The 121,896-nt window shown below is 59.7% G+C and overlaps 2 protein-coding genes across 4 annotated transcripts; both read right to left on the bottom strand.

The window, feature by feature from the left end:
- Positions 1-9,904: 9,904 nt before the first annotated feature.
- Positions 9,905-49,503, bottom strand: CUNH4orf50 (chromosome unknown C4orf50 homolog). Its single transcript, XM_070398590.1, is given in 15 exon segments — positions 9,905-10,153; positions 14,697-14,818; positions 16,771-16,831; positions 19,572-19,754; positions 20,934-20,990; positions 23,409-23,567; positions 25,257-27,710; positions 29,155-29,273; positions 29,548-29,657; positions 29,741-29,958; positions 39,066-39,656; positions 42,247-42,385; positions 47,161-47,381; positions 47,383-47,563; positions 49,245-49,503. Coding segments are annotated over 14 exon segments (4,752 nt in total). The 5' UTR covers positions 47,452-47,563; positions 49,245-49,503.
- Positions 49,504-50,629: 1,126 nt separating this feature from the next.
- Positions 50,630-116,482, bottom strand: JAKMIP1 (janus kinase and microtubule interacting protein 1). 3 transcript variants are annotated; one of them, XM_070399584.1, is made up of 23 exons: positions 116,218-116,482; positions 100,617-100,767; positions 90,231-90,493; positions 86,228-86,722; positions 83,568-83,777; positions 82,249-82,368; positions 79,789-79,935; positions 78,847-78,987; positions 78,545-78,604; positions 72,580-72,708; positions 71,418-71,546; positions 70,189-70,272; positions 69,095-69,157; positions 67,592-67,690; positions 64,846-64,947; positions 64,181-64,234; positions 63,536-63,601; positions 58,738-58,806; positions 57,415-57,492; positions 53,971-54,174; positions 53,004-53,069; positions 52,237-52,281; positions 50,630-51,522 (listed from the first exon to the last, which is right to left on the bottom strand). In XM_070399584.1, exons 3-23 carry the CDS (start codon positions 90,357-90,359, stop codon positions 51,493-51,495), a joined length of 2,520 nt encoding a protein of 839 aa, XP_070255685.1. In that variant the 5' UTR covers positions 90,360-90,493; positions 100,617-100,767; positions 116,218-116,482; the 3' UTR covers positions 50,630-51,492. The 3 variants fall into 3 exon arrangements, with proteins under 3 accessions (XP_070255685.1, XP_070255702.1, XP_070255692.1); XM_070399601.1 differs by having other exon boundaries at positions 52,237-52,312; XM_070399591.1 differs by lacking the exon at positions 100,617-100,767.
- Between the last annotated feature and the right edge of the window lie 5,414 nt (positions 116,483-121,896).

Raw genomic sequence — 121,896 nt, forward strand, 5'->3', positions numbered from 1 at the left:
TGGACGCTCATAATTGTTGCATGAGATGTGGCGAAGCCAGATGTCGCCATCCAGGCACCTCTCCAGCCACCCACCTCTGTGCACCCCTAGGGCCCTGTTAACACTCTATGACCTTGTGGTCTTGCCTCTATCTGTCCTGCAGGTCTGTGATCGCCCGGGCAATGCTTCACCTTTCTAACCCAGAGCCGGTGGCCAGTGAGCGTCAGACAGTGAGCGAATGAGCGAGTGAGTGAGTGAGTGAAGGAGTGAGTGAAGGAGTGAATGAGTGAGTGAATGAGTGAGTGAGTGAGTGAGGGAGGGAGTGAGTGAATGAGTGAGTGAAGGAGTGAATGAGTGAGTGAGTGAGTGAGTGAATGAGTGAGTGAGTGAAGGAGTGAGTGAGTGAGTGAGGAGTGAGTGAATGAGTGAGTGAATGAGTGAATGAGTGAGTGAGTGAGTGAGTGAGGGAGGGAGTGAGTGAATGAGTGAGTGAGTGAGTGAGGGAGGGAGTGAGTGAATGAGTGAGTGAGTGAGTGAGGGAGGGAGTGAGTGAATGAGTGAGTGAAGGAGTGAATGAGTGAGTGAGTGAGTGAGTGAGTGAAGGAGTGAGTGAATGAGTGAGTGAAGGAGTGAATGAGTGAGTGAATGAGTGAGTGAGTGAGTGAGGGAGTGAGTGAATGAGTGAGTGAAGGAGTGAATGAGTGAGTGAGGGAGGGAGTGAGTGAATGAGTGAGTGAAGGAGTGAATGAGTGAGTGAGTGAGGGAGTGAGGGAGTGAGTGAATGAGTGAGTGAAGGAGTGAATGAGTGAGTGAGTGAGGGAGTGAATGAGTGAGTGAGTGAGTGAAGGAGTGAGTGAGTGAGTGAAGGAGTGAGTGAATGAGTGAATGAACGAGTGAAGGAGTGAATGAGTGAGTGAGTAAAGGAGTGAATGAGTGAGGGAATGAGTGAATGAGTGAGTGAAGGAGTGAAGGAGTGAGTGAAGGAGTGAGTGAGTGAGTGAAGGAGTGAATGAGTGAGTGAGCAAAGGAGTGAATGAGTGAGGGAGGGAGTGAGTGAAGGAGTGGACAGAGCCTGGAACAAGACAGCCTGGCACTCCAGTCCCAGATCTGCCACTAGCTAGATCCAAGGGGACAGAGCTACCCTGCAAGCCAGCACTTGGACAATAACCTTCATGACACAAGAAATACAAATACGAATCCGAGGAAAGATGTCACTTTATCTGTAAGATGAAACGTGTGGTCCTAGCAATGATGGTGCAGAGAAGACGCCTGTATGAAGTGGACTGAGACAGATGGTGTGTAATAAGCACCAGTCCTTCCAACAAAGAATTCCAAAAAAGCAGAGTCTGGAGCTGCCTGCCCTCCCTCCCTCCCCTCTCCCCTTCCTCCATCCCTCCCTGCCGATGTCCTCACTCCCTGTCCCACCTTCCTGCTGCCCCAGACCCCCTGCGGTAAGGAGTGGGGGCGGGGAGGGAGCCCTGGGTTAACCCCCAGCTCCCCTTCTGCTCTTCTCTGAATCATTTCCTCCCCCCGCAAAAGCAAACATGAAAAGGAGAGTAATATATTCTCATCCAACAGAATCTGTACTTGAGACAACCAGTTCCAGTAAAACCTGTGCTTGGAAACACCATTAAGAGAAAATTGAGCAACTAACTCGTGCATTTGTTCAACAAACACTTATTGAGTCCCTAGTAGGTACCAGGCACTGTTGTAGGCACTGGGGTGCGCCCCCCCCCCCCCCAAAAAATCCACAGTGCTGGAGGTGGTAGGAAGTGGTTGGGTCATGCTGATGGGAGATTCACTCGTAGACACACACACATACACACACACACATGCAAACACCTGGGGGGTGAGGAAAAGGAGAGGGATTGAGAGAGAGAGAGAGAGAGAGAAAAAGAGAGAGAGAGAGAGAGAGAACACAGAAGCTGAGCTCATCCTCAGTTCTTCCTCTTGCCTGTGACCTTGTAGCCTGTGAAGGGCACTCATTTTGGCCCATGGAACGTTGCCTGTCTGGGCCGAAGTAATAAGTGAGTGAGTGAGTGAGTGAGTGAAGGAGTGAAGGAGTGCTCAGTTCACCCCGCTGTGTGCCACAGACCTGGCCCAGTGGCCAAATCCCCAGGAGACCGTGGTGATGGGGGAGCCGCCTGAACCCAGCCCTCAGCCTAAAGCAGAGGCTCCCTGCTGAGCCCAGCCCATCACCACCCCACCACACACACACCCCTGCAAGTCAGCCTGCAGACCTGAGAGTGAGAGAATGGATGTTGGAGATCGCTGAGTTTGGGCTGGTTTGTCATGAGGTATTATTGAAGCTACAGCTGATGAGCACAGAGAAGTTAAGTGACTCACCTAGGGACACACAGCTTGCAAGCAGCAGCCCCAGACTTCCTTGTCCTGGGCTCCTTCTCTCCCCTCTGGCTGGGGTTGGGGTAGCGGTCCGTTTCCCAGGAGAGGGCCAGGACACAGGGCTCAGACGATTTGGGGGTAAAAAGGAGAAATGAGTGGCCTTGCTGGGCAGCGGCCTGATGGCCTGTGAGCGGAGCCCAGACTCCAGCCTCCTGTTGGGGCTGTTCCCAGGTCAGGCCCTCAGAAGGTTGGCCCGAGTCAGGCTCAGCAGTGCAGGGGGCGGGGCCGGGAGGGCCACACAGAGGAGACCTGCGGCTCCTGCCCCTCCCAGCCCTGCCAGCCTCAGATCCTGACCTACCCCTCTGGGTCTGAGGCTCCAGAAGCCTGGGCACAGTCACCAAAAAGCACCCCCTCTTGGGGGTCACAGCCCGTAGGCTCTGTGTGGACTCGTAAAAGGCTCTGCTTCCTCCGAACGGGCACAGCCTGTTGGCGAGGAGGGGGCCGGGGGGCCGCCCTTTGCCCTGGACCGGAGGCTCTGTTCACACACAACCCAAGCAGCTGCCCTGGAGGAGCGAGGAGCATGGCTGCTTGGCTCCTGCCTGACAGCGAGCCCCACCCTGCAGCTGCTGGGAGCCTTCTCTGCCTGCCAGGCTCCCAGGACGGCACCAGCACACAGTAGGTGCGCAGCAGTCGGCTGTCTCCAGTGAATAAGCCAGCAGTGACAGCAGGGAACTGGCCGCTCAAGGCCACTGGAACTTAACGCACCAGCTTCTGTCTGCAGGCAGGTGTGTGTATGTGCTCGTGTGTGCATGAGTGAGTGTGTGCATGCGTGTGTGTGCCTGTGTGTATGTGTGTGCATGTGTGTGTGAGTGTGTGCGTGTGTGTGCATGAGTGCGTGTGTGTGCGTGTGCCTATATATGTGTGTATGTGTGTGTGCGTGAGTGCGCTGGGGATTCTGATTCTGGGTTTGGGTCCAGTGTGAGGCAAACACCAGGGTGGCCGAGCCCTGGAGATGGGGATGGGAGACAGAGCAGCAGCTGGAGACAGTGAGAGCCCAGCCCCCACCCCCACTTCCCCACCTCCAGCCTCGCACCTGCTTCCTGTCGCTAAATCACTCCCAGCCTCCAGGAGACAAGCTGCTCATCTTAGCAGCTCGGGCCCCGGGGAGCACTTGGCTGAGATCTACAGCAGGGGGACTGGTGTGTGTGTGTGTGTGTGTGTGTGTGTGTGTGTGTGTGTGTGTGTGTGTGTGTTGGGGAGAGAGGTGGGAGGGGTGAGGGAGGAAGAAGGGCAGAGCTCAGGGAGTAAACCAAACGATGGGGCATCTGAGCTGGGCCGTGGGCAGGGGGACGGGGCTTTGGAGCGAGGCAGGCATGCGCTGGGCCGGAGAGCTTTCTAGTACCGGATGGAAACAGACGCCACGGATTCGTAAGATAAGCAACTGGTGGAGCGAGCATCAGCCTGCTGAGCTGCCAGCCTCTCCCGGAGCCCGCGGGGCCCTGGGATCCCGCCCACGGGCATCACGTCCACCCGCACCCCTGGGCTGATGGGCCCGTGGGGCCTCCCACCCACTGGTTCAAGACATTAGGTGGTGCCCGCGGTGTGCGTGCCGGTGTGGCGGTGCGGCTGGGAGGCGGGAATACAGAAGAGGCGTCTCTGTTCTCACGGGCCTGCGGCCCCATCACCACCGCTCAAGGGGTCCCCACATCGGACACCACTGTTGTCATCCTTTGGCCATTTCGGCCACCACAGTCACCAGCTGTGCAGCATCCTGGCCGGTCATGCTGGTTTGTGGTCTCTTTTACCCCCGGGCCCCTGTGTTTTGGGACAACGACGCCGTTAGCTTTGAGCACCGGGAATATGATGAAGAGGAGGTGAACCGGTGAAGCGGGGGCGGGCAGGGGGGGTCAGGGGAGCGCCAGCTGCCAGCACTGCTGAGCCAGCAGCACGCTTGTGGGCGCAGATGCGGGTGTCTGGTCCCGGGAGCACTCCCTCCGGCCCCTGCTCACACTCTGGGCCGCCCTCGGTGGAGAGGCGACAGGGGAAATCCATTAAAGGAAGCCGGTGCCGGGAACCCGAGGACCGTCATCAATCATGTTCCGAAGCCAGAAACCACTTATTAACGCGCGTTGTGAATTGCCGCCTGAGGCTGGCACTTTGGGCCGCCTCACGTGGCCGTGGCTTTGTGCTGTGATTGCCATGGTGGGGGGCAGGCTCCAGCGTTCTCCTTCCTCGGCTCCGGGCCCCCGCCCTCCGAGAGGCCATCACGGGCCTGACCAGCCACATGTACATACAGCCTGGTCAGATGCGCCAGGCGGGGGTGCAGGACCTGCTCGGGTGACCAGGCAGGGCCAGGCCGGATCTGGGCACACGGAAGCTGGCCCGTCCAGCCCCCACACCGGGAGCGCCACTGTGGTGACCCGAGGCCTCTGGCGACCCACCAGATGGGCCAGCCCGGCCTCTGCGGCAGAAAACGATTTGTCAAGCCGGCTGTCAGCAATCAACAACGGGGGCCTTCCCTGGGGGCCTGGCCAGGCTCTGGGAGCGGGCATCCTGACCCAGCGAGGTAAACACACCCTCCCGCCCAACTACCACTACCGCAGTGGCCCCACCTGGGCTTTTAGGCAAGTCAGATGGGAGGTTGGCCTGGCTGGCGGCCAAGCAGCGAAGTGCTAAGTGTGCTTCTCTCCCTGCTGCCTGGTTCCCCTGCCCCGGGGAGGCGTGCTGCGTGCTGCGTGCTGCGTGCTGCGTGCTGTGTGCTGTGTGCTGTGTGCTGTGTGCTGCATGTGGCGAGCCAAACATCTGCTCAGCAGATCTTTTCCTGAGCATCTGCCAGAGCAGGTGAGAGGCGGGGGCCGGGCCACCCTGGTCTCCCTCCGGGTCCCCGCCTTGAGGCTCCTGGAGAGGCAAATGCACCAAGACAGAGTGGCATGAGCACGGTGTGACCAGTGAGGGAAGTCAGCGAGGGCCTTCTGGAGGAAGTGCCCACTGAGGTGGGCCCTGGAGGTGAGCGGGGGCTGACCAGGGAGCGAGGCCTTGCAGGCAGGGGTGGGTCGGATAGGAAACGGGGGTGGGCATCTGTGTCTTTCTGTGATCACCACATGGAAGGTGCCGGAAGGAATCCCACCGTGACTCTCCTGTCCCCTTTAGCGTGTATGTTTAGTTCAGGGGAAACATTTAGAAAAGTCAGAAGGCATAGGAGCCTACAGGGCAAGTCTCCTGCCCTCCCTCCTCCCAGTTCCCGCCCCAGGGGCAAACATGTGCCGGTTTCCTATGAACCCTCCCGAGACGGCGAGACGGCCTATATATTCTAAGCAGGCGCACACAGGCGCACACACACACACACACACACGCACACACGCACGCACACACACACGCACACACACGCACCCGCTCGCCCCGATGGCAGCGCACTCCACACTGCGCCCCGCACCTGCTTTAACACGTCAGCTGGATTGCACCTGAGACCATGAGATCCTCCTTCACGGCGTGAACAGTCGCATTGTCCCCATTTGCGTTGTCTCCGGTCTCGGCTGGTGCTGACATGTGCTTGCGTGGACACCTGCGCACACACGTGTGATGACGCCTGAGGGTCAGCTCCCGGGAGAGGAATCACCGGGTCCCAGCAGAGCGGCACTTGTCTTTGAGAGTCCTGGCCACCCCCACTCCCCTCCCCACTGTGCACGTGTACAGCTTCGCTCCCACTGGCAATGCTGGGGGTCCCTGCTGCCCCCAGCCCCTCCCGATACCCACCCAATGTGTTGATTCAACGCAGCATTTCCCTTTTGAGCCCCTGCCGTGGGCGGGGTGTGGTTTGAAGCCCACAGGCCAGACATCGGGTTGGGGGGCGGGGTCAGCGAGTAGGTGTTTGCTCCCTGACCCCAGTGAGGGGCCGTCTGTGTTTCATCCCGCAGGTGCGGGGGCCCGCGTGGCCTCAGTGCAGGGGCGCTGGGATCTGCCCGCCGGGGGAGAAGGCTGAGGAAGCCCTGGGCAGTTCGGAGGCCAAGGAAGCAGAGAGGAGGGGTTTGGGCCGAGCCACGGAGGGCGAAGCGGGGAAGCGGGCGGGCATGGCCAGGGGGGCCCCTCAGGAGGGGACAGGCTCTGGGCTGTGCTGTGGGCGGGCACTGTTCCCGGGGCAGACCCCGGCCTTCATCTCCTCCAGGTGTTGGTGGGCAGGGGCCAGGGCAGAGGAAACTGGGCAGACGGCCCCACACCGCGGCCGGCTGGGACCCGGGCCTGCCCTTCCCAGCAGCGCAGCAAGGATGGAGTGGGCCCTGGGCTCAGAGACCTGCCTTCGCCTCCAGCCCCGCCGTTCTCCAGCCCTGGGTCTGAGCCCAGACCCCGAAGGCGTGGTTTCCTCCAGTGACAGCGGAATGACATCATCATGGCGTCCCACCTCGCCAGGCCTACGAGTCCCCGGGCCAGTGCCCGCCCAGGCGAGTGCCCCTCCGTCTTTGCCTCTGATGCTGGGAGGCCGGTGGGCTTGGATCCCAGCTCTTCTCCTCACCGCAGCTCTGTCTCCGCTTTCTAATCTGTAAAGTGGGGGTGCCACCTGCTGGGCTGGCTGTGAGGGCGAGTGGATATCGGAGTCGCACTGAGAAGAGGCCCTGGACAGTGTGAGAGCTGCCGTTGTTCCGTCGCTGTGTGCGACGTTTGAAAACTTGGATGGAAAAGCATCACTCGGGGCGAGGGGTTAGGAAGGAGCGGAGTGCTGGTGGCCGGGGCTCCGAGGGGGGCAGTGCTGAGGGCTGAAGAGGCGCTGGTAGGGGCTCCGCGTGCAGTCACACAGCCACACTGAGAGCGGTTCTCCGTGAAAGTAATACTTAAAGTAACAGGCGCTCGGCCCGGGGCTGAGGCTGGGCCCTGACCCTCCCGCACACAGCTCACAGCTCACACCTGAGTGAGCCCCTCTGGGGTCTCTGGTCCTTTGCCTCAGCCCGCCTCTCCCGAAAGGTCTTCCCGTGGAACTGAGGGTCTCCGCCCCGGCCCTTTGGGAGGGGCTGGCGGGGCGGCTCCCACGTCCTGCAAGTCTGTTGGTTTATCTGAAAGAATGCTCATTTCTGCTGCTTCCTGCTTCATCGGACCCTTTTAGAAGGCAGCAGGATATAAACGGCGAGGAGAGAGGCTGAGCTAGTCTGGGCTGGGTCCTCCAGCTGCGTGACCTCCAGCTGCATGACCTCCAGCTGCATGACCTTCCGCAAGTGGCTCTGCCCGTCCGTGCCTCAGCTTTCTTGGTGGAAAATGATGGGAATAACAGGATTCAGCCGACAGGGTGAGTCTGAGGGTTTGGGTGGAGGCGCGGTGCCGATCCTTAGCTGTGGGTGGCGTCAATGTTATCTTCAAGTACAACTTGCCACCCCTGCATGGGGAAGGCCAGCGTCCACTGCATCCAGACAAAGCGTTTCCAAACACAAAGACATTCCTGCTGAACACGGGAAAGACATTCCGCCTGCTTCTTCCGCCCGGGAGTGCAGATCTGCAGGACGCAGCCGCAGGGATCTGACCGACACCCCCTCCAGCCTACCCGCCCTCTGCTCCAGCACACCACACCAGGGCCCTGCCTCTCAGCTCTTGCCCTCCTGTCCCCTCTGCCTGGCCCGTCATCCTTGAGAGCAGTGACGGAATGGCTCAAAGCAGGCTCTGGCTTCAAATTGTGCGCTGTATGCCCTCTCTGTGTGACCTCGGGCAAGTTCAGCGCTGGGCCTCAGTGTTCTCATCTGTAAAATGGGAACATGTACAGGACCTCACATCTTAGGAAGGATGAGACAAGCCAGTGCAGCTTAAAGCACAGAGCCAGGCCCACTGTCTCCTGAACAAATGGATGGGAGGGTCCACGGGCCCATCAATCCAGAGATATGGATGGACATGATGCCCATGGGCAGGATCCCAGGGCCCCGCGGGCTCCGGGAGAGGCTGGCAGCTCAGCGGGCTGACGCTCACTCCATCACCTTGCTTATCGTATGGTACTATGGTTAGGTACCAAATATGTTAACATCAGGGAAGCTGGGAGGGTGTGTGGGAACTCTGCACTTTTTTTAAAAAATATTTTTTTATTGCCTTTCAGAGAGGAAGGGAGAGGGAGAGAGAGATAGAAACATCAATGATGAGAGAGAACCATTGATCGGCTGCCTCCTGTACACCCCCCACTGGGGATCGAGCCCACAACCTGGGCATGTGCCCTTGACCGGAATCGAACCCGGGACCCCCTCAGTCCACAGGCCGACGCTCTATCCACTGAGCCAAACCAGCCAGGGCATCTCTGCACTTTTCATTGCAACATAAAAAGTTAAAATACATTCATTTAAATTCTGTGTGTTTTGCCTACTACGGGGGAGGGGGGGGGGGGTACCTCCTTGACCTGACATGGCCCCAGCATCCAGGAGGGAACAGAATTGGGCAGGTAACTGACCCTTCCCTCCAGCCCTCCCCAGGGAGAGAGACCAGGTCTCTGGTTGGTGAGCCTGGGGAGGGTCGGGGCAGGTGTGGCCCAAGCTCCCTGGACCCTCTTTCTGGGCGGCCTGCCCTCAGGATGGGGGGTTCTTCTTCCACCCCCGGGTCTAGGGAAAGGGAGGGGTGCTGGGTGGGGGTGAGGCAGCGACCCCTTGCAGCTGGCTCGGCAGGGAGCGGCTGTGCACGCTCCTCCGCCAGCGGCACGCCCCGAGCCTTGCACATGCTGTTCCCTCTGCTGTGACACCCTTCCCCCCTCGCCCAGGTGTTGAACACCTCACTGGGCCTCAGGGCCTTGCCCAGCCAGCCATGCCTTCCTGGAGCCGGGTAGTACGGGCCCTGCCCTTCGGCACACATCTCGAGGCACACGTGCGACTGACTGCCCGTGATGTGTCTGCGTGTGCCTCTTCCTGGGACAGGGACCGATGTGGACTTGCCTCGCTCCTCCTCGCACCACGCTGCCCGGCAAGTGCTGGGTGTCCACCAATGCTGAAGGAATGACTGATTAGAAAGTTCTGACGGGCTTTTATTGTTTTAAAATGTAAAATATAGAATTACTTCAGTCAAGCCTTTCATCTGGTAGACAAAAATCTTTTGCAATCTGGGGGAGGGGTCCCAGGGGCAGGAAAGTAACAAAACAGTCCTCAGGGCGGACAGTGTTAGGCGCCGTGAGACCAGCCCGGGGCCTCCCGGCCCAGCTCTGCCGACACGCGGGCGAGGCTGCTCTGTCCTGGGGCCGCCGTGCATTGTGGGATACTCAGCAGCATCTTCGGCTTCTTCCCATTAGATGCCAGGAGCAGCTTCCTGGCTGTGACAACACAGACGTCTCCAGACATTACCGAGTCTGCCTCCGGGGGACGGAGTCAGGCCCAGACTGAGACCCCGGGACCAGTCACTGGGCAGGTTTGGGTCCAGTCAACACCCACTTTGCTGCCCCGCATTTGCCAAAGCCAAGCTGCTCCGAATTTGCAAGGCCCATCCGGGGCTCCCCTCGAGCTCTGACAACCACCACAGGCCGCCCAGGCAGGACCACTGGCCGCCGAGCCGGGCTCTGAGGCTGCCGATCTCTCACGGCGCCTCGGAGGCTCCGCGTCCAACACTCACAGCCCGCGGGGCGGCCGGAGCGGCAGCGAGGCTACAGCTCCAGCTCCAGCGGAGACTCGGCGACCCGGGGGCAGCCGCGGACGCTCCGGCTGAGCTCCCGGTGGAAGGCCAGGATCCGGGCGGGGCTCCGCAGCTCGGAGGGCGGGGGGCCGGCGGCCTGGGGGGCAGCGCGGGACACCCCGCCTCTCTCCTGCAGACGCTGCGCTGGGAGTCCCGACGCCTCAGTGGCCACGGCCGGGCGAGGTCCAGGATCAGGCGTCGGCCCTGGAGGCCAGGGAGGCTGGAGGCGAGAGCATCATGAAAGGTCTCTGCTCCCCGCGCCCCTCGGTCCCCCCTTTCCCAAGGGAAGGTGGCGAGGACAGCTACCATGTACCCGGCACTTCCGTGCCTGACCCCAAACACTCCTCACGCCTGAGCTCACGTCCTTCTGGTAAGTTCACTGAGGCCCACACCACCCCCGCAGGGCACAGGGGAGCCAAAGGAGGTGGGGGGGGGTAGGTCTAGCACCCCATATCATTCAGGGGGTGCAGCCCAGACACCTGGTGGGTGGCCCCATGGAGCGGATCCTCCACAAGCTTCCCTGTTCCCAGGGACAAGAGGTGGTGACCTTCCCATCAGGAGGGAGCCACTGCCTCCCGGACACCAACCTCCTGCCCTGCCCTGCCCTGCCCTGCCCTGCCCAGCCCTTCCCTGCCCTTCCCTTCCCTGCCCTGACCAGCCCTGACCAGCCCAGCCCAGCCCTGCCCTGCTCTGCCCAGCCCTGCCCTGCCTTGCCCAGCCCTGCCCTGCCCTGCCCAGCCCTGCCCTGCCTTGCCCAGCCCTGCCCTGCCCTGCCCTGCCCTGCCCAGCCCTGCCCAGCCCTGCCCTGCCCAGCCCTGCCCTGCCCTGCCCTGCCCGGGGTTCTCTCCAATGTGCCATTTCACACGCTCTCATTCAGTCCTCCCAGCAGGCCAGCATCGGGCCCTGGTTACAGATGAGGAAACGGTTACCTGTCTCAGAGACTCCCCATTGCTCACCTAAACTCAGGGAGCTCAGAGGTGGCTGGCTCAATATGCAAGTCCCAGCCCCCCTGATTTCAAAGCCCCGGGCTCTCTAATCTCCACCCGCAGCTATCACACGCATGTGAGCCCTTCACGCTCAGCATCTCCCACTCACCCAGCACCTTCCCTGCTAATGACAGGCGGGCCCACTATGTTCAATAATGAGTCCTACGTATGCCCCTGGCTCAGGCCTCTGAGAGGTGTGGCCACCAGTGATATAGGGAGAATGGAGCAACACTCCCACCCTCCCACCCCGCCACCCTGTGGTCCCAGGAGGCAGTGAGCAGTGAGCAGTGAGCAGGGTTTCCTGCTCAGCGCCCTCCCGTGTCAGGGGAAGCTGCCTGAGAAAGGCAGAGCAGGGAGGAGGGACTGGTGACCAAGGAGCATCCCCTGTGCGCCTCCCCTGGCCCAGTCCCTCCCCTGGGGCTGGGAGGGAGGCCACAGGTGCGGTGGCCCTCCCAGGAGGGAGCCTGATTACACACTGAGGAGGGGAGGCCTGCTGGAGGAGTGGTGTCCGAGCGGGTTTGGGGGCGGGATTCTGTTACCTGCTAAAAACGGAAGTCATTCTGCACAGAACAATGTGTGCATAGAATGTCAACCACCACGTAAGGAGCCTGAACTTCACCTATATTTATAAAAGCCCAGCAACCAAACAGCAGAACGACCAGTCGACCAGTCACTATGACGTGCACTGACCACCAGGGGGCAGATGCTCAACACACGAGCTGGTGGTCAGTGCGCTCCCACAGTGGGAGCAGCCGCTCAGAGGGCGGGCCCACAGCGGCTTGGCTGACCGGGATGAGTGGCGTTCCCACAGTGGGCTGATTCCCATAGGTCACGCCCCCCACCAGTGCATGAATCTGTGCACTGGGCCTCTAGTCTTGCAATAATAATACTAATTTAAATCATCTGAAACCCTGAGTTTATAGGGAGAGGGTGGTATAACATCAGCAATTTCATATGGTTCAACCCATGACGGTGAACATTTGCTGAGCTCTTACGACGTGCCAGACATCGTCCTAAGCAATGTATCCATATGTATCCATTTGCTCTTTAACCAGAAGAGGTAAGTAATATTATACAGATACCCAGATGAAGAAACAGAGGCCCAGAGAGGGTAAGTGACTTGCCCAAGGCCACACAGCTACCAAGGAGGCAGAGCGAGGTTTTGAACCCAGGCTGCATGGCCCCCCAGCCCGCGCTATTCGCCGCTACGGCCTGCTGTTGCCCACGGGGATGGATGAAGGGTCTTCGGTGGGAGACCAACATTTACTCAATCATCAAAAGCTTGCCAGCCCTTTCGGGATATTTTTGTATGTTTTCAGGCTCCCCCGCCTTCCTTTCTTTCTCTCTAAGCTCAACCATAAAACGATGGTGACATGTGACAAATGTAGTTACTGCCCCTCAACTATGACCTCGTTTTGCTCAGAGGCCACCACTCCCCTGGTGTCCTTACTTAACACACTGGGCTTCACCGCAGGAAGCCCCTGCCCAGAGCCCGCCCAGAGCCCTGTCCTCCACGCCCATCACAGCGGACAGAGCCAGGGCTGCGGGGCCTGCGGTGTGGCCGTGAGAATGAGCCTCCTGCATGGCCTTCCAGAGAAACAGCCCAACAGGCCCCTCCCCGTCTAACTGTTCACCGATAAGGCCTTTCTGACGCTGCCTGTGGGCCAGGTGCTCTGTGAACATGGGGTGGGAGCAAAAGGTGCACGTGGACACCTGCCATCGAACTACGAAGAAGCCGGAGTGTCCTGTGGACTTGAAACCAAGTCCAATCAAGGAGGAGTTTTCATCCGTGACGTCCAGTGAGAAGCTTGGAGCCAGGAGTGTTAACACGCTCCTGGGTTCACCATTTATTTCACTTCCGCTCTGACTGCTCCCTCACAGGCTTGCCAGGGGGCTGCCGGCAGAACCCCCTGGAGGAGGCGTTTAGAGTCCCCCTCAGGGAACTCCGGATTGGAGCCTCCAGGGGGCAGGCGCGACCTCTCCTGTCTCCCATCCCCCACCAGTGACGGCCCAGCACCGTCGGGCCACGGGATGACCAGAGCGCCCCTCCAGAGCCAGGTGCCCCGGGGGGAACCCCAGCTCTGCCTCGTACTCTCCGTGTGACCTGGGTCTGTGACCCACCTGCCTGTGCTCCCCCTTCTCCCAGGTCACGTCGAGCTTGTGATGAGAGCCACGCAGTGGGCCAGGTGAGTCCTGGGTGAGCTAACGTGTTGCACACACAGGCCCGGCACCGGGGAGCGCTCAGGAAATGAGGGGGGGAGGCCCTTTCTCCTTCCGTTCTTAGCAGCAGCATCCCTGTGGCCTCTGAGCCTCCCGTCTGCACCTCGCGCTGCGCAGCAGCCACTTTTGATGCTGGCAGCGCCCTCCTCCTCCCCCCCGTAATTCACCCCTCCTCGCCCCTCCTTCTTTGCAGGTGCTGTTCCTTTCTTTGGCTTCTACCTGCCCGAGATAGTACAGGGCAAAGGTCAAATGTCAGAGGTAATTTTCCTGGAAAACGAGCCAAGCTGGGAAGAAGGTCGTATTCCTGGGTGATCAGCCTGTAGACACGTGATTTACAAGGAAAGCCACTGATCAGGGAAAAGGGTTCCGGGTCATCTCAGGACACGTCCCCTGTGCTGGGCAGTACCTCTGTCATGTTCCAGACCCATCCTCAGCCCTGCTTACCTGACTCCACCCTCCTGTCAGCAGCAGCATTAGCCCCGGGCCCCGGTGAGAGGAGTTAGGTGCATGAGGGAACCCGCCCAGCTCCCCCTGAATCACAGCTGGGATTTGAACTCAGGCCTGTCAGACTCCACAGCTCAGAATCGTCAAGTCAGTTTTCTCTGAACACAGAGCTGCTCCGGCTCCGACCGAGCAGGGCATTCTGGACCAAACCTCCAGTAAGTACAACGGGGAGAGCCGAACGAAATATAACAAAAGAGCCGTTTGCACCATCTGAGAGCTCCGGGCGGGGAGTGTGCGGATTTGTGAGACGATCGCCGAAAGCAGGAGAGAAGCCAGGAACAGCTGGCACAGCCCTGGAGGCCACCTGTCCCCGCCACAGCTGAGCAGTGGGAAGCCAAGCAGAGCTCCAGAGGCCACGGGGGAAGGACGCTGATAAACACAACAGGCTTTGCCTAGGATCCTAAAAGGCTATGCCCTAGGAATAAGCGGGGGCAAGAAAGGAAGCAGACCCCCCAAGTACTGAAGCAGCTGACGTGAGGCACGGTCTGCACGGGCCCAGCTGCCTGTCAGAAGCTACAGGAATCCTCTCTGGATAAAGACAATCTCAAGCTCAACCTCAGATTATGATTTTTGCACAAGTTTTCATACACAATGTCCAGCACTCACTGAAAAATAACCAGACACAAAACCCATGATTTAGTAAGAAACACAAATGAGCCTGCCAAGTGTAGCTCAGTGGTTGAGCATTGTCCTGTGCACCAAGAGGTCGTGGTTCTATTCCCAGTCAGGGCCCGTGCCCCAGTGTTGTGGGCTGGATCCCCAGTAGGGGGAGTGCAGGAGGCAGCTGATCGATGATTCTCATTGATGTTTCTATCTCTCTCTCCCTCTTCTTTCCTCTCTCTCTCAAACCAATAAAAACAGACAATAGAAAGAGGTAATGAAAGGAAACCAGTCTTCGTGGTGTTGGCCATTTTCTCCTTCTTGACCTGGGGGTGCATTCACGGGGGTGTGGCGCGCTGAGATGCTCACGGAGCTGCACACAGACGCGTTGTGCCCTCCTCTGTGTGTGTGCTATACCTCCCATGGAAAGTGTATTTAAGAAAGTCCTCTCACCTCCCAAGCATCCAGTCGCGCTGTCGGTGCTGGCCACTCTGCCTCAGTCACGGGCCAGGGCTCTGGACGCCACGGTCTTGAGAGGGCGCTGTCCACTTCAGTGTTCAGGAGGGAGTTCGGAGCTGGAAGAGAACGGTCTCGGTCAAGCCTCAGCCAGAAGTCCACAAAGTCAGCAAGTCCCTGAGCCTCACGCCCGTGACCCAGACCTCTCAGAGGCCTGGGATGCTCCAAGCGCCTCCTCCACACGCCTCTGACGGTTCTGTCATGGTCGTGGGCAGCCTAAACACTGCCTTCCCCTGCCTGGCCCTCCCTGCCTGGCCGCAGGCCCTTCTGCACTGGGACCGGCTCATCTTTATAAACGACACCTGCCTGGGAGCGCACAGCAGCCTCCCAGCAACTCGGAAAGAGTAAGTGACTCAGTCAATCTAGTACCCTTCTTCCTTCCTTCTTTCTTTCTCCTTCCTTTCTTCCTCCCTTCCTTCTTTCCATCTTTCCTTCCTTCCTTCCTTTATTTGTTTATTTAAAATGTGTATTTTATTGATTTTAGAGAGTGGAAGGGAGGATAGAGAAATAACCATCGATTGGTTGCCTCCTGCACACCTGCTATACCCCCTACTGGGGATCAAGCCCACAACCCAGGTATGTGCCCTGACCAGGAATCGAACCGTTGACCTCTTGGATCCTAAGTCAACACTCAACCACTGAGCCAAACCGGCCGGCCCACTTCCTTCTTTTAAGGTTAAGGAAGCTAAGCCCGGACAAGGAAGGAGACTTACACAAATGAATGGCAAAAGCAGGACCACCAAAATCCATGCCCCTCCAACTGTGAAAACAGACCTGCTAAAACCTGAGGACAAAGCTCTCCTCTTGGGTCGGGCACTACACTCCTGAGAAATGTCACATTACCCGCCTTTTGAAGATCAGCGTCTGGGGCTCAGAGAGGTCAATTAACTCATCCAAGATCACCCAGCTGGTAAGAACAGAACCTAGTAATAAGAACGCTCCCTGAGCAGGTCTCAAGCGGAGCTCAGTTACCTGAAGGCAGGGGTCCTCAAACTTTTTAAACAGGGGGCCAGTTCACTGTCCCTCAGACCGTTGGAGGGCCAGACTATAGTTTTAAAAAAAACTATGAACAAATTCCTATGCACACTGCACATATCTTATTTTGAAGTAAAAAACAAAACGGGAACAAATACAATATTTGTATTTGCATGTGGCCCGCGGGCCGTAGTTTGAGGACCCCTGCCTGAAGGTAACACCACCCACACTTCCTCCACGTGTTTAATGAGCACCTTGTAAGAACATAACCCCAATGAAACCCTCAGCGCCCCACGCCTCAGCTGGGAGCACATCGCACTTACACAAGGAACTGCTGTCTGGCCAGGTAGCAGCTTACTTTCCTTGTTAACAGTAAAAACAGCAGAACAAAAAAGCACCCACGTGACCACCTTTGTAAGCAACCATTGTTAGTGTTTCAGTTGCTCTCCTAACCTGTCCATCACACACACACACACACGCACACACACGCCTGTTGCCTCTCGCTTTGAAAGGCTTTTCTTTTTTTTTTTTTTTTTTTTTTTTTTTTTTTTTTTTTTAATATATTTTATTGATTTTTTACAGAGAGGAAGGGAGAGGGATAGAGAGTTAGAAACATCGATGAGAGAGAAACATCGATCAGCTGCCTCCTGCACATCTCCCACTGGGGATGTGCCCGCAACCCAGGTACATGCCCTTGACCGGAATCGAACCTGGGACCCTTGAGTCCGCAGGCCGACGCTCTATCCACTGAGCCAAACCGGTTTCGGCAGGAAAGGCTTTTCATTTTCAGGTGAACAAGGGAAACTGCGGGCTGAGGAACGGGACCATGTTGCCGCGGCAGCATTTTTCTAATCTGTTCTCCTAAGTTGTGAAGCGGGAAGGCAGAGTGCGTAGGGAAGGGAGGGGGAGCAGCTCGGTTCCTCCTGGTCTGCACTGGACATGGGTGTTTTCCTGCCCCCTCTCCTCCCCCACTCCCCTCCCCCGCCTCCCCCGGCAGGTCAGAGCCCAGGGCGGGTCCTACCTGAGCCGCACTGACCTGTCACAGCCTCCGGCTTCTCCGGCTCCAGGGCGGGGTGGCGGCTGGTCTGGAAGAAGAGACATCCCCGCAGTTACCCTGCATGACCCGGAGGGAGCTACACGGTGACTACGGCCAGACAGAGCAGGGCCGGCCTGCAGAGCCCTCCCCGCTTCCTGCCCACGGACCAGCGCTGGGGAGGCCGGGCCAGGCCTGCGCAGGTGCACCTGCCCTCCGCTCACTGGCCAGGTCAGGTGCCCCCCCAGCCCCGCCCTCTCCACCTGCAGGTGGAGGCGCTAACACTTCCTCGCAGGGTTTTGTCAGAACCAAATGAGAACGGAGATCTGCTAACTGCCCCACAAGAGAGGCAGTTCAGGCAGATCAGGGCTCGCCTTAAGGCCCCACCCCCCGCCCGTCCCCCCACATACATTTTGGGGGAATATTCTAAACTTCCTGAAAGGCAGGCGCTAAAGAGAAAAGATTTGCCTGGATCCCTGGAGGCCCAGCCTGGGCTGCTGGTTTGAGGGGCGTGTAGGGCTCTGGGTCTCCCTGCGGAATTTTAAGATGAGCCTCCACTTCTGCAGGCCCGTGTCTAGGTCTTGCTGATTGAGTCCCAGAGGAGAGCGGGACGTTCCCAGGAGGAGAAGGGAAGAGGCAGAGCGGGCGGGAGGAGGCCGAACGGCAGCTTCCTGGCTGCTCACCGCCTCCCGGGGGCTGTGGCCAGAGGACACGCTGCTGGCCCAGCCCTGACTCCCCCAAGGAAGACAAGCTCCGGTTGTGCTCAGTAAACGTTTGTGGGATGAAGTGGCAGAGCCCGGTTTTGTGGTTTGTGGGGGGAACATTGAGGCGCCCCAGGCCATGAAAGTGGGGGTATTCTTGGAGAGCTGAATTGTAAAATAAAGCAAGACGGGTCTGCAGATTCGGTCACCTTAGGAGGGAGTGGAAGCTTATAACTGGCCACGGCCTTTCAAAAGGCCCGGGGGAGACCCCCGGCCCCCGGGGAGACGTGTCCAGGAACAGGGGCACCTCCTCCCAGGAAATAATACATCAGGCTGAGGGCACCTGACGCTCCCTGTCCCCATCCTAGGCTCCCAAGCAACCTCCGATCGTCAACGCTCATCTCTAACAAATGAATGAATGAATGAATGAATGAATGAGCCTGGCCGATGATTCCACTAGAGGGCAGGCCATGCTGACATTTTCCCATCCACCCACTGGACACTTCGGCCTGTGCATCGTCCTGTTTCTCAGAGGAAATGGAGAAATTCGTTTGCGGGTTTATACATCAGTCTCTGTGAATTTGGTCCCTGCAGGTCAGCCTGTGCAATCCCAGCAGCTGTTTCAGTTCTAGGTTCAGAGCCTGCAGGACTGGAGCAGCCCTGGAGGGCGGGGCTCTCCCTGCCCTGACTCCTCCCTCCCAGGTGACTGACTCCTCCTGGGTCTCAGGCCCTGAAACTTGGCTTCAGTTTGCCTCAGTCAACTGCACCAGCCATTCCAACAGCACGCTGACCAAGTCCCTCAAAACTCTCTGGCCCTGAGAGGCGGGAAGAGACCAGCACTGGGCTGGGGTCTCAGGCTGTGGATTCAAAGGCTGCTCTGAACCAAGTCGCCCTGTGGCCCCGAGCAGACCTGAGGTCTCCAGGTCTCCGTCTGCTCCACCGTGTGAGGCTTGGACCAGGGTCAGCGGAGGCTCTCCACAGGCCGTGGGGAAGGACGGATGGAGAAGGTGGGCTTTGCAGAGGCTGGGCTGGGGAGGCGAAGCGGGAGACACAGGCCTGGTGCTCAGCTGCCGAGAGCAGGAGCCAGGAAATCAGGGCTGTTGCGCCCACAGCAGGAGCTGCAATGCACCCGCACACCATTGCTGGCTGGTCCTCCGAATGGGGTTGCACACTTGTGTGTGTGTGAGTGTGTGTGTGTGTGTGTGTGTGTGTGCACATGCAAGCGGGTGTGGGCAGGCTTGGCTGAGCACCCGTGGGTGCTGCGTGCACACGGACGCCAGGCACTGCTGTTCAGAGCCAGGCAGACCCAGGAGCACTGTTACCAGACCTGGGGCAGAACTGGCTTTCATCACCTGCTGCACTACCTGGGGGCTGTGTGACCTTGAGTGAGACTCCCAACCTCTCTGAGCCTGTTTCCTCTTTCACTGACCATTAGGAGAGGAGATCCTCATTCATTTAACTCATGATTTCATTCATTCACCTGAAAACTCCCTGAGCAGCTCCTCTGTGCCAGGTACCAACCAGGGAGACAGGTGACTGTGGAGCAGCTCTGGCCCCAACAGAGAGTGCCAACCAAACTCCCGCCACATCAGGGGGAAAATTCCTCCCATGTTACCCCTCAGGCATAGCCACGTGCCTCGGAGGACAGAGGGAGTGTGGCTAGCTCTGCGGTCTGGGGAATTCAGAGCGAGCTCCCTGGGCAAGGTTGCACTCGAACTGTCCCCGAAGGCTGGATAGGAGGCTGGAGGGAAAACAAGAATCTTGCCAGAGGAAGCAGCACGTGCTAAGGTCCTGAGGCACACGGGAGAGAGCCTTCTGGTGAAGCAATGGCACAGGGCTAGCGTGACACTGAACTCAAGCCGCTGTTTGTGCGTCTGTCTCCTGCATCGTGTGGTGAGCACTTTACGGGGAAGGACGGCCGGACCCCCTTCCCACGCCAGCCCCGAGCACAGGTGCCGGCACAGAGGAGGCATTCAGGGCGCGTTCCCCGTGGCGTCAGTGGGCAGAGGGAGAAAGCGGGGACAGTGCAGGCCAGGCAGGTGGACCGGGTCACTTGCCACAGGCCACACAGGAAGAGGGATAGGGCTGCCTCTGGGAACTGACCTCTGGGACCCCCGCAGCCAGGAAGGTGGCCGCGTACTCGGCCAGCGCCACGTCGTCCACCATGCTGCGCACCGTCTGGCAGAGCAGGCGATCGGCCGGCCCGTGGCGGCACAGCTCCTGCAGCAGGCGCGTGAGCAGGTGGTTCCTGTCCCGGCACTTCTGGACCAGGGAGGCCAGCTTGGCCTGTGGGACGAAGACGCAGCAGGTGGGTCCTCGGACACAGGGCTCCCAGGGGCTGCGGCGTCGGCTCCCTGCTCTGCATCCCCAGCCCTGCCCAGCGCAGCCCTCCCTCTGCCCCTCCCTCCACCCAGAAGCCAGAGTCGTGCTGACAGTTACTGAGTTGACAGCAAGCTGCCTGCGTCCCCTTTCCCTCCACTGCACCCCAGGGGCTCCCACTGCCTTCTGATGGCCCTCCAGATGGGTCAAGGGTGTGGGCTCAGGCTCTGCCCTGACCAGCGACGTGGCCAAGCTTCTCTCTGCACCTCGCCTTGCTCATCTGTACAGTGGGCACCAGGACCAAAGGAGACAGTCCAGGCCAGGCACCCACACAGGGCCAGCCACAGGTCCCAGAGCCCAGCCATTCCTGCCCCCAGCCACCACTGACTCTTAGACCTGCCTGCACCCCTCCAGCCCCATCGTGGCCCGCCCTCCTTCTCCCTCCTGTTCCCGCCACACTGGTCACCCCCAGCCCAACCCCAGAACTTCCTGCTCACTCCTCTGTGGCTCCCACATGTCCCAAGCCCAGAAAAGCTTGACCACCTCTCCAGAGGCCAGCCTGGTGTCACTTCCCCGGGTGTCGCCTCCCCTCAGGCCTCCCCGATGCTCAGGGCGGGCGTCCCTCTGTGCCCTGGCTTCCGGCTTCCGGCTATCCCTGCAGGTAATTTACATTGTGGACCTGCCTTCCACACAGCCTGGGAGCGCCTCAAGGTCAAAGCTGGGCCCTGGCACTGTCTCTGTCATCACTGGGCACCGTGCGGCCCTCGGGACGGATTTGTTACCTGAACGACACGAGTGAGTGACCCTCCCACCATGAAAAGTCTGCACATGTCCGGAGGGTTGACAGGCCTGTCATCCCAAGGGAGGCCCTCCCGGGTGCCCTCCGCTCCGGGGGAGGGGGTGTACCTCCCTCCCATGGTTCAGGGTTGTTGGCCTGTCAGTTTCCCGGCAGCGGTGCCCGGGCGCCCCGTGTAAGACACCCGGGAACGGACCCAGGAGCACGCCGGAGTCAGTGGGAACTGGGAGTGAGCTTTGTCTGTTCTTCCTCCCAGGACTGTCACAGAACAGAGATGGGCCACATCTCTAACGGGAAAATACTGGGCTTTTCTGAAAAGGCCTTCTCTACTGACTGCACACATGCCTTACCTTCAAAGGGGTCACAGCCAAGATTGCCTCATGTTGCTTTTTCTGAAGTTCGTCCACCTGGAAAAGACACGTGTTGACAGGGCTGAGCCGTTGTCCCACAGCCCCTCTCTCCCCCACGGGGGCTCACCCAGGCCGGCTCCTGTCCCCTCCTCTCCCACAGGAATTCTTGGGGGGACGGCCTTTCCCGTCACCTGTCACCTCGGCAGGGTCGGGAGGCAGGGGCGCCCTGAGCACGGGCGAGTGAGGCCCGCGCCAGCTCCGCCACCGCTCCCTTCAGAAAGGAGGCCTTCCCAGGTCCCCACCGGGTGCCGAGTCTCTGGCACCACGTTCAACCTGCGGTTCCCAGCCAGATGCCCGGGGTCCTCCTCCCGGCCCGGCCACTCCCTGGACCTGTGACCTTGTGCGAACTACTCTCTCTGCCTCCGTCTTCCCGTCTGTGGGTGTGGGTGACGTTAGGGCCCATGCAGGGGTGGCTGCAGCCAGGACTCCGTGAACGACTCCTGCGAAGTGCTTAGGACCAGGCCTGGCACCCGGTCAGCACCCAAGGACTGTAAGCCAGGGCTCCCATCCGGCCAGAGGGGCCAGGCACGGAGAGACGCCACCTGGGCCTCCCAGCCCAGCCCAGCCCAGCGCCCGGTGAACCGAGGGGTCCCGGCTGCCTGTGCAGCAGGACGCCCGGCAAGGCCGCCCGAGTGCCTGACCCACAACATCACGGGCCGTGCCACGGTGGGCGTCGAGTTCTTCTCACTCTCTCTCCTGTCCCCGCGAACAAAAGTCCCTCTTCTCCTCCCCACCTCGGATCCCTAAGCACACGCCCGTAATAAGAATGTGTGTGGGGTGTGTGTGAAACCACATGCAGCATGCCTTACATCTTGTGTTGTTTTTTGTTTGTTTGTTTGTTTGTTTTGTTGTTGTTAATCCTCACCCAAGGATATTTTTCCATCGATTTTTAGAGAGTGGAAGAGAGAGGGAAAGACGGAGAGAAACATTGATGTGAGAGAAACACATTGATCGGCTGCCTCCTGCACGCCCCACAATGGGAATAGAGCCTGCAACCCGGGCATGTGCCCTTGACCGGAATCGAACCCGGGACCCTTCATTCCACAGGCAGACGCTCTATCCACTGAGCCAAACTGGCCAGGGCTCATCTTGTTTTTCCATTTGATTTAATATTGTGGTGTTATTTCCATGTCAACACAAATTGATCACGTTCTTTTACAAACTTGCATATTATTTCATCATGAGGCTGAAATATAATTTATTAGCTAATTCTTGTTTATGAAAACGTATATTGTTTCTGCTTCTTTATCTACAGACCAGTGACCACTGTATATGTGTTTTGGCTCCTTTTGGGATATACTCAGGGTGAAAGGCCAGCTCCTAGCGGACTGTCTGACACTGAGAGGCGCTCGATGATGGGCAGGCGTGGGGGAAGCCTTCTGTCTGCTTCCGTTTAGGGGGTGGCCTGACTGGTCGTGAACTGGGTACCGGGCCCTTCCAGTCACAAAGTCAACGAGAAGGACATGAAAAGACAACAGGAGGAGAGAAAACATTTCCAGGTCAGGTATCTAATAAGGGGCTTGTATCTAGGATGCATAACAAATTCTTACAGCTCAACAACAGCAAAGGCAACTACAAAATGCACCGAGGATCTGCATAGACATTTCTCCAAAGACCTACGTGTCTCCAGGAAGCACATTTTAAAAACTGAATGATTACCGCTTTACATGCAGCTGTAAGAAGTCATCAGAGTCCCCGGATATTTCGTATATTTCATATATTTCCCTGGTTTCCCCTGAAGGGAGCATTTTGCAACCAAATAATGTCAGTTCCATTATATTGATACACTCCGCCAGCTTTACTCAGGTTTCTCCAGTTTAACTTGTACTTGTGTGTGTGTCTGTCTGTCTCTCTGTGTGTGTCTGTCTGCCTCTGTATGTGTGTGTCTGTGTGTGTCTATCTATGTCTGTGTATATGTGTATATCTCTGTGTGTGTATGTCTGTGTGTATGTGTGTTTGTGTATATGTCTGTGTCTCTGTGTGTCTCTGTGTGTGTATGTCTGTGTGTATGTGTGTTTGTGTCTGTGTGTGTGTTTGTGTCTATGTGTGTCTGTGTATCTGTGTATATGTGTATGTCTGTATGTGTATGTGTGTTTGTGTCTGTGTGTCTGTGTGTATCTGTGTCTGTGTACCGAGCTCTGTACAGTTTTATCACCTGTGAAGCTTCACGTCTCCCCGACACAGACAGGTCCCTGAATAGGTCCGAAGCCACAGGATCTGTGTTCTTTTTAGAATGAACAGGTGAGCTGGATGAAGTTTTTCTCTCTATGCTGCCCTGTGCTTTGTAAATCTAATAAATACTGACCAGTTGCTGGAAATGGCCAGTGAGGTCTGACCTGGTTCCTTTTTCCGTTCTCAAAACTTCCCAGAGGGTGGGGCCACCGGTTTACGAGAGAGGCCGCCCTGCCCGCCTACCTGGCCCTGGAGCTGGTCCCGGCGACGGAGGGCCTGGTCGCGGGCGGACGCCTGGTCCCGGAGCTGGCACTGCAGGGTCAGCACCTGGTGGCGGAGCCGCCGGACACGCAGCCTGAGGTCCTCCTCCGGGCTCTCGGCGTTGGCCTCGGCGTCGTGGGGCTGCGGGACACAGACTCAGTGACAGGCTTAGTTACCTTCCCAGCAATTTGCCTTCACAAATGCATCTCTTGTTGCTGATCCTCACCCGAGAATAATGTTTCCAGTGATTTTCAGAGAGAGTGGAAGGGAAGGGAAAAGAGAGAGAGACACACACCCACAACGATGTGAGACAGACACATCTATGGGTTGCCTCCCGGACATGCCCCACCTGGGACTGGGGATCACACCTGCAACCTAGGTGTGTGCCCATGACCGGGACTCAAACCCAAGCCCCTTCAGTGCTCGGGCCCATGCTCTAACCACTGGGCCACCGCGGGCAGGGCAATGTTTTTTCTGCTCACGTTTTCTGAACAGTTAAAACTTTGAGAAAATAAAGGAGCAGAAATCACTCCTAATCCCATGAGCCAGTGTCACCGTCGTCATTACTCAGGTGTCTTCCTCCCCTCTGCTCTGTGCTTTACACACGCACTCATGTGGGCGTGAGTGTGCGGCCCGTGGCGGCTTCTCCGGGTGGATGTCGGGGGCAGGTCTGGGAAACTGAGGTCTGACAATAACATCTTAAAACATTATTTTCAAAACAATCTCTTTCACCCGTATTTAAAAAAAAAAAAAAAAACACGGGAGACAGCACGGCATTTCGGAGTCTGATTTAAAGCAGACTCCGAAGCACAGGGTGGTGAGTGGAGTTTCACGTTCAAACCCGATTGTGAGAGGCTCATCACAGGGACGCTTCATAGCGCATTTACATCCAACAGAAGATACTGCATTTTAAACAGTTTTCTTTTAAAAATATATTTTTTATTGACTTCAGAGAAAAAGGGAGAGGGGGAGAGAGATAGAAACATCAATGATGAGAGAGAATCATTGATCGGCTGTCGAGCCCGCAACCCCGGTACGTGCCCTGACCGGGAATCGAACCCCGATCTCCTGGTTCATAGGTGAGCCATGCGGCCGGGCAAAGCAGTCCCTCACACTGTGGGCCCAACGCCAGCAGCTTTCCTGGGTGTCGCAGGGGATTTCAGGGGTCGGGAGGGAGAGGGAGGCGGTGGGAACTGTGGCTAAGCGATGGGGATGCTGCTGCCCCCAGTGGCCTGGCGTCTACATTTTTATTTTTAGAGCATTTATGCAGACACCCAGGTGTGCACATACACACACGCATGCCCACATATCTGTTCTTCTTTCCTGTGTTTATATATATATTTATTGATTTCAGAGAGGAAGGAGGAAGGATAGAGAGATATAGAAACATCAATGATGAGAGAGAATCATTGATTGGCTGCCTCCTGCACGCCCCCTACTGGGGATTGAGCCCGCAAACCAGGCATGTGCCCTTGACCGGAATCAAACCCGGGACCCTTCAGTTCGCAGACCGACGCTCTACCCACTGAGCCAAACTGGCCAGGACTATTTTTTTTGTAAAATTCGGTCTATATCTTTGTGCCTTTGCTCCCTTTGGCCACGCCGGAGCACCCGTCCATGTGACGAGAGAATGCTGAGAGACTCGTGCACGCGGTTCTGTGGCCTGCGGATGCTCAGGTTAGCCTGGGACGCCGCTCACTGACTCCCCGGGGCCTGTGTCCTCTCACCTGGTCTCCTCTCCGAGCTGCGGGAGGGCGGCATGCGTGAGGGGGTGGGCAGCAGTCTAGAACATTAGCAAGAGGAGATGAGGCAGCTACGCAGTCAGCCTACCTGGTGGCCGCTGCCCAGGGGCCTCAGCGCCGTCCCTGGGCCTGCAGAACGCCGAGGTCCTTCCTCCTCTCTCCCCAGCTGTGCCTCTTTCACTCCCATCCCGTGGAGGTCTCCTCGCAGGGCACCGGACACATCAGCCCTTCTCCCGGCTGGCGACGGAGTGGCCGCCCCGGCTCCGCACCTGGGACTCTCTGTGCCCGAGGAAGGGCCCATCCTCTCTCCGGGCAGACCCGGGTCCTCCTCCCAGGGTGGCCCGTGGACTCGCGCGGTCAGCGGCTCTGACGGTGGACTTGTCTGCACCGCCCTTTCTACAGTCCCCACCTTGTCCACAGGCCCCACCTTGTCCACAGCCCTCACCTTGTCCACCGCCTCCTGGCTTTCTCCCTGGGGGCGCTGCTCTGCTCCCCCCGGATGCCCCGCATCTGAGCTCACCCCCAGGGCCACCTCCCTCTCCAGGACCCGGATCCTGCGCAGAAGGTGCACGTTCTCCCCGCGAAGGGCCCCGATCATGTCCTCTATTCCCAGCACCACGTCCTTGACCAGCTCTCTGTAGCCCAGCCCGAGCTCCGAGATCAGCGCCTTGAGCTCCCGGTTCTCCTGGGCAGTGCCCTGCATGAGGCCGCGGCAGTGCCGGGCGCCCTCGGACACGGCCGTCTGCAGCCGGCCCAGGCCCCGCCGCAGGCTTTCCTTCTCCTCCTCCAGCTCGGAGATCTTGCGGTAGCTCCTCGCGTTGCAGTCTTCCAGGTCGGCGATGAGCTGCAGGTACTGGTCCAGCTCCCTCCGCAGGCGGGAGATGTCGCCCCGCAGCACGCCGTTGTCCCGCTCGAGCCCGGACACTTTGCTCGCCTGCCGCTCGCTCTGCGTCCGGAGGGCCCGGATCTTTCGATGGCATCTCTCTTGGTCTCGCTGAAGTCGGAGGTTGTCGTGTAAAACTCGACTTCTCTCCTCCTTCAGTCCGGAGACGAGCTGACGAAACCGCCTCCTGGCTCTCTCCAGGGCTCTTGGCGGCGGACGGGGGCTCTGGCCCAGCTCCGAGGGCCCCCCTGGGCCGGGGCGCAGGTCCCCCAAATCAGGCCCCACCCCTGGGAGAACTTGGCCGGTTCCCAGGGCCTCGGTCTCTCCCGGCCTAACGTCTTCACGACTCTCCTTGGGGTCTGCTTCCTTCGCAAGACACGTCTCTAAAACCTCTGCGTGCTCCCGGCCACCGCGCCCTCTCCCGGCAAAGCTCCCGTCCTCTCCCCTCAGTGGGGACACCCCGCGCCCCCAACCTCCGCTCCCCCGCCGCAGGACCGACAGCTGCTGAAAGCAGGCCTCCATCTCCTCTGCGAATGCATCTATGGTGAGCGCAGGCCCGTCCTGTCCTTCATGTGGGGGCCTGGGGGGCCTGGTGGGTTGGGGTCCCTCGGGCAGGAAGGCCCATGTGGGGGACAGCAGCAAACTGCCCTCTCCCACCAGGAAGAGGGTGTCCTCCTCCCCCGACTCCTGGGAGCCTACACCGGACCCTTCCAGAGACAGCGGCTTCTCCTCCAGCCCGGGCCCCCCATCCCCGGGGGGTTCCTCCAGCAGCAGCAGGGCAGGTGCAGCCCACCCAGAGCTGTCCTCGTGGCCCTGGGGGCTCCTGGGGGCCCCGTCCTCCGCGAGGAGGAGGAGCTGAGGGCCGGGTGGAGACGGCCCTTTGGCACCGGGAGCCTGGAAGGAGGCGGCTGCGGAGGCCTCTTCCTCCTCCTCCTCCTCGGATGGAAACCCTCCCAGGAGGCCCCAGACGTGCCCTTCTGTCCGCTGCCTCCTGCCCAGGGACAAGGGACCCTCCGTGGACATGTTGGCCTCCCCCTGCAGAAGAGGCACAGGGAGGTCCCGCCTGGGCCGAGGGCAGGAGGCGGCAGCCTGGGGTCCGGAAGCCCCGAGTGCGTCCTGTAGGCCTCCTAGGGCGCCAGCATCATCCTCCAAGCTGGGGTCCTCCTGGCTTTCCCCGAGGTCCTCCTCCTTCCTGCCCCGCGTCCTCCTCGCCCCCGACACCTCCGCTCTCCACTCGGGGGCTCCTCCCCCCTCCTCCCAAGGGCCGCTCAGATGGCTGGGCCCTGTCTCAGGAAAGCGGTGGTGGGGGATCTGTGGGGCCTCCCAGCAGAGGGGGGCACCATGGCTCCTTGTCGGGGGGTGGTCCATGGCTCGAGGAGTAGGCAGGGGCCCGGTGTCCAGCCCCTGTTGGATTTGGGGATCTTCTGGAAACACCGCCTGGAGCAGCAGGGCAGCGGGGCCCCCGGCGGGCCCCCAGGGAGGGAGCACAGACGTCTGCACCAGGAGGAGGGACTCCTGGGCCGGGGCGGCTGCTGGCCTCTGTGCGGAGATCCAGGCCAGCTCCTCGGGGAGGAGGGAGGCGTCGGCGCTCTGCCCCGAGGGGCAGCCACAGAGCAGGAGGAGAGTCTGTCCGTACAGGGCGGGCTCAGCCGGAGCAGGCTAGGAGGGAAGAGATGAGGCGGGTGGGAAACAGCCCCTCTGACACGTACCCCCCTCTGTCCCTATCTCCTCATGTCCCGGGGCCTCCACACCAGCCACATAGGCCTCCCTAACGCACCCCAGGGCCTTTGCACCTGCTCTTCCCTCTGCCCAGAATGTCCTTCACCCAGAGCCCTCCTGGCTCACCTCGCGCTCCGTTCACATCTCACCTCACAAGGTGCTTCCTCAGAAGGGCCTCCCCGAGTACACCCACTCTCTGCCCACTGAAGCCGCTTTCTCCCTGCACGACACCCCACCCCCACCCCGTTACAGTCTGTGTGCGAGGGTGACACTCCTCTATCGCCCCGCCCTGTCCAGTGCAGTGGCCACGGGCCTCACGGGGCTTTTCAAATGGGAAACGAAATGAAAGTCAGCGTTCGGTTCTGTGGTCACAGCGGCCCGTGTCGCTGCTCAGCCCCGTGTGGTCTGCACAGCAAGGGTGCAGAACGGGGCAGCGCCCGGAGGTTCTGGGGCAGCGGGTGTAGACTGCTCCCCGAGGCAGGGACCCTGGCCTGGAAGTGCCGGCACATAGGGCTCCATCGATACCTTTAAATGCATTTTCACAGTCTTTATTCAGTACGTTTTCCAGAGAAGAGGACTGGCCCCGCTCACAGAACTGACCCGGCTGGGCTGGGCCTCGGCCTGCAGGGAGGGAGGGGCCCTCGGGCTCACAGGTGACCACGGCCGCCCCGCCCACGGCCTGGCCAGTCTTCCCACCTACACCCCTGCGCCGCCCATCCCTGTCCACCTGTCTAACTCCATCCTCCGCCTGGATGGAGCCGGGGGCCAGTTTCTCCATGAAGCCCTCCCAACCCACAGGGTGGCTCAGGGTGTGCCAGCACACACACACACACACACGCACATATGCACACACGCACATACATGTGCACACGCACGCACATGCACGCAGCACCTCGGGGCAGGGCGTGAAGGAATGAAGAAGCAGGGAAGACCCTCTGCTGAGCCCCAGAACCTGCCAGGCCGAGCGGCCTGAGCCCTGCTCGCGTGCCCCTGCCTCTCATTTGTGAGAAACGCTGGGCCTCAAAGCGAGCCAGGCAGGGCTGGGGAGGGGCGGGGGTTGGCTCCTGACCCTCGGGGCACAAGTGGGCGGAATGTGGGCTGCAGAACCAGAGCTCAGGTCCAGCCCAGGGCTGTGTGGCCTTGGGGGTCACAGCTCTTGGGGTCCCAGAGCCCTCCTCTGCAGAACAGGGGCGTGGCTCCTGCCTCACAGCCCTGGGCTGGACCCTGCTCGGAAGTTTCCCTGGGATGAGGCATGACAGGTGGCAGCTGGGCCTGGCACAGCTGGGGGTCTTTACCCCCCTCCTCCCACCTCCCGCATGGAGAGCACACACAGGGGCTGGTCAGACCCAGCTGGACCCTGGGCACACAGGAGCCTCTGCCTTACCCGTCCACGGTCAGGAGCCACCAGCTCTCCCAGGAGCGTCTCCAGGCCGGGCACCAGCTCCAAGGGGCCTCGTCCAGCCTCGACGCCGCCCCAGGCGCAGGGCCCCTCGGCAGGGGGTCCTGGGGAGGAACAGGACCCCAGAGTTAGAAGGACCCTCCTAGGACCCTGCCCAGGATTGTCGCCAGTGGCCCTGCCCCTGCTGCCGGCGCTGGTGGCACTGCCCTCTGACTCACACCCTTCCCATCCTGAAGGCCTGTGAAGGCCTGAAGATCACCATCGCCCTCCAGTGGGTCTGGGTCTGGCAGCCACTTCTAACCACAGAGCTCGTGTGGGTGACACAATCCACGACACCTTCCTCCCGGCTCCCTCATGGCCACACGGTCGCCACCCCACCTCCAGCCCCCACAGTCAGGGTGCAGACCAAGGAGCCGACTCCTGGGCTCCCAGCAGGCAGACCTGTGCCTTCCAAGGACGACTTTGACCTTGTTTGCTGGTCAGCACGGCTCCCGGAAAGGGGACAGAAGGGGAGTGGGCCTTGGGGTGAGCGGCTGATGGGTACACATGACCCCTCCTGTGGACACCTCACCTGGCCTTGGGGGACTGTGCGGAAACCACAGACACCAGGGGGACCGGTGGCTCTGGGGCTGCCGGGAGCAGCAGCGTAGGGACCTGGAAGCTGTGGCTGAGACTGTCATCAGGGACATAGGTTCCCGTCGGGGACAAGGGGTTGCTAAAGCCAGCAGCTCCCAGGCCTGGCACCTGGCGGTCACTGGGGCGGGGGTGGGGACAGAAGAGCTCGGCCTTCTGGGGGGACAATCGCCTGAGAGGCCTGAGAGGCCTGAGAGGCTGCGGCCCGTGCTGGCAGGCGTGTCATGGGCACTGCAGGCTCTGACCCCTTCACCAGCCACGTGACACTGAGCAGGGTCGCCACCTCTCTGAGCCCCGGCTTCCTATCTGCAGTCGGAACGGCACCCTGCATCATCAGGGTGCTGTAAGTGAGCTAGCCCGGTGGTGGGTGCTCCACGCATACCTGCTCCCACATACCTGCGGAGGCGTGTGGTCCCGGGGCCCCGTGGGGGTGGGGAGGTGTCTGCCAGCCTGGGTGTCCGCCGGCCTCCGGCGCCTCCTCCCAGGGCAGGAGCAGCCACTCGTCCTGGACACGGCCCCAGGCGTCCTTCAGGAAGACACGGAATCAAGAGCTGAGTGTCCATCCAAGCCGGTCCCCGTGCGTCCCTCCAACGGATGCGGTGGGAACCCAGGGGAAACTGAGGCTCAGGGAGCAGAGGCCCATGGCCTGGCCTGCAGCTGTGTCCTGTGCAGCCCTGTCCCGTGTAGCCCTGTCCCATGCAGCCCTGTCCCATGCAGCCCTGTCCCGTGTAGCCCTGTCCCGTGCAGCCCTATCCCATGCAGCCCTGTCCCGTGTAGCCTGTCCCGTGTAGCCTGTCCCGTGTAGCCCTGTCCCATGCAGCCCTGTCCCGTGTAGTCTGTCCCAAGTAGCCTGTCTTGTGCAGCCCTGACCCGTGCAGCCCTGTCCCATGTAGCCCTGTCCCATGCAGCCCTGTCCCATGCAGCCCTGTCCCATGTAGCCCTGACCCGTGTAGCCCTGTCCCGTGTAGCCCTGTCCCATGCAGCCCTGTCCCATGCAGCCCTGTCCCATGTAGCCCTGTCCCATGTAGCCTGTCCCGTGCAGCCCTGTCCCGTGTAGCCCTGTCACGTGTAGCCTGTCCCATGCAGACCTGTCCCGTGTAGCCCTGTCCCATACAGCCGTGTCCCATGCAGCCCTGTCCCGTGTAGCCCTGACCCGTGTAGCCCTGTCCCATGTAGCCCTGTCCCATGCAGCCATGTCCCGTGCAGCCCTGTCCCATGCAGCCCTGTCCCATGTAGCCCTGTCCCGTGCAGCCCTGTCCCGTGCAGCCCTGTCCCATGTAGCCCTGTCCCATGTAGCCTGTCCCGTGTAGCCCTGTCCCGTGCAGCCCTGTCCCGTGTAGCCCTGTCCCGTGTAGCCTATCCCATGCAGCCCTGTCCCATGCAGCCCTGTCCCGTGTAGCCTGTCCCATGCAGACCTGTCCCGTGTAGCCCTGTCCCATGCAGCCCTGTCCCGTGTAGCCTGTCCCATGCAGCCCTGTCCCATGCAGCCCTGTCCCGTGCAGCCCTGTCCCGTGCAGCCCTGTCCCGTGTAGCCCTGTCCCATGCAGCCCTGTCCCATGCAGCCCTGTCCCGTGCAGCCCTGTCCCATGTAGCCCTGTCCCATGCAGCCCTGTCCCGTGCATCCCTGTCCCGTGTAGCCTGTCCCATGCAGCCCTGTCCCATGCAGCCCTGTCCCGTGTAGCCTGTCCCATGCAGACCTGTCCCGTGTAGCCCTGTCCCATGCAGCCCTGTCCCGTGTAGCCTGTCCCATGCAGCCCTGTCCCATGCAGCCCTGTCCCGTGCAGCCCTGTCCCATGTAGCCCTGTCCCGTGCAGCCCTGTCCCGTGCAGCCCTGTCCCGTGTAGCCTGTCCCATGCAGCCCTGTCCCATGCAGCCCTGTCCCGTGTAGCCTGTCCCATGCAGACCTGTCCCGTGTAGCCCTGTCCCATGCAGCCGTGTCCCATGCAGCCCTGTCCCGTGTAGCCCTGTCCCATGCAGCCCTGTCCCGTGTAGCCCTGTCCCGTGTGGCCCTGTCCCGTGTAGCCCTGTCCCGTGTAGCCCTGTCCCGTGTGGCCCTGTCCCGTGTAGCCCTGTCCCATGCAGCCCTGTCCCATATAGCCCGTCCCATGCAGCCTGTCCTGTGCAGCCCTGTCCCGTGTAGCCCTGTCCTGTGCAGCCGTGTCCCATGTAGCCATGTCCCATGTAGGCGTGTCCCATGTAGGTGTGACCTGTGTAGCCTGTCCCGGCTCCTGGCCCTACAGCCCTAACTGCCTCCTGTTAGCACCCAGGCTCCGTTTCATAGACAACTAGGGGCTTGTCTGCCACCCAGGATGCCTCTGGGCTCTAGTCCCCTCTCCCTCCTATCCCCACTGTGTCCCACCAGGGGCTCTGGGCAGTCCTGTCCCTCAAATGCCAGCAAGTCCAGATGCTACAGCCAATGGCCTTGGGCGGCGAGGCACCCCCTGCCGGGCACTATAACACAGCGCCTTCTCGCGGCTGCAGGGGAGGCATGGGGGCGCAGAAGACTCAGCTCTGACCACCACCCACGTGCCCTGCCCCCGGCTACTGCTAACCCGTCCTAACAATGCTGTCTGCTAAACCTCTGCCCACACCAGACCTGAGGTCCTTCTGGAGGGGAACTTGGCTCCATCCGGTCTGCACCCTCCCCTTAGCCGAGCACACAGTAGGTGCTTAACTCATGTGTGATAGCCAGATGCGGAGGCAGACCCTGCAGACAGGCAGGTGTTTAGACTCCCTAGTGCATCTATGGGAAAACATTTACCAAGTCCCCACGATGTGCCAGGGGCCGTTCCAGATGAGGGGAACGGAAGTGAACAGGCACTGCCCCCCACCTGTCCCCCGGGTGCTGCCCTCTCCCCGCAGACCCTGCATCAACCCCTAGCTGAGCCTCCCGCCCAGAGCCACCCTGCTCCCTCAGGCTCCAGCGCTGAGACAGGCCCTGGAGGCCACCATGGGGTCACAGGCTGATGGACACTCCTCACCCTGGCCCCGGCTCCCACTCACAGTGCCTCTCCCCCAGCCGCCTCCCCACCCGCCCTGGCTGTCCTGTCTCTGCGCGCCTGCGTCTGCTGTCCCTTCTGCCTGGCTGGCACGTAACTCCTGGGGGAGGGTGCTCATTGCCTGCTGCTTGCTGGGCAACCCCCCTCCCCCCCGCCACACACACACACACACACACACACACCCCTCAGCCCCAGCCCCGCCCTTCCACACGCTCACCTCCCAGCAATCCCACTGAACTGGAAACGGGGCAGGCTGCTCTCCTGTTTCCAACCTTCCACGCTTCCCGCTGCGCTGAAGGAGAAGCCACCCCGTCCCGGCTTGGTCCGCTACCCCCACCCCATCTCTGCTCCTCCCACAGCCCCTCTCCCTCCTGCCTCAGAGCCTTGTGCCCTGCTACCTGCTGCTGGCACCTCTCCTCCCATGGCGGGCACCCAAAAAGACCACGCTACACCCCTTTCATTGCACAAGTGATGAAATCAATTCTCAGAGAGGGAGAGTGACTTGCCCAAGGTCACACAGCGCACACAGTGGGAGGACAGGACGGAGCTCGGGGCTCTGAACTGGATCCAGGCTCCCCCCCTTCCCGCACCCCTCCGCTCCGACTGCTCAACCCTTCCTGCTTTCCCCACTCACGGGAGCATTCGCCTGTAACTTTGCATGGTTTTCGCTTTACTTTTACTTTGAAAGATAAGCAAAAGGAGGAAAAGAAGGAACTTGGTGAAACCCAGACACACACGCTGATCGTGTGCTAGACGGTGCCCTGCGGGCTTTTTCGGTGCAGACGCATTCACAGTCTCCCCGGAGCCAGGAGGCTCTGTTTTCAAGAGCGTCGGTTTCGGTCTGTGCTTCTCCTGTGATGTTTTTGAAGGATCGTTTTCCCACAAGTTCTCCTGCGACTCGGTGTTTCGCGGCTGCCTGATAGCCCCTGAGATAAGGACCGCCGCCCCCAGGGAACATTCGGGTTGTTCTGCATGCTGACCAAGGAGGAGAAGTGCCGAGGGAGTTTCAACATCTGAGAAATAGACAGAATGAAGTGCAATCTTGAGGTTGGGCCGGTTTGTCATCTAACTAATGGAACCGGACCGACCTTTCTGAGTCAGGTGACTGGCCTGTCAACTGGCCTTTTACGTCAGTTGTATGTTCACCGCTTTCACCTGTGTTTTAGTTTTCACACGATGTCTTAAAGCCCTCGCTTGCTGCCGGAGTGAGGGTCAAAGGTGAAACAGCGTTTCTGCCCACAGGCAGGCAGGCAGTCACAAGGAGGGGCGGCCAGTGCCCGCTAAGCAATGAAAGATTCCCGTCACTGCCACCAGGGGTCGCTCTACTCACACTGCGGGGCAGAGAGGCTGGCGGAGCACCCAGTGTTCCTGATGCCGCTGTCACCCAGAACATGGCCTCAGCTCTAAGATAACAGCCTGACGCTGGCAAATGAAAGATTGTGACTTTTAATCTCCTGGGGTCAGCCTCCCTGCTGCCCTCGGGGCCAGGCCACAGCCTCTGGCTGGAGCAGCCAGCCACCAATTGCCACTGTCTGCACCTGTGTCTGTCTCCCCTGAACGCTCTGAAGGCCAGGTGGCTCACCTCTCTAGCCCAGTGCCCGGCACGTGGCAGTGCCAGTGCACACTTGCTAAAAATCACAGGGCATGGGGGGGGGGGGGGCGGGAAGGGGGAGAGACATCTGCAATGGGCCCTGCTTATTGGGCAAATCACAGTCCTTTTTTAAAAATATATTTTTTTATTGATTTCAGAGAGGAAGGGAGAGGGGGAGAGAGAGAGAAATATCAATGATGAGAGGGCAGCATTGATCAGCTGCCTCCTGCACGCCCCACACTGGGGACCCAGTCTGCAACCCGGGCATGTACCTGACCGGGAATTGAACTGTGTCCTCCTGGTTCATACATCGATGCTCAACCACGGAGCCACGCCGGCCGGGCAAACCACGGTCCTTTCTAATTCCTTTCACCCAGGACCTGAGCAGAAACACCTCCCCAAGCTCCTCCCAGGCCCGGGTTTGTCGGAGTGGCCGTCCTTCCGGGACCGGGGCTCGGAGCGGCCGGCATTAGAAACTGCAAGTGTGTGCCCGGGGAAGGCCTTGCCTCCCTGGCTGCGGGTTTGGGGACAAGGACACTGATCCCTGCAGCTACCTGCCGGCGTCAGTGACGTTCTATGTGGGAAATTACTGTTAAAATATGAAGCCAATAAGTTATCTTCTCATAATTCTCACTGTGAAACTCTCACTGCGATGCCCAGAGCACATCAGATGCTGCCAGCAGCTGGCCAGGGTGGCGGCGAGGCGGGCACCTCACTGTGCTCCTTGGGTGAGTGACCTTGCCCCTGCCTCAGTTTCCCCATCTTCACAGTGAGGATCAGTAATCCTACGGGTCCTTGTAGGGCAGCGGTTCTCAGCCTGTGGGTTGCGACCCCTTTGGCGGTCGAACGACCCTTTCACAGGAGTCGCCTAAGACCATCCTGCATATCAGATATTTACATGACGATTCATAACAGTAGCAACATTACAGTTATGAAGTAGAAAAGGAAATAATTTTATGGTTGGGTCACAACACGAGGAACTGTATTTAAAGGGCCAGAAGGTTGAGAACCACTGTTGTAGGGCATCAGCAGATGCTTGCAGGGAATGTAGGACTGGGCCAGGCATGCAGCAAGCAAGCAAGCAATGGACGCCAGCTTCGGTAATGATCTTCTGCCCGATGCACGCATCCCTGGGGCTGGCCCCGCCCGTTTCCCAGTGCCTGTACGTCACCCCCAGCATTGCCCTGCGGGGGTCCCTTCAGCTACAAGTTTCCATTTCCCAGGGGCCGTGGCGCAAATATCTCCTTACGTTCATTCTTTCCCTGAGCAGCAGCACCCTCCCAGCCCTCCCGGGTGAGTCACCTGCTTGCCAGCCGTGGCCGGGACTGGGATTTAGGGCCGAATGGGCCCCAGCTGGTGACGAGGAAGAAGGCGAGCAGTGGAGGAGAGGCGGCCAGGCCTGTCCCAGTGAGGATTGGGGCCACCGGAGGTGGGTCATGTCGCCACGGGGGCACCAAGGAGAGAAGGAGCTGCTGTGAGGCCAGGGGAGTCTTCTTAGAGGAAATGACCTTCCCACCCCATGGGGAGAAGGTAGCAGGGACTTACTGGGCAGCCTGGGGAGGGGACAATGGAAGCTTCTAGACATGGGGACAGCGTGCAGGCTGCAAGAGCCTGGCGCCCGCAGGGGCCTGCAGGGGCGCAGGGTGCGGGCAGGGCAGGGGAGGGTTGGGCATGGCCCGGAGCTCAGGCCAGAGCAGCAGGGGCCGCGGGTGCTGTGGGCAGGAGGTTACACTTGGTCCCGAAGCGCTGAGGGCCAGGGGAGCATGGAGACCGGTTACCAGGATCATCCAGAGAGAGGGCCCCAGATGAGGACCTGCCCGGGCTCCAAGCCCCGGGTCCCCCCTTTGGAAACGCCCCTCGGCTTTGGGGAATCGCGCATGTGCACTGCTCTCTGGTTCCGAGGCCGACCTCACAGGTGCGCGGCCACGGCCACAGCCACGGCCATGGCCACGCTCACACATTCCAGACCCAGGCCCCGAGGGCTACGGCTGGCTTTGCAGTTTCCTTATCAATAGCTTAGAGCATTTTAATTTTAAAATCACAGGCCACCCTCCCCTCCGGGCTGGAGGCTGGCGGGCCCCTTCCTCTGCCCCTCCCCCTTTACCAGGTGGTCTTGTCCCCCGTGTGGGTAGGGGTCTCACCTTAATCCCCGGGGTCCTGCCCACCAGTGGAGACAAACCAGTCACACTCACCCTTCTCCCCTGGGACTGGGAGAGGGGCGGCGATCATGTGCGCAGTGTGGGTGCGTCCACCCAGCTTCCCCCTGGACCACACAAGCCCGGGAAGAGATGATGGTGAAGATGATGATGATGGTGGCGATAAAGATGGCAACTGAAAATGAATGTGACTGCCCACCCACGATGCACCGGGACAGGGCTAAGGGCCTTCTCTGAACCTCATCTCATCCTCACCATCCGACAGGGAAGCAGGTCCCAGGGTCATTCCCAGCTCACACCTGGGGACTCGGAGGCACAGGACGGTCAGTAACCTGCCCACAGGGACCACGGCCGCCAGGAGGCAGAGCTGCCGTCCACGCAGGGTTGCCCGCCTCCGCCTGCACACAGCTGGCCCCAGTTCCCAGCACCAGTGTTGAAGGTTCTCGTCCTCTATCCTGCGATCCCTCCACGGCAGCCTCTGCTGCTCCCTCTACTCCCGGCTGACGAGGGGCCAGCCTCTCCCAACGCTAGAGGCAGGCTGGCTGGGAACCCACTTTACAGCCATTTAGGGAATTTTCAAGAGGATTTTGACTGCACCGCAGCATCCAGCAAAGCCTGAGAGCCTGAGCCTGGGGTGTGGGGACCTTGAAATGAGAATTGGCGAGACAGCGAGGTCACATGCTGACAGGGGGCTGGTGGGCTGGTGGCGCACGGCTACCGAATCCGGCCGACGCTGCCCCTCAGGCCTCAGGAGCCAGCCCTGGCCTGGCATCTCCAGGTGAGGGCACAGCCTGGAGTCAGGGCTCCGACCGGCCCATGTTCCCTCCTGGCCCTGATACTCGGTAGCTGCGTGCCCGCGGCCAAGTCACTTAACAGCCGGGTCTCAGTTTCTCCATCTGTTCGGTGGGTGACAGCCTGACTCCCAGGCTGTTCTAAGGGTTAAATGGGAGCACAAAATGCCCGAAATGTCAGTGGGGTCTCTTGACTATTTAAGTGCTCACCCCTCCTCCTAGAGAAAGAAGGAGTGAGTCGCCGAGTAGGGGGAGGTAGATGGGGTGGATGAGGACGAAAGCCAGCAGCCTCGAGGATCGTCTCACGTTTAGGAACGTTACAGAAAGGATTCTAAATGACAGTTTCCATCTAAACACGGTTTATTTTCCAAAATTACAGTCAGGGGCCAACGTCAAAACACACAGTTTTCCTTTTATCCAATGAACATAACGAAGGGAGAGCGAGCAGGACACGCGGCCCAGGGACAGGAGGAGGAAAAAGTAAAAAGATAAAACGGATAAACGCTCGTTAAACACGATCCAGGCAGGACACACGGCACGGTGCTGAGGCATGCGAGCATTTCAGGTTCCAGTTCCTTTGAAACAGATCGTCCGGTCGGAAGATAAATTTGATTTTTTTTTTTTTAATGAGCCATGGCACTTGAGCTACGGTTGCTTGCGGACTTTTCCTTAAATGCAAACTGACCGGCTGGAGAGAAGCGGGGCCCTGGGCCCGGGGCGGGAGCTGGACCAGCTCTTTCCCGGAGGCAGGTGAGTGGGGAGGAGACAGAGCACCTGGACTCGCACTGTGTGACCGCAGGTCCGTGCAGACCCCGAGCCTCAGCCTCACCGGCCGCCGTCTTCACGCGCATTTCATGAAACAACGCCGCAGGGACGCCCATGGGAGCCACGCACAGGGCAGGAGTGGGTCACATGGAAGCTTCTACCTGTCCATCAGTCACATGACTAAGCAATGGCCTCTGCCCTCGCCTCCCGAGCGTCAGACACCTGGCCGAGGTCACCAGCTAGCCAACAGGAAGCCGGAAGGCCCACCCCGCGTGCTCCCCACCGCGCAGCCCTGAGAGCTTCGGCACCTGCTGCTGGGCGACTGCAACCCCACCAGGCCAGGCCTGCCCTCCAGGGGCTCAGTCTCATGAGGGGAAGCCAGATAGATGCACACGCACGCCATGCAGGGACGTCACCGCCTTCGGTGCGGTGAGGGAGGCCGAAAGGGGGTGATGCTTTCCCAGGGAGCGGGGGTCAGGGGAGACGCACAGCACATGAGAGCTACATAGTACCGCATGCCCAGGAGCTCACCCGGCCCAGGGCCTGGCACGAGGCTGGGATCATTAGACGTTGGCTATGGGTTGGCAGGAGTCAGACAATGAGGGATGAAGGGTGGCTGGTTGGCTGCCTGGACAGTGGTGGGGAGCAGACGGTAGGGTGAGTGAGCTGATGGAGCATGGGAGACACATGGGTGGGAGGACAGGTGGATGAATGGGTGGGGGGATGAATGGGTGGGGGGATGAATGGGTGGGGGATGAGTAGGACTGGCTGGGTAGATGGGTGGGTAGGTACTGCCCGGAATGAAGGGTGGACGGAAGGGGCTGGGGGAGGGGGGGCCGGGTGGGTGGAACGAAGAGGAAGACTGGAGAATGAGAATAGGGGAGTCAGTGCCTTAACCAAGGGTCTGTACCAGAAAGTGAGAGAAGAGCAGTCACTCCTGCCCCGGGGTGTCGCCACTTACCAGGCTCCCGTGGCCAGCAGGGGGCGCGCCAAGCACTCGCTCCCCGGGGGCCTGGGCTCCCAGCTCCGCGCGCAGGCGCCGGTTCTGCTCGGCAAGGTCCTCCACCTGGCTCTGCAGGCCGATCTCCGACAGCTTCAGCCCGTAGATGCAGCAGCGGAGGTCCTCCAGCTGCCCCCAGAGCTGGCGCTGCGTGGCGTGCTGCTCCCGCAGCCGGCGCGCCGCCTCGTCCCGCTCCCGCTCGCCGCGCTCGGCCCTCGCCTGCAGGGCGCGCACCTCCTCGGCTTCCTCGGGGTTGGGGTCGCCGGCGGGGCCCCGGGGTGGAGTGCTGCCCAGGGCCGGGGCGTCCAGCTCTGCCAGCAGGAGGCCCGCGGCGCGGCAGAGGCGCCGCACATCCCGCTGCAGCCGCTGCACCTGCGCCCGCAGGGCCCGCTCCTGCTCGCGCACCAGGCCCAGCTCGCGCCGCTGGGTCCGCCGGCAGCGCTCCAGGGCCGCCGTCCGCTGCCCCAGCGCCTCGTCCTTGTGCCGCAGCTGCTCCCGCAGCCGCTGCAGCCGCCACCGCTGCCGCCGGGCCGCGCGCTCCTGCTCCAGAACCTACAGGTGGCGGTGGGTGAGGGCGTCAGGAAGCAGGCCCGGGGCCCACGGGGCTCCCAGGGAGCCTGTCTTTAGTTTAAACTTCGGTGTTTTGTTCATCGGAGAATATTCTTACATTAAAATGACGCATAAAACGCTTTTTATCTCGGTTAGTGAGTTTTCCAGCACCCCCGCCCTTACATCTTGCACCGGAGCCAGTGGTGGGAGACAAAGTCACCAGCGAGAGCCGTGCAGGAGCCGGGCAGCAGCCCACGGGCGTGGTCTGGAGTGTTAGGGAGCAGGCAGAGCCCGCGGGGCAGGGACTCCTGGAGACAATGCCCCGGGAGGAAAATCCGGGTGTGCCCCCCCCAGCCGTGTGAGCCCTTTCACCCCGACAGGTCTGCCTCTAGGGGCTTTCAGAGTGACCACAGGTCACTGCGGAAATGAGGCGTCCATGGTGCCAATACACGCCGCCTGCAACGCTGGCCACAGGCAAAACCGCCAGTGGGCCAGCATCAGGGACGGAGGGCAGACGAGCTCGTAACCCCGACTCCTACAACACCTGCTCCGAAATGCACAGATGTCGGGGAGAGAGAGAGGCAGAGGTCCAGGCTGTGGGGTAGCTGGGCCAAGGGGTCACCCAGGGACCCTGAGCAAGCCCATCACTGAACGCCCACGCCTCCCCTGGGAATGGGGTCCTGACAGGGGTCTCCCAGGAGCGTGCAGGTGTCCTGAGGCCGGAATAGGGATGGGGGGGGCCTTAGTGTCTACCGAACTCCGGTCCGCAGCCTTGCGCCCCTCGCCATCTCCCTGGCTGTCGCCCTGGCGCTCCGTCTCCCCACCACACCATGAGCATCTCTGGTTTCTTACATGTACTGGGGGCACGGCTCAAAAATGCACATTAATATATTTTCCACAGGTATCCGTGATGGTGGGATCGCACACACCTCTGCATTTTGTATTAAAAACTCCTCTTCGGCCCTGCTGGCGTGGCTCAGTGGTTGAGCATCGACCACTTGCAGACTCGATCCCCAGCAGGGGGCGTGCAGGAGGCAGCCAATCGATGATTCTCTCCCATCAGTGTTTCTATCTCTTCTCCCTCTCCCTTCCTCTCTCTTTAAAAATCAATAAAAACATATATTTTTAAAAAACACAAAAACTCCTCTTGGGACACTGCTGGTGACGTGCTACAAGCCAAGGAAGGTAATGAACTCAACTTTCTGCGCCCGGCGTTCAATAGAAGGGGAAATCGCCACTGGGCCCCGCAGCTACTGGCTAAACCCGCGGTTATGAGCTTTTGTGAGCGGTTCTGACTGTCCCACTGTAAGAAACACGTGGCGACAGCGTACCCATTATGCACACGCCCCGTGCAGGGTCCTGAAACAGCGCCTGCTCAGACGCGGGAGGCCCTTTCTTATTGCCTCGTAGTCCATTCTATTTGTAAATCCGGCTGTGACTCACAGAACTGATTTCACAACTCGCTGACAGATGTCAGCCTGCAAGCGGACAATCCCTCGCTGCACTGCCCTGCTCGTCACAATCCAGGGCAGGACGCCCCTGGGGCTCTTGGGGCGCCGCTGCATCTGCTTCCACATTATTTCCTATACATGTCCCGCCCTCCTGCCTGCACCATCTCTCCCCTGGAATATTTCAATAAACACGACTAATTACAAAAGCGGCCACTGCTGTGAGTGTTTTACACATCTTAACTCACTTAACCCACATAACAATGTGAGGGTGTTGGTGCTATATCATTCCCATTTCACAGATGAGAAAACTGAGGCCCCGAGAGGTTTAGTCACTTGCCCTACGTCACACAGCCATCTGCCTCCAGCTCTAACTTGTCCCCCACCCCCACCGTCTTTCTCTCTCCCATGCAATTAGAATGACATCCCTCAAACCCTGACCTGGAGCCTCTCCCGCTCAAGTCCCCAAAAAACTGCTCTCTCTCGCGCCTTCAGAATTGGGTCCGTGCAGTGGCCCTGGCGGTCTGTCCCCTGGGGAACCCTCCAGTCTCACCAACTCCCTCTCCCCACCTACACCCGCTCCGGGTCCTGGTATGTCTCCCAGACTTCCGTGCCTCTGCCCAGGTGGCTACCCACGCCTCACCTCGCATGCCCTGCCTACAAGGCCCCACTCTCCCAGCCCAGCTCTCTGTAGCTCCCACCCCCTGCACTTGCTCGCCATGCCGCACCTCCCTCATGACACAGCATCCAGTTCTGCGTTCCTTGTTTCCTATCTGGTCCCCACCTGCACTCCAGCCCCGGAGGTGGTGATGGGGTCAGCCATCTCCCTGTCCTTAGGCCAGCACTGGCTCCCCCATACAGGCACGGAGGCCGCAGAAATGAACCCCCCGCCCAGAGCTCCAGGTCACCCCGCGCCCTCAGCCCCCACCCCAGGGGTCCCCGCGGGAGCCTGTGAGGCAGGCAGGGCAGGGATCCCCCTTTATTTTTTCAGGGGCCCCCTTTTACAGATGACCTCACCCAGGCCCCACAGGCTCTCCCAGGCCCCCACACACACTGTCTTTGCTCGACTGTAGCTGCGACCACATCCACACACAGGGGGACCCTGCCGGGAAGAGAAACTGGCGCTGGAGGGAAGGTGGCCGTACCTGGCAGGCGAGCTCCCCCTGCAGCGCCTCCAGCTGCTCCTGGGCCCGGCGGGAGGCGCTCCTTTCCTGGCACACGCGGGCGCTCAGCTGGTCCACCTTCCGCAGGAGCTTCCGCTCCGACAGCTCCAGCTCCTGGATTCTGCAGCGGGAAGCAGGCGGTGCTTAGTCCGACGGCACGCAGCAAACACGGCCGGGGGTTTTCACACACGCCGGACCCCCTTTTTGTTGTTATTTGGCCAATTTCGTACTTAGACACAATTGCATTTTGTAAAACATTCACGCGTATCTTTCTAGGGATGATCTACCATACGTCAAAGACCTCTTTCGACTAGGAAGGCACCATGCATCAGGAATCTTAATAGTGACCTCATCTCTAAGCCAGTAACCCCGAGTCTGGGCAACTCCACTTAAGAACTGAGCCTGGAGAAATGATCTCACTCATTTGTGGAATATAATAAACATAAACTGATGAACAAAAATAGAGCCAAAGGGGGGAAAATATTTTAGACTATAATAGAAGTAATCCTGTTATTTGCAGATTTCTAATATTTCCTACAACTTTTGTGATATCATACTATGTTAGTACAGTTTTGATAATATTATTACACTTAAGATCCTTTTTTTCTTGAAATATTAATGTTTATTGCATGTAATATTATTATATTTAGGATCATTTTCCTTGAATAACTAGAGGCCCAGTGCACGAAATTTGTGCACAGGTAGGGTCCCTAGGCCTGGCCAGAGATCGGGGCCAATCAGGTTCCCTGCCTCCCCGCCTCCTCCTTCCTTCGCTCCCTCAGCACCCCACTGCCACCACCATTGGTCGCCAGCCATGTTCTGCGCCACCCCCTGGTGGTCAGCACACGTCATAGCGAGCGATCGAACTCCCGGTCTCCCGGTTGAACTCCTGAGGGGACAATTTGCATATTAGCCTTTTATTATATAGGATTGGTGTTTATTGCATGTAACATGATTATATTTAAGATCATTTTTCTTGAAATATTAATGTTTATTGCATGTAACATGATTATATTTAAGATCGTTTTACTTGAAATAAAAAATAAAAAGAAAGAACTGAGCCTGAAGCAAGCACCTGAAATGCCTCAATGAGACTTCACATCGCCAGCCCACAGTGGGCTGCATGACCCCTTCCTCACACAGGAGGAAACTGCAGATCAGAGAGGCCAGGCAGCCCGCCCAAGGTCACACAGCACTGTAGAGCCCAGGCTGCCTGATTCCCAAACTGACACTCTTAACCCTCTGCCCCGTTGCCTCCCGTCTGCGCTACATTCCTGTGAGTCTCTTCTGTGGAAGTGATTAAACTCAGAAAAAAAAAAGTTTCTGCAATTAAAATAATTCACCTGTATGACTACAAAAGTAAGAAGCTGGAGGTGGCCTAATTGTCTGGCAGGGACGGCAAAGCCACGTGAAGGCTTTTTTGTTTTCAGGGGAAAAGGCTACGGTTGTGTCACATGCAACGTAATACCCAGCGTGGACGAGAGCGCTGGCCACAGCCATGCGAAAAGGAGAAGCGTGAGTGAGCGTGGGAAACCCAAAGCCAAAGTCTGGCTCCCGGTCCCATTGGGAGAGAAGGAACCTCCAAGGCCTGCCTGCCACCTGCTTGCACCGAGCACCCAAGTCTCCTTCATGTGCCGATCTTACCTCCGTAACAGAAACCAGGGGACACGTGGAAAGTGTGTGCACAGCCTGCATGGTCTGCCCATCGTCACTCCTTTACCAAGCCCACCCCGGTGACCCGCCCATCCAGGACACGTGGCTCCCCGGGACGAGGACCTAGCTTTGCCTGCTGGCTCTGCCGCTTACCAGCCCTGGAGCCTAAACTGGACTCATTTGCCACTCTGACCCTCAGTATCTTTATCTGTAAAAAAACAGAGGCAATTGCACCTTGCTCAGAAGGTTGCTGTGAAGAGGAAATAAATGATGCATTCTTGTTAATAATAAGCCAAGAGTCCCCTCTCCTCCTCCAGCTCCGAGGCCCTGGGGTGAGCTTCGAAAGTGACAGAAGGGCATGTGGATTATAATCGCGTCCCTTCCAAACTGCACGAGAGGAGTGGCCCCAGGGTCATCGGTCAGAGCTGTCCCAGGAACCTCTGGTCTGTTATGAAACGGGATGGCATCTAACGGAAAAAGAAAGGCCTCTCTTTAGACCCTGAGACCAACCTGAAACATTAACTAGGAGGCAGTGTTTCCCTCTGGTGTCATCCCTATCAGAAAACTGGTCTCGCTGTGGCAGACGGAATAATGGCCCGCCGGTATATCTAGGCCCGGATCCCTGGGGCCCGTGAGTGTGGCCTTCAAATGCAAATGAGACTGCAGATGAGATTAAGTTCAAGAATTTGAGATCATCCTAGACTGTGTGGGTGGGCCCCAGTTGCAATCACAGATCCTCCTAGGAGAGAGGCAGACGGCTGGAACACAGAAGGTGCAGGCGTGCGGGCTGCCAGGCTGGCGGAATTGCAGACGGAGGCCAGAGCGAGCACGGCAGCTGTGGCCGTTGGCCAGGCCAGGCCGGCCCCCGCAGCCTGGGGAGCCCACGCTGGCCAGAGCGCAGGGCCCGCCTGCACCTGACCTGAGCCAGGGAGGGTGCGCAGGCCCTGCCTCCAGAAATGCAGGCTGTGAGGCTGCTGTCTGAGCCGCCGGCTGGGGCCACAGGACAGTCACACCGAAGTACAGCTCTGCGCCGACGAACGCCCAGTTAAACAGAGCAGCGTGCAGGGCGGGAAGGAGTGCTAGGAGCTGGGAGACGCGCTCAGGGAGTGGGATAAAGTTGTCCCCTCATGGCCGCCACTCTGGCCAGGCTGCCTGGGTTCCAGTCCCAGCCCCGTGGCTGACGCAGCCCACCCTCAGAGAACAGAGGACACAGCCCACATTTCCCCACCGACGGGCCCAGGACGCCCTGTCCAGGACAGCCTCACCCCAGCCACGGAGGCCACTCCTCTTCATCTCTCACAGTGCCCACCTCTGTCCCTCCCTCACACGGAGGGGTCTCCTGTGGCCGGGGTGTCCCGCCCATCCTCCCCACGCCTGCTGACCTCCTGGTTTTCACTGTCGATCTTTCTGGAGGAAGATTCGAGTGGACAACCCTGTGTGGGCCACGCTACTCCCCTCTCCAGGGCTGGGGCCCTGTCCTCCAGCTCCCAGCCCCCAGGACTTACGCTATGGGATGAATGTGTCCCCCCCAAGTTTGTACATTGACGTCCTAACCCCAGCGCCTCAGGATATGACTGTATTTGGAGATGGGGTCTGTACAAAGGAATTAAATGAAAATGTGGTCGCTTGGGTGGGCCCTAATCTAATCTGCCTCGTGTCCTTATAAGAGAGATTAGGACCCAGACACACAGAGAGGAACCACCGTGTGAGGACACAGGCACAAGACAGCCATCCCTCAGCCAAGGAGAGAGGCTCAGAAGAAACTAATTCCCACGCCTCGATCGTGGACTTCCAGCCTCCAGAACTGTGAGAGGATAAATGTCCGATGTTTAAGCTGCTCCGCCTGTGACACTTGGTTGTGGTTGCCACGGAAACTAATACAACTTAGTGCATGGCTCTTGGGAAGTGGGTGCAGGCTGTAGAATCAGTGGGTGGGTGGATGGATGATGGATGGATGGATGGATGGATGGATGGATAATGGATGGATGGATAGTTGGATGAATGGATGGATGATGGATGAATGTATGTATGGATGGATGGATAGATGAATTGATGGATGGTAGGTGGATAGGTGGATGGATGGGTGGTAGGTGGATAGGTGGATGGATGGATGGATGGATGGTGGGTGGATAGGTGGATAGATGAATGGGTGGGTGGTGAGTGGATAGATGAATGGATGGATGGATGAATGGAAGGATAGGTGAATGGATGAATGGATGGATGGATGGATGGATGAATGGAAGGCTAGGTGAATGGATGAATGGATGGATGGATGGATGGATGGATGGAGAGATGGAAGGATGGACAGATGGACAGAATCACAAGAGTGATACATAGAATAACAAAATAAATTTTTAATATGTGAATTTCTCCATGTGAAACGTATTATAAAGAAGAAAAATAGTAAAGCAGATGTAAATACACATGTAATGACTTGCCTTTATTAAAATGAAGGGAAATACAAGTAAAGGCCGAAGTCTTGGGCAGATCCAAGACCCTGACTGCTGGGCTATTGGGAACCTGTGGGAGGCGAGCCCGCCATGACCACACTGCATCTCCGCACTGCGTTCTCCTCTGAGGCCCATGCAAAGCCCGCCTCATGCTGCTGGGCCAGGCACCAGACAGCGATCCCGAAAGAGCCTGGGCTTTGGAGAGGCCTGGACCCATGCCCAACCTCGGGACTGTGTTGGCTCCCCACCAGGGAGTTCAGGGTCAGCAGCGAGAAACAAACGCAGACCCTGCTGAGCAGGTGGTGGGTGAGCCGAAAGGCCAATCAGAGATGACCGGCAGCCCAGGGACTAGTGACTGCCCACGGCCACCCCTGTCCCTGGGCTGGAGGGACACAGGGAGCAGGTGGTGATGCTGGGGTGGGGCTGGGCCACCAGCAGGAGCAGGACCACAGGGGGAGCCAGGAGCAGGACTGAGTTGTAGCCACAGTCAGAAAAGTCACCCAGAGCAGCGGAGAGGGGGCAATTCCCTGGCTTCTCCCGCCCTCCTCCCGTCGGATGTTCCTATTGGCCAGGCGAGCCAGGCGACCTCTCCGAAGGCTCAGCCCTGGTGGGCAGCACAGACCAGGGACAGGAGAGAGAGAGAGAGGAGGCACCGAGCGCAGGGACATGGCAGGCAGGAGTGTGGCATGGGTGCGCCCGCTTCCTCACCAGAGGAACGATTCCACACGCCTTCCTACCAGCTCTGCTGCCCCGGGTTCAGGAAACACAAGAAGAGGCCCCCGTGGATGTTTACCTGCTCCTGAGCCCAGACTCCGACCTCACGTATTTGTCCACCGCCGCCAGCAGCTTCTGCTCGGAGGACTCCAGCTGCCTCCGGAGTGTCCCCGTGTCCACGTCGGGGCTCCCGAGGGCAGCTCCCTCCGGGCGCCATCCAGGCTCCTCGCCGCTGTCCTCCGCGTCCTGGAAGACCCAGGTTGTGTCGATCTTCACGTCCACGTTCATCACGTCCACCCCCGTCGCCGCCGGGGGCTCTGACCACGTAGCTGAACGTCTTCTCGGCGCGCCCGGTGGCCGCGGGCTCCATCCCGGCATAGTGCGCAGCCGAGGCTTCACGCCGTCGAGTGCGTTTGCAACACTGACTTTCTGGAGATTGCGAGGCGGGTGCAGCGCCTCCAGATTGTGCAGGAAAATGTCCCCTGAGGAGGCAAGAGCAGGTGGATTATTCATGAGGGGGACTCAGTTTCAGCGGCACAGGTGTCATGCAATATGCATGGCGCCTCTCGGGTTACAGGCCGGCGTGCCAGCGCTCCCCCAGCGAGGACGTGCAGCGGAAAATCACTTGGAAGGAAACACTGAGCCCAGTGCACAGGAGGGAGACCAGGCGGGACCACGAGGGCGCTGCAGGGTCTCCGCAGCAGAGCTCCTCTGACACGGGTGATGCTGCGGTCTGTGCCCGCTCGCCCAGGACAGCCAGCGGCCACCCAGGACCCCGGCCCTGGCGGCGGCTCACCTGACCCCGTCCAGCTCCCTGGTAACCCTTGGAGGTGGAGTCACCGTAACTAGCTCATAGGTGAGGAAACCGAGGTCGGGAGGGGGGAGCTGGTCCAGGCCCACGGAGGGGAGGGCAGAGTCAGGTTCACAGCTAGGTCTGACCTCAAACCTTGAGGCACCCCCGCCCCGGGGGAGCACGCACCTCCCTTCCCGCAGGGAAAGCCACCGGGCCTGGAGGGGGAGCGGCATTCTCGCTCTTTCCTGGAGGAGCACAGGCCGGAGGGAGGGCACCCCCCGCCCCCAGGACAGGTAAAAGCCCCCCCGCCCCCCAGGACAGGTAAAAGGCAGCCCCCCCACTCCCCAGGACAGGTAAAGCCCCCCAGAGCCTCAGCAGGGAAGCGCCCGGCTCCTTGGGGGTCAGGTCCATGGGAATGACCCTCGGACCTGCGGGAGGAGAGAGAGGAGGCCTCCCTGACTATCAACCAACTCCCTAGGCTTCTCGGGTGGAGACCGGGTGGGAAGCGGGGACATCGCAGGGAGCGGCTTTAAGGACGGGCCCTGCACCCTAGGGAGCCTGGGGGAGGTTCCTGAGGCTGCGGGCGGTCACAGGAGGGACAGCTGCTGAGAGCAGGTGCCTGGAGTTCCCATGGGAAACGTAACAGCCCGGAGAGACGGGATGAAGGGAGGCGGGAGGGCCCCCGCTGCACCCTCTATGAGCTGGAAGGGGGCGTAGTTTGGGGTCTGCAGAAGCCCCCGGGAGTTCTCAGACCGCCTCCGGGAGAGGACCCCACAGCTGGCGGGACCTCCCACCTCGCTGGCAGGCCTCTAGCAGGTTCTGCTTAAATGTGAGAAAATAAACAAGGAGGAGCCATTGCCTGGCCTGAGGGTGTCAGGGTGGGGTTCCTGCAGGTCGGAAGAGGAGGGAAGGGCAGGAGCCACGGGCCCTGAGATCCTCCGCCTGCAGACGCAGGATGGAAGGACCGTGAGGTCGCTTAGGAAGGCGGCAGGCCCCGCGGCCAGGTGTCCAAGGTAACACGGCCCATCCCAATGGGCAGCTGACCCCTGGCCTCTCTGCCCAGCTCCCCACTGGTCACACTGCCTGCAGAGGAGCCAGGTGTCGGGGTGCAGAGTGGGCGGCCACGCACTCCACACGTTTACGCTGCACCGTGTGCCCAGAACCTGGCTGGGCCCTCCCCTCCTGCCCCCAGGGGCTCTGGGAGGAGGGTGGGGGTGAAGGTGGACCCATCCCTTCGCCCTTCTGGGTGAGGATGTGACCTTGGGTCCAGTTGACCTTGCAGCTGTGCTCCCTGGAAACCACACCTGTGGACCATTGGCTGCGTTACTAGGCAACCACCACCACAACAACGCTGAGGGGGTGCACCTCACCTGGGCGCCAGGGCTTGGCTGCCAGAGCGCTGAGGTTCCCTGAGAAGAACGGCTCTTGGAAACCGGGCCTGTCCCTGGCAGGGACCTTGGAAGCGACATCTGGACGGTCACACAAATGCTGGCTCCCGTCGGCGACTCTGGTCCTCCAGGCGGGGGCAGTCCCATGCCTGCCTGCGGGAGCCTCAGCCCTCACACCTGAGCCGTCTCGGAGACGGGCTCCTGGTCCCGTGGGCTGTACGGTCTCCGCTGAGGACGCCTCCCACCGAGGGAGCAGGGAGCACCTGCTGCGCCTCCTGCCAGGGCTCGGGAGGCCCGTGGGCTGCTAGTGGTGCCCAAGAAGCGGTCTCATGAGGCGCCGCAGGGAGACCGACCCCCACCCCGCCCCCGCCCCCAGCCACAGCTGAAGAAACTGAGACGCAGAGTGTCCGCTGCAGGGAGGCGGCCCGGGCTGCGAGTGGACCTGCGCAGGGCTGGGAGTCCGCGCCCTCCCAGCCCTGCCTCTGAGTGTGAGGGCGAGCAGACAGCAGGTGGACACCGGGTGGCATGAGGGCCACACTCCTGCCCCCCTCCCGCAGCGGGCAGAGGACCCCCGACCACAGGAACCGCTTCCCCGAGGCCCAGCGTGCCTCCTGGGTGCCCGCCGACTCAGGCAGCGAAGCAGGGTTTCTGCGCTGCCTGGGCCCCAGAGAAAGCAGACAGGGTTTACGGTCTTCACACCCCACGTGGTCCCACACGCCCATCCCCCACCGGAGCGCTCAGATGCCTGGGTTTTCAAACAAAGACGTCGGTTCAGTCATGTTTGCTCACTAAACGTTGGTAAGGTCGTGGGGGCTGGTGTAGCAGGTGCTTTGGGTTTAATTAAAAAGAGAACAAAGTATTTCTCGGCTGTTCTGGGCGTTTTCTTAGGCCCCAATCCTTTGATTTGGTTGGAACATCCCTCCCCATGCGCCTGGGATGCCCCCTCTGTGCCAGTCGCCATCCTTCTCCCTCCCTGGGTTTGCCCTTCTGAGAACTCTCCGCTCTTCTATGGGGTCCCCTCCTCCACGGCTCCTTCAGTGGCCTGAACTTCAGACATTTCTGTTTTCGCCAAAGGTTCTTCTCACCGGATATCCCAGGATGGCCGCGCCGCCCCACAGGCACAGAGCAGCGATTCCCATCCTTGGGATCAAGCCGTCCTTGCCTTCCTCTGCCTCTTCCAACACAGACGTGGCTGTCCTTCCCTCCGCACTCACTGCCTTCTATTTCACGTGATCTAGCCTGTCCAAAAGTCTTCCTTCCAAAAGTGTGGGAGACAACAGACATGTGAGCAGGAGCCTTCTTCTGGAAGCGATGCCCCCCACCTCCCACCCCGCCCCCCAGGAGAACAGCAGCAACAATGCCCGAAAGTCTTCTCCAGGACCCCTCCTAGACTTGCCTCTCACCAGATGGTGCCCTGGCCTCCTCGGCTGCCCCACTCTGTCCTTCTGGGAGGCTGGACTCGGCATCTGGTCTCTGCCCGCTCCCCGGAGGCTGTAGGAGAGCGGCCTGGTCTCAGACCATTGCAGAAGGAGCGTCATTCCCAGCGTTTCTTCCTCTTGCACATTACAGCCAAGATGAAAGACAGTCCCGGTGTGATCAGCGGGGGCCTGTCCTCCCAGTCCTCACGCCACATGGCCCCAGGCATTGTCATGCTCTGGGACTTTCTCCACGTCACACACATGAGAGCGATGGAAACTGGAGTTCCCTGGGGTCCGCCCTCCGCAGTGGGCGAGGCTCCAGCGCCCCCCCTCTCTGGCCAGCAACTGCTGATCCAGCTGCACACACATCTGGAGGGTTTTGTGGATGGGGCTTGGCTTTGGGTTCAGTTCACAGGGACACTGGCCAGTCCCTCTGGGTGCCCAGGGCACCATCCACGGAGACATATGTACATGATCTGCGTCCACCAGCGCCCGGGCAGGGACGGGCTGTCCCCAGGCGCGCAGACGCTCTCCTGGGGCTCAGTTTCTGCTAATTGCACTTAGATCCCTGGAAGTCAGGTCTCTGCCCCTTGGGCTCTTGAAGGTCCCCTGTGGGGACTCATGTGGCCCCGAGCTTGACACAATCCCCATCATTCCTGCAGAACTCCTACAGCTCGACTGGCCGGGGCCGCTGTCGATCCAAAAGGCCCCCCTTGGAGCCGTCGTCAAGTATGTGGGTTCTGGTCCCAGTCTCTGCGCGTGGAATAGCTTGTGGATTTTGGTTTGAGTGGGGTTGGGGTTGCCATAGGGCCTCAGTTCATTCCATAAGCTCTTTTTCTATCCTGTAGAAGGAAAAATTATGTGATGTGATGCAGGAACCAAGGGGTAATTAAAATGGTTGGAGGAGCCCCAGGCTTATCTGCCCCCACCTGCCCAACTGCTGTCCTGATGCCCCAGCTGAGCCCACCGGGGACCTTCCCCCAATTCCAGGGGAGGAGGAAACAGGACCCAGATAGCCTGCCCTGCAGGACCCACCCCACCCTCACCCCCATGGCTTCCAACCCCCATGGCTTCCCCACCCCCATGGCAGTCAGACATCCCTCTCACAATCCAGGACCGTTGGCTCCTAACCACTTGCCTGCCTGCCTACCTGATCGCCCCTAACCACCTCTGTCTGATCGCCCCTAACTGTTCCCCTGCTGGCCTGATCACCCCTAACTGCCTCTGCCTCACCCTCCACCACCACAGCTTTGTCCGGAAGGACGTCGGAAGGTCATTTGGGCTAATTAGCATATTACATTTTTGTATAGATCAGCGGTTCTCAACCTGTGGGTCACGACCCCTTTGAGGTCAAACGACCCTTTCACAGGGGTCGCCTAAGACCATCGGAAAACACATATATAATTACATATTGTTTTTGTGATTAATCACTATGCTTTAATTATGTTCAATTTGTAACAATGAAATCGGGGGACACCACAACATGAGGAACTGTATTAAAGGGTCGCGGCATTAGGAAGGTTGAGAACCACTGGAATAGATGAAAGGATACCAACCCCAGGTCTTGGCTCCCTGCAGTCATCAAGGCCACAGAATGAATGCTAGTGAGAAAAACAAAAAAAGGAACAAAAACTATAAAATAAGACAAAAGAAAATGAGGCAAGAAAGAAAAGAAAAGAGAGAAAAAGATGTAAGACATGTAGTATGGAATTCAAGGGCAGCATTTCATAAGAACATCGACCCTGGGGTTCGGGTTGGAAAGAGAAACAGGATGTAAGGGGTTTCCAGAGTGGCCCCTTCCAGCCCTGGGGTCCTGCCAAGTGTCTGAATTTCTCAGGCTCCGTTTCACCCATAAAATGGGAATAATTGTGGAGACAAACGGGGCTGAGTATGAGCACGTGACAGGCTGGCCTCGCTTCTCCTGGGAGAGGAGAGACTCCCAAGGACACGCCCCTGGCTCTGTCCGTAGACAGAGGTCACGGAGGTGAATGGTCCCGGGAGAGACCCAACGTCTGTGGCTGGGGTGTCGCTCACAACAGAGCTCGCCTCGCCCTCCCCAGTGCGGTGATGGCGGAAGGTCTTTTGTGGGAAAAGAAGACATCACACCCTCCCCCACACATAATTCATCCCAGACTGCACTTTTCTTCCCTAGAAGCACGCTCAAAGCAGCTACTTGGTTCCTGGACGTGCGGATTTGGGGGGGACAGGGCGGAGAAGGGGTGGCTGGGGACGGCCGTTCGCCGGCAGCAGGAGCAGGCAGGAGAGAAGATTCCCGCTAACGTCGCACAAGCCCTGCATGGCCGGGCTCGAACCACCCACCCACCTTTTCCTCCAGTTCCTTCAGGTGCCGCCGCTGCGCCTCCAGCATGGCCTCCAGCTCCCGGATTCTCTGAAACACACCCCGGGACGCATCAGAAGTGACACCTTCAGGTTCTAACCCTGATCCCTCCTGTTTGCCAAGGAGCAGCGTAGCAGCCGCGAGCTCACGGACACTGGGTGGGCAGCCCACTAGCTGGTGCGCGCCCACAGACGGGCATCGCCACCGCCCGCCCGGACCAGAGGAGAGCCTTTCCCACCCCAGGAGGCGCTCTCAGGTCCCCCCCCCCCCCCCCCCCCCCCCCCGTCTGATCTCACTCACTGAAGACTGACTTTTGCCTGTTCCTGAAGCGGAAATAGAATTTTACAGTGTGTGCTCTTAAGACAGGGTCTCTTGAAAACGTAAAATAAAGACTGGACCACGGAATGGAGGTGTCCTGGGCAGGATCACCGATTTGAGGTGGCGCCAGACCCTGGAGGGAGCGAGGGCAGAGGACACGGCTGGGGCAGGCGTGCTGCAGTGTCCACCCAGACTCGCCCAGGGTGCTGAGGGCTGCCTGGGTCTCGCCCTGAAAGTCCAGGGTCCCGGGACCCCCCAGTCCTGGAACAGTGCTTGGCACATAGATATTAGAAAAATCACAAACAATGGTGTGGCGAGAGAGAGGAGAACGGTGCATTTGTAGAGGTGGGCAGGGCCCTCAGGATATCAGGCTAAGCAACCCAGACTGTGTCCTCTGGGCCATGGGGAGCCAAGGAGGGTCTTGGGGGAGGGGTGGTGCTGTGCTGCGTGTTAAGAAGGGGTGTGTGTGGGGTAATTGGCAGGGAGAGGGACAGGGTCCCGAGAGGGAGCTGTGATGGCCTGTGGCCCCAGCAGATATCCCTGCAGGCCGGCTGGGGCTAGGACACTAAGGCACAGGAGCGCCAACAGGGCCCGTGGGGTTGAGGAGTGGCCATGGCCGTGGCCGCCGCCTCACCTGCTGGGCCTGCTGCAGCAGCTCCATGCGCTCCCGCAGGATCTGGCTGTCGAACTCGCGGCTCTGCCTCAGGATCTGCCTGCGCACCTTCTCCACGGCGGCCTGCAGGTCCTCCCGCTGGCCCGCGCTCAGCACCCTGCTGGCCTTCTGGCCCGGCTCCTGCTGCAGCGCGTCGTACAGCGTGGCCTCCAGCTCCTGGATTTTCTGAGTGGCCAGATCACACAGACAGTGGACGGTCACAAACGGGTGGACAGTCCCGGCCAGCGCCCTGGCCAGGACCCTGCAGCCCAGGGCGGCAGAGCCCGGGCAGGGACCCAGCAGGCAGCCCGGAGCCCCGGCAAGGGGGCGAGGGAGCCGTTCCCCCGCCCTGCACACATTCCTGAGAATGTGTCTTTCTCGATCCGAGGGCAACAAGAACAAATAATCATAACAACCCCGTAACTGTGTGATTCAGCCCAGCCGTGTGGCTCGGTGGTTGAGCACTGACCCAGGAACCAGGAGGTCACAGTTCGATTCTCCGTCAGGGCACATGCCTGGGTTGCGGGCTTGATCCCCAGTAAGGGGCGTGCAGGAGGCAGCCAATCAGTGATTCTCTCTCATCATTGATGTTTCTATCTCTCCCTCCCTCTCCCTCTCCCTCTCCTTTCTCTCTCTCTCTAAAATTCAATAAAAACATGTTTTTTAAAAATGTGTGATTCAACTGGTTCTTAATTTACCCCTGACCTTGGGAGCAAGTCCCCCTTCATCACGGTGCTGAGGGAGAAATACGTCTCAAATCGCTCACACTCGGGGTTCAGCTGGCTGCGTAGGAGTGCAGCTTTAACCCACGCAATGAGTGGTGATGTTTGAAGTGACCCCCGCGCCCTAAGGAAGGAAGACGCCCTCTGTAGCAAAGCGAATGCGCGATCCATGGCCCACGGGACCCTGGGAAAGCTCCGAGCTCTATCGCTAGAGGGCATCTCTTTTCAACTCCACAGCGAGACTCAGACGCAGTTACCTCATGGGAGCATCTAGGGAGTTACCTGCTCCGCCCCCTGGATGCCCACGCGCACCCCGTCCTACGGAATAGCTCCTGGCCCCAAGACAGCACAGGCCAGGCACCAGTTTGGGGGGAAAGGGACAAGAGGCGAGTGGTGGTGTGGGGCAGGGGCAGTGCGGTGACCTCTCCTGCTGTGTGGGCACTGGCTCCTCCGGCCTCCTCAGCGTCAGCACAGCTGTGCTAACCCCTGGCGGACTCCGGCCCATCGGGCCAGGACCAGGTTCCGCCCACAGGCCTCATCCCCTTCCCTCTCTGCCCTGGTGGCCACCCCTGGGGCCTGCTCACTGGTGTGCGGAAGGGTCCCGTGTGGCGTCCCCGGAGTGGAGTTTGCCTGTGCCTGCTGGCGCCGGCCCTCTCCATTCGGTGGCCCAGCTCCTGGGGATCCCCATGTTGCCAGCCTCCAGCCAGGACCCCACCACCCAGCTCAGTGACAGAGGGATGCAGTGTGTGCCCGCCGGGCTCACTGCTGCCCCAGGCACAGCCCTGCCTCCCTCTCAGAACATCGCTTCCCTGACCACGCAGCCAGCCTAGCGCTGCGTCAGCGCCGGTCTCATGCGGGCCTGGCATCCCCTTGGGCCTCAGCACTGTCTGTGGTGTGAATGTAGCTGTGGAGCCGGCTGAGCGTGCTCAGTGGACACCAAGGTTTCCCCACGTGTTTGGGAAACACCTCTCTTCGAGCTGCCCCTTGGGAAGAGGCCCCTGGCCCGCGAGCTCTGCAGATGTCGCTAATGTTCCGCTCCCGTCTCAGCCCTCCCTTCCGCATCCTAAGGACCACGAAATCCTTCAGTTTCCCAAACCTATTCTATTGCAGCCCCCGCCCTCCCCCCCTGCCCCCCCCTCCCCTCCCCCGCCCCACCTCCCCGCACTGCCTTGGCCTGAGTTCCTCTAATACCTCCTGAAGCCGCATTCCTCAGGCTTTGGGGGAAATTCTAGGCGAGGGCAGGGCTGCATGTCAGAAAGGACCTGAAGTGCAGGGACAAGGGGGCGGGGAGTGTGGGGGGGGGGGGGGGGAGGGCGTGCAAAAGGACCCAGACTGCAGGGAAAACCAAAGCTGTGGAGAAGACAAGAGAAGGGTGAGGACGTTTCTGTTTTGAATCCCCCTTAAACTCTGTTCTCAAGTTGTGGGCCCAGAAGCAAGACCTGGCAGGGCGGGGGCTCGGTCGTCCCAGCCCCGGCTCTCCTGCGGCCCTGGCACCCCGGCTCGGAGCCTCTCAGTGAAAGGCGTCCGTTTGGGTGGAAACGGACAAGACGAGGGTCGCGCTGGACCAGCCTCACGCGCAGAGCTCCCGCCTGAGCTGGGCCCCGCCGCCTGCTCTCCGTCTCCCTGGAGACACTCGTGGAAACAGGAGTTTTGAGTGTTTTCAGTGACTGACGGCATTTCCTAGGGGTGAACCCATTCTGCACAGTGATTTCAACGACAAGGGACCTGGCAAAGATGTGCCCACACTCTGTCCGCTGCCTGCCTCTCCCTGCACGGCGTGGCCTGCACTTCTCGCCGTTGGAAAGGCCGCCACCCGCACACCTGGCTGTGGGTCCTCAGAGCATCTGACAGACATGGGACCCTGAACACAACCTTCTACACTGGGCACCAGGAAGCCCAGAACCAGTCTTGTGGCAAAGAGCAATAATGGCCCTGGCAGGGGTGCTCAGTGGGTGGGGCATCGTCCCGGGCACTGCAGGTTGCCAGTTCGATTCCCGGAAAAATCTTTAAAAAAAAATAGCAACAGAGCAAAAGCTCTCCCAGCGAGCCATTTGTTCTGATGACCAGGCGGCCGCTCACTGCTCTCCCTTGTTCCTCCGTGACTGTCTCTTTCCTCTTCATAGGAACACTGCCTTGCAGGGTTATTTATTTATTTTTATTTATTTACTGATTGATTGATTGATTGATTGATTTCAGAGAGGAAGGGAGAGAGAGAGAAACATCAATGAAGAGAGAGAATTATGGATCGCTGCCTCCTGCATGTCCCCCACTGGGGATCGAGCCTGCAACCCGGGCATGTGCCCTGAATAGGAACTGAACCGTGACCTCCTGGTTCATACGTCGACACTAAACCCCTGAGCCACACCGGCCAGGCTGCTTTGCGGTTTTAAGCATAAATAAATATTTAAGTATAAACAAACATAAGAAAGAGGGTGTGCGTGTTTTTCATCCGTCTGAAATGATTGCTGGAACTGGACAAGCATGTCTAAAGAAGCCACCAAGCTGACTATGTGTGAAAGTCATGATTGATCGGGAAAAATCGCCCATCCATCTGTGCGTCATTCCCGGCCCAGCGTGGAGGTGGCGTTTTCACGGCCCCCACACGGCACGGGTGAGGACTCGGAATGCGGTCTCAGCCCGCGGAAAACGCGGCCTCCACTGTCGAGTCTAAAAAGCCACGGTGCCCAACCCACCCCGGTCCTACCAGGTGAGCCTGGTCCAGGGCCTGCTTCCTGTAGTCCAGCTCCTCCTCCAGGTAGCCCTTCTGCTTGCTGAACAGGTCCTGAGAGAGGAGGCGCCCGGTCAGGAGCACGAGGAACCGCTGCAGTGCGGCCTTCAGAGCCGACCTCCTGCCCTCGGCTACGTGCGTGTCCCCAGGTTGGGGAGGGGGTCGGGGCCGCCGGTGAGAGGGATGGGGGGGCTGCCTGCTGGCTCCCTGTCTGAGTTGTCCGGCGGGAGCCTCACAGGCCCAGAAACCTGGGTCAGGGCTCCTGTCCTAGTGGGTGCCTGACTGCAGAGAAGGAACCTGGATCCCAGGAATCCTTTCTGTTCCTCTTGCCACATCCTGAGGCTCCTGCAGACCATCTCAGTCCTTCCCAGAGGCAGTCCTACCCCACGTGACCGGCGCCACCACCTCCCGATGAGTGTCACTGCCCCACGCTCCCTCCCCCGCCCTCCAGGTCCCACTCTCAGCCCAAGCACCATCCCTAATCACAAATCACTCAGAGTTAGAGCGCCTACGCTGTAGCCATTTGACTTTACTGATGAGGAAACAGAGGGCCCGAGTGGACCACAGCCTCGTGCTGGATGCCTAGTTGCCTGGTGACAGACAGGACTGAAAACACAGGCCCTGGGATTCCAGCTCAGGGTCTTCCCACACCACACACGGTGCCAGGCCTGTGCTTCCCATCCCCTCCTTCCTTGCTTCTCATTTCTACTGAGAAAACTCGCTGGTCTCAGAAGGCTCAACCATCCTCTCTCCTGACACCCCCGCCTGGCTCCCTCGCCCTGTCCGGCTGCCCACAGGTGCCCGCATGCGCCCAGCACTGGGCAGAAACAGGCTGTGCATCTGGGCTCTCTCGGCCCCACGAGGCGGAGATGGAACCCACTTATCGCTAAGGAAACTGATGGAAGGGGATCAGTGAGGATTGGGTCCTGTCTGCACGTCCCCGGAGCCCTGGGCCAAGCGCCTCTGTATCCCGAGTGCCTCCCCTGACTTCACGCCGCACCGTGGCTGTCACTCATGAGCACGCGGCCCCATGGGCTTGGGGGCCGCTCCCGGCAGCAGGTGCCCCGCTTTCGGAACTGAACCTTTGAACCAGGCCCGGACAGCAGAGACGCCCGAAACATATAGTAAGTGAATAGTGAAGTGGACGGATGATCATTCATTACCCGGACGGCACCAGGGCAAAAGCCAGAGAAACGCGTGCGAATAAGTAACGGGAAAATGCACCCCAGGCTTCCTGGGGCGAGGGGACGGGGAGGCACCTGAGCCCCTCCAGCCGCCTCCTCCGGCTCCGGCGCTTACCTTTTCCTTCTCCAGGTCCAGCATCTTCTGGGTCAGGGCCGCCTCAGTGCCCTCTATCTGCTTCAGCCACTGGAAGAGAGCAGGACGGGGGCGGCATGAGGACCCGCACCCGGGCTTCCGCCAGGCGGGCGTGCGGGGCCTCCTCCCAGAGGGGCTCCTGGGTCCCAGAGGGTGAGGCCCCGTCACGCCCAGGGGGGTCCTCGGGATGGAATTTCCGTCTCTACAGATGTTCCAGCTGTTTGCTCAGGGATCGGCCGGGTCATGGACACACGCGTGGGGGCACGTGCCTGTGGATGGGTGTGGGGGTTACCCGGGCGAGCCCGTGAGTACTGGAGGCAGTGGGCACGCGTGGTGTGGGAGCCTCCTAGCGCGTGGTGGGCCCGAGGTGGACGGCTGCGAGTGGGGCACCTGGACTCGGCAGCCGGCGGGATCGGCACCGAGGCTGCTCTGCCGTGTGCTGTGCAGGTGGCTGCAGCCCGGACCTCCTCCGCCCTCACAGCCGTCCCGGGGAGACGCCAGCCTCGCCCCATCTTACAGGTGAGGACCTGGGGGTAAGTCCCTTGTCCAAGATCACACGGCGGGGAGCGGGGATTTTGAACCCAAACCTCAGCACTGGCCCCTGCAGCCCCTCTCCCCCAGGCATGTCTGAGCAGCCAGTGCACCACGGATGCAGGCAGGAGAGGGGTCCAGCCAGGCAGGGGGTGCAGCTGCGAGGGCCTGAGCGTCCCACATGTGCCCAGTACCAGTGTGCGCGGGGCTGAGGGCGGCGGGCACAGCTGCCGAGGGCTGAGGGCGGTGGGCACAGCTACCGAGGGGCTGAGGGCGGCGGGCACAGCTGCCGAGGGCTGAGGGCGGCGGGCACATCTGCCGAGGGCTGAGGGCGGCGGGCACAGCTGCCGAGGGCTGAGGGCGGCGGCCGCTGTTTCCCAGGCTGTGGGCATGCAGGTGAGTCCTGTGCGGAGTCCACCTCAGCGACGGGGGAGGACCACAGGCCCAGGTGCCCTGGCCCGTGGGGGGGTGTGGGGTTCGGGCTGGACAACAGGTGGGAGTGTGTGCGTCTGGCCTCATTGCAAAGCCGGCAGCCCCCCTCCCTGTCCCTGCTGCCTGCGGACCTGACCCTTTCCCGATGCCCAGCTGCCGGGTGCTCCCCTTCCTGCTCCCCTCATTCTGGGCCCCCTCCCCTGCCCGACCCCTGCTCTCTGCTTCCTCTGAAGTGTCTCCAGCCCCAGGCCGCCCACCACCCCCCTGTGCGCAGCTCCTTCCACGCCTCCCAGGCCCCATCTCACCCAAACCCGGACGCTGGGAGCACCCTGGCTCCCCACCTTTCCCTGCTGTTTCTGCGCCCCCCCCAAGCCCTCCCACATGCCCCCCCCCCTCAGCCCCTGTCCCCACCCAGCTCGGCCCCTCAGCTCCAGGCTCCCTGGACCTCTCCTGCCAGCCCCCCAGCCCACCAGCTCCCTCACGGACATGCATCTGCCCCTGCTCCTGCTTAAAGCCCCAAGGGCATCCGCACCCCAATCACTCCCGACGACCTCAGGCCCACAGACAGGCCACGCGGCCCTTGCCCCAGGGCCTTTGCACCTGCTGCTCTCTCTGCCCCGAACTCGCCACCTCTCCCCACCCCGCCCCAGCCCCAGGCCTGCGCTAGCTGCTGCCCCTCCAGGAAGCCGGCCCTGCTGCCTGCGTCCCTGGGGTCAGGCACCCCACGGATCCCCACGTCCTCGGTGAATGCCTGTCACACGCTCCCCTGAGGGGCCACACGGGACACGTTCTGTCAGACACCCTGGCCCCGCACAGGCCTGGCAGGAAGGGCCGCCTCAGCAGCATTTGCTGAACGAAGGAGGTGGCGAGGGGGTGGGTCCGGTGGGGGTGCCGGCCCCGCACAGGCCTGGCAGGAAGGGCCGCCTCAGCAGCATTTGCTGAACGAAGGAGGTGGCGAGGGGGCGGGTCCGGTGGGGGTGCCGGCCCGCAGAGGGAACAGGCTCAGGCCCCACAGGCCCAGGGCCAGCGCAGACGCGGGGCCCACACCCACCTCGGGGGCTCTGCCGAGCGGCGTGTGGTGTCTGAGGAACAGGAGAGTGTATTTTTGACGGGGAGACGATTCTGTTTCTCATGTCCTAACGTGAGCAGCCACGAGGTGAATGAACTAAAATGGGGGCATCGCGTTGCCGCGACCAGGGCCCGCTGCTCTCAGACAGGCTTTGTAGGATGTGACGCCAGGTTTCCTTCCGGCCACACCGCAGGGGGGTGCGTGCTGGGCACACGAAGGAGCCAGACGGTCCCGCTCCGGGCGGGTGAGGGCGCCAGGACAGAAGTCGGGCCCCAAGCCCCGCGGGCAGGCGAGGACGCCAGCTCCAATCGGAGTCGGCCATGTCCGTGGGGCCTCGCTCCGGGCGTGGGGGCCAGGGGCTGGGTGGGCGGTGGCGAGGGCGCCCCCCGGGCCTGGAGGAGTCTGGGAGCCCGGCAGGTGCACCCACCCCCGGCTCCCGCAGCCCACCCTGCAGGGCGGACCCTCCACCGACCTCCCCGTCAGGGGGCCCGGGCCTGACCCCAGGCTCCAGGCCGGCCATGAGCAGGTCTGACCGCGGCCCCGAAGTCACATTCTCCGATCCCGCGTCGCCGGCGGGAACAGGGACTTTTCAGATGAGTTTTGAACTTGAGGGGGAGAGGTGTGACCCCCCATCACCTGTAACCCTCCGGCCCGTGTCCGGCTTCTCTGCGGGGCACGTGCCACCTGGGTGGGGGGGGCCTAGGCCTGGTTCCTGACCTCGGACTCCCCTGACCAGGAAGGTCTGGGCGCTGAGACGGGGCGGGCTTCCCCGCGGTGACGGGAGGAGGCCTCAGCGAGGTCCCCGAGGTCCACGCTCGCCCAGGAAGCAGGTCTGCGCCTCCAACCAGAACACTGCCGCGGCCCTGTCCGCCGGGCACTGGTGTGAGTGACGCCTTTAAACTGCGTGTGACCGGCCGAGGGGCTGACGGAGGAGGCGGCGGGGCCTCTGACCCGCGGAGAACCGCTCTGCAGGGTGACCAGCTCGCGGCCCGGCCGCCCGTCCACACTGTCTGTCTGGTGGGGACCGTCCCCATTTCGGCTCTGAGATGCCCACGTCCCAGGAAAACCCTGGGTCCTGAGCCAGCCCACGGCGGTCACCCCAGCTGTCCTGTCATTGCTCTCGGCGGGTCCCACTGTTTGGGGGGCTCACTCTCAGCACCCACACTCTCTCTAGGGGAGAGAGCAACTCCTGAGCATTTCACTTTGCTCGAGACATGTGGCAGGGCGTGAAAACACCTAAGTCCAGTCCCCAAAATTGTCCCAAACGGGAGCTGGACCCCGTCCACCTGGCAGAGTTGGGATCCTCAACAGGAGCAGCTCCCGCTCCCACCCACCCGCGTGGGATCTGGCAGCAGAGGGAGGAGCTGGCAGGAAGGGGAGGAGCTGGCAGGAAGGGGAGGAGCTGGCAGAAGGGGAGGAGCTGGCGGGGGAGGAGCTGGCAGAAGGGGAGGAGCTGGCAGGAAGGGGAGGAGCTGGCAGGAAGGGGAGGAGCTGGCAGAAGGGGAGGAGCTGGCAGGGGAGGAGCTGGCAGAAGGGGAGGAGCTGGCGGGGAGAGGAGCTGGTAGGAAGGGGAGGAGCTGGCAGGAAGGGGAGGAGCTGGCGGAGGGAGGAGCTGGCAGGGGAGGGAGGAGCTGGCAGGGGGAGGAGCTGGCGTAGGGGGAGGAGCTGGGGGGAGGAGCTGGTGGGGGAGGAGCTGGCGGGGGGAGGAGCTAGTACGGGGGAGGAGCTGGTGCGGGGGAGGGGGCGGGGGGAGGGGCTGGCGGGGGGAGGGGCTAGTGCGGGGGAGGAGCTGGCAGGGGGAGGAGCTAGTACGGGGGAGGGGCTGGCAGGAAGGGGAGGAGCTGGCGGGGGAGGAGCTGGCAGGAAGGGAGGAGCTGGTGGAGGGGGAGGAGCTGGCACGGGGGAGGAGCTGGCAGGAAGGAGAGGAGCTGGTAGGAAGGGGAGGAGCTGGCGGGGGGAGGAACTGGTAGGAAGGGGAGGAGCTGGCGGGGGGAGGAGCTGGTAGTAAGGGGAGGAGCTGGTGGGGGTGTGGGGGTGGGGAGGAGGCTGACGCAGTTCTTTGTGGTCAGGACACAGCGTGGCGCCAGGCTGAGCAGCCTGGTGGATCCTGGGGGTCGGGGCAGATGGGCAGCAGCCGGAAGAGGCTGGAGGAAGCGCGTGGGGGTGACAGGAACCAGACGGACCGCAGCCACAGGCCAGGCAGGCCCAGGTCCTCAGCTCTGCCGGGGAGAAGCCAGCGTCCCGGGCCACGCGGGCAGCGCTGCCCGGAAACCGAGCTGACCAAGTGCTCAGAACCCGCTCGCCTTCACCAGCCGGTCCGCTTCCGGACCTACCCGCGGGCGGTTAAATGGGAGATGAGACTTACGGACATGCTGTCGCCACCGAGGCGGTAAATGGAAAGGAAGTGGAAATGCCTGAATGTCTTACGCGGAGGGAAGACTATGGCGTGGCCGCCCGGCGGACAGCGGGGGCGGCTCAGCGAGGGGAGCTCATGGGAGGATAAACCTGGGAGTGTGAGGGGTTCACGGCCATGCAAACCGGGGCGGGGCCAGGCCGGAGGAAACACACCCAGGTCGGGAGGTGCCTGCGGGGGTTCACTTCCCTCCACAGTCGGCGCGAGTGACCCGCCATCAGGAAACAGGAGCCGTGCACCAGCGCATGCAGCGGACCAAAGGGCAGACCGACAGACGGACAGACGGGCCTGCACCCGAAGCCAGACGCGAGTGCAGTGCGGTGCGGGGGCTCTACCTTCTCACACAGCGCGAGCACGGTCCCGGCCTGGATGATGGCCACCTGCTCTTCGTTTCTCAGATTCTAAAACACAAAACCGGCAAGGGCGTTTGGTACGGGCTCCCGAAGACCTTCCGCTCTAGACAACTGACAGGTCCTCTCTGAGCCTGTCCTCCACCCTCTCAAGGTCAGCCCCACCCCGCAAGGTCAGCCCCACCCCTCAAGGTCAGCCCCCACCCTCTCAAGGTCAGCTTTTAATGGCAGAGACGTCCTCTCTGAGGTCCGGCCTTCTGCTTGGGAACCTGTCACAGGGTGGCACCAAGCCAACCTTTTAGGAAAGTAAAAATCTCGCTTTGTGATTTCAGAAATCTTGGGGGACTCCACTATCTCTCTCTGGGGATTCATTCTTATGCTTCCCCCCTCATCACTCACGGGCTCGGAGGACGAGCTAACCGGAGAACCCCACTTCTGGCAAGAACCCCACTTCTGAGGAGTGCGGACCCAGCCACCCCCAGGGAACACGGCCGGCGGCGGGGGGTGGAGCCTTACGTTGTGCGTATTCAATCTCTTACATGAGGAAGAAAGGAAAACAGAACAAAAGCCACACAGTACACCCGAACCACAACGAGAACACAGAGCCCAGAGCCAGTCGCTCATAGTTACCCCGTTATCGCCCAGGATGTCTAACTTCTTCATCAGGTCGGACACATCCACGTCCTGGAAGAGACGCAACGGCCATTTCTGAGTGAGCGACAGAGCACGTGGCGCCAGGCTCTCGGGCCACAGTCCTCACTGCTCCCCACGCGCCTCCCCTTCCTCCTCTTATAGGGACAGGGTGCTGCGTGTTAGGTCCCTGCTTTCCAGAGCGGCCATGGCAGCCTGTGGGCCAGGAGCACCGTCTCTGTGCCCATGGAAGGTCTTACCCGCCTCCGGGAGCAGGACAAACACCGGGCTGTTAGACAACCACAGCCGCCCTGGCCACGGCGCCCCTGCCTGACGGGCACCACACCGAGTGCTCCTCTCGGTTAACGGACCCGCCCAGGTCTCACAGACGAAGAGGAGACGGAAGGTCAGGGAGGTTACGGGCCGGGGCTAGGGTCGGCACTCAAGGCCACCTCCCACGTCTCTGTTCTTTTATCGTGGGAAACAAACAGGGTAGCCATTGGTGACTCGCTGAAATAATGAACTATGACTTTCAGGATGGGGCGGGGGGCAGGGGTCACTTATGAAAACGCATTCTATCCCTGGCATCGAGCTGCCCTGGGCCGCAGCGGAGGCACCCCCTCTCCTCCCAGCCCTGCCCCGCACCCCAGCCCCTGGCACGCTACCTTAACTCCTTCCTGGTGGCAGAACAGCTGGAGGGCGCTGCTGTGGTTCTCGGGGAAGCTGGCGATTTGGAGGTTAAACGCGGGCGACCTCCGCTCTCTCTCCTGGGGAGAAGATTTGGTTTAAACACAGGACTTTATTGAATTAGTTTCCACTTGCCATTTCCCCCACGTTACTTGGCACAAACTAACGATTTCCAGTGGGCAAAGATGCTCCTAAAAAGCGCCCATTCAGACTACGCATCCTCGTCGACGGAACAGCGCGGCCTCCTGTGGACACCTGTTCGCCTCTGACCTCTTCGGCTGGGAAGAAATGGTTAACTGAGGACCCCGGGGAGAGGGGAGCCAGGAAGGCTCACACATCAGCAAATACGGAATGTTTCATACTGGTAACAAGTGCCAAAGGCCACCACTGGTAACAAGTGCCAAAGGCCACCGAGTATGCAGTGCCCGGTGATCCTCACACAACCCCACGAGGCAGGCGTATCGCTTTCATCTTAGACAAGGAGACGGAGTGAGCGGCAGGGCTGGGACCCTGGCTCCACATACTTTTCATATAATCTGCTGATTCATCCAGTTGTTTCAAGGTGTTTTTTAACCGCGCGCACACACCAGTGGTCACCCCATTCCTGCCTTGGATGGAGTCAGATCTCAGTGACCAAGGAGGGAAAAGCAAGCGTTTTCCCAGAAGAGGCTCTTATTCATCACCACGAAGTGGCACGTTTTTAGAAAGGACAGGAGCAGCCCAGTCGCTCACAGGAATAGAGCCCAGCGGCGAACAGTCCTCTGGTCTCAAAGATTTCCTCCCTGGCGCTGCCCTCACTCCAGGAGCCACGGACAGGCCGGCCAGCAGGGGCCTTCCCACATGCTCCCCTGAACCCACACCGCCCCTTTTCTCGGGCTGCAGTGAGGTAACACGCTGTCGGACCACACCTGCAGGGCCTACTGGAGTCATGGGCTCCCTTACCACTGAGGTGAGGAGTGTAGCCAATGGGCCTCGTTTAGGGAAATGGTGGGCAGCAGATAAAGGAGAGAGGAAGTCATTCATTCAATTAGTTTCCTTCTCACCTGGGCTTGAAACAGTTTAGAGAAACCTGATCTGCCTGGTAAGCCAAAAGACAGAATTTGCAATTGCTCCATCCAGTGGATGCCTTTCTACCCACTTAAATGGAATCTCCATAGAAAAGGTCGTAAGAGAAAGCTCCTATTTCATATGAATGGAAGTTAGAAAATTCTAATGGCTCTGAAGGACAGTGGAGACACCTGAAGAAAATTCTAGTAAACTGAGCAATGCTGGTAGAATGCTCAGGAGAACGATGAATAACAAAGACCCATAAAAGGTTTCCTAACAGGGCCGAGGTATTCATGACGCCCTCAACCTCGAGTAACTTCCGATTTCTGCCGCACAAATGAAACACCAGCTCTCATGAGCGAGAGCCACGGGCAGTCACGCTGGTTCCTGAGACCCCGCCGTGGTCCAGGCCAGCGACCAAGGACCAGACGCTAGGTTCTAGCAAACAGAACTGAAACGGAAGCCGGGAGGAGAAAGCAAAGTCAGAAACGTGGCCCTGCGGGTCCCGCGCACGCAGAGGGACAGCGGAGCCTGTCCTGCAGGGAACCGTCACAAACGCAGGAGATGTCGAGGATGTCGGCGAGTGTTCAGCGGAAACAGGAAGGACTAGGAAGTGAGTGGCAGCGAGGCGCTAGTGACGGGAAGATTTCCGTGGGAAGCCATGAAACCATCGCCAGTGTCACACGAGGCCCGACTCTGTGCAGTGGGGAGCAACTGAAGGTTTAACACGATGTCTAGCCCGGCCGGCGTGGCTCAGTGGCTGAGCATCGACCTATGAACCAGGAGGTCACGGTTCCATTCCTGGTCAGGGCACATGCCCGGGTTGTGGGCTTGATCCCCAGTGTGGGACGTGCAGGAGGCAGCCAATCCATGATTCTCTCTCATCATTGATGTTTCTATCTCTCTCTTCCTCTCCCTTCCTCTCTGAAATTAATGAAAATATATATTAAAAGCAAACAAACAAAAACCCCACGATGTCTACCGTGTACAATGTTCAGTCACCCTCTGGGCTGAGGCGTGGCTGTCAGCTGTAGTTGAGTGACTTTTTAGCCCAGAGCTGCGATGCCCAGGTCTGTACTCACTGGAGGAAAGAGTTGAAGCAACATGAGGAGTTTCCTGAACTGCCTCTGCGAGTTCCTCCTCTTCCCCGGCTCACTTACCTGTGTTTACCTTGGCCAACAGAAAGCGGGTCAGGCTAGCAGGACCCACACTACAGAGGCTCGGAACCTGCTGTTTCGGGAGGCGCCACGCACAGCTTGCGCGGCCGCTTTAAAAGTGTCACTACCTACACCAGGGCGGTGGCCGGGCCTGCAGAATGCGCACCAGGCGACCGGCATGCAGGAAAGAAGTCGTTGTGGAAATGAAACACAAATAAAAAAGGCAAAATATTGCAAAAACAAATTATTTTATTAAGTGCAAAACAAGCCGTAGGCAATAAATAGATGAGCTCTGGTACAGGTCCCAGGACTGCGGCGAGCATTCCCTCCAGAACATTAAGGCAGTGAAATCATTCTGAACATACAGGTTTTTAAAAGGGAGAGAAAAAAGAAAGAAACCACTGGGTCGCGTCCCCTTTCCACATGCTCGGGGCGTCCGGGAGCGTTACAGGAATTTCAGTTTGGGCTCAAAGAGAATGTCTGCGCCGTTTGAGAGCTTACAACAGAGAGAGTCCCTTACTTCGAGCTCGAGCACCCTGAACTCGAGCAGCTCGTTCTGGTCCCGCGCGTCCTGCATGTCGCTCTTCAGCTGGCGCTCCTCCACCTCCAGCCGGTACACCTAGAGCAGAAAGAGCTGCGGCTCAGTGGGCAGCGCCGCTGTCCCTCCCAGGGCCACGAGAGGCGTGTCCCCTGACCAGGAGGGCGGGGTGGGAAGGGGCCACGGCGAGGAGCTGGGCTGGTGCGGGACCCGGGTCGGCCCTGAGCCCGGCCCAGAGAAGGGCCGCCTCCTCTATTTGCTGAATAAATGGATGATGGGGACACGGAGGCCCAGAGCGAGGAAGTCCCTTCCCTGAGGTTGATGGTGGGGAAGGGAGAGTGACCCCCGAGCCTGTCCATGTTCTAATCCGGGCGAGTCCAGCGGCCACAGAGGAAGCACCTGCTGGAGGCCCCAGGCCCTGGGAAGGTCATGCTGGCTGTCCTCCAGCTCCCCCCCGCGCCCCCCGCCCCCCGGAGCCTCTGACCAAGCTGCTAACTGCTCTGTACTCAGTGGCTTCCAAGGAGAACAGCACCCGAGTTCCCGGCTGCAGGACTGAGAAGCTCACGGAGCTGAGGACCTTGTCCGTCACGGTCACTCTGACCTCACGCGAGGGGTACGGGAGAGGGGGCCCCGCCCCCAGCGGACATGTGGAAACAGTACAGGAGCTTTCTGTGGCTCCTGGAATTGAGCGAGCAGGACAGAACCGCTCTCCCAACGCACAGGGCCACCTCACAGGACAGCGGCCCAAATGTGCGAAGTAACACAGGACAGCGAACGGCCACAAGGGGTCAGTGCAGAGCTGGGGCTGCACCGAGGCCCCGCCCCGCCCCCGGGCCAGGCCAGGCCTCTCCAGCCCTGGCATCTAGGACGCCTAACGCCAGGCCTACCCAGGTCTGGTCCCCCAGCATGGAAGGTGCAGCAAGGCAGACCTGGAGGGTCAGAAAGTCCATGGTGGCTGCCAGGGCCGGGGATGGTGGGGGGGAGGGACTGCAGTGGGCATGAGGGCTCTTTATGGGGGAGGGCGGGAAACGCCCTGAACCTGCACTGTGGTGATGGCTGCACGACTCACTGAATTGTACACAGGTTAGGAAAAAATTAAGGTCTATTGCAAAGCATGAGACCTATTTCCCCAAGCCAACTCCTGGAGAGAGTTCTGGAAACTGCCATGACCGGAGAGGGAGGGCAGGCTCAGCCCTGCCAGCACCATGGCCTCCAGCCCATGAACCAGGCCAGGACAGCCAGTCGATCAGTGTTGTAGGCCCGCCCCTGGGAGGGGGAAGGGCTCGGGAAGCCCCATCCGGACAGACACGTGACCTTGTCAGCAGGTGCCCTGGGGAAGGTCCAGGTCAGCCCTGCTGCCCTCCCCAGGACAGAGCCAGGACCAGGGGCCGGGAGCCCCCAGGAACTGGGCTCTGATGAATGAACATAAGGAAGGCCCTGGGGTGCTGCCAGGGAGGCTGGCGCGGGAGGCGCTGGCGCACGTACCTTCTCCTGCAGCTCCTGGTTGGTTCTCATGAGCAGCTGCTTCTCCTCCACCCACTGGGAATCCTGCGGAAAAGCACTGGGCATGTCACACTCCCTGAGGTGGCGCACGGCCCAGCCACAGTGGCCACAAGGAAGGCCACGGGGGAGGGGCTTTCCCTGGGAAGGCCGGAAGAGGGCAGCAGCTAGAACGACCTCGCTGGCCCCTCACCTTTAACCCCAGAGAGAGGAGCGGCTGGTTTGCGGAACAACCCTGCTCCCCGACTCATGTCCCCAAAAGCACAGGGACCGGGGTTTGTATCAGCGACAGAGAAACAGCCGCTCTGTGACCGTGACCAGGTCGGCCCGCAGACCCCCTCTCCTGCTGGTTCGCTGCAGCCCACCGGCCAGCATCCCGACAGCGACACCCCTGTGCTCACCCTAGGCCCCCGGCCGTGCCACCCTGACCACGTCCCACCCAGGTCAGCCCATCCTGTCACTGTGTGTCCCCAGCGCCTGGCACGGTGCCTGGCACACAGCCAGTGCTCAGGGAAGACAGCGGGTGGGCGAATGAATACAGAAAGATACTCCCTCTTCCCTCCTCTGCTCCAGTGGCTCCGGGCTCCCTTCTCCCCAGCAGTTAGGGTGCTCCCCACCCTAAGGGACAGGTCTGGCTTGGCCCCTCTCCCGTGTCCTGCTGTCCCCAGGCCTGACCCAGTGCAGAGGTGGCACTAATCTGAGACAGTCACAGCGAGGAGACCTGGGCGGGGGCGGGGCCTCTGCTGAGATTGACAGCTAGTGGCGGGCCCAGCTCATTTTCACAATTAACTCTTTGGCGTCAATGGCAGCTTTTCTTCAGATGCAAGTCAAAAAAGATTTTGGTCACCACTTTGCTTTTGGAATTGTGTCCTATTTTTGTGCAAACGAACAAAAAGTGAGCCAAGTTAGAGTTTCGGAATTGTGAGTTTTTAAAGGCCCACACGCAGGCCGCCTCGTGGGGTTGTTCTTGCCTGGGTTCCGCGAGTGCTTTTCCCTCTAATGTCTCAGGAGTGAACGGCAGGGCGGCAGAGCCCCCTCGGCCCCAGGCCCCAGGGACATCACACGGCCACTGTGCTCACCTGACCCCTCTCGGCCAGCAGCTTCTCCAAGTCCTCGATTTTGGCCTGACACCTCAGCAGATCCGCTTGCAGCTGCTCCCGGGTCTGGAATGAAAAGGCCAGAAGGTGAGCGGGTCACCTCGATGGCGGCCGAGTCGCGGGAAGGGTCACGCTGCAGCGCAGGCCTCAGAAACAGGCCCGTGTTCAGGAGCACGCGCTCCGACGCGGCCCACCTGGGGGCCTGCAGGCTCTCCCCTCTGATGTAAACATCCGAAGAACAACAGGCCTGTGAGCTGTCAGGTCTGACCCTGGTGTTACAGACAAGGACACGGAGGCCTGGAGGAGAGGCAGCGCCTTCGCGGGGCTGAGCGAGCCCAGAGCAGGACACGGCAGGCTCTCACCGGCTCCCGGCCAAGTTCAGCGGCTGCTCATGCGCAGTCACCAGCACTAGTGAGCACTGTCACACCTGCCTGGTGCGTATCAGATGGCCCAGGGCAAGGGCTGAGAACTGAGTGCGGGGTAACAGGGAGTGGTGGGGACCGGGGCACACTGGACGTGCACGGTCCATCTCGGGGACAATGGCCACTCAGCTGACGCCACATGCTCCCCGTACAGCCGGAAGCCTGGAGCTGCAGAAGGTCTGACTCCCCGAGAGAAGCGGGCACCTGGAGGTCCGTGTGAAATCTCTTGGCTTTACAATGTTGGCAACCAGATAAAATTCCTAATAAAAACCACACGGCTCAGCTCAAACCACGCCCAGCCACTGACCTCGTCGGACCTACACGTTACGGGCCGGAGTCTGTGGCTCAGGAGCGGCCTCCCTGCAGCCTCTCTCGCCACCTGCCTCACGGGATGAACAGCGACACCTGGGTGTGACTGGCCGGGGTGTGCTCTCCGCAGTCCCCTCGCTCTCAGAAGGAGGGGCAAGCAGCCCCTGGTCTGTGTGACCCCCGAAGGCAGGTAAGGGCCAGTAGGTGGACGTTATAGGAAGACAGAGCTCAGCCCAGCACGAGGGCAGGCGTGGCCCAGACCCGGTGGCCGGCAGGGACTGAGGACACCCTGACAGTCCCTCAGGTTTCCGGGGGGTTGGCAAATGCTGGGACACTGCCGCCACGAGAGTCTGTGATGTGTCCCCCACCCCGTCACCCCTCAGAATCCCCTCCAAGCCTCCCGACAGGGCCACAGAACCACAGCACGAGGAAGGGCACGGGGGCCCCTGCCCAGCCCTCCCGGCCCAGCCGCGCACTCACCCGGGCCTCCCGCTCGGCGTCCAGCGTGCCCCCCACCTGCTCCTGCAGGAGGGCGTAGGCCCGCTGCAGGGCCTGGTACTCCCTGGTCAGCTGGCAGAACCGCAGATCGGCCTCCTCCCTGGTGGTCGTCTGGAGGCGAGGAGAGAAGCAATGACAGCATGACCGGGTGTCGTCCCGGGGCAGGGCCCACACCCACCGCTGCTGCCCACGATGACCTGGGGAACCTCCCTGCCGGGAGTGGACGGCGCTGAGAGCGACGCCAGGGCCGACCCTGGGAACCGCGAGTCCTGTGACCGGGAGCCAGCTCCGACTCGCGGGGGCCTGTGTGCCTGTGCCCGCCCCACAGCACTTCTCACACCGGGATCTCCTCTAGGAGGTGACACCGAGTGTGCGAACACGCGCCTGCAGGGAGGGCGTCAGTCAGCACGCTGTCTGCACACGCCCGTCACAGGGCCGTCAGTTAAATGCCCAGGTGCACCCACAGGACCCAGTCCCGCGTGCTCGAGAGGACGGTGTGGAGCAGGGTTTCGGTGCTGAGACACCTGTTACTGTCAGTGAGGGAGACATCAAAAGCCCGTGCCTGCCATGGTCGCATTTTACTCCATTTTCCTAAGAAAACTGGGCCGGGGTTGGGGGTGGGGAGAGAAGGAAGCCCCTCTTCACACCTGGGGACCCAGGTCCCTAGGAAAGGGGAGGGGCCTCGGCTGGGAGGCTTCTGGGGGTTTACACCATCCTCCCCCTCAGTGTTTGCAGCCTCTCCCACAGGCGCCTGCTCTACAATGGAAGGGGCAGCCGTGCTGCTCCCTCCGGGTAATGTGGTGTGTGTGTGCATGTGTGCTCGTGTGTGCACGGATGGAATCTGTGTGTGTGTGTGCGTGCGTGTGTGTAGCAGAATGAGGGACAGGCCACCACACAGTAATTTCAATCACAAAGGGTAAGTCACCCCCCAGGCGACCTCAGATCCTCTGTGAAATCGGTGCTGCGGGAGGGAAAGGAACCCCACGCCTGCCAGTGCCGCCCGGCCGTCCAGAGCCCGTGAAGGGGACCACCTCCCCTGACAGGATCGGCTGTGCTATCCCAGGTCCCCTGGGGTGAGAGCTCTCAGTGGGGAGCAGGGGCCGGAAGTGCCACGACCCCCGTGTCTGGCCCGAGGCTCGCTTACGTCGTCCAGGTCCTCCTCGGGGGTGGCCGGGGCCCTGTCCGTCCTGTCTGTGTTGCAGGACGTCTCCGACAAGGTTTCCGAGTCCACAGACTCCTCATCAAATCCAAAAAATGTCTCCACAACATGCTTCTGTGAAGGCAACGTGGACATGTTAGGGGCAAACTCAGAGCCGCCAGGTCCCCAGCTACGGCACCGTCTGGGCCGCAGGACACCCCGGGGGGGCGGGGCTCACAATGGGCTGGTGGGAAAGAAGGTGGGAGGGTGTGGGGGGCTGCAGCAGGACGGACCCTGGCTCCGGGCAGGAGTTATTGGCCTTATGCCCCTCAAAGGGACTTGGAGCACAACGAGAGGTCACACGTGGCTGTGCCCACGTGCTGACACGCAACGAGCAGCACGCATGTACTGAGGAGCGGAGCGGGCCAGGGGAGCGGCCGAGTTCCGGACGCCACACACGGGGAAAAGCCAAAGGGGCGTGGACGAGGCCCTGAGCACCTGCGTGAGCATGTGGCCCAGGGCCTCACCAGACCTGTGCTAAGAGGCAATGTTTCTTTAACTTTTTATTATAGGAAACTTAGAGCATTTACAAAATTAGAAGGAAGAGTGAACGGACCCTCATGCACCCATCACTCAGAGTCAGAGGCGATTTTAACGCCAGTCACTGTGTAGCGACCTCCCGGTTACCCCACCCAGCACTTCTCCCACTCCATTCATTCATTCACATACACACTCACTCACTCACTCATTCATTCATTCATTCATTCAGCAAGCAAGCACCTGACGGAGCACCTTCTGTGGGTCAGACACTGGCTGGATGGGGCCTGGGGACTGCAGACATCAGACAGTCTCCAGATCATCTTGTTTTAGAAACATGGGCTTTTCCCCCCCAAACAATCCCTGGGAAGGATTTTTATTTGATTTTATAATCAACTAGAGGCCCAGTGCACAAAAATTCATGCACTGGGGAGGGGGGATCCCTCAGCCCAGCCTGCCCCCTCTCACAGCTCTCACAGTCCAGGAGCCCTCAGGGCATGTCCTACTGACGGCTTAGGCCCGCTCCCTCTGCGGGAGGCAACCGCGCCAATCAGAGGAAGGCACCGCCCCCATCACCCCGCTGCTGCTGCCACTGCCGGCCACTGCAACCGCCTTGCCCTCAGCCCTCTCAGCTGTGGCAGCTTTGTCCGGAAGGACATCTGGTCTATGCAGTCTAATTAGCATATTGCCCTTTTATTAGTATAGATGGCTGCTTCTGATGACCATGAAGAAAGAACCATGACTAACTCCAGAGCCAAGCCCCAGCTCCCACTGGTGTGTCCGGACCTGGCTTCTCCCAGACCCCCCGCCCCCGCATCCTCAACCAGGAGTGGTGTCGGGGTGCACCCACATGCTAAGGCACCTCCCACTTGTCTGCAACCTATGCTCCCAAATGTACGAAAAGCGGGGCTGGACCCGTGCCCGACGGTGTGATTAAGGAGCAACTCCCACACCAGCAGGGGGAGGAGAAGAGGGGGACCCCTTGTCATCAGCAGTTAGTTTCTGAAGAGGCGTTGCTGGAAGCAGCCGACCACGGCACGGCACCCCAACATCCTTGCACTTGGCACCTGTCTTCCAGCTGTCACTTCCACCTTGCGCCCCATTTTTGTTTTGTTTTTAATACATGTGGGGCAGGTACCGGAACTCCTGACAGCTCAGCCGTCTCCCCAGCAGCTCACGGGCCCAGTGGACAGTGACACACCCCCAGAGCCTGCCGCTCCCATGTCTAGTGTGTGCTCCTCACGGAGCTCCGCCCTTTTAGTTGCTCAGGCGAAACCCCTAGGCGCCCTCGACGCTCCTCGCCCTCCCCTCTGGAGAAGTCCTGTGGGCTCCACCTCAACCCCAAGCCAAGCCCGAGCCCCGGCCCTCCCTCCTGGTCCAAGCCACCGGCCTCCCTCGCTGCAATCACTCAGCCACCTCCCACTGGCCTCGCTGCCCCTCCCTTGTCTGCATCCTGGCGGCCCATCAGAGCCCAGTAAAACCGCTCCAGCCTCACCCCTCACCCTCCTCTCTTTTGGTTAATCCTCACCCCAGGATATCTTTTCCATTGCTTTCAGAGCGAGTGTAAAGGAGGGAGGAGCGGGGGCGGGGGGAGAGAAACATCGATGTGAGAGAGACACATCCATCGGTTGCCTCCTGCATGCGCCCCAACCAAGGACAGGGAGCGAACCCATAACCCAGGCACATGCCCTTGACCAGGAATCTCGCCCGCAACCCCTCAGTGTGCGGACTGGTGCTCTAACCACTGGAAGACACCAGCCAGGCCTCACCCTCCTTGACCACCGTGCTCCAGCCACACCACCAAGCATGCCTGAGCCTCCCACGTGCCTGGCGCAGGGCCTGTGCACTGCCCAGACGCACTTCTCCAGGACCCACCAGGTTCTCCGCCCTGACCACACCACAGTCCTTCCCAGCCCTTCCCACCGCGGTCTCACCTTCCTTCTCCTCCCCCTCTCATCGCCACCTGACAGGTCTCTTTTGCTTTATGTCTGTCACCTGTCTTCCCCGCTGGGCTGTGAGCCCCCCCCCACCCCCCTAAGGGACAGGGATTTGGCTCCACGAGGGCAGGATCTGAGCTCTCCTGCTCTCCTGCTCCCCGCTGTGCCCGGGCCTGGCACACTCAATAAACGCTGCCTGGGAAACGAGTATTCACAGCACGTCTCTGTGAATGAACTCCAAGCCGAGCTAACGTGTTTACCCACCAGGCGCTTCAGGTTCGCGCAGGGCACCCTCCCTTCAGTCTGCAGCCACGTCAGCAGGCAGCCGCCGGGCCATGCACCCAGGTGAGCCTAAGGGGCAGGAGGTGAGGCCTAATGGGCTCCATCGATTCCCAATGTTTCTTCTCTCCAAGTGCAGGGTGGAGACAGCCATGTACCCAGTCCCCTCCGGACAGAAACCCCGCCTGGTTCAGGGTCACCAGCTCAGCCGGCCGTCGCCAGGGAGCCGCGGCCAGGCCCCCGATGGTGACAGCAGCACCCTCGGGAGGGAGCATCTCACCCCCACACGCAGTCCCCCCACCCCCCGCCTGGGCTCCAGCTCCCGTTCTCCTGGGCGCCACTCGGCCGACCTTGTTGCTTGTAAACACCGCTAATTGCCAGGCCTCTGGGACAGGCCTGTGTTTGTGATGTGCCCTTGGGCAGCGTGGGCACGCAGGGAGGGCCCTGCCTGGCACCGCAGTGCAGCCCCAGGAACCGTCAAGTCACACACTCACCAAGGATCAGGACAGGACGGGGTGCGACGCTGGGACCCCCCAGTCAGCGGCCATGACGCAGCGGGCCACCCCCCAGACTGATCCAATTTCTGAAACCCTGCGGGGCTGCTGGCTAGACGCTTAGTCACGGAGCCCCCGTCAGGGCCTCAGCTGCAGACACTGCAGAAGGGCATTCCAGCGGGGCCGCCCCTAGCAGCCAGGCTGCCAGGCCCACTAGAGCCATTAGGTATAACCTGGCCCCAGAGACCCAGACCCCGCCCGAGGCAGCAGCTGACGGGAGGGAAGGGGGAAGCGGCTCTGAGGGCGGAGACCAAACACAAAAGGGCACTCGGGTCACAGTCCCCTAACAAAGGCTGTGGAGCCACAAACACACAGCACACGGCACAGGGCACACGCAGGGCTGAGCTGACTGTGACCACCCCTATAGCACGTGCCCCGGGTTAGTTCCTCTAGGGCCGTGGTCGGCAAACTGCGGCTCGTGAGCCACCTGCGGCTCTTTGGCCCCTTGAGCGTGGCTCTTCCTAAGCCTTAAGAGTACTCTAATTAAGTTAATAACAATGTACCTACCTATATAGTTTAAGTTTAAAAAATTTGGCTCTCAAATTTCAATCATCGTACTGTTGCTATTTGGCTCTGTTGACTAATGAGTTTGCCGACCACTGCTCTAGGGCAGGGTTCTCAACCTTGGCTGCACGTTAGAATCACCTGGGAATCTTTAAAATCCTGATTTCTGGGCCTCATCCTCCAGAAATTCTGTTTCTTTGTTACTAATGTTGTGGCCTCACCCCATAACAAAGAAACAGAATTTCCGGAGGATGAGGCCCAGAAATCAGGATTTTCAAAAGATTCCCAGGTGATTCTAATGTGCAGCCAAGGTTGAGAACCGCTGGTCTAGGGTGAGCTTTTGTAAGTGACTGTCTTACCTGGGAAGCCAACACGTAGCACAGAAATGTCTGCCTCTATTCATAAGAAACAGCTGGAAAAGGACCTTTTCCTGCCCAGAGTGAGGGACTGGTCCTGTCTACTGTGGAGGCTGCAACTCCTGCCTTTCCCTGCACCTTCACCGTCCACATGAGCCGCCGGGAGCCCCAGAAACACCGGGCCTAGTGCTCGCGCAACGGGCTTTAAACAGTCAGTCTCCATCCTCCTCACACCCCCGGGCGTCCCCGGGAAGATACTGCAGGGGCGTCGGGTCCTATCTGCTCGCTCCCCACTCCTTCTCCCCGCAGGGGCTCACGCCTCCAGGCTGCCATGTCTTGCCCTGCTGACTCCTTTTACAAAAGAGCTGAACTTTGGGGGGAAATGACTGAACGATGTAAAGGACCCCAGTTACACTCTGATACCCAGAGGTGCCCGCTCTTAGCTGGTCACACGGCACTGAGGGGGGGGAAAGGGAGCCCCGAGTAACCAGCCCTCCACCGCTCCAGCCCCCCTCAGCCTCCCCTCCAAGGCCCCTGCCCAGGAGGGGGCGTCCAGCCGCAGGGACAGACCCCCCCGACGCCGGCGCCTACCTTCATGCCGGTAGGTCATCTCCTGGCAGCCGGAGAAGTACAGGCAGACCAGGGCGCAGAGGCAGAGGAAGAAGGAGAAGTAGAGCACGAACAGCACGTACTCCATGGCGCGCCCAGCCCCGCTGCCCCGTGCCCAGGCCTCTGGGTCCCAGGGCGCTCCCGTTCCTCTGCCTCGCGGCCCCGGCGAGTCCTGAGGACCGGCACTGCAGGGACAGGATGCCAGCTCCGGGGGCGGATGGGGCCGAGGAGTCGGTTGCCAGGGCCTGGGCGGCGCGTGAGTCACAGAGCACAGCTTCCCCGGTGAATTCCCTGGGGCTCCCCTCCCACACCCCAGGCTCCCTGTCGCCCAGGCCATCACAGGCCTGGTCCCTGGATGATCCCAGGGGACCCGGGCTGAGCCCTAGCAACGGTGACACGGAGAGCGCCTCCTGCAGACCCGCCCAGCAGGTGCTTCGCCTCAGATGCTCGGGTAAGGGGTGTGTGATAAACATCGGCACCAACAGTGAAAATCCTTGGGTTTTACACACAGTGCGGCAGGTGCTGTGGGTGACACTGGGCCCCAGAGAAGGTGTGTCCAAGTCCTAACCCCTGAGCGACGATTCTCTCTCATCACTGATGTTTCTATCGCTCTCTCCTCTCTTCCTCTCTCTGAAGTCAATAAAAATATATTTAAAGAATGAAAGTCCGAAGCCAGGAGGCGAGCAGGCCCAATTTTCGTGGAGGTGAAAATACAATTACAGGTTTAAGCGCAAATGGAGTCTTCCTTCTCCCCCCGCTCCAATGTGCTCGCTCCAGGCCAGCTCGGTCCTGGCTGCTCCGTGTTCCAAGCCCCACTCTGCTCCCTCTGCCCGAATATTCAGACACTCGCTCTATAAGCCCACACCCTCCGAAAGGAACGCCGCTCTGCCTTGTCCCAAAGCCCACAGCTCCTGACTCCTCAGAACGGCTGTGAGATGCTACCACCAAGCCCGAGTGCCCTTTAAACCCTTCGAAAGGGTCCTCACGTTTCTAATTTGGGGTGAGCAGCCCCCGAGGCCTAAACAGCAAACTCATCCTTGAGTTTCCCATGAAAAGTCACACTAAGCGTGTCCATGGCCGTCAGTCACGTGTCACTGAGAGCCGGCAGGAACCATCCAACATGCAGGAGGTGAGTGTCCCCTCTCCCTGGACGCCGCCCCCCAGACCAGGGGCAGCTGCGCCACCGCGGGCTCACCTTGGGCAGCTTCAGGCCTTTCCCGCGGTGCCTCTTGGGGCGCAAGAGCCGTTCTCTCTCCTGGAAGGAAATACAGCTGTTGGCACGTTCAGCCTCACGTCATACCCACCAAGCGACCTGGCTCTCTGGGGTCGGAACCTATAGCGCTGCCCCGCCCCGCCCCGCCCCACCCCGCCCGCAGCGGGCCTGGGTCCCTCCAGGCTCTGCCTCCCGTGTGGCAGCTGCAGCGCCCAGAAGCCGCGATGCCACCCCCACAGCCGGGGCACCTGGCGTCGCTGAGGCGTCGCTGAGTGTGGACGTACCAGAGAGAGGTCGTCGATGACGTGCTGCTGCTCCAGCACCTGCAGCCGCAGGAACTCGATCTCCTGCTCGTCCCGAGTCAGGCTCAGGTCGTTCAGGGAAGTGTGCCGCTTCAGAGACGCCTGCGCGGACAGCTTCTCTTTCTGGGCCAGAGGGAGAGAGCCCCGCAGGGCTGCTCAGCCACGTCTGTGAGGACCCACTGTGCGCATCCAGGTGTGGCGTGTGGGCTCTGGGATACGGGATGGGAGGGTGGAGGGAGGGGTGATGGCCACCTCGTCCCCTAGCTGGAGGAGTGCATGGCTGCACGACAACCAGGCCGCAGGCAAGGGTGCAGGCGCCCGGCGCCAGGAGAGGGCTGGGCAGGCCCTGGGCGGGGCGGACGTCCACACCCAGCCTTGAACGCTGGACAAGGAAGCCGGGAGAGAGCACGCCTCACACTGGAATTACACGCTCACACCTGGACCTGTGAGGGCCCAGGGAGAAGGGCACTCGCCTCTGAGCCTCAGTCTACTCAGCTGTAAAATGGGGGTGACCGACACTACTTTGGACGACGAGCCTCAGAGCGTTCTCTGAGCCACCTATGCCAAGACACCGCCCCGACCACAAAGACCGCAAATGAACACCCTCCCGCGCAGCACTCAGAGCGACAGTCGGAACCGCTCTCACAGGCTGAGCCTCCCCAATGGGCCGGGTTTCGGCGAGGCCCTTCTGTGCTATCACTCCGTCCTCCCCATAACCCGCCACGTGGACATTTTCATTCCCATTCTGTGGATGAAGAAACTGAGGCACAGAGAGGAGAGATGCGTCTCCGGGCACGGGGGTGGGTCCGCATGGCACCGTGACTTCCCGACGAGGGACAGCTGGAGGCTGGCCGGGCTGGGACTGCCCCGGAGCCCCGGGGAGATGGCACCTGCAGCTCGGGCTGGCCCCAGCGGCCGACGTACCATCTCGACGTTCTCCCTCGTGAGCTTCTTGAGCTTCTCCTCCATCCGCTGGATGCTCTGCAGCAGGTCCTCGTTCTTCTTGCTCATCCTCTTGTTCTTCTCCACCAGCGGCTTCAGCTGCACCTCGGTCTCGCGGGAGCGTTTCAGCTGCGGGCAGAGGGCAGAGCGGGCGGCCGTGAGCCATGAACGGCTGCCGTCACACCTTCCTCGGGACTGAGCACCAGACGGGGCCCGCAGACACGGGGCTTCCGACCCGGACCCACCGAGCCTCAGAGGGCCTGGGTGACGGGAGAGGAGCCCAGCGGTGGCCCCCAGACCTGCCCCAGGGCACCCTGCCGTCCAGCGGCCTGTGCTGTGTCCACTAGGCTACACTTCTGGAGGTCATGGGTCACGTGCATAAAGGTCAATCCCGCTACCTAGTTCCTCCCCAAGTTCAGACCTCAGAAGGCTCCACCCTGTACAGACAACAGACAAGCCCTGGGCGCCTGCATGGCAGGCTCAGTGCTGGGAGTGGGGCGCTCTGCAGTCAGGTCTGCCTTCTAGAACAATCGGCCTCTCCAACGGCTGTATGGAGGCCAGTCTAGTGAGGCAGGGACGTGAGAAAGGACAGCGTTGGGGGGATGGGCAGCAGGGACTGGGGAGCCTGCATGATTAGGGGTGCCCACCCCTTTTCCTCTGAGCAGCGTCCTGGCTGACACATGTTCCAGCTGCAGGACACTGGCCCAATTACTCGGCCTCAGTTTCCTCATCTATAAAATGGGGAATTCGCCATGTGTCCAACCAGTAGAAGGCCCTTCCGGGCCTTCTCTCATTCGACCCTCGCTACACACCTAGGAGGGGGCCCCACCCCTGTCCTCACGCCACAAACAGAGATCCTGACCCCAAAGAGGGGGCGATGTGCTCAGGTCACACAGAAAGTGCTAGAACCAAGAACTGAACACAGGGACTGACTGAGACGCCTGCTTTTAGTCACCAGGCTGCGAAAGTTAAGACACGACCCTCCCCTGGTGCCCCTCAAAATACAAAATGTAGCTTTGACCTGCACATTCCATTTCCAGAGGCCTACCCCACAGAAGGAAGGCCCCAGTGAGTAAAGAGGAAATGTGTCATCTGTGTGGCATTGTTTATAACAGCAAAGAAGCCTGAAACAGCCGGAACCTCCTCGCAGGAGAGGCTAGGTAAGCCATGCTGTGTCCACACAGTGGAGTACAATGCAGCCATCAAAAAGATGAAGGCAGCCCGGCTGGTGTGGCTCAGTGGTTGAGCATCAACCTATGAAACAAGAGGTCACGGATTGATTCCCAGTCAGGGCACATGCCCGGGTTGTGGGCTCGATCCCTGGTGGGGGCGGGGGGGGGGGGGCGGTGCAGGAGGCAACCGATCAATGGTTCTCTCTCATCACTGATATTTCTGACTCTCTCTCTGACACTTAACACTTTTCAACTCCCATGGTTTTCAAATATTATGGATACACTTACTTTCGTAATAAAATGTAGAATAAACAGAAGTGTTATTAGGGGTTTTTCAGGCAGTTTGTGTGTTGACTACACTACGGAAAAGTCAGGTTAGCTCTTTATCCAACAAATGTAAAGGTACTTAAGAATTGCTATTTTTACTAGAGATTTATTCCTTAATCAGAAATCCGTGTTCATTATATTTAAATTAGAAATAGGCCACCTTTGATGCAAAAGAAGTAAATAGGTAAGCAAAAGATAAAAGCTATCCGTAATCACACCCCTAAAGCAATTCCCAGTGCCCGGGATGACAATATATTTTTGTTCTAGAAACTGTCCTTCGTCCTATGAACCAATGTTCCTGGCAATTAAACATGATCAGTACGGTCATTCTTTGTTTGTTTGTTTGTTTGTTTGTTAATCCTCACCCAAGAATATTTTTCCATGTGTTTTTAGACAGAGTGGAAGGGACGGGGAGAGACAGAGAGAGAAACATTGATGTAAGAGAGACACATCAATTGGTGTGTCTCCCAAACACGCCCCAACTGGGCAGGAGATCAGGCCTGCAACCAAGGCACATGCCCTTGACTGGAATCGAACCCAGGACCCTTCTGTCCAAGGGCTGATGCTCCAACCACTGAGCCTAACAGGCCAGGGCGGCACCGTCATTCCTAATGGCTGCGTACAATCATTGTGTGAGTGTTCACTCTGACCCACACTGGAGCGCTGAACAGTGGGGTGTTTTGTTTCACTTCTGGTTGCTGTTACAAACCACACCCGTGAGCATCCTCTCCACACCTCTCTCGGAACTTCTCCGACTGTCGCCAAGGATAAACCCCTGCAGAGGCAAAGCGAGGGACGGGCTTCGCGGTGAGTGTGTGCCGGACGTTCAACCAGAGAGAAATGAGGAAGTTCAGAGCCAGAGACTCCGCGTTAGCTTCCTGCCAAGCCAGCTTTGAGGCCCAGCGCGCTTCCCGGTACCCCCTCCGTCTCTGGGGCCGGTTACCAGTTCATTCCTCTCGTCTGCCAGGAGGGTGTTTCTGTCTTCCAGCTTCCGAATCACCGAGTTCAGTTCCGCAATTTTCAGTTGAAACCGCCTCACGTCTCGCTCATCCATGTGTTGATCCTAAAAGATACGAGCGCGCGTTGAAGAGTAAAAGATATGAGTGCGCGTTGAAGAGGCAGGAGTGACTCGGCGTGCTCCAGGGACCACCTTCTCAGAGAACTCACAGCGTCTCGGCGAGCTGGCCCCCACCGGCACCAGACCCCACTGGGGTTCCAGGAGTCCAACCCCTCTGCCAGCAACTTGCAGAAAGACTTCCTGCCAAACCCACCCGTGGCTCCCACACACCCGACCTGGTCTCTGGGGACCTCCGGGTTGGGGCCCTGCGCACTCTGTGCCCTGAGTGCCCTGGCGAGGGTGCCAGCACTCCACAAACACGCATGAGACGCGGGATAGTGAGTGAGTGAGTGAACGGATGGATGGCCGGACGGATGCTGCTGCAGCTGCTGTGCCTGGGAAGCACCAAGCTGCCGCCCCAGATGCCTGTCTGTGGCTGAGCCCCTCCTCGTGTCCTGCCTCGGCTGGGCCCCTCTGTGCTCTCACGGCACAGCCTGCACTGACGTCTTCACTTCTTTTTTTTTTCTTTTATCCTCACCTGAGAATATTTTGCCATTGATTTTTTTTTTTTAGAGCGAGTGGAGGAGATGCAGGAGGGAGGAGGGAGGGGGAGAGAGAGAACGAGAGAGAGAGAGAGAGAGAGAGAGAGAGAGAGAGAGAAACATCCATATAAGAGAGATGCATCGATTGGTTGCTTCCCGCATGTGCCCTGACTGGGGCTGGGGATCGAGCTTGCAACCGAGGTACATGCTCTTGACCAGGAACCAAACCCGCGACCCTTCGGTCCGTGGGCCAACGCTCTAACCACTGACCCACACCGACTGGGCCTGATGTCTTCGTTTCTTTCTTTTCACCTGGAGGCAGGTGAAGACCCCTGGAGGCAAAGCCGCGGCGGCCCGCCCCTCCGCTCCCAGTGCCGCACAGAGGGCGTGTCAGCAGGCTTGGGGAGGAAGGGCTGAGAGGGACGGAAGGATCGAAGGATCGACAGGTGGGTGGAAGGAGGGAGGGAGGGGGAGGCAGGAAGGCAGGCAGACAGGCTGGCTGGAGGAATGACCAGGGCAGGAAGGGCTGAGAGGGACGGAAGGATGGACAGGCGGGTGTAGGGAGGGAGGGAGGGGGAGGCAGGCAGGCTGGCTGGCTGGAGGAATGACCAGGGCAGGAAGGGCGTGGGGCAGCTCGAGGCCCGAGGCCTGCCTGAGCCTCACCTGGGCGCCCAGGAGCTCCGCCATGTCCCCGATGCCGGGCGGCAGCTCCCTCTTGGGGCTGCTGTGGTGCCGCTCGGCCTCTTTGACCTGAACCAGCTGCTCGTCCAGCGCCTCCTTCTGCAGCAGCAGCCGCTGGGTCTGGCCGGCCTGCACGCCCAGCTCCTTCTCCAGGGCCAGGATCACCCGGTCTTTCCCTTTGATCTCATCCATCTAGAGGAGGAGGCAGCTGTCAGTCTGGGGCCGGTGTGGGGAGATCCGGCCCTGGCTGGCGGAGGCCCAGGGGAAGGTCGGCAGCTCCGTGGACACGGGACCCAGAGAGGCCGCAGCCCATGGCCCGGCCCTGCTTCCCGGAGCTGAGGAGCAGAGCTGCGGGTTCAAGGACCTGTCCCGTCAACCAGGCACTGACTTTGGAAATGCATCTGTGCCCATGTCTCGCTCACCTTCATGAAGTCAAATCCTGGCCCTCCGCCCTCCGCCCTTCACAGTGAAGCTCCCAGGGTGGGCTGCTCTCCTATCTCCCACCACTCCCCTGGCCGCTCCCGTCTGGGCACAGTCCCCACCCGCCGCCAAAGGAGCTCCTGCCACGGTTGCCAATGCTCTCCTGGCCCCAGGCCCCTAGACAAGCTGCTGTCCTCCCAGCCTTCTCCTCAGCAGGACAGTCACCCACCACTGCCCCAGGACCCTCTCCGGCCCTCGCCCGCCCCTGCGACCACTTCTCAGCTCCTACTTCTTACTGACCCGCCGTGCCCTGGGCATTTAGTCTGCGGGTCCCGAGGCTCGGCCCTTTCCCAGGCCGCCCTGTCCTCACCCGACAGCAGGTCCCTCACGGGCAGCTGAGGTCACCGTATCCCCAGCCCCGGCTCCCTCAGCGCCACACAGTCACGGGAGCCACTGGCTGCCTGGCATTTCCAAAGACCTCGCCGTGTCCACATGCGAACCCGGTGGAAGCCCCAGGCCATCCCCCCAGTCGTGCCCAGTGTTCCCCAGAGGAAACCAGCGGAAAGAAGCCGGGCCCCGGGCCACATACTTCAACCATTTCTGGACACAAAGCCAACAGCTGGGACACTGCCCAGGAAGGGCGCTGTGCTGGGTGCTGTCTCCCCTACCCCCCAATCCAGGTCCTTCCTCGGACCTGAGGCTGTGACTCATCGGAAACAGGGCTGCTGCAGATATGTAAGATGTGTTGCTCTGGGGAGGGGGGGCCCTGGTGACGGGTGTCCTATAAAAGGAGAGGGACACACAGACGCACAGCAGGAGGCCATGTGGAGACAGGGGCAGGGACCGGAGGAATGCAACCACACCTGGGAACAGCAAAGTGGCCGGTAACACAGACGCTGGAAGAGGCAGGAAGGACCCCCGGGCGTCAGAGGGCGTAGCCTGCTGGCACCTCGAGTTTGGGCGCCGGGCCCCCAGCCCTGGCAGAGAATAATTGATGTGGCCTGAGGCCACTGAGCTCCCAGCCATCGCTCAGGCAGCCCCAGCCTCGGTACACGCAGAGTGAGAACTCCGAGCGGCCGGAATGGAACTCTTACTTCCAATCACACCCGTGGACTCACAGGCCGCCAGGGCCCAGATCCCGGTCAAGCGTCCGGCCCGCACTGCCCGTCCTGCTCAGGTCCCGCCCCTCCTGCTGCGGAATCCTGGGCAGCCCGGCCACCTGACTAGCCTTGGCCTCTGTAACATGGGAACCCTGAGAACATTCTGGAACCTACTCTGTCCAATTGCGGGGAGATATACTAGTAGATCAGCCGCAGAACAAATTTGGCACAGAGCCTGGTGTATTATAACTCGATCAATGTTGGCTGCCACCATTACTCTGTTAGCTGCTGGTTAACAGAAGGCTATCTTATTTAAACAGCAGGCCATTAAAAACGGATACAACGTGATTGAGATTATAGGGGGGACTGGTACCCCCCAAATCCGGACCGGGAGCTTTTCACACAAAGCCTACTGCTCCCTCCGACAGCTCTGAGTCGCCTGTCTTTGGAGGAGAAACAGGTGCCCCCCTTTCCCTCCACAGCCCCAACCTCCCCCACGACATGCCCACGGCGCCCCCTGGTGGCCATCCACCAGCAGCGCCTGCTCTCGGGCCAAGGCCTCCGCATGGACTCCCAGGAGCACCTCCCGGGCTGCGGGGAGAAACTTAACCCCCGGGAACCAGGACAGTAAGAACTAGGTGAGAGGAGGTCCTTATTTTAAACACGCAGACATCCGCGCTTTCCTCAGTCCAACAAGTACTGAGCTGGGAAACATCTGAGCAAACGGATGGAGGGAGGTAGCCAAACGCCTAACAAGTCAACACGGCGCTAGATCAGAGAATGACCAGAGCTGGGAGGAAGGACAAAGCAGGGGTCAGGGCCAGCTGGGTGGTGCTGCAAGGTCACAGGCAGAGACGGGCCGGGGACACGGAGGGCTCCCAGCCACCCCGGCGCTGGAGGAGGCGAGCAGCTGGGTGACCTACCAAGGATCACGCCTGGGAAGAAGGGACCTGCCGGCAAAGCCTCCTTCCCACCCCAGGACGGCGGGGCCTCCGCTGGAAGCCCTGCCTGGAGCGCAGTGTCCTTGAAGCTGCGCGTTCACTGCCCGCTGGCGGGAAGGAGGGACAGCGCGTGTGGCAGGAAAGGGCATGGTGCCGGCGGGGCGGGGCGGGGCTCACGCACCAGCCTGCGGATGTCGCGCTCGCACTCGCGCTTGATGCGGTGCACCTCGTCCTGGTGCTCCTGGTAGGCGGCGCGCAGGTCGGCCGCCTTGGCCTTGTCGGCCTGCACGCAGTGGCTGAGCGCCTCCTCCGCCTGCTTGCGCGCCGCCTTCTGCTCCAGCACCTCCTGCTGCAGCCGCAGGCGCTCGCCGTCGAAGCTCCTGCGCGCCTCCTCGCGCGCCTCAGCCAGCAGCGCCGTCTTCACCTTGTCGGCTGCGCCGTCGCGCAGCACGTTCAGCGTGGCCTGCAGCCGCTGCAGCTCGCCCTCCTTGATCTTGGCCGTGCGCGCCGCCTCCTGCTCGTGCTGGCGGATGAGCGACTCGCGCAGCGCCTGCAGCTCCTTGGTCTTCTCCTCGTGCAGCTTGGCCCTGAGCGCCGAGAGGTAGGCCGTGTGCCGCCGCTGCTCCTGCTCCCGCTCCAGCTTGGCCTCCTGCAGCCGTTCACGCAGTTTGCCCACCTGCAGGGGAGAGAATGGGTCCGGGGCACGGGTAAGGGCAGGGGCAAGGGCAGGGCTGAGGAGCCAGCCATGCCCGTGGAAAACCTCCCCACATACCTTTGTGCCTACCATCCCTGAGACCCTCCCCGGTCCCCACATCCAATTACCCCGCAGCCACGCCCTTGGTTCTGACCCTGATCAGCCCCACCCAGACTCCTTCCTGCTCTTTCCCCAGCTGTTCCCTAGAAACAGCTGCAGATGCTGGAGAGAAGCGAGAAACCTCCTTCCATTCAGAGATTTACAAGGAAGGACCATTTATCAGTCATGAACCTTGCCCAGCAGACATCCTCTCTCTCACTAACGCTGAACAAATCTTAAACCAGAAAGAAATTTGCAGGGCCCATGACTGGGCCTGAGCTAGAGAAGACAGGCAGGTGGAGGTAGGGAGGGGAGGGGGAGGGGGTGGGGGAGGGAGAGGGGGAGGGGAGGGGGAGGGGGAGGGGGAGGGGGAGGGGGGGAAGAGGAGGAGTGGCTCCTGCGGACTCTGGAGCATCCCCTACAGGAGGCTCTGTTTTGCCGGAAGGCATGTGAGGCCTAGAGACGCTTGGTGACCTGCCTGGGCGAGGGGCTGCCAAGGGGCAGAGCTTGGTTTCACCCCAGGCACCTGGCCCAGAGCTGGTGTCCCCCAGATGCCAGGCCACCAACCCCGCCTGCATGTATTTGTGGGATCAGCACACAATTAAAAACATTATTTGTAAAATGTGCCCAGGGCGCATTCTCCTAATACACTCCAAAGGCTCTATCTGATCTTTTCACATCAAATCCCACAGGAACCCTCCACGGTCCCTCTGTTTTCTAGATAACACGGCCTCCCCAGCGTGGGAACACTGGTCTCTCGGATTCGCTGCCTCCACGGAAAGGCAGCCGCTCCCCCAGACCACGCTGCCTGGCGCACACCAGTCCCTGAAACTCAGCGCAGGTGAGGAGCCAGGGTGTCAGCTGACTTACAACGAGCAGCAGGGAAAGAAGCTAATACAGCCAACCAGGCAAAGAGAGGTCACCATCCCTCAGGTCACAGTCAGGATCACAGAGACAAGGGAGGGCCAGCCAAGCCCACCTCGCCCAAGTGCTGGGAAGGTTAGCCCAGCCCACCTCGCCCAGGAGCTAAAAGGGTAAGCCCAGTCCTGCTGGAAGCCAGTTCCAGCAGGTCATAATTGCAAGAGTTTCATCGAAAGGTTGATGTAACTTGGGGACTCAACAAGGGCTGAGTCACATCTGTTGTCACCTGTTGGGAATGGCTGAAGGCATTTCCCCAAACCTGAAAAGGGATGGTTGTTTGCTGCCAGACAGCTCAGGGCATCTTAATCTACATGTTATTGCCTCCTACTGGCCAAACACCTGAACAGCCATAGGCAAATTCCCCCATTCTGACAATGCCTCTGTATACGAATCCCTACCCTTTGAAGTGTATATTTCTGCCTCTCCTCAGGACAAATCTACACTAATAAAAGACAAAGATGCTAATTGACCGTACCTTCGCTACGCCCATCAGCCAATCAGAAGAGTACGAAAATTAACCCAACAAAGATGGCTGTTAAATTTGCATACTGCAGGAGGGGCAGTGCCATCCGCTGCCTGCCCCAACCCTGGGATCGGGCCTGCCGTGTGCACAACCCTGGGCGGCGGGGCAGGCACCGTGGGATCGGGCCTGCCATCTGCCACCTGGGGAGCGGGTCTAAGCCAGCAGTTGGTTATCTCCTGAGGGTTCCCAGACTTTGAGAGGGCACAGGTCGGGCTGAGGGACACCCCACCCCCCCGCCAGTGCACAAATTTTTGTGCACCGGGCCTCTAGTTGTGTTAATAAAAAGCATGGGGTCCTGAGACGAGGAAATCTTAGTTCCTTTTAGCTAAGCTCCTCTGACCCCCAAGTCTTTCAAAATTATATTTCGTCACTGGACTCTTTAAGTTACACACAGCCTTCTCCAGATGGCTGAACCCTTTTAGATGCTGGAACAAGAACCCCGGCATTAATGGCGCCCAACGTGGGGCTTCCTGAACCCTTGCAGCACCAATACAGGCCCACATCGCCCGGGAGCTGGGAGGGCCAGCCCAGGCCCACCTCACCAGAGGGCTGGGATCAGTCTCTCCCGAGGGACGGAGAGCCAGGCAGCAGGACTTCACCGAACACGGTTTCTCAGGGGGGATTCGGCGCTCCCGGCGGCCTCCTCCCTAGGAGGCAACATGGTCCTGGTCTTGGGGTTAAGGTTGCCAGTGATTTGGAGTAAGAAGGAGGGGATCAGGTTGCACCCCGAATCTGCACCGATCAGTGCGTTTCCCTCGGCCAATGACTGAACCTGGGACAGTTCCCGTAATGTGTCACTCAGGAGGGCCGTGCTGCCAGGGCACGGTCCAAACACCAGGCTAGCTGTTGTGGTGGAAGTATTTCTTAGACCCGTGGTCGGCAAACCGCGGCTCGCGAGCCACATGCGGCTCTTTGGCCCCTTGAGTGTGGCTCTTCCACAAAATACCACGTGTGGGCGCGCACACACAGTGCGATTGAAACTTCATGGCCCATGCGCAGAAGTCAGTATTTTGTGGAAGAGCCACACTCAAGGGGCCAAAGAGCCGCATGTGGCTTGCGAGCCTCGGTTTGCCGAGCCGCGGTTTGCTGAGCCGCAGTTTGCCGACCACTGTTGACTTAGACTGATTGACATCTAAGTCAGCAGACCGTGAGAAAGTGGATCACCCTCCCTGACGTGGGGGGCCCTTACCCAGTCAGGTGAAAGCCTAAGAGGAAAGACTGAGGCCCCAGCGAGGGGGGGTCAGCCTCCTGCGGCCCCTGGACTCAGGACGGCAAGGGCAACTCCTGTTGGAATCTCCAGCAGCTGGCTCTGCACGTTCCAGACGTGTCCGCCTCCACAGGCATGAGACAACCTCCAAAAAATCCCTCTCCCTCTCCCCGCAACCGCCCCGTGCACATATGTGTGTGTACGTGTGTTTATATGTAAAATCTCCTGCTGGTTCTGTTTCTCTCTGAAGAACCCTGAGTGTACAACCTCCCACAGCTTCCTGGTCATCTCCTGGGAAACAGGGCGGCCACAGCGGCCCGTGAGGACTGCTGGGAGGAGGGAAGCTGAAAAGCAAAGAGCAGAGAGAGGGAAGTGTGGTCACAGGTGGGAAAGGAGGCGGATGCGGACAGGGTGGGCAGAGGTGTGTGCAGGGCAGCCTGGGAGAGGCCGGGCGGCCAGCAGGTTGGGCCAGGTGATCCAGGTGAGCAGGTGAGGGGAGTCCCAGGCAGGGAGAGTTAGGTAGCTGGTCCAAGGTCACAGGAAGATGCGGGTGGTGGTGGTGGAGGAGGTGTGCTGGGATTCGGCCCCAGGCGGTGTCTAGACCGCCACTGGTGTTAGCCTTAGATGGGTGGAGTGCCCGCCCAACCCAGCCCGGGAACACGCCCTCCAGACATACCCCGGGGGCAGCACTGTCCCCGGAATTCACAGCCGCCCCTCGCTGCATGGAGGCGCCCGCCCACCTTGCTCTTTTCCTGCTGGAACTCGATCTGAATGCTGGTCAGCTTGGCCCGCAGCTCCTCGTTGGCCACCTGCACCGCGTCCGCCTCCATCTCGGGCTTGTCGCCCTTGCTCCGGCCCTTCTTAGACATGCTTCCTCCAGGGGAGACGCTGAGAGTCCACGCTTACGCCCGCCAGCCCGCAGGCGCCGCCGCCAGCTCCGCCGGGCCCACCAGTCGCACAGGACTCAGCTTGCCCTCCGTGGAAACCACCATCACTTGGGACCCTGGGGGAGCAGGAAAGCCGGGTTAGCAGAGCGAAAGCCGGGCCTGGGCCACGCAAAGGCAAAGGCAGCAGGTTTGCGGAGGCCTCCTCCTGGGCCAGCCCCTGCTCATCGGCCCCACCCGCCGTTCACACCCTCACCTGGCGCTTCTCAGCCAGAGCTGATCAGAACCACCTGGAAGCCAGTTAAGGCGCCGAGGCCTGCCCCCCTCTTACTCCCCCCCCCCCCCAGCTTGAGATGACACCTGAGCACCCCGCAGCCTGTGGTCTGCAAATGTCAGTGAGACTCAGCCCAGGGCACCTGGTAGAAAGGGGGTCCCAGAGGGGTGCAGAGCTCAGATCCGGGACGAGGCAGATGCTGGGGAAGCCCGGAGTCCCTTCTCCCCGCCCAGTGCTTCTGGACCAGGGTCCGAGAACCACGCTCTGCGAGACTAATGTCTCCTCGTGGACACGGCAGTTTCACCTCCTTTTGTATCTGCACTTTCACAGCCTAGAGATGAGATGGGGGGCCTTCGCCTTGAGCTGCAGAGGGGAACGTGAGGCTCGGGGAGCTGACCGGGTCCCCAGGGATTACTGGGTTATCAGGTGGTGAGGTTCCCACCTCGGCTCCCTGCCGCCACCCCACCTGGGATCTTTATACCAGAATTCACAAAATGCTGGTGAAAAAGTGACGTCGGCTCCGAGACAACGAAAGCCCAAATGCCCTCTGATGAGCAGGAAGTCCAGCCCCTCAGGAGGGCCTTCTCTGCCAGGCTTCTGTCTCATTCCACCCACCACGCCGAGGCCCCTCCCCAAAGATGGGAGGGAAACCCTGCCTGTGAGCTTAAAAGTTTCTTCCATTAGCAGACATTTGCATTTAACTGGCCCTTAAAAATCTCTCTCCCCCGCCCCTTGCCAAGTGGCTTTGGTTGGAGTGTCGTGTGCACCAAAGGTTGTGGGTCCAATTCCCTAGGTTGGGGTTCAATCCCTGGCCCCGGTCGGGGTGTGTGCAGGAGGCAACCAATTGATGTTTCTCACTTACATCAAAAAGGTGTGTTTTTTTTTTCTCTCTGTCTCTCCCTCTCTCTATAAAATAAATAAAAACATATCCTGGGAGGAGGATTTTTAAACATCTCTCTCTCTAAGTGCATGCCTTTGGTCTATGCAGTATATTGAAGTCCGAGCCGATCATGCTGATTTATGAAGCCCAGGCTCAGTAATACCTGGGAATTTATTCTGTGGAGAGAGTCCCCACAGGGAAAAAGTCAGATGCCTCCCCGTGAAGGGCAGTTCTATTTGCATTGTTGCTAGCGAGGAAAGGGAAAGGAAATCGCCTGTGGGCCCAACGTCAGGGCGTGGCTGAATAAAAGATGACACCTCAGCCGGCTCAGCCCGGGACAGACCTGAGCCCCAGCCTCGGTGGGGCCTGGAGAGACGGAGTGGCACTCACTGCTCGTCAGTCCACAGCGTGACACTTGGTTTCATGCTGCAGCCATGGTCGCGGCAGAGCTGTGTGCAATCAGGACAAGTAACGAGGAGATGGTGCTGGAGTCTCACTGAGCACGAGCGGAAAGAGCCGAGGGAGGCTCCCCTCCAGGCCAGTGTCGGAGTCAGAAGGAGGGGACTCTGTGGCCGGTTCCCTGGGACCCTGGGCTTTCGGGAGCCCCCTCCACGGGGCTGCTGGAGGAGTGAATGGCTTCCTTAGTGAAGGCCGTGGCGGTTTCTGGCACATAGCGATGCTCAAATCGGCCAGCTTCTCCTTCCTCCTCCTCCTCCTCCTCCTCCTCCTCCCAGCGGGCACCTCTGCCTGACTGGCTGATGGCGAGCACAGCTGGCCCAGGACTTTCCCACGGCTCCATCAGAGGGGGCAGCAGGAGGGGAAGGGGCGATGCCAGGCGACTTCCCAGCGTTCCACCAGGAACGAGGGACTATCTGGGCACCAAGACCTTTTCCCTTCGGCTTCCCACATCTTCCCAAGAACTGGGCCAGGCACTGGGAGAGCCAGCCCTGGAGACAGCCTCCTGCCCACCCAGGGCTCCCTTGCCCTCCACAGTTGCACCAGCAGGTGGCGCTAGGCCGTGCCCTGGAGGCGGGCAGCCAGCAGCTGGCCACCGGGAAGGACTGGGAGACACTAACCCCCAGGGGCCTCAGTTTCCCCGTCTGTGAAATGGAGACCTTTCACTGCTGTGCAGCCCTGGCCAGCCGGTGCTCAGCAAGTGGGAGCTGTCCATGCGGACGGGCAGACACTGGCTTCCTGTGGGTGCGTTTTCCCAAGCGCAGGGACACGGGCTCCGAGGCTGGGGGGCGGCAGGCTGAGCTCAGGACAAGCGGGAGGAGGGAGCCGTGGGAATCTCAGCTGACACCAGGTCTCAGCGGGGCCTGGGCGTTCGTCCCACAGAGGGGGAGCCAGCTGGTGGCAATGTGCTTCTTCCAGCAGAGAGAGGAGAATGCACGCACTGTCTGCCAGACAAACCCCAGCTCGGGGAGCACCCGCGGCCACGTGCCCCTCCTCCCGCCACCCGCTCTGCTGCCGGCCCCACGGGCAGTGCTACGGCCCAATTCCCTCTGGAGCCCTCCCAGTGCCCCTGCCCCTGCCCCCTGCAGCCTGGCCATCTGCCTCCACTTCCTGACTCCCAATGCCAGCTCTCCAAACACCCACTCCCCTCCCCTCCGCCCCACCTCCCATGTCCCACGGGCCTGGGTCTGCCTCTGGGCCTCCCTCTGCCCAGAGGGGCCGGGCTCTCTGCTCCCTGACTCCCAACCCCCCCCCCCCGAAACTTCCACAATCGCCCCCGAGAACCCACGGCACCCTCGGACGGGCTGCCCTGGCCACGCTGGGCTGGCATCGCCCACCGACTTGTTCTGCCCAACCACCCATTCATCCCACTCGGTCACTCATTCGTTCAGCACATCCTTGGCGAGGCTCTACTCTGCCGGACGCCGTTCTCGGCACTGGGGACACAAAATAGAAATCTTCCCACCTGAGCTTCCAGAACATTCTATCGTTAGGGCCAGGACAAGACTGGCTGACTGCTCCTGGACCTCCCTCCCCCCAGGTTCCTGGTGCTGAGCAGGTGCTGGGAGAAGAGCGAGTGAGGGAAGGACACCAGGAGTGACCCCCACGGTGGGCCAGCCCCCGGGACTGCTGCGGGCGGGGGCATGCCCAGAGCCGACGGAAGGCGGGCATATTCCACGTTGAATCCCAGCTGGAGTGCGGTGGCCTGATGGCTGCAGTGCGTCCGTCCGTCCACTACAGACCAAGCGCAGAGTGAAGGCACCTCCTGGTGAGATGCTCGGCCCAGCGATGTACTCACAGCCCGACCTGGCTCGGCCCCCAGGTCTCCGGGGCAGGAGAGCTGCCACTTTGCAGGTGTTTCTTCCGGAGCAAATGCGGAGCCCAGGCCTCGGTGCTGGACTCCACGAAACACCTGCGACCACGTGAGCAGAAGGTTCTGCGAGGTCCTACGCCCCCCCTCCTCCTGGCTTCCTGGGACGCCCCCCCCCCCACCCCGGCTTGGAGAGCACGTGGCATCCGCCCTCAGCAGGCCCAGCCTATGAGTGCCACACCCGCCGCCAGTGGGCGCGGGGCATCTGAGCAGATGGCTCTGTCGGGTCCTCCCTTTATAAGGCGTATTCTTCATGAGAAGTGAAAATATGCAGGTCAAAGAAACACATCGAAGGTTTCAAAAAAGAAGACAGAATTCATTTCCACTCCCGACCCTACACGCGGTGTCCTCACTGCCTTCTCCCACCCCACCCCCCACCCCCGCCTGCCCCCAGGGACAGACCAGCGGCGGCGGGTGGCGGGCGGGCAGCTCTCTGTGGCGCCGCACTGGGCCCTCCCGGGTCTGAAGAATGGCTCTCCCACTTCACAGGGTTTCGGTGAAATGAGTGGGGCGGTCCAAGGCCACCCAGGCTCTGCGGCCAGACCGGACGCTAAGTCACAGCAGATAGAAGACAGAAGAATCATCCGTTTCATCTCCCTTCCAAAGATGCTTAAAATAGGGCAAAGAGATTACCTAGCTTAAAATCCAATATTTACATCTGCTCACAAAGTCCAAGTTACATCAAGTTCCCATCCTACCTTCAGGCCTTTTTCTCCCACCGGCTGTGACCTCTGACCCTCCGCCTCCCCTCCAGCACAGAGAGGCCCTCAGTGGCCACGCGGCTGGCGAGGACCAGGCCTCACATTTGTCATCCGGGCTCCCGAGCCTCCCAGAGCCTCAGTGATGCCGTCGGAGCGGTGCCTCCGCCGCTTGCATCCCCCTCTTGCCAGAAGCACAGCCCCCTCCTCTGAGTCTCCACCTGCCCACACTCCACATCCTCCAAGGCCAGCGTCACTTTCATTCTTTCAAGAAACATGCCACAGCCCTGGCCGATGTGGCTCAGGGGTTAGAGCATCGGCCTACACACCAAAGGGTCCTGGGTTTGACTCCCAGTCAAGGGCATGTACCTTGGTTACAGGTTCCATCCCCAGCTTCCGGTCTCTCACATGATGTTTCTCTCTCTCTCTCTCTCTCACCCCCCCCCCCATCCCCCTCCACCTTCCGCTCTCTCGAATCTGCCGGTAAAGATTAACAAAAACCAAACCACCAGTTCACGGAGCGGCTGAGCTCTGGGAGAGAGACAGGTGTGTGCCCGCCCTGCTCCCCTACAGCACAGGACAGTACGCACCTGAGGGGCAATGAGCACCTTACAGAGCAGCCGGCGCCGGGCTGCGGGTGTTGTTAGCTCGGGGATCGTGTAATTCTTTGAAGCAGGTGCTGTATTCCCCACCCCGCCCCGCCCCACGTTAGAAACGGGAGGCTGTGACCCAGAGGAACGGAGTGGCCTGCCCAGGATCGAGACCAGGAGGTGGCACCGCCCGCCAGCGTCCTATCTGCCCGAACCTTTACTACTGTGCCCTGAACTTCAAAGGCAGAGTCGGCCCCTCGCCCACCTCGGTCCCCAGGGCCCGCCAGGGCCTGACGCAGCAGGGACACGGCCCCGCCTGCTGACCCAGTGCTTTCTGGTCCAGGAATAGAAACGCTGCTCCTCTCGGCTCCAGAGCCACATCTGCAGCCTCAGCGCCTCCCTCCCCAGCTTGATGCAGCCCACGGAGCCGGCCGCCCGGCCCTGGCATCGCCGTCTGTCCGTCTGGCTTCCTCTCTGAAACCCGACAGACTCCCTCTGGGCCCCAGGAAACTGCCCTGCGCTGCTGCTGGGAGGAAGCAACCTCTTTTCAAAGCACCTTTGGAGGTGGGGGTCTCTAAATCAGCCCCCCCCACAGGGCAGGAGGAAGAGGGCAGGTGCGATGTGTCTACATCCCAGGGTTAAGTCCCTCCACTTTAGCAAGGCAGTCGCCGCGCCTCCACGCGGGAGCCCCGGTTCCCTCTGGCCAGCTCTGTAAGAGGGATGTGCACATAGCACACCTACTCGCGGTGCTGCGGGCGGGAGCAGTAACCTGGTGCTGGCGCAGGACAGACAGCACTGAACGCTCGCCGAGGGTGTGATGACCCACGTGGTAACCACTGTGTGCCCAGCACTGGGCCTGACACACTGCACACCACTGAGGGAGAGACGAGGGAGGAGGGAGGGACGATGGAGAGAAAGAGAGAGGGGGAGGAAGGAGAGAAGGAGGTAATGAATCAACCTGGAAGGAAACGGCTAACTAACCAACAGACGGTGCTCTAAATGGGAGCAAATGGCCACATCTGTCCGCGTCCAGATGCTGCGGGCTGGGAACTCATGGACTGAAGCACCGTCTCTCACTCTCGGTCTGAGGTCCTCCTGCCCGGACCTCCCAGGTGCTGGTGAGAATGCAGATGCCTGGGTCCCGCCCAGACCGGAGTGGGCCTGGCAGTCGGAACGTCCTCGCGTAAATGCTCCTGCATAGCCGCGTCTGGGAGCTGCCGCTGGGCCGATGGGCGGCCACGGAAAGTCGGCTCCCAGAGTAGTTCTGTTCACTGCCGGGTCCCCGGGGCCTGGAACGGAGGTGCCTGGCAACAGCAGGTGCTAGAGAGCATCTGGTGATCGAACGAGCCCGTCCATCAACCACCCGTTCCGTCAGCGCATCCGAAGACCCGCCCCGTCTGCGTGCTCTGGGCGAGGGCACAGCGACCATCTCCCACCCCCGTGCCCAGCACAGAGCCAGCCCTTGGGCATGGCCGCCAACAAGGAAGCAGGTGAGCATCCTCCATCACCATCCTGAGTGAAGGCACACATTTCTTCACTTTTAACATTTCTGAACCCACGGTGTGCGTTTCCAGCCTAACCCTGTCTCCATGTGTCCGGCAGTGTTACCTCCCTCTCTCTAGCAGTACAATGGGTCTCGCGATTGATGGCATCCTCCTCAGATTTAATAAAATACGGTAACGAGCCCGGCTGGTGTGGCTCAGTGGTTGAGCGTTGACCTATGAATCAGGAGGTCACAGTTCAATTCCCGGTCAGGGCACATGCCTGCGTTGTGGGCTCAGTCCCCAGTGTGAGGCCTGCAGGAGGCAGCCAATCAGTGATTCTGTCTCATCATTGATGTTTCTCTCTCTCCCTCTCCCTCTCCCTTCCTCTCTGACTTCAATAAAAATATTTTTTTTTTAAAAAATACGGTAACTAACAAAGTTCATCATTCTGATAAAGAAGTTAGAGTCCGATGCCAACACAGCACACAGATAGCTGTGCATTCCCCTTCTCCTGATTGGCAAAGATGAGCCCAGTGCCATCTGCCGCTGCTTTCGGTTCAGCCCCAGCAGGCAGGTCATCCGAGGCTCTGCTGCTGAGATGCAAACCCAGGGTCCAATGCAAATGACTGGCGCTCCCCAGGCTTCACCCGGGAAGCTTCTGACAGCAGCAGCTGGAAGGTTGCTCTACGTCTTCCCTGGAGGCCACAGGCTGGGCTGGAGGGCGGTTCTGGGCCAGACGGGGTGACACCCCAGCCCCATGGCCCCTGAATGTCCACTCTGGCATGTGGTCTGTCCAGGACAGCTGCCGGCTGCTCTGCTCCTTCCCCATGTGGGACCCTGGCCAGGTGACTCTCTGTCTCCATCCCCCGACCTGGTGTACGAGGACGGTAAGAATGAGCCACCTCCCAGGGATGCTGTCAGGACTGTAGACAGATAACGCCCAGCACGCGGTGTGTCCACACGTCCCAGCTTCCCCAGGCGTGTCCCTGCTTCCTGCCAGTGACCACAGCGCAGACCCGAGGCACTGAGACCAGGAACCTCCCAGCGCAGGGATGACAGCGGGGGTGCTGCCCTCCCCACTTCCAGGTGGGAATCTCAGAGAAGGCATCGCAGTGATGAAGACGGGCACTGGGATTGTGGCTGCCCTGGCACAGGGCGTGGCTGGAGGAGGTGGCCTGCGGCTGTCTGTAGGTTAAATAAAGGTTTGGGTTTGCAGCCCCGGGTGGGATTTGATTGAGCAGGAAGAAGGGATGAGGACATCCCAGAGGGCTAGGGTGGAGGGTCATCCCACAGGGTCTTGTGGGATCCTCCAGACAGTAGCTGCCATCCTCAGACAGGAAATCTATCTTCTTCGTTTAGGAAAGAAAATCTGGTTTGACAACTTCAAGCTGGAAGTGTATGTCTCTCTCCTTAGGGATAAAAATCGGGCTGCTCAACAGATCAATGAGACGGAAGAGAAAATCCAAACACCGAGGACGGACACGGGAAGTTCACACCTGGGGGGGGGGGGGCAGCAGCTGACCCACTATGTGCAGAGGCTGACCCACTGTGTGCAGCAGCTGACCCACTGTGTGCAGCAGCTGTCAGAAACCAATGAAACAGGATGCCCACCTTAGATCCTCACAGCAGAACACCTCTCAGGTGGGTTACAACATGAAATAAACAGAGAAACCACCAAACAAGAACATCTCCAAGAACAAACATTAACAGAGACAGAAAGTCCAAGCAGCCACACCAGGCACTCCCGGCAAACCTCCGCAGAGGAAAACATCACAGAGCAAAAGCGTCACCCCACCAGGTGGGAGAAGGTCACTGTAACCTGTCACAGATAAGACTGCTGTAAGCACCACGCCAGCAGAAGCATCAGTATAAGGAGAGAAGAAGCAAGTCCCCAAAAAAGAAACCGCACGTGGCCGTGCACAGCCAAGATGCTCAGCCTCCCTGGTAACCAAGGGAACGCGGACCGGGACGAGGATCCTCGCTCACCCCGTCGGCAGAGATTTTCAACACCCGCTGTTGGCAGGCTCGGGAACTGCTATTCTCGTTTGCTCTCAGTGGGTACAAGCCGGCACAGCCTTTCTGGAATGCCAGTTGGCAACTTCTGTGCCGTTTGTAACCGGGGGTCACTTTTGCTCAATAGCTTCACTTCGAGAGTCTACCCCCAGGGAGTGATCGGACGAGGAGATCACCACACAGACGGAGTGGCCGGGGGCTGGATCGGCAAAGTATGGCACAGCCACGCCTGGGGGGGGGGGGGGGGCGGCGCAAGGGAGACTCGGCACAGCTGCCGTGTGTGAAAAGCGGGCCCCAGTGTGACCCCCACGTCTGGCATCACAGCCCTGATGGAGCTACTTCCACCTTCCGGTGGGCAGGAGGCTGTGTGAACAAAGGGAATTCTTAGAAAGAGAAGGTGCGATGTTCCCACGAGGCCGGGGGAGGAGAGGAGATCGGTGGAGACAGGGAGGGTGGGTTAGGGCCACGAAAGTGGAGAGGGAGGAGGAGGCCACCACGTGCAGCGGGAAACACACTGGCGGGGCTGTCAGGGTCCCCACGTGGCGGGGTCGGGCTGAGTGCCAGCAAGCAGGCGCTTCCCGCCCTCTACACCAGCACGACCAGCCCCTGGGCAAACCTGGAAGGCGACCCCATTTATAACTGAACCCAAAGCAGCTGGGAGTGAGCCGCCGAGTTCAGGAGCGGGCAGCGCAGGGTGCTTCTTCATTAAGGCCACAGAAGAACAACTGAGAACCAGATGGGATAGGTCTCCAGCCCGCATCCCCAAATCTCCCTGCCCTGGACCCCTCCTCATTCCCTCCCTTCCCCTGAACCCCCACCTTTGTCCTGGCTGCCAGAGTGTCACCTTCCTCCGAGGGCTCCTCACCGTCAGCTTTTCATGCCCGGTCATCCCCATGAAAACAAAGCCGACCCCTCCGTCCCAAACACCCCACCTCTGTGCTCAGCTTCTCCTCTGTCGTCTGGACGGCACTTCCCCAGCCTCCGCCAGCCCCCACTCACCTTCCCTGAACTTGTCGGTCTTCCTTCACTTCCCCGGCCCCCCATTCACCGCCCCTGGCCTCCCCTCACCCCCCTGGCCTCCCCTCACCGCCCCTCACCCCCCCCCACCTCCCTTCACCCCCCTGGTCTCCGCCCCCCCACCACTCTCTCTCCCCCCCCTCGCCTCCCTTCACCGCCCGCCCCCCCCCCCCCGGCCTCCCTTCACTGGCCCCCCCGGCCTCCCTTCACTGCCCCCCAGGCCTCCCTTCACCCCCCTGGCCTCCCCTCACCGCCCCCCGGCCTCCCTTCACCTCCCCCCAGCCTCCATTCACCCCCCTGGCCTCCCCTCACCGCCCTTACCTCCACTCCCCTCCACCCCAGCCTCCACGCTACCAGACGGAGCCGGCATTGTGTAGCCTTATTTGACCATGAGGAGGAAGGAGTCAGGATCCTAGACAGATAAAGGCCAGGTCACGCCCATCTTTAAACCCTGAGTGGCTCCAGCCCTGGCCTGTGCTTCCCCCAGTGAACCCCAAAACCCTGGGAGAAGAGGGACAGAGCCCTGACCCAGCCCTCGGTAGCTCATGGCCACCCCATCTGCCCCACATGGGACATTAGTGCCAGGATAGTCGGCCAGTGTACAGGGCCCTGGGGTGGGGTAGCCATGTTCCCCCAAAGTGGCCGTCTGTCCCCAGACACACTGAGGACTCTCCTCCCAGAGGCTAGGAGGAGTGTAAGAACAAGAAGTTCTCTCTTGCCCTAGCTGGTGTGGCTCAGTGGATAGAGTGTGGGCCTGCGGACTGAAAGGTCCCGGGTTCGATTCCAGTCAAGGGCACATGCCTGGGTTGCAGGCTCGATCCCCAGTTGGGGTGTGCAGGAGGCAGCCGATCAATGATTCTCTCTCATCAATGATGTTTCTATCTCTCTCTCCCTCTCCCTTCCTCTCTGAAATCAATAAAAATCTTTTTTTTTTTTAAAAAAAAAAGGAAGTTCTCTTACCTGCCGGGCTCCGCTCATGTGGCCTCCTCACCCAGGACGCCTCCCCTGCCCATCCGTTCGCTCCACAAACACTGCCTGTGCATCTCCCGGGCTCGCAGCTCCAGTGTGGACGGTGACCGGAAACAGCTGCTGCCCTCACGTTACCCAAGATCTGGCGGGGGAGACGGCTCGTAATCAGATGACTGCAATGGAGTGAGGTCAATGTGTAGAGCTCGGGGGCCTTCCTGGAGGAGGTGACCCCCCAAGCTGTGTCTTCAAGGAGAACGAGGAGGCTAACGAAGGGTAAGACACCAAGCCCTACTAACTACCTACTTGTTCTGATGTGTTTCCATGAGCACAGGAAATAGTTAGGAGGCTCCACCTACCACTGGTGACCCTCCAGGGGCTGGAGAAGAAGAGGGGCTATCATTTCTTTATTCTCTCCTCTGTTTGAATAATAACAACTAATACGAATACTACTTCGGCAATTTTAGGAGGCAATAGAACGTCAAGGAAAATGTGAGGGAAGGAGAGAAATAAACACTGGAAGGCAAGTTGGTCCGTAGCAAAGAGTCTAAAACTAATGATTTCTCTACAGAGGGAGGAACGACTTTTACCCAACGCCTCTGCTGTTTCCAAACTGCCCCCGAGAGGCTGCCCAGAGGTGAGTGGGGTGAGCAGTTCTCCCCGCCTTGAGGCGACCGAGAAGTGAGAGGGCCGGAGACCACAGGGCACCTGGGTGGCCGCCCGAGGCCGCCGCCCCACCTGCAGCACCTTTACAAACCTGTCATTGTGCAAAGTTTCAAAGCCACACAAAAGTCCCAAGGGCGGGACAATGACCTCCCCACGCCTTTATCCAGGCTCATAGTCGTCCACCTCCCCACCCCTCCTTACCCCGCTGTGGAGCTGTACTCCTACCCACAGGTCTATTTCTATGAAGCATCCGAGAGCCACTGCAGACATCATGACATCTCCCCCGAAACGCCATGACTTTCATCTCTCAAGACCAAGGCTGTCATGAGAGAAATCACCACGCAATGACCAGAACCGGGAAATGTGGTCACTGACAGTTCATATTCCAGTATCACCGGCTATCGCTAGAACGTCCCTTGTGGCAAAAGGATTCTTTTCCTCGCCCGACCTGAGCGGACTCTGGCACCGATTAAAGAGCAGCTGTGTGCGGGATGCGGCCGAGTCTGTCGGTGGGACCCTGAACCACAAACAAACTTTCCCCGAAGAATCCAGTGGGAAACTGCAGCATAGAGACAGTGAAGAAAAGAAGCATCGGGGGAGAAAGAACGGCTTTTGAACAGTCACAGGGCGGCCAGCTGGAAGGGGCTCTGGGCACGGCTGTGAGGGGCGGAGTCCCCAGCTCATGCCAGCCCTGACCTCTGGCTTCGTGTCTAAAAGACAAGCCACACACCTGACAGTGGGGGCCCCCGTCCTTGGGAGCCGGCAGGCCATGATGCAGAAGAGCGGGGGACCTGGGCTCGCACCTCTCAGCCTAGTCCCTCTGGGTGGGGAGGTCACACAGCCACTGTGGGCCTCAGTTTCCCCACCTGCAGGTCCCTTGGAGCAGTTACGGGTGCTCCTGGCCTCCCTGAAGTCTCTCCAAAAAGGGCTTCTGGGAAGCCCCACACCTGGCCCACACCCTCATCACCGATCTGGTCCCTGGGCACTCCCAGCTAGACCATGAACCCAGCTCCTGCTCAACGCTTGCTAAGACCAGCTTCTTCTGTCACCCCCACCGCCACCACCACCACCATGTGTCCCCCACCGGCCACTTCCTCCCCCTCTGCCCCACCCCATGCAGCCCCACCTGCCCCCTCGTCCACAGCCACCCTGGCCCAGGCCCCTTCATCCTGAGACTCCCACTACTTTTCTGAGGATCAGAAAACAGTAAACTACATTCGCAGACCATCCCTGGCTCCCACTGCCCTCGGGGTGAAAACCGAACTCCTTGCCTGGAGAAGGCCCTTCCCCAGCTGTTCCTCCCCTCCCCCCACCATGGGTCCCTCACTCTCCTCACCAGCCAGGCCAACCGACCCCCATGGGCAAGTGGCGTTCTCTGAGGGTCTGCTGAGGCCATGCGGGCTCAGAGAGGTCGAGGAACAGGCCGGAGGTCACACAGCTCAGGAATGATGGAACCCAGGCACAAGCGGGTGAGTTCTGAAACAGGCCCCCTCATTCCACATAGAAAGTAAGATGTTCCGGCGGCACACGGCTGTCTCGGGCGGGAATGGAAGGGACTAGAACAGCAGTTCAAAGGGCGGTGGGAAGACCATTGAATACTGTCCCCCTTTTTCCTTTTCGCTATACTTTCATTAACTTTGCATAGTTTTCTGTTTACGGTGGGGAAATAATGTCCAGAAATTGGTAGGCGCTAAGTCAGTGGTTCTCAACCTTCCTAATGCCGCGAATCTTTAATACAGTTCCTCATGCTGTGGTGACTCCCAACCACAAAATTATTTTCGTTGCTACTTCATAACTGTAATGTTGCTACTGTTATGAATCGTAATGTAAATATCTGATATGCAGAATGTATTTTCATTGTTACAAATTGAACATAATTAGAGCATAGTGATTAATCACAAAAACAATATGTAATTATATATGTGTTTTCCGATGGTCTTAGGCGACCCCTGTGAAAGGGTCATTCGACCCCCAAAGGGGTTGCGACCCACAGGTTGAGAACCGCTGCACTAAGTGAAGAGTCCAGCAAGCACCTCCCTGTCAGTCCCGCCGACACGCCGTAGAGGTGAGGGAACCTGTGGCCTGACCCGCGGAGGACCCCCCAGGTGGCGGCCGGCACGATTTCCCACCTGCTCCGCCCAGGCAGATGGACGCTGCTGGACCACCTGCCCGCACCTGTGGCTGCTGCCAACCCTCGGCTGTCCGCACCTGGAAAAGGCTCCGGACTCAGGGCTCGGACTTCTGTCCCCAACGAAGGTCACAGCGGCCTCCTGCCACCCTTTCAGGTTATAAAAGCGAGCATGTGTTCATTCAATGATCATGTTGAATCCCATCAAGACCTGTGTCCTCTCCGAACCTCAGTTTCCTCATCCGTGTAAGATAGTAACACTGATTATCCGCATGTCTGTACCCGAAACTCCTCTTAGAGGATGAGATGCCCTGCTCGGTGCACACCATGGTGAGGAGAATTACCACGTCCTGAGGACCAATTCGGTGCCAGATACTCTCCTGGGCGCTGAGGACGCAGCGATGAGCAAGCACAGTGCTGCCTGGCGAGCCTGGAGGTCCAGTGGGAGAGGAAGCACGATAAATCCCTAAAGGGCTTGAACTTGACCTGAAGGGCAGCAGGGAGCCATGGTGAGGTTTATGCCTGGGAGAACAAGGTTAAACACCTGTGCACTTCAGACCAGCTGCTCAGGATCCACACGGAGGGCTACCTGGAGGAGGCCCCCTGGCGGCACAGACAGCGCTCTCTACCTGCCACTCTACCCTCATCTGGCGGGGGATGAAGAGGCCTTGGGTGAGTCACAGGGATATGAACATGGGACAGGGAAGAATTCCTAAAGCTCGAGTGATTGGACATTTTAATCTATTTTCAGTCTCTCCACACATTTACCCAGTTCCCCATCACTCCTACCCACCCACTCAGAACGGGGCAGCGGGGCCAAGGAGATCACGGGCTGGGAGATGACACCGCCCTGCTTGCAGGTGGGGAAACGGAGGCTCTGAGGCTGGCCCACGGCCCCACTGAGCATGCAGAAGACGGGGGTGCGAACCCAGATCTGTCAGGCCCTGGGCTTGCTTCACCGTGTCCCCCAGGAAGCGAACGTCCTGGCAGCGTTGACAGCCTGGTGGCCAGAAAGAGCTGAAGTCTTTCCAAGTGGCAGGCCGGGCACAGCCCTCGTCATGACCTGTGACCCCGAAACCACACAGGGGCCTTGGGGAGGGAGAGGTGTTGGTCGTCAGACGTCAGGCTTCCCACGGGAGAAGCGTTTAGCAAACATCGATGCGAGAAGGAGTGAGCTCCAGACGTGGAAGAGACATCAAGCAAGGCCATCTGCCCCAGCTCCCCGCTGTACAGATGGGACACAGGGCCCAGAGAGGGTGGGTCTAGTCCAACGCACAGGGAGGCAGGAGGTGAGCCAGCCTCCGCACTCCCCGTCCTGCACGCTCTGGCCCTGGCTGCACACTGAGCCGAGTGAAGGTGTATAAGCCACGCCGCCCCCTGCTCCAGGAAGCCCTCCAGGATTGCCAGGTCTCCTGTCCCTGAAGGCCGGGCCTCCCCAAAAATCCTGGACTTCAGTGTCGGGCAGACCCAGGGTGGGGTCCTGGCTCCATCCCTCACTGCCTGTGCGCCCTACATCGGGTCATGTCACCCGAGAACAGCCACAGCAGAATGCCTGCGTTCCTCCCCTCCAATGCCGCTAACCCACATCACTGCCTTCGCAGGGCCGGGAAGCACGGCACCCCGCCCTCCCCGTGAAGCTCCCTCTACCCCAAGGTCAAGTCTGGGCAGAGAGGAGGTCAACCCGGAGCCTCAACCCCGACCCCGTCCTTCCGCTTCGGGTGCAGCTGGGCCTCACTGCCAGCCACTGACCTTTAAAGTGGAGCCTGACTCCTCCCCTTCCGCTTCCTGTCCCCAGCCTCGCCCCGCCCCCTGGCCACGCCACTGCTTCCGGTCCCGACCCGCCCCTGGCCATGCCCATCACCTGCTTCCGGCCCCGCCCCGCCCCCAGGATGGAGACACTCCTGCGAAGGAAGCAAGGAGTGAGGAAGCCGCCCAAGGAGTCATGGACCCAATAGGCCAAGGTCTGGGTTCCAACCCCGTCAGGGCACATACGAGACTCAAGTGGAACAACAAAGGGATGTGTCCCTCCCTCTCGCAAAAGATCGGTAAATAACGAGAGGGCCTGGTTACAAAGCTGGTACTGGGTGACCCCCGTAATTTGTTAAATTGGCATATATGTTCAGGGGGTAACAAAAGAAAAGACCTGATGCTTTCCAAACATGTTTTGCTTTTTTTATGGAATTAAATCTTGTCCAGAGTTCCACAAGAAGGAACAAAGGGCGCACCCCCAAACCTTAGCCTCCTATGAACCCACCATCTCCCTCTCCCCCCAAAGCCCCAGTGTGGGTGGAAAGAGGCAGGCTCTCCCCCTGAGGCTCCAGGAGACACTAACTCTATTAGAAAACTGTGTGACCTCCCAGGCCTCCGGCTCCTCCTCCTGCCTTCTTTGTGGTGGCTGAGAAGCCTAGAGAGGAACCTGAAGAAGCTAGGGGAGGGGGGGGGGGGTTAGGGAGGCACTCCCTAAACTGCACAGCTGAGGGTCAGACTGGATGGAATAGGATGGGAGGGCTGAGCCTGGGGTGGGGGGACGTGCTGGCGGGGCTGCCTGGGGGAGCCTTCCCATCCACAGAACTTCCCGTGGCCTTCCAGAAAGCCTGGTGGGTCCATCAGTGAAACAATGCTGCCAAGTCACAAACCCACAGGAAACCAGGCCTCTTGTTCTCAGACACAGCGCCTCTGCCACAGGTGGCCCTGCCCCTCTGCCAGGCATAGAACGAGTGGCCCAGGGGTGGCCCTGGGTCAGGCTGCACGGGTCCCTCAGGGTATCACTCCAGCCCTGAGGCCCTAAAAGCACCAGCTAAGCTGAGAACTGCTATTTATAAGAACCCAGTCCATGCCAGGCTGTGTGCTTGGCATACCCACCTCAATCCCCCCTCCAAACCTTCTTGTAAAACAGCTTACAGTATTATCCCATTTGACAGATAAGAAAACTGAGGCTCAAGAGGTGAAGTCACTTCCCAGTGTTTGCAGCTTGTAAGTAGCAGAGTCAGGCTCCAACCCGGGTCTGTTTGACTCGAAGGCCACGCCCCAGCTGCCCAAAGAATTGTGTCGGTTTGTTTTCTATCCTCAGGACCCAGCACCATGCCTGGCATGCTCTTAGAAGGCACCCATGAGCATTTATTTTATTTTTTTAAATATATTTTTATTGATTTCAGAGAGGAAGGGAGAGGGAGAGAGAGATAGAAACATCAGTGATGAGAGAGAATCATGGATCGGCTGCCTCCTGCACGCCCACACTGGGGATCAAGCCCACAACCTGGGCCTGTGCCCTGACCGGGAATTGAACCGTGACCTCCTGGTTCATAGGTCGACGCTCAACCAGTGCGCCAGGCCAGCCAGGCCCAAGGGCACTTTCAGGAACGCACAGCCAGGCTCCTCCCTCACACCAGACCATTGCCCTCCAAGAACAGCTGATACTGACCAAAAATTAAATGCCACTGAGCTGGCGCCAGCACCTCCATCAAACAGGAGTTTCATGAAAAGCCCCCAATATCATCAGAAACCACTGACTTCAGTTTCCCCCCAAATACGCTCACAAACACAAACAATTTCTGATAAAAACTGCCACTCATTCAGAACCCACATAGTGAAACTCTCACCAAATAGAGGAAGGAGAGGTGTTTTTATCAACCTCATGAGAACATGAGGAAACTTCCTTTGGAACAGGAGGTGCATGTGAGGTTTCCGTTTTTATTTAGCCTCTCAATACAGTCTCACCGGGTGCTGAGCAGGAGAGAAGCTCTGAGGTGGGGGGAGCGATGGGAACCAATACCTGTGCTGCAAGAAAAATAAAGCACCATAATAAGAAATAAAATAACATAACTAAAAAAGAAACATCTACACTAATAAAAGAGAAACATGCAAATTGATGTCACCCCGCTATGCCCACCAGCCAATCAGCGCAACTGTGCAAATTAACCCAACAAAGATGGCGCAGAGCAAAGACTGAAGGCTCCGGCTGGAGTGAAGACTGAAGACTGAAGACTGAAGAGGCTTGGCTTCTCCGCTGTGGCTGGACCAAAGGCCTGGGTCCCGGGTGCCGGAGGAAAACCGGTGCCAGCAGCCAGGGGAAGGAAGGCCTATTGCGCAAATCTTTGTGCAACGGGCTTCTAGTAAAATATAAAGCCCCATGGCAGCACCCGCCCCCATCAGACAGACTCCAATACAATCCACCAAGCACGCCCCAGCAATAACAGCAGGCCTGCTCGCGCAGCTGCCCCTGTGCCAGGAATTGTTCCAAATTACTGATTATTCCCAAGGCCTGTGGCAGGGGTGTTACTAATACCCCATTTCAGTGTCCCAGCAGGAAGGGGGGCAGGACCTGGACCAAGGTGACCAGCTAGCAAGCAGGGGTGACAGGGTGGACCCGGGGGTCAGGCTCCAGTGTCCACGTTATCTGCTCTGCCACATGGCTTCCAGGTGCCAGGTACCACGCTAGGCCCGAGGACAGAGCCCCAGGAGGGACCGAAGCACGACCTCGCGTGAGGAAAGGCCGAACCACTGCATTTGCTGGGCAACTCAGCCCAGGCGTCCTGCACCCTGGGTGGGTGCTGCCACTCTCCAGGCAGCGAAGGCACCAGGTCTTTACACGCACGAGGACCTGCAGACTCGGGCACTGTGTTCCTCTCTCACAGGGACAGATGTTCAGCTGAGAGCAGGGATGGGACTTGCTCAAGTCCCCGCTGAACTGCAAAGCCTTTGCTCTGATGCGCTGGCCCTTTCTCGACGTGCCAGGGCCCCTTAAGAAGCCCCAGGAAGGGCTGCGGCCATTGTTTCTGTCCCAGCTCTGCAGGAAGGTGTCACATCATCACGCCACCCAGACTCAGCTGCATGACCGGTGACATTCAAGCAAAGAGCGACTTCTCCTGTGGTTTCCACATCCTTTCTACACCCGCCACTCCACGGGGCTTGATGAGCCCAGGCGCTCCCTCCTCCACAGACACCTGCTGGGTGCCCGCTGTGTGCACGGGGCCGGGGGCAGGAGACACAGAGCTCATATGTGTCCTGGCTTCTGTAATGAAAATGACTCCAGAACTGGGGGGGGGGGGGAGGGGTTAGCACGAGCCTGAGACAAATAGGGAGAGACCAGGGGCAGGCCCAGCCCTCCTCCCTGTCCCTCCACGTCAGCCTTTCTGATATTTTTTTTTAAAATATATTTTATTGATTTTTTACAGAGAGGAAGGGAGAGAGACAGAGAGTCAGAAACATCGATGAGAGAGAAACATCGATCAGCCGCCTCCTGCACATCCCCTACTGGGGATGTGCCCGCAACTCAGGTACATGCCCTTGACCGGAATCGAACCCGGGACCTTTCGGTCCGCAGGCCGACGCTCTATCCACTGAGCCAAACCGGTTTTGGCCTTTCTGATATTTTTTGTTGTTAATCCTCACCCGATGATTTTTTAGAGAGAGTGAAAGGGAGGGGGAGAGACCGAGAGAGAGAAACATCGATGTGAGAGTGACACATTGGTTGGTTACCTCCTGTACACGATATAACAGGGGCCAGGGATCGAGCCTGCAATCAAGGAACATGGCCTTGACCAGAATCAGTCCCACACTATCCAGCGAACCCAACTGGCTACGGCTGCTTCCGGACGCCCTTGCTGGAGTCGTCTGTAGATGTCTGTTAGGTCTGCTCGGTGCAGGTGCTGTTCAAGCTTCCCATTTCCTTGTCGCCCTTGTGCCCGGTTGTTCTACCCATTATTGAAAGTGGGGTATTGAAGTACCCAACTGCCATTGTTGAATTACCGATTTCTCGGTCAGTCCCTTCGTGGATCTCGGTGCTCTGTTGTTAGATGCATACAGGTTTACAGAACGTTATAATATGTCTCTCTTTATCTTTTTTATTTTAACTCTATCTCGTCTAACATCAGCCTAGTCACTCCCGCTTTCTTGTGGCTGCTCTTCGATGATGTAACTTTTTCCATCCTTTTGCTTTCCATCTATTTATATCTTTGGATCTAAAGAGGTCTGTCTCCTGTAGGCGGCGTACGGCTAGAGCATTTTTAACCTGTTCTGACAATATCTGCCTTCAGATTGGATTGCACGGTGGAGTCAGGAAGTTAAGACTCATCTGACTCCAAGCAACAGGAGGGTTATTTATTGAGCGCCTACTGCATGCCGGTACACGGTTCCTGCCCACGGGCTTTCATTCTAGCTCACGGGGACAGGGGAGTGACCAAAAACAAGGAAGCAAACCCACTTCAGAAGGAAACAGGGTGCCCAAACGGAGAACACCATGGAGGGGAGGTGGGCTCCACTGGACCGGCGGGAAGACCTCTCCGCGGAGGGGAATTTCAGCTGCGACGTGAAGGATGAAGAAGCTCTGGCCGGGGCAGGGGGACGCATGCCAGACGGCAAGCAGGAGGGTCCAGCATGTTCCAGGAAACTCAGAAGGGCAAGCAGGCTCCCAGCGCGTGCCAGCTGCCTCTCTAGGCCACTCAGCTGGCCCCTGTGCCATCCTCCTGCCTCGAGGCGCTCCCACGCTCCTGGTGGGAAACGAGAAGCCAGCAAACCATTCTGCAGACGTGGAGGGCAAGGCTGGGAGCCGCCGCCCCGGCTGTGAGCGAGCCGTGGGAGGAGCGGGTGGGAGCCCCAGAACCAACCCGGCAGCCGAGGTCCCGGAAAGAGAGTTTTAACACTTGACGTCTTGCTCCAAACACGATGCACACCGACCAGCCAAAAGGTGGGAACAAGCCAAACGGCCATCAACAGAGAAGAAAATGCAGCGCAGCCACACAGTGGAGCACTACGCAGCCACGAAAAGGACTGACGTGCTAAGGGCCGCAGCGTGGGTGAGCCCTGAGGGCATTACGCGGAGCGAAAGCAGCCCGTCACCGAGGCCCACACCGCATGGGGCTGCATTCAGACGAAAGGCCCGAGCAGGGAGCTCCAGAACTGATGGCAGTCGCTTGCCAGGGGCTGAGGGGAGGGGTGCAGAGGCGGCGGTTGCACACCAGAGCGAGTGCACTAAATGCCACTGATGGTCCACTTCCAAATGGGGAACGCTGTGTTGTGCGAATTCCACTCCCATTTTTTAAAAAAGATGATTTCCACAGCAGAGGCAGGCCATAGCCCTGTTCCAACGCCCCCCCCCCCGCCCCCCCGCATCCAGCAAACAGCAGGGGGGGCAGCCTGTAGCAGCAGCGGGTGACGGTGACGTGGGGAGAGAGGAAGGCGGAGGGTCGGTCCAAGTGTAAAGACGTGGAAAGCTACTGGCGCCTCCCAGACACCATCATCCCCGCGGCCAGCCTCTCCTCGCGGACAGCAGGACACCCTCAGTGGCGTGGCCACCCCTCCAGCCCTGAGCGAGGGGCCGGTGGCCGGCCCGGGGCTCCTGCTCAAAATGCAGCCACGGCGAAGGCGCGGGCAGCGGGCCGGCCAGCATGTCCCCTGACCTGGCACGGACAAGGCCATTCCTGCCACAATGGGCAGCCTTGGCAGTCCTGGCACGGCCACTCACAGAACCTCCTTTCATTCCCAAAAGTGGCCCTTCAGCCAAATCCGGGCCACGGGGGAGAGGACAGCGGGGTGCCTGCATCCACCGAGGGGGCCACCCTCTGGGTCCTCCGAGGCCCGGTCCGAGTTTTAGGAAGCAGGTGGGTCCTGAGATGCTTCCAAGACACGGAAAGGCAGAGAGCATGTCGCCCATAACTAGATATTAATCATACATTTAACACAACGCATCTGCAGAAAGGTAAGGGGACGCCACGGGCCACACGGACAGACTGACCTAACGCCGAATAAGGGGGCGCTGCTCCAGCCGTCACCTCTACCCCTTATGCCACCCTCACAGGCAGGCGGGCACGGGGTGAACCCCAGTTCACAGAAAGGACACTGAGCTGTGGAGGGGTGCGAGGTGCAGACCCTTTGGCCACGATCTGAGGTGGTAAATGGCAGAGGCCACATTCCAACCCACGGCGCCACCCAAGCCCCTGGGCTGCACTGCGGGTGGGCGCCGGCGTCTGCTTTTCCCACAAAACTCCCTCAAGGCAGCTGCGGGCACGGCCACCAGCGTGAGTGCCAGTCCCGGTGCCGGAGAAGGCCTGGAGGTGGAGGTGGTGATGGCTGTGCAGCAGTGCGAGCACACGTAACGCCACTGACCTGGACACATACACGTGGGGAATAGGTCGCCCATAACGACAGATCGGTATACACTTAACACGAGGTATTTTAAGAAAGGGTCGCGACCCAGGCCATTAAGGAATTGTCACCACATTTTTTGGAATAGATACCATACAGTCCACGTTCTCTGAACAGGTAAGATTCCATTAGAAGCTAATAACATATATAAATCCCTCCCCGCCACCCCGAAGAAGTAATACAAGGCTCCTTGGATTCAAATCCCTGCTCCCCACCTGCCAGCTCTGTGACCGTGGACCGGTGTCAGGGCCTCTCTGTGCCCATCTGTGAAATGGGAGCACGGGGCCCCTCCTCTGGGCTTGTGCCCAGGACTGAATGAACTCAAATCCAGGACAGACAGACAGACCAGGCGGCAGCCAGACAGTAAATGCTCCTGGCTTCCCAGGTGTCTGCCTCCACTGCCCGAGCTGCCCACACAACGCAAAAGCAGCCACAGACAGCAGGTACAGGGATGGACGGGGCTGGGTGCCAATCAAACTTTATTTACAAAAACAGGCGGCGGGCGGATGGGCTTGCCAAGCCCTGGCATGCACCTTGGCACTTGGTAAGCGCTTGGCAAGGGGCAACTGTTATAATTAAGGAAAACGGCATGTATCTCACTTCATGGCCCACGAGGGGACAATACCTCTCGTTACGGAGCTGCACGTACATACGAACACCAAAGGCAAGAGCGAGTCGCTGTCCCCGCCGGAGAGCTGTCCACGGGCCGGCAAAGGCAGGAGCAAAGAAAACGTGGTCTGAAGCCTTCAGAGCCAGAGAGACAACACCCAGGCCCCCTGCTGGCTGCCACCAGCTCCTTTTCTGAGTCTTGAATGACAGCAACACCCGTGGCCACCGGAGGTGACCGGCTTCTCTTACCAGCACCGAGGAGGCTCCTCCCCTGAGCTCAGACCCGCCTGGAGGGAGGCCACCAGAAGGCCATCTTCCCCTGCAGGGTCCAAGACTGGTGAGTTCCACGCCCCCTCCACGGCCACACCAGCCCCAGCTCGTCAGGTGCTCACAGAAGCCTCACCCCAGGCCGTGCTGTTCAGCCCAAAGGGAACAATTCTCAGCAAACGGGGCAGTTTAAGCAACGCCAGCTACTTCCCTTAGTGACCATCACAGAAAAAGGAACTGGGCACAGAGGGGTGAAGTGACCCGCCCCAGGTCACACAGCCAGCGGGGTCTGAGCTGGTCCTCCGCGCAGCTCCTCTGGCCCAGCCCTGTTCCTTTACTGCTCAGCTCCCCTCGCTGCGGGCCACGGCTCATGGGCATGGGTTCCGCTAAGAGTTCCTAGGGGCTGGGTGGGAGTTCCTGGGACCTCCACACCCCAAACACGGAGCAGGAAAGAAGTGCAGATGAACGAGGAATCGGAGGAACTGCTCCGGGGCCGGCAGGCAGCCTCCCCTCAGTGGACCCTGGGTTCAGGATCTCGCAGGCCGCGCAGCACCTTCCGCACCCACAGGAGCCCTCACACCAGCCGCCGCCCTCCATCTTTCACTCCTGGGATACTCCGCTCATTGGTGTTAGCTAGGCAAGGACCAGGGCCTAGAACGGGGACGTTTGCGCTGACAACGCTAAAGGAGTCTTTTTAAATCGTTTGTCACACACTCCCTCATCGTGGCCACTTAGTAAGCACCTCCTGTGCCCAGAGACCACACCTCTGGTCCCCACACCGCCCACCATCCTCATCTGTGCAAGAAAAGAAGGCTCAGAGAGGTCATCCTCTTGCCCAGCAACACACAGCCATGAGGTACAGGACTCAGCTGAGCCAACCACCACAGGGGAGTGACTGAGATCCAGGGGACACTGCAGTCATCCCCAGGGCAGCACCCCATTTTATGTTATTTTTTTTAAATGTTTTTATTGGCTTAAGAGAGGAAGGGAGAGGGAGAGAGAGATGAGAGAGAATCACTGATGGGCTACCTCCTGCACGCCCCCTACTGGGGATCAAGTCTGAAACCGGGCATGTGCCCTTGACCAGAATCAAACCCGGGTCCCAGACCCTTCAGTCCCCAGGCTGACACTCTATCCACGGAGACAAATGGCCAGGGTGAGGCACCCATTTTAGGTAGAAGACTCAGGAGGGAAGCGCCTGCCCAGTCAGAGCTGAGTGAGGGGCCAGCGGGAACGGGAAGCCGGGCAATCTGGCCCCCCACCACCCACCCACCCCCGCCTGAGCCGACAGGGAGGCAGGTTCCAGACCTCAAGGAGTTAAACAAATAGCCAGCAAGCGTCACTGCTGGCTCACGCTTTCCTCACAAGCTGTTTCTTCTGCCACTTCTCCCCTGGCCCGGCCCAACCCACCCAGTGCCCCAGAGAGCGGGCCTCCAGCCAGCCTCCACCTAGGAAGCCTGCTCCGCAGACCAGGGGCAGCCCCTCCGGCTCTGTGTGTGTCTCTAGGCTCTGGCAGAGAGTGCCCTAGTGACTACCTCTCCGGAAGATGGAGCCTCCAGCAAAGCCCATCATCTCTCAGACCTCACTGTGCCCCAGCCTCCAGGGGGCAAGGTCTGCTGAAGGAAAAGGGACATAAATAGTCTACCGTGTAGGGGAATCAAGTCCTGAGAGAGCACAGATGAGAGAACCACACACTCTGTTTGGCAGAGTCGGGAGACACCATGAAGGAGTAACATGCAGTAGGGCCTTCTCGTATGAATAGGAGTTCTCCAGACGAGCAAGGCAGGGGAACATTTCCGGGGAAAACCTATGTGTGAGGATGTGTCTAGGGAACACAGAGGCGGGACACAGAGGCACACGTGTGGCTGGGACAGTGTGGCAAGGAGGGCAGAACTGGGCCGGGAAAGCAGGATGTGAGGAACCTGTGCGGTCCTGGGGCAGTGGGAGCCATGGATGGTGGTGAAGGAGGAAAATGGCAATGATCTCATTAGTTGAGCCCACACTCTGCCCCTCTGAGGGGCCTCTGGATGGGAAAAGACTCAAGGTGAGCGTTACCCCTGACGCGGAGCAGCCGTGTTCAGCATTACAGACCACATGTGTGAGTTGCAACGACAAAACTTTGCAATCATCCATCCGCCTCCACTGAGTGATGCCAGTGTCCTCAGAGCAGCAGGTCTCCCGGGAACGGACAATGCCCACCTGGGCAAGCATCCGGATGGGGCATCTGACCACCCCACCCCTTCCCCAATCTGCCCCCTCCTTATCCATGGAGCTCATGAAAATGCCACACACCTGCCCAGTTCCTGGAGGAGAAGCCAGCTCCTCCCCCAGCCTCCCCCACACAGTGGGTCACACTGAGTTAGGGGCAAGCCACGCCCTCACCCCCCTACCCCCACCCCCCCCCCCGCCTGTGTGAGGGGCTGAGGTTGTCCCAGCCGCACCCCCCTCACCCGCCCCCCCCACTTCCTATCTGGCCAGGTAGGCAGAGCCCAGCAGAGGGGACAGCAGTTCTGGCACACAGGGAAGCTCAGGAGGGGCAAGGGCTTCGGACCCCGGTCCAAAAGGAGCCGGCTAGCTGAAGGAAGGGCCTTCGGGGAGAGGGAACAGCATGAGCAAAGGCCAAGGACAGGGTGCCTGTGAGCGCGCATGGAATGGCCGGGGGTGGCGGAAGAGGCCCAGCGGTTCGATACAGTATCTCCAGCGCTTAAGGAGCCTGGCAGAGGCTGGCGGGGCGCCCAGGCTGACCACGCCGCCGGCAGGAGAAGAGCAGACTAGGATGTGTGGGGAGGGGCGCGAGGGGGGTGCTTCTAAGGCAAGAGACTCAGCCTGGCAAGCGGCCTCCATCAGAGATGACCAGGCTGCACCCTCCGGGGCCGCAGCAAAGAGGGTGGAGTGACGGAGAGGTGGAGAGAGGGAGCTGGAGGCGAGGGCGAGGGCGAGGGCGAGGGCGAGGGCGAGGGCGAGGACGAGGGCGTGGCGCACTAACGCAGGCCCGAGAGGCCGCCGCCTGCACCCAGGGTGCCCGGCAAGGTCCCCGGACCCACTGAAGCCAATCCCTGTGCGCCATTTCCGGAGGCCCAGTGCGCCCAGGGCGCGCCGGCCCGGGCAGGAAGGTGGGTACCCGCCTTTCTTCCCATCTTTCCAGCCTTCTCCCCGGCGCCCACGTGAGCGGAGCAGCGCGGGGGTGTGCGTGGCAGGGGCCGCGGCAGCGTGTGCTGTGCGTGGGGCGGGAGTGCCGGCAGAGCGGCCTCACCCTCCGGCCCCGGCCGCAGCGTCGCGGCTCTGGGCTCCATCCTCTGTGCCACCTCGGCCGGGATTGGGGGACCCTGACCTACTCTGCGGGTAGGACGCGGAGGGGACGGGCCGGCCACGCCCCCCCAGCCACTCCCCGGAGGCGCTGGGTGGGTCCCCTCCCCCTCCTCAGTTCGGGGGCGGAATGGAGAGAGGACGTGAGGGTGGCGTGAGGGAGAGAGAGGGGCTGGCGCGGGATAGGGAGGGGTCCTAGCGAGAGAGGCGACGCAGAGTCCCTGGCGGGGAGGATGCAGGGGCATTTGGAGAGGAGTGGGGGATGGGGACGGAAGGAGGGGGCTCACGGAGGTGAGAAGCGAGCGTGGCAGGGGATTCCGGAGGGGCGCGAAGGCTGGAGGAGGAGAGGTGGGCGATGGGGCGGGGCGGCACCGGTAACCGCGTCCCTTGCCGCCCGGTCCACCCATCGGTCGCGGGCTCCGCGGGTCCCCTTTGGCCAGCGCGAGCCTCCCGTCCCCCCGGGGTACCTGTACCCACCTGCTGGGCGCTCGGGCCCGAGCCGGGCAGCAGCAGCGGGCGTAGCGAGCGCAGTCCCGCGCCGCATCCTCCGGCCGCCCCTCCCCGTCCCAGCCTTCGCCGCCGCCGCCCCCGCCTTAAAAAGGACAAAACGGAACAGAAAAAGGATGCGTGCAAAAAAAACAAAAAAAACGTCGGAGGCAAATGGTGACGCCTGGCTGCTGTGCGCGCGGCTCGGCGGGGCGCGGGTCCCGTGGCAGCAGCGAGGGTGACAGTGCTCGGGGCGGCCGGCCCGCGCGTGCCGCACACTCCGGGCTGCAGCTCCCGCGGCCGCCGTGCGCCCGGCTCCCCGCGCGGCCCCGCCCCGCCCCCGGGGCGCCCCAACGATTGGGCGGTCCTCCTGTCAGTCAGAGAGGAGGGCGTGGCGCTCGCCCCGCCCCCGCCCTAGGCAGGCGCTGGGAGCGGTTCTGCGGCCGGGAGAGGAGGTGCGGGGAGGCCGGAGCGTGCGCACTGGGCCCGGCGGCCCGCGCCGGGGAGGGGCTGGGGCTCCTTGGGTGGGTGAGCGCCGCTTCTGGGTGCCCGCTGGGTAGGAGCTGTCACTGGGGGCTTTGGGGCGCCAGTTGGAGCTAAGGCCCGGGGAAGTTTGTCCCTACCCACAGCGGGTTCGCATCCAGGCTTGTTTGGTTTGGGGAGGGGGTAGGTAGGAGGGTATACAAACCTGGGGCTGTGATGATCAGGCAATTGGTGGTGGGGAAGACACAAGATCGCGGTTACGTTGTTTTCCCCTTTGTACAGGAATCTCAGGGTCAGAGGTTAAAGGAAGATGCTGAAGGTGACACAACTAGCAAGTGGCGGAGGGGGGAGTCTTACACCTGAGCCCCAGGTCATCCCCACCAGGCAAAGCCCATCACCACACAGTAGAGGAATGAACGCTGTGATTCCCCCGGAGCTAGAGGGGAGGTAGCAGTGAGCTAGGCAAGGATTCATTCATTCCGTTTTGTCCCACAAATATTTATTGAGCACCTACTAGGAACCAGGCAGTCATTAAGATCTAGGGATACCACAGGAAAAAACTGAGAGAACGCCACTGTCCTTGCAACTTCCAGTCCAGCAAAGAGGAGCAAGGGCGGAGCGTCCAGGTACAGCGTCCTCCTGAGCGTGGAAACACCTTGTTCCAGGACAATGGGGCATATTTGAGACTAAAACAGAGCAGATGTCTCTGGGCCAGAGAGAGGTGAAGCGGGAGGTGGGCAGAGGTCGGGGCATCGCGTAGGCTACGGGAGAGAATTTATTGTTCATCCTGGGCTGTTTCGCCAGGCAAGGTGCTCAGAACACTGTCAGATGTATGCAGGTATTTATTTTTTAATATATTTTATTGATTTTTTACAGAGAGGAAGAGAGAGGGATAAAGAGTTAGAAACATCGATGAGAGAGACACATCGATCAGCTGCCTCCTGCACACCTCCCACTGGGGATGTGCCCGTAACCAAGGTACATGCCCTTGACTGGAATCGAACCTGGGACCCTTCAGTCCGCAGGCTGATGCTCTATCCACTGAACCGAACTGGTTAGAGCTGTATGCAGGTATTTAAAGGTACTGGACAGGATGTGTTATGTGAAGCCCCAGTAACAAACACACCCAAATCTCAGCGCCTTTCTTGCTCACCCAGCACATCCCATCTGGTCCAGCAGAGGGCTCTACCTAATGCTAGTGAATAGTCTATCTCAACTGTACCTGGGGTGGGTTGGGCAGTAGGAAGGGAAGGTGGCAAATTGTACAGCTTCCTGTTGGAAGAGACACATCACTTCCCTCAGGGTTCATTGGACAGAGCAGGTCACATGGCCACCCCTGGCTTCGTAGAAATAATAATAATAAGAAGAAGAAGAAGTAAGGATGGACATTGTTACCTGAAACAAAACCAGGGCTCTGTGGGTGCGGAAGAGGGGAGGATGGATACTGAGCCGGCAACCAGCAGTGGGGAGGTTTTATAGGACCTGAAGCTTCTACTATTTGGAGGCCCCTTTAAGAAAAAAAAATTTAAGGGAAATTAATACAAAATTAGGTACCAAAGTGAATATGTATTTAGAATAATTAAAAAACAAATTGTTCAATGTTTCCAGTTGACCGGTAACACAAACTTTATAAATCCAGAAAAATAATAATTTTAAAAATTAACTACCTGACCACCTTTATAATAGCTTTCTCTCTACTTTTTTTTTTTTTTTTTTTTTTTTGCTTTTTCATCCTTTTGGGTTATCTCTTTATAGGACAATGATTTGTAATTTTTTTTTCTGAGGAAAAACTGAATAATCCAGTGTGCTCGTCCAATGGTGGCATTTTCCACGTCGGTTAGGACCCTTTCCGCCTCATCGCTCACTGTTGGCAGTCATGCTCATTCACTGTCCCAACTGGGAAAACCTCTCTCATTCTCTCACAAATGAACACTAAGATTTGGAAGAATTCCTTTTTTCAGTTTTCTTATTGCAATCGTATTAATTTTCTCAATAAAAGGAATTGTATAAATTCAAACCAGGAAGTGACTCAACCAGCATTTCCTTAGCTCGGTGCCCCTGGGGAAGCACATGGACAAGGCAGACGCCTGGGCTCCCCTGCACCCCACTGAAGGGGGGACCTCCACGCAGCAGGGCCCAGCCACGGGGGTTCCACTTTGCGCCCCAGGTGAGGCGAGGCCAGCGGGAGCCTGAGAGGTCTGGGACTCGCGGACGCCCGGGTTCCTGTGACTCTGCGGGTCTGCAAGTCCAGGTCTCCCTGTTGAAGGATCACAGTGTAAGCCTGTGTCTCCTCCTTTACCCACATACTCTGCTGCCAGGCCACCCCAACACAGGTTCCCACCGGTGCCCCTGGATTGGCACAGTGTGGAGAGGATGATCCTGGAAGCTGGTATGCCTGCCCAGGGAGCAATAGCTTGACCTACACAGATCAGCTGGGAGCCATATAAACATATCCACTACGCCAGCTGTGGGCAAACTGCGGCCCGCGGGCCGGATCCAGCCCGTTTGAAATGAATAAAACTAAAAAAAAAAAAAGACCGTACCCTTTTATGTAATGATGTTTACTTTGAATTTATATTAGTTCACACAAACACTCCATCCATGCTTTTGTTCCGGCCCTCCGGTCCAGTTTAAGAACCCATTGTGGCCCTCGAGTCAAAAAGTTTGCCCACCCCTGCACTACACTCAAATGAAGGCATCCTGGACTCAACTTCCTTTCAGCTTCTTCCCCAAAAATGCCCTCGGCCTCCCCAACACCTCCCAGTATGAGAGGAGTGTGATGACAGGGGGTCGGGGGGGGGGGGGGGGAAGAGACAACAGGTGGGTGTTGGGGGCTAATTATGACCCCTCAAAATTCATGTGTCGAAGTCCCAGCCCCCAGGACCTCAGAATGTGACTGAATTTGGAGGTACGGTCTTTATTTTTTAAAATGTATTTTTATTGATTTCAGAGAGGAAGGGAAAGGGAGAGAGAAACATCAATGATGAGAGCGAATCATTGATCAGCTGCCTCCTGCACGCCCCCTACTGGGGATCGAGCCCCCAACCCGGGCATGTGCCCTTGACCGGAATCGAACCCGGGACCTTTCAATCTGCAGGCTAACACTCTACCCATTGAGCCACACCAGCCAGGGCTGTAGGGTCTTTAAGTACATAATTAAGGTAAAATGAGGTCATTGATGTGGGTCCTGATCCAATCTGACTGGTGTCCTTATAAGTAAAGGCGATGAGGACACAGACACAGAGGGTCGACCCTGTGAGGACACAGGGAGGAGATGGCCATCTACATGCCAAGGAGAGGCACTGCCCTGCCCACATCTTGACCTTGGACTTCCAGCCTCCAGACCTGTAATGACCTCATTTCTGTGCCACCCAGTCTGTGGTGCCCTGACCTGGCAGCCCAACAGCCCAGTGCAAACTCATACACCTCGCTGCTGACGGGCATCTGCTGCGTGCCGGTGCCCTGCCTGGCACCAGGGACCTGGCGTGGAAACAGCTGGTCTCTCTCCTCAAGGGCTCGTGGGCAGGGGGAGAGAGTGTGGGGTCATTGTGCTGGGGTAGCCGGGGCAACAGGAGTGCAGGGGACGGAACTCCTAGAGCTGCCCAAATGGTCAGGGGGCTTCCCGGAGGAGGAAACACTTGAGCTGAGCTGAGACAAGGAGGGAGGGGCCAGAGGGACAGCATGAAGACCATGGTGTGGGCTTCCAGCCTGCTGCCCGCTAGAGGACACACAAGGTCGAGAGGCTGAAGGCCCCCTGGGGACTCCTGGGGATGAAGGGATCTGGAAGAGAGGGGATACCCTGCAGAGGCTGGCAGACTCTGGCATGTGTGTGGAGGCCGATGAGAAGTGGAGGCGAGAGGCTGTGCAATGGTGGCGATGAGGCAGGCTGAGGGCCAGTCCAGGCCATGGTCCTTGAAGGACATGGTCCCTGAAGGACAGGTCTCATTTTAATGGAAAGGGTCAGTCATTTTCCTAAGCCACCCTCCACCCTTCCCCCACCCCCCGGTTGGTGGCAGAGCAGGCATTCGAACCACCCAGCCTGGCTCTGGTGGCAGGAAACTACTTCTGCGCTGCTGGGAAGACGCAAAGGGAAAGCCCTCCCCTGCCCGCCCCCTGGTCCCTTGGGGCAGAGGGGCACAGAGAAGCCGGTGCTGGGCAAGGAGTGGAGTACCAGGCTTTGGCATTGGCTAGGCCACAAACTATCTGCGTCACAATGAAGTCCCGGTCGCCTCCCTGTCAAATAGAAAGGATGCCACACCCACACCTGCCAGACAGTCTGGAGCGTGAATGGCGGTTCCCCCATTTGCCCCCTGGGGCGTCTTGAGCCTGGGGTTCCTCATCTGAGTAATGGGAAGAACAGCCCCTCCTACAGGCCGGGTCGGCTATTTAAAGAGATTACGACGGTGGTGCACCTCAAACGGAGCTGGGGCCATTGAGAGTGCTCAGCTGGTGAGCGCCACTGGTATCCATGGGGGAAAAGCTACTTCCCGTCCCTGCAGAGGGGGCTGTGTGATGCCCATTTTCCAGATGAGACAACCGAGACTCGGAGAGTCCAAGTGACTCTGCCAAAAGGATCTGGAAACTACCGCTGGGTCCCTCTGACCCCGTCCCTGCTCTCCATCCACCCACTTTCACACCCAAGAGGAGAACTGGACTAAGTGAAGCAGCTGCGCGGCCCCCTTTACATGACTTTATCAGCACAACAAACTGTAGAAACAGACAACCGGCTAGTGGTTGCCAGGAGGTGGGGAGGGGCAGGGCGGCGGCTGTGGCGCTGTTTTGAATCTTGACTGTGGTGGAGGGCATGCGAATCTACACATAATAAACCTGCACAGCACCACACACACACACACACACACACACCACACACACCGCACACATGAGTCCATGCAAAGCCAGGGAAGTCTGAATGAGACAAATGGATTGCAGCAATGCTGACTGCCTGGTCTGTCATTTTGTGCTACAGTCTTGCGAGGTGTCAGCATTGGGGGAACCTGGTGAAAGGCATACTGGGGTTGGTCCCTCTGTATTGTTTCTTACAACTGCATGTGACTCTACAATTATCTACACACATAGAAGCCCAGCCACCGGAACGGCGGAACCACCAGAATGACCGGTGGCTATGACGTGCACTGCAGCAGCCAACCAGCCTGATTCAGGCCCTGATGGGCCCCCGCCCCCACCAAC

Source organism: Myotis yumanensis, unplaced genomic scaffold, assembly GCF_028538775.1.
Source record: "Myotis yumanensis isolate MYYU_CA2020_CCGP unplaced genomic scaffold, mMyoYum1.0.hap1 SCAF_1, whole genome shotgun sequence".
Taxonomy (NCBI): Eukaryota; Metazoa; Chordata; class Mammalia; order Chiroptera; family Vespertilionidae; genus Myotis; species Myotis yumanensis.

Coding starts and splice junctions, on each gene's coding strand:
- JAKMIP1 (XM_070399591.1), bottom strand. CDS start 90,359: ATGTCTAAGAAGGGCCGGAGCAAGGGCGACAAGCCCGAGATGGAGGCG. Junction 83,778..86,227: donor AGCGCGACATCCGCAGGCTG/GTGCGTGAGCCC, acceptor CTCCTCCTCTAG/ATGGATGAGATCAAAGGGAA. Junction 57,493..58,737: donor TGGACCTGGAGAAGGAAAAG/GTAAGCGCCGGA, acceptor CTCCTCTCTCAG/GACCTGTTCAGCAAGCAGAA.